Source organism: Fistularia commersonii, chromosome 16 (genome assembly GCF_037954325.1).
Source record: "Fistularia commersonii isolate RoL2024-O1a breed Wild chromosome 16, RoL_Fcom_v1.0, whole genome shotgun sequence".
In the NCBI taxonomy this organism is placed as follows: Eukaryota; Metazoa; Chordata; class Actinopteri; order Syngnathiformes; family Fistulariidae; genus Fistularia; species Fistularia commersonii.
The window spans coordinates 6,372,395-6,516,573 of NC_141299.1; the positions used below are offsets into that span (position 1 = coordinate 6,372,395).

At 40.0% G+C, this 144,179-nt stretch overlaps 7 protein-coding genes across 8 annotated transcripts; 3 read left to right on the forward strand and 4 right to left on the reverse strand.

Moving 5' to 3' along the window:
* Window positions 1-3,088: 3,088 nt before the first annotated feature.
* Window positions 3,089-12,293, reverse strand: fam20b (FAM20B glycosaminoglycan xylosylkinase). Its single transcript, XM_086161290.1, has 9 exons — window positions 12,136-12,293; window positions 10,709-11,028; window positions 10,332-10,579; window positions 9,301-9,387; window positions 9,088-9,197; window positions 8,446-8,617; window positions 6,697-6,888; window positions 4,443-4,502; window positions 3,089-4,367 (listed from the first exon to the last, which is right to left on the reverse strand). Exons 2-9 carry the CDS (start codon window positions 10,835-10,837, stop codon window positions 4,136-4,138), a joined length of 1,230 nt encoding a protein of 409 aa, XP_086017416.1. The 5' UTR covers window positions 10,838-11,028; window positions 12,136-12,293; the 3' UTR covers window positions 3,089-4,135.
* An 879-nt stretch (window positions 12,294-13,172) lies between these two features.
* On the reverse strand, window positions 13,173-83,803 carry ralgps2 (Ral GEF with PH domain and SH3 binding motif 2). Of its 2 annotated transcripts, XM_086161291.1 has the most exons (21): window positions 83,667-83,803; window positions 62,129-62,223; window positions 60,506-60,639; window positions 58,513-58,620; window positions 58,020-58,070; window positions 48,774-48,857; window positions 45,807-45,896; window positions 45,622-45,714; window positions 43,749-43,875; window positions 24,433-24,570; window positions 23,140-23,230; window positions 22,966-23,033; window positions 22,490-22,628; window positions 22,206-22,357; window positions 22,048-22,102; window positions 21,394-21,471; window positions 20,386-20,491; window positions 18,905-18,997; window positions 18,007-18,112; window positions 16,930-17,021; window positions 13,173-16,845 (listed from the first exon to the last, which is right to left on the reverse strand). In XM_086161291.1, exons 3-21 carry the CDS (start codon window positions 60,560-60,562, stop codon window positions 16,816-16,818), a joined length of 1,758 nt encoding a protein of 585 aa, XP_086017417.1. In that variant the 5' UTR covers window positions 60,563-60,639; window positions 62,129-62,223; window positions 83,667-83,803; the 3' UTR covers window positions 13,173-16,815. The 2 variants fall into 2 exon arrangements, with proteins under 2 accessions (XP_086017417.1, XP_086017420.1); XM_086161294.1 differs by lacking the exon at window positions 21,394-21,471.
* angptl1a (angiopoietin-like 1a) lies at window positions 26,828-42,196 on the forward strand. The gene is made up of 6 exons (XM_086161295.1): window positions 26,828-27,172; window positions 35,382-35,639; window positions 35,770-36,384; window positions 38,889-39,082; window positions 40,374-40,644; window positions 40,741-42,196. The coding sequence occupies exons 2-6, from the start codon at window positions 35,450-35,452 to the stop codon at window positions 40,926-40,928; spliced, it is 1,458 nt and encodes a 485-aa protein (XP_086017421.1). The 5' UTR covers window positions 26,828-27,172; window positions 35,382-35,449; the 3' UTR covers window positions 40,929-42,196.
* A 748-nt stretch (window positions 83,804-84,551) lies between the features above and the next one.
* On the reverse strand, window positions 84,552-87,964 carry coa7 (cytochrome c oxidase assembly factor 7). Its single transcript, XM_086161455.1, has 3 exons — window positions 87,517-87,964; window positions 87,284-87,424; window positions 84,552-85,969 (listed from the first exon to the last, which is right to left on the reverse strand). Exons 1-3 carry the CDS (start codon window positions 87,620-87,622, stop codon window positions 85,524-85,526), a joined length of 693 nt encoding a protein of 230 aa, XP_086017581.1. The 5' UTR covers window positions 87,623-87,964; the 3' UTR covers window positions 84,552-85,523.
* On the forward strand, window positions 87,952-98,429 carry zyg11 (zyg-11 family member, cell cycle regulator). Its single transcript, XM_086161453.1, has 18 exons — window positions 87,952-88,367; window positions 88,461-88,626; window positions 88,826-89,037; window positions 89,147-89,464; window positions 90,149-90,262; window positions 90,355-90,471; window positions 91,146-91,286; window positions 91,480-91,656; window positions 92,251-92,315; window positions 92,424-92,523; window positions 92,603-92,653; window positions 92,749-92,910; window positions 93,064-93,111; window positions 93,215-93,412; window positions 93,518-93,570; window positions 94,876-94,973; window positions 95,107-95,298; window positions 95,379-98,429. The coding sequence occupies exons 1-17, from the start codon at window positions 88,344-88,346 to the stop codon at window positions 95,295-95,297; spliced, it is 2,235 nt and encodes a 744-aa protein (XP_086017579.1). The 5' UTR covers window positions 87,952-88,343; the 3' UTR covers window position 95,298; window positions 95,379-98,429.
* A 56-nt stretch (window positions 98,430-98,485) lies between these two features.
* On the reverse strand, window positions 98,486-103,798 carry echdc2 (enoyl CoA hydratase domain containing 2). The gene is made up of 11 exons (XM_086161454.1): window positions 103,555-103,798; window positions 102,842-102,909; window positions 102,661-102,748; window positions 102,480-102,566; window positions 102,284-102,376; window positions 100,419-100,475; window positions 100,264-100,326; window positions 100,039-100,163; window positions 99,285-99,335; window positions 99,158-99,205; window positions 98,486-98,844 (listed from the first exon to the last, which is right to left on the reverse strand). Exons 1-11 carry the CDS (start codon window positions 103,727-103,729, stop codon window positions 98,767-98,769), a joined length of 933 nt encoding a protein of 310 aa, XP_086017580.1. The 5' UTR covers window positions 103,730-103,798; the 3' UTR covers window positions 98,486-98,766.
* Window positions 103,799-113,259: 9,461 nt separating this feature from the next.
* On the forward strand, window positions 113,260-125,754 carry lrrc52 (leucine rich repeat containing 52). Its single transcript, XM_086162331.1, has 2 exons — window positions 113,260-114,316; window positions 125,312-125,754. The coding sequence occupies exons 1-2, from the start codon at window positions 113,668-113,670 to the stop codon at window positions 125,656-125,658; spliced, it is 996 nt and encodes a 331-aa protein (XP_086018457.1). The 5' UTR covers window positions 113,260-113,667; the 3' UTR covers window positions 125,659-125,754.
* Window positions 125,755-144,179: the final 18,425 nt, after the last annotated feature.

Here is a 144,179-nt window from a genome sequence, read left to right on the forward strand (position 1 = left end):
CGCTCACTCACCTGAACACCCATGCAAGCATAAAGCGCGTGTAACAGGCACGCAGCCGCCAGCACGCTCTGCGTCACCATCATCACCATCAGCGTGCACGCGCGCAGCGTCCTCCTCCCCCGCCGATGCACGTGGCCCTGCTCAGCATCCATCCTCGTCCTATGCACCGCCGTTTTGAGCTGCGGGGGGTCGAGAGGGGGTCGTATTTATGTAAAACTGATATGAAAGGGAGGGACTGGAAGTTACGACCTTCCATGAATGAGTCACAAGCCGCTGTGAAAAAAGTAACGCCTGTGTCGAAAACTGAGAGTTGTCTGCGTCACAGGGCATTAAAGAAACATGAACAAACAAATAAAACAAATGAATAAAAACTGTCTCCAAGAAAAACCTCTGACAGTCAATAAATAAAATACTGTTAATATATATATTTGCTCCTCCCCCCCAAGCTGCAGTCTGTGCAACAAATATATTTGCTGTTTGGATTCTAGGATTCTAATCATCCCTATCTCTCTTTTCAAGTCAAAATTGCTAAATTTCAGTATTCCACATTTATTTTTCCTGTTGCCATAATAGTGTTTGATTTCACTTTTATTATAAGTTCATAATCCAAGTAGTGCCTTGAACGTTATTTATCTACCGGTACTTTACCTCGCAGTGATAGCAGAATCTGAGACAGCAGTGAAAGGACACACGCCGAGGCAAACAGTTGCCACATCGACTTTCATTCAAACCAGGAAGTGATTAATAGTAGGGTTGCTTGGCTGTTGCAGAAAATCCACCTTTACTGCTTTAGTTTTGAACTTGTGACTGCCTGGACTGAAACCAGAATACCGCGATTTGAAAATGTTACTGCAAAGCGTCAGTTACCCACATTTAAGGCCAGATTGCTTTGAAAAATGTTTGGACCCTCGAGGGTCGCTCTGACTTTGAAAGTACAGCACGGTAAGTGATAGCAATTGCTATGCTACGCTAAAATGAGATGCCAACCTGCTGTCTTGCAGAACCTTTCAAAGGAAAGAAGAACTTGAACATAGAACACGTGAACTTCATCTACAACTAAAGGTAAGAGCAATTGGTTAAAAAACAGTTATCAATTCAAAAATAGGATCGGACTTAGAGAAAACCCATCCAATGTTTACATTTAAACTAAATGTTGACCTTGTCATCATGTTTTGCTCTGAATTCAAATTTAGAAAAGTACCAGAGTAAATATTTTGAATTGGGCAACATTGATTTTTACGTTTTGCAAATACAGAATACATGGCAAATGTGATATACTCGGGGGTGCATTAACACTCATGTTCTTTTTCACCCAAACATATTCTTCCTGTGTGTTGAAGAGAGAGCAATGAAGCTTACACTTCAGGAGCCCTTCCCCTGGCTTTGGAAAAGAAACTGTTTTTGTTTTATCCCATTTAAATTACTGCAATGTTTCTCCCAGAATCAATACTGTCACTTATCTCTCAGGTCCTATTCTGTTGTTTACATTTTCATTTTTACAATGGGGTCTTTAAGATGGGAAAAGGAATCTCCATGAACCATGATGTTTACAGATGACATTGTGATCTGTAGTGAGAGCAGGGAACACGTTGTGGTCTCAATTTGATCTCTTCCAGTTCCCTTCTGAAACACAACAGCCCTCCTGCACTCATCCCACCTTAAAAAGCTATGATCTATCCTCCCCAAATGCATTATCAAGCTCAGGTCAGACCTTCACTGCCCAAATGATTAATGTTATGGTTCCCCGAGAACTGGCTTTGGTTCATAGACCCTGGAGTGATGCTGACATAACAGAAGCTCTGCCCCACCTCCCAAAAAAGATGTGGGGGAGTTCTTTGCATTGTAGAAAATGCAGGAGGAACGGACAATCCCTTTTGTCTTCCAAGTCCTGTTGCCATATCTGCCGCCAAAAAAGGATTTTTGAATTAATGGCCGACCCCAGCGGAAGGTGGAAAAGGGTACGGCCACGAACCAGCACTGATTAAAAAGGGGAGATCGATGGGGGAGTGGGGGAGTGGAGGGGGGAAGGCCAACCAGTCTGTCAGGGCACACACAATGCACACGCCACGCAACCTGTTACTTAAGGATCTTTGAACATAGTGGCCAACAGAGCAGATGTTCAGAGGTGCTTTGAGTCTGAACATCTCAAGTTCTCAGTTCTGTTACTTGTATATTGATCATGATATTGGCCTTTAATTCCCATGAGACATTTCAGCTGAGCCAAGGAGGTCTTAGATAGTATTTCAGTGTAACTTCAGACCCCATCCGATAAATAAAAAAAAAGTATATAATGAGCCATTTTGAAAACTTCACTCAAAATCCTGAGAACTGACAGCCTTTTAAACCATCAAACAATATCAAAACACACAATCAAATTATGTCCCCATGGTGACTAATGTGTTTAAAAAAAGTCTTCACAGCCCTAACATCAGCCAGTTCCCACTCTGAATGAATCCAGTCTAAGGTACAGGGGGAAAAAATTCCCACAGATATGAAAGAAGTTTAAAATTGTTTTGAATTGCATTGGAAGGACATGACAGTCTTGTCTGGGCATGTTCTTCGTGACCTTCTGAGGGTGGTTTTCTTCAGTTTCATTGTTTTGATACACGTTCCCAGTAAAACACTTGATGAGTCTAAACGAAAGAGGTGTCCTACATCATCGGTCCCTTGCACAAAAGAGCAGAGGCGGGATGTTATAAAACAGCAGGTAAAAGTGTGGCTCGGAGTGGAACAGCCACACGTTTCTGAGCGAGGTTTCCCCTTTGTGGTACTGCAGGTTAACAGGACCATTTTGACTTTACTGTAAATTAAAATGTCAAGTGGTAAGGATTCATTCCAGTGCCAGACTTCACTACTACTGAAATGCAAAATAAGCTTGGGCAATCCTTACATTTGATTCAAATTTGTCTTGAAGGAAAAGAAGTTCAACTAGAGGGATGATCATTATAATGAATAAAGCTTTAACTATAACAAGCATGTTACTAATATGACCCACTGATGTAAACAGTGCTTCCACCAAGCTAAAGTCTGAGTAGATCTTACAACTGCAACATATATTTATGCTGAATAAAAGAACACAGAGAAGGAATCACATTTAAATAGATCATAGTTTAATGCTAAAGATGAACCCACACCCGCACTCCAACTTTTCTTCAAGTTTGCAATCTCAGTAGCGCTCTTATTTTTACGGCACAGCATGGCACCTTCCTTAAACAAACACACGTGTAACCACATTCTGACACAGACGCCAACACGCACAGATGCGTGCGCGCACACGCTCTCTCTCTCTCTCACACACACACACACACACACACACACACACACACACACACACACGCGCACACACAGACACACAAAAAAACCTTCCATTAGGTTTATGTGTCATTATAATTCACAAATTCTTTCATCTTAAAGTCTGTTATTACATAGTTTAGTATGTACACACAGCTGGAAGAGGCAGGGGAGAAATTTCTTTTTCTGACACAAACCAAATAGTTTTTGGTTCCACATTGGATTCTTCGTCCTCGTACATAATTCAGCAGGAATAAAGTTAAATCTCAGACAGACATGCAGCTCAGTTTTTTATGACTGCAGATGTCAAATGGCAAGAAGTTCAATGGTGTAGTCTTTCTCTGAAATGCAGATGGTGCATCATATCTTTTTACCCTACTCTTTTGAGTGTCCGCATCCTTTTGAGATCGATCCTTACACCTTAGTCGACCCCAAACAGATAGATGATCAGGGACAGAGTATTTGGCACCAGGAGATTTTTCATGGTCAGTAGTAGGAGTTTTTATCCAAACGGCAGACACTGCCCTGTCATGCACGACGATCCTGAGAGTTTATGCAGATGAGGATAACACTGTTTGAACCCTTCGAGTCCAGCTAGAACCTAGAGCCATTTCAGTCTTGTCACAGTTGGGACTTGTGAGTGACAAACGAGCAAAAAAAAATAAAAATAAAATATATAAAATATATATCGTTGTCATTGCACCCTGTAGATCCATTAACTCTGCATTTCTTTTCCTGCGAGAAATGGCTAGAAAATGTTACTCCTTCCGTGCTGCTCTCACCTCCTGCATGGGAGGAAATGTGCAGGCCAGGAGTGTTTCCTATTTTCTCCTTGCCCTTGATTTCAGGGATGGGGGAGGTTCATTCGGTCCTCTATTAGTGTGTTATCGGGGCCCTGTGCCTCTATACACTGCTTGACAGTTGCTATGATGCCAGACAAACGCCTGTCCAGAGCGGCGAGGTGTGTCTCAGCAAGCACTGGTTGAATAGGGTCAAATGCTAAACCCTGACGCATAGCTGAACTTAGTGCGCCACCTCTGAGCAGGTTTAATCGGTTCCATGTAGACACACGAACCCTGGCAGAGAGGAAAAGAATGTCAAAACATTGTAGTTCTAAAACAAAAATTCTCATCATTTTTTGGGATACTCACATGCAACACTGATAGAGTGGGGCAAGGATGCTTCGCTCATCTACGGCTGCGTTTCCAAAACTGTACAGGGGAGGGGGGTGAAATAAAGATTACAATTGAAAAAATAAGTCATTGGTAAATTAAATACTGCGGCCAAGAGGTGATTAAAATGCATGAGGTCAAGGTCTGAAGGGGAACCCTGCCTGGGAGGACTGAAGTGCTTTAATGTTTGCCTCATACTAGTAATATGTTAAAATAAGCACTAAGATTGGTTATTTAAAAAAAAAAAAAAAAATCGCAATTAATAACATATTTCAACCTACGGATGCAGCTATTTTTTTTTTTTTACTATGGCAATGCATTCTGGGTTGATGAAGCTGATGACGAGTCACCCGGTCAGTCAACACTGCAGGCTAAAAGTCTACAGTGCAAAGGTGATGACAAGAAGTGGAGCGCCTTAAAACAGATGCTCTCTCTTTGTCAGCATAGTTGCCACACGCACACCAGCAACTTTCCACAACTTTTGCCGTTTTGTGTCCTTGTTCGTCTTCATTTTGACTTCAGTGTAATTCCTCTTGCTCTCATCTCTCTTGGGATCAAATTGGAAGGGTAGCACAAATAACAGGTTTTTGCGCTGTAGGGTAAAATGAATGGGACTGGGCCCAGTGATACTACGTGGCGACGCTACCCAGACAGCATTGTGACAATGGCGGCCTACAAGTGAAAAGTTTTTTTGACTATATGTTGAGAGATTTTAGTAGTGTTTTTATGTAGCTGGTAGAAATATTCATCAAACAGAACAATAACGCCTTGGTAACTAGGGATCCATTGAATACTTGGGTAGCCACTGTATGGCTAAACGGCAACAAAGGAGACTCACAATCTATCAGTGGATTCTGCCCAGTTTTCAGTTACAGCAACACAGCAGAAAAGTCCCATGGAAAGTGACAAAAAAATGCTAGCACACAGCCATTAAAGATGCTTTGACTGGCATGATGTGCAATATCCAATCTGGCACTGTGTTAAGAGTCTAAAAGGGAAATTTCCCTTTCTCTCATAACACTCTAGAAGAGTGTTATGATGCTTATTTGACAAATGCATCATAATTTGTTGAGTTTCTCTCTCCATCAGGTGAGAACAATAAACATCTGAACTTAACAAGATTGTGATCAACTATCTAAAGTGATCTCATTTCATCTGGAACTATGCAGCTGCTCAATGCCATGATGACCTTGGACTGAAAGCAACTGAGAAGAAAAAAAAATTGTAAGGTGGTTGTTTTAAGATTACACTGCTTTAACAGCATCATGTCTTGCATTTCCTTGCTCATGTATTCTGGTTTGAACATGTTTGGAGTTCCAGCATACTGTCCTACAGTTAAGTTACCCTGACCATAAACAACCTGCAGCTTGGCGGGCAGTCCAACCAGTGATAGGCAAACAGGTCTTGCTCAGATTAACAAGCAATCACTTGTTGAAAGAGAAACAACAAAAAACTATTAGACAAGGATTAATGTCTTCTTCCTTTTCAAAAGTACTTTCAGTAAAAGTACAATGCACTCAGAAAGTTTAAACTTAATATTTGCATGGGCAAGCACACACATATAGACACACACCAAACTAGATGAATAAAAACTATCCTCATTCTCCATATTAACAAAATGTAGAGGACTAACAACTTGAGATTTTGATGTATATATAGATATAAATATTTAAAAATCACATAATGTTTTTTTTTTTTTCCAGGGAATTCTTGTTTAAATGCATTCAACCCAAAGGCATTGAGATCCTGGCATGACAAAGTGTTTTGAGCTTCTTCATGATAAAGTTGTATGATGACTGACAGCAGCTCTGGCCCCCCGTGGGCGACTGTAGGGGGGAAAAAACCTTTTGTGGAAAGACCACAAAAAGATCCATCTTTCACATCAGTGTTGTTGAAGGGATAGTTGGGTTGCATCAAATGTGTCAAGTTTCTGCAATCTGAATCTAAAGAATGTTGCAAAGAAATTATTTTTTTGAATATACACCAAGATTTTAAAACTGTTATAAATCAAAATTCTTGTATCATTGAATTTACAGATTCAGTTATTTACTATACAGTTTGATAGGTTGGCAAGGAGTGGGAAAAATTTCTATATTTAGGAGGGGGGTCTGTTACGTTGATATTCAGAGGTTATTCAAATATGTGCTTTAGTTTAGGGCTGATACAAAAACCTGTGATGGATAATGTGAATATCCCTTCTTTTGTAAGCAATTTTTAATAAATTACTACTCACCTCTTTGCATTGTCCATTAGGATGAGCATACTGGCGCCACCATCATCCTGAAAACTCTCATAGTGATGCCGATCGGCATTCCCAATCAGATAATCAAATATGGCTGTATCGATTATGTCCAGGAGCCTCGGCCCAGCGTCATATGGAGGCATTTTCTTCACTGCCTCGCAGTAACTTTCATCATACTCCCATCTAGACAACAGATCCACACACAATTTCACCAACTTCAGTAAAAGGGGGGTACAGCAGTCTAGAACCATTCGATAATGAAATAAATATTTAAAAACCTTGTATGCACACATTCAGAATATATTGTTTAGTCAGTCATCACAGATTCAGCCTCACAGGACATGAATAAATAGTCATCTTTGCTTTTCTTCAAAAATATAAAGAATATTAGTCAGCACATTTAGAAATGCAAACGATTTTCCAACAGGTTTTCTGTGTATGAGTATGAGATCAGAAGTGTGCAAGTGCATAGGTCTGTTCGTTTATCGTTTTGAATACATCTTAATTACTTAATCTCCTAATAATCTCTGAAGTGATTTAAAATAACTACCATGAAATCCAAGCGACATGGTGGAGAGGCATCAAAAGGCATGATACCTTTATTTTATATCTGATGTGTTAATATTTCAACATGGGGGCACAGTGTTGTGTACAGAGGTGGTAAATTTACAAATCTCCTTGAGTTAGAGGATATTCTAGAGCCTCAAAAAACAAGTTCTTGAAAATTTCTGAAAAATATGAGGGTTTTGTTTTTCAAAGCCACCAACATCACCATGAAGGAGCTGGTAGACAGTGAGTGAACCAGTGAATTTTTTTTTCCTGATGGACGGGTGGGCTTACGACAAACAAGGAAAAAAAAACAAAAACATTTAGACAAAAACAACAGGGTTTCAATCTGTGTATGTGTAAATTTTCAAAGCCTGGGACATAAGATACACATACTGACATGTATGGTATGGACAAACTGTAGAGAACAGAAGAAAAGCACAGACACCCAGAATGGGTGGGGAAAACAATCAGAGTGAAAACAGAAACTTTGTATGAAACTTTGTGTGAAACTTTCTCATTTTTCTTTTTCATATTCACATATGGGAAACCCTGAGGGGGAAAAAAAAAAAAAACAGAGAGAAAGAAGTCCGTGCAAATGCCCAGGAGCAGTTGTTTGTCATCCAAAGGTACATATTTGCCCTTACTTCCTGTTTAACTTAGACATCCTGTTCTTAGACATCCAAAGCTGTTAATGTATTAATACTTCAAGCCACTTTTTCATGTAACACACTCCAACAAACCCGACACTTCTGGTTAATACAATCTAGTCATTTTAGTAACTTGCCTGTCTACCTGGGGACTGGGAGTGTGCACAAGACATTTAATCTTAATGATTGTTGATTTAACTGATTAATGATCGAAGTGTGAAGACTAGTAGTGACTGGGTTGATTTTATCCAAGCCAGTCCTTTGGTGAAATTCCACCAAGTTTCAGACACACATATATATGCAAATTAATATCGTATTAAAATGCTGTTATATGAAATGAATGAATGAAAAAATAAACTGCTTGTAGGGTTCTTTCAGGAGTAAACATGTTTTAACATGTCAAAAACTTTGACCCAATTTTCAAAAAAAATTGTAAAAGAGATGGACCAGACCTGTTTCAATGTCCTGCGGTTCGGTGTTATGAGGTTTGTTTTGATTAGCACTGTTTTCTCGGTCTTCTATTCGGTTAACGTGTTCAACCTACCTGGCTAGTTTTCCCTCTCTGTATGTGCGTCCCCAGGGGTGTCTGTGCTTCTGTAATGGCCAGACATCAGGAAGCCAGAGGGTTAATGATCCTTCCATCATTTCTCCTTCCGCACATGCTGGCTCGGTCTCTCGACAGTAGTAACACTTTCCATAGAAGCATGTATTATTACCTGGATAGATAAAATGGAGATTAATAAAAATATCTCCACTCTACATTCAAATAAGAAATGGCTAATGGGGAAGGTTGGAATCAAACAGTCACTTGGTTCCCAGTGGAAAAACCACAGACAAGCATTTTCATTTAATATTTCTGTTTCACCTAGGAAACAGGTGGACTTGTCTTAAAAGTATAATTTTATATCGCAACGTGTCAATGTTTTTGTTAGTTTAGGACAAGCTGGTGGAATAGAGTAACTTCAGGTAGGCATGTGTCACATTGAGAGGTTCCTCCGGAGGTTTTTAAAGTTTCAAAGGTACAAAGGACAGTAAATCATATACAAAAACATATTTAAAAGTGCAACTGAAATAAAACAGACTGAAAACTTATCAAAACAGAGCAAGTGGATGGAGAACTAATTCACAGGAGGCATACTTGTAATGAGATTTGCAAAAAAGGGATGAAAATGGATATGATGCTAACCCTGTGTGAGGAAGGTGCTGAGCAGCTGGTCTGTGGCCACGGGTTTAATCTCTGACCGCAGGTTTACGAATCTTCCCACGACTAAAGGTGCTCTTCTGAACCCTAGGATTCTGGGGAGAAAATGAAGCCACAACACATGTCACTACAATATTCACTGGCGAGTCAAATACGTTCCGAAAATATATCGCCGCAAACAGGCATGGGTTTACACACCTGTCCAGGTGAAAAGCTGCCACCTCAGCGTTATGTCTGTCATAACCTGCATATGGCTCCCCTTCAACTATGTAGTCTCGGTTATATCTGAGTGAAGGCACAAATGACAAAAATTAAAAACTCTGAATAACTCAAATTTTGATGTACAACCAAGAATCTTGACTCATTTCTTCTTCCTCAGTTCATCAATTATTTGGTATAAATCACAAAAATCAGATGTTAGTTCCCTTGGCCCTTGATGACGACAAAATAAATCCCAAAGAAAATCGAAAATATGCACATCTAGTGGGACGACAGAGAATTTTAAGTTTTGTTAAAGACACTGTTCAACAAATCTCACAGGATCTTTGTTATGGGGGTTTGTGACAACCTAAGCAAACTATATAAAGCAATCAATTTCTCCTCCTGTGAAGATGGTGTTAGAATTGAATAAATTTGAACTGAACACAAACATTTGAATTTGCACTGCTGTAAAATAAACAATTGTAACAAGTCTTGCTTAGCCAATATATTATCACAACTAATTATTATGATCTTAGTCCCACAACAGTGGCTTCTGGGAATAAAGATCCATCTCATCAAGCACATACTTTCTTAAATCTTGATATGAACAATATTTGGTTTTGAGGAAGTCACTTTGCTTCTTATTTTGTTTACTATCCTGAATAGATTTATATTTAAAATGATTTTTCATTCAACAAATACACCATCAAAGGGGGTGTAAGAACTCATCATTGAAGCAGATACATTTAGAAAATGTCCTGAAATTTGTTTGAAACCCCAAAATGTCCACAATTCAAAGAAATGCAACCTAATGTCATATAAAGGTACAAATATCTTGAAAAATTCATTTTGATCAATTCAATTTCATCCCTGAATATGACTCAAACTAATCACACTATTATCCAAAGTAAAGATCATTTATGGAGTACACATATTCAAGCATCCATCAACTAATGGAAAAAATGTGTGTGTGTGTACAACCCATCTTGCCATGCATGGGGGCTTGTGACACTTTAAAAATATCTGACCTCTTGGGTTTGAAGACCACTTTTTGTCTTCCGTCCAGCACCAGCAGAGCTTTGAGCTGTGTTCCTTTATAGCCAACATCTGCCTGCTCTATCCTGGCAGTGCTGAGGGCAGTGAGCACGGCAGCCAGTTCAGGGGTCTCTTCGGGGTACACCTCTCTCGGGCCCACCCACTGACTTGCAATTTCCCATGGTGACTGAAGGGTGTGAGTGAGGCGAGCTCCCCGAGACAGAGAAAGGCCGGCTTCCATCTGTTAGAGTGTGACAATAGTACTGATATTGTGCAGTTTCCTATCTGAAAATATTGCAAGCACTTTTCGGTATAACTTTATACTCGCTACATTTGTCTTGTTTAGAATCAGTGCAACTGGGATGCCAACCTTGCGAAATGCCCTGAGGTCACGTCTGCTTGATGCAGACCCTTCACCTCCATCTAGCAGGAAAATCTTGGCCAGGCCCAGCAGCAGGAGCACGGCACACAGCACCACCATGCGCTGTTTGAGTTTCATCTCCTCACCAACCAGTCCACCCAAAGTTGTGCTTGTCCCACGCTTCACCCTTGATGCATGACCACTGCAACTCCCAGTCACCTGCCTTGTCAGACAGGAATGTCGACTGATGTGCACTTTACTTCCTGTGTCCAGTAGTTAAAATGTGATTCGGCCACCTGAATAGAGAAGTGAAAGGGACAGCATTTTCACTAGCAAGAGTTGAGAACCCAGCGGAGGGAGAGAGAGAAAAGCAGATGGTTGAGAGAGGGTTGGAGAGGAATACGATGGAGGGAGGGAGGGAGTGAGAGACAGAGAGAGAGAGAGAAAGAGAGATGAAAAAAAAATCACCATCAATAATATGCAGAGTTAAAACAGATTGATTTGCTGCCCATCCTATCAGTCTGTGCCTCAGGGCAGGCGATGACCCAGTACCGCATTACAGTTGAAGGCTTTCCTGCATGGGTAACTACAGCACTCAACAGAGTCTGCACAATTCAAACGTGTGTGTCTGTTTACACTACCAAGTACTCATCCAGACATAGCTTGCATTGTCGAAAGGGACGCTTGCAAGCTTTTACAACATTCTAATCGGCTGTGAACTACGATGCATCACGAGCGGGACACTACGGAAGTGAGCAATCTGCTTTTTACTTCGGGATGGTGACAATGTGGAGCATGCACGGTCAAAGTGTGGTGCAGAGGGGTCTGGTTAGGTAGCGGACATAGCGAAGCTCTTTAAATCTTAACAAACAGCCTGCAAGCCTTTGAAAATCGAGGACGTTTTTTTTCCTGACTGCGAAGCTAAATTTTAGGCAAGCGTGAATGTCGCTCGTCGACTGCAACATGTAGAATTCCGAACCACAGAAAACGACTAAAAACTCTTCACTTTGCGTTAATAACGATGCATGTTAGGCTAACAAGCATAGATTCGACACAAGGAACTAGCTATCCGCCCGCAACACTCTGAGTTAAGTCTCAGCCGGTGTTGACACAGGTCTGGCCACGCAGGCAATCGCTACCTCAACACAATCGGTCTTTCATTATGTTGCTGCTTTTTTAAGCCAAAGGCAGGGGTTGTCCATTTCTCACGGAAACATGCAGTTGAAACGACACTTGTGGTTGATTTGATTAGAAATTCTTAGTTTTATCTTAATAAACCCACATCGTCGTTACCATACGGTAGTGTCTAACTACCGGGGCATAGCTAGCTGCTTAGCAACCCTCCTTGCACCTTGCTCGGGTAGGTTAGCTAGCTGACAGGTTAGCTAACGACGGTCCTATGTGATGTTTACTAGCCGACGACCGGGTACACTTACCTTGCTGCCATTTGCTCACAAAGTACTCATCAAGTGACCATAAAAGTGGTGCAATACTAACGCTGTGCATTGGCTCTAACCCAAAAAGTCAAAATGGTTTATCATGTTCTCAACCGCCGCGGTAGCTGACTATCCTCCGCCCTATTCCTTCTCTACTAGCTGTGTTCACTTCCGAAACAGTTCCTCCTCTGGTCGCTCCCTCCGGCAGCCGCCAGGTGGCAGCGTTTGATCGCGAGTAAACCCACTTATAGTACTTTTGGAGGATCGGTTTAAGAGCTCATGTTTTATTTAGTACAATATTGTGCGTGTAACCAGAAGTTATTCACACCTTATTTAAGATAACATCCTCCAAAAATTTATCTGCTTTATACCATGAATCATCAAGTAAGTAAGACATAGTCTCCCTTTTTTCTGCTGTCTATTTATTCTTGGATTTTTTTTTTGTCTTGCTATCGTCTGTCTTCTGCCTATTTATATTCATATTTATTTCGTTTTTTTGACATAACTTGAATTTCTCCAATGGGGATCAATTAAGTTTATCCTATCTTAACTTATACAATGTTTAAAGTCATAAAGTCTGCAGACAAAATGTACACTTGCTAGAAGTCAAAACACTGCCTTACTTTTTGACCCTTCTACCCACTCACATTTAAGCTGATTAGGGGCACCGAATAACCTTTTATTTTGACCCATTTTTGTAAAAATAATTAAGAAACAGCTGTCCCTTGTATAACTAAAAGCATACATATGGGAGAGGGGGGCAAAACTGGACTCAAATTAAAAATGCTGCAGAAATCTTGAAGAAATGAAATTAACTGTTCATTTGTGAGTCATTAAAAACAAAACACAAAAACACCTATGCTCTTCAAACAACCTTGACATTTCTTTTAATGTATCAACCTTTTTTTCTCAACTTGGTACAGTATTTGGATATGTAAAGAGGACGTGTTAATAATGAGACTAAACTGAATAAAATGCCCCCTATCCAAAACGCACACACATACACATTCTATATCAATAAGCATGAAACTGACAGATGGAGTAAAAAGGCCAGAGTTTATTGGTTCAGTCTTCACACCAGGTAGCGCATCACTCAGCAGTGAGGTCACAGCGCTTGTGGCTGGCATGCCATGGGCAGACACACGCACAAACACACGCGCATACACACATACATACAAACATACACGCAGGAACACAAACACAGATCCAGGTAAAGGGTAATGTTAAATGTCATCACCTTCGTTACCTTCAATAACTTTGAACTAAAGTTGAGTTTCTTGATAAACAGTGAGTAGTGCCATTCGAGCATACAGAAGGCAGGATTTTCATTGGTTTAACTTCCCAAAACGAGGGTAAACACAACAAGCATCTGGTTGAAACCTTCATCTCAACTATCAAAGCTTTTCCATTGCTGTACAAAATAAATGCAGATGGCAGATTCACTCGAAATACATCTTATGCAGGTAGACAGCATAATTGTTTACATAGGAATCGCTATGAGCTCTGAAAAAGTTTTATGAAGCACGGCATCAAGTTTCAGCTAAATGGCTATAAATGATCCCAAATGAGGAGTCTTACATTTGATTTTTTTTCTCCCTCCATTCTAATTAGAATTGTCAAAAAATAGTCTAAGGCCTTATGTTACTAGTGACTGGCCTGAATGAAATCAGTGGATTAAGACCACAATACAAACAAACGAAAAAAAAGAACAGGTTTTTCTCTTACTTGAACCACATTTTGTACAGAATATAAATCAAAAACAAAAGCATGGTAACTCAAAAGAAGTAGCAGACAGAATTTCAGTATTTCATGTGGGGAAAACAAATCAAATAAAAGCCCTTCAGAGAGGTTAGCTCTACATAAACACACATCTCAGCATCTTGTTTTTGTTTTCATTATTTTAACCAGACATTAGGTCAAGTTTATTGAGGGAAGAGATTTTGGTGGCGATGTTGACTGTCAAGAGACTCTGAAACATTTGTATTTAACTACACCAGCTTTATGTAGATTCCTTTTGGGAGGCACCACATTGTGACTGGCTGTTAGATGGACTTATTGACCAGTGAAGTCCGTCATCTCTTAAACCGGATCCCCCATTAACTCTACCTCATATATTTCATTAGTAGTCTTTTCCGACTCCCGTCAAACAATATTCTAATACCAGAAATGATAATCATCGAATAGAGTTTCAGCTTTCGGATTTGTGACATTATAACCTCTGCTGTTCATTCTTCAAGGGCCAAATTGAGGGCCCACATTGCCTTTCACCAATTCCTGTTGACACAGTCGTGAAAGCGTCCAATCTTCTTACACACTCTAGCATCCAATTACATCACAAGCTGGCTGTCAGTCACACAAATGATTATGAAGCTGATTCCATCGCTGCTTAGCAGGGACAGCAGCCTTGAGGGATTGCCCATCTTGCTTTGAATTACAATATTTAAAAAATAAGCACATGCACACAGAAACTTGGAGTAACTGCTGCATTGTGTCCATCTTTGGCTTCCTCACTCATTCTTTCATAGTTTTATATTTGCTCCATTAGAAAAGGTAATATACAAAGAGCTTTTCATGAGTGTCAAAATTGACTGTCTCCATTGCTAGATTGTTTGACCTATACTGGGTAACCCAGACATCCCAGGTCGTCTGACATTGCAGGACAACTGTGTTAGTGACACACATTACTGGGGACACACTACCCGCAGTTTGGATATGCTCACATCTCCTTCCTGTCACCCTTCATCAACTCAGAATAGTAACTTGAACTCTTAATTGTCCTTTGGTGAACAACTGAATGGATTATGTCGTTGGGCAAAAGATCATGTAAACATACAATGTAAACAAGTGTTCACAAAACAGGAGATCAGAATCTGATGAATTTTCAGACAATAACACCTCTCATCAGGTGAGTCTGATCATGTTAGTTTGTTTAAAAACAAAACAGTCCATATAAATCACAGTAATAGCCTGTTTGTGGCACACAAATATCTGGGATGCAGAGAGGGGACTTTAAACCAATGTCTTCCTGCTGATATATATCAGTATCTACATGTAATTCAGCTGCTGCCCACTCTCGAAAGTTTTGTTGTGATGACAACATCACTTGGCACTATTTATAACCAAGGTGCTTATTCCTTTCCAAATCAGACAATATCTTTAGTCACTAAAACTGAATGGGCTACTGGTAATCAAATGAAGGAAAAAACATAAAATCTGCAGGTAAAATACTCAAAATGACTGAAAGAATCAACCCCGCTCCACAAAAACAAAATGTAACATTCAAATGTAACATCAAAACTACATTAATGTGCAATCTTTGACCACTTGGTAATACTGTGAACTGCACCATACCTCCCAAATATTGAAAAATGAAACCTCAACACAAGAAGAAAAAAAAAAAAAATATCACACAAATACAATTTAAAAATTACTCTATGGCTCCAGGTAGCTTTGAGTGCCTGCTCCACACCAGCGGCTCTGACCTTGTTTAGCAACAAGAAGAGGAGATGCCTCTGTGTGTCACGAGTCTGTGTTGCTATCTCTTTACTGCCGAGTTTCACATTCTCAAGTTTGTAGTGTTTTGTGAGTGTCAGTCTGTCTGGCATCAGTTTTTGGAACAGCTGGCAGCCAATGTAGAGCAACCAACGGCGGTGAACCTCAAGAAAGCAAAGGAGAGGTTTGTATAAAGGGATACAAAGGACTCAGCCATCCATTCATCACATTATTTTAGCTTAGATTCTGGGATTATAGTACCGATGTGGAACACATAGAAGATTCCTGTGATCAAAGCAAATCCACATCCACCCAGTGTTGCTACAGGAATATACACACTTGCACCCAAAACATGTGACTAACAGGGACAAATGAGGACTATTCTGTAATAAAAAAACTAAGATACATTCAGGAGAGGGGATTGCTTCTGCTGGAATCAATTGCGAATCAGAGCCCTTATGTTTATGACAATGCAATCAAAGAGGCCTGTGTGCGAAAGGGAGTGTGCAAGGTTCAGGTAAATCTTCCTGTGATTCCAAGCCAAGTGAATAAAGAGACCATCAATGTCTATTGTGAAAGTCTAAACCCAATCGGTAATACAAAGAATGTGTTTCAAACCCTTTTAAGTCCAATGGGTTAGTCCAATGTGAGTGTACACACTGTGATTGAGTGACTTTGTGTCGATTAAAAGGCAGATATCTTGAATCTGAACGTGGTGATAACAGAAATAAAAAATAGTTGGCCCCTTGCAAGAGACGAGGATCCTTAATGTCTTTTCAAAGAGTCTGTGCCAGGGAGACATTAGGTGCCTCCACTGAAGTGCTGAGCACGGATAGGAAATAGGAGACTAGACAGTGGTGCATTTCCTTGTTCAGTAGTCAATACTTTCGAACCAGTCACTTCAACACACGTGCGCATGCACGCGCGCGCGCACACACACACGCACTGACACACGCACACAAACGCACACAGACAGAGACAGAAACAGACATCCACGTGCGTACACAAACACACAGTTCTCTAGTTAAGGCAGTGGTGGCAAGTGGGGCTGCAGTGAGGCCAGGGCTGTAATGGGAGAATCGGCGACAGGGCTCATGGCAGTGAAAGCTCCTGCTACTGCGTCATTCCTCCAATTCCTCTTCGCTCCTCATCTCTTGTTCAGTTTTACGCAGTTCTCCTCAGCATTGCTCATTCAAATGACATCAGATTAGCCGGCACCTATAAGCAGTGCAAGATCATTTATGTATGATTATCTTTTCACGGTGTGAATGTGTGTGTGTATGTGTTTGTGTGTTGCCTCACCTGTTGTCTATTGCTCTGACAGGCAGCACTTAGATGTTTGAACCAGAGCAATGCATTCATTCGGTTCCCTGCTTGATATTTGTAGGTGTTTCCTACAAGGGCAAACGTCAATAAAGACAAAGAGACTGAGATCTAAAGTCTCTTCGAAAACACCAGGCAATGTTGAACAATTAGCAGTAGATGCAAATTCAATTTGCAGATAAGTCAACGATGTACTGCCGTTCTAACTGAAATAAAAGACTACATTTTCAAGAGAAATCGACATCACTGACTTCATACATTTTGCATACAGTAGAAAACAACAGAGAAGGGGAAGACTGACAGGGGGTCAGATTATACTTTGAAACCGAAGTGAGAATGAAAGGTTGCAAAGCAGAGCAATGTGCAGAACTACTAACATAGCAGGTTGGATGCATCTGATGTGTAAACCTTTCTGATGTACTTTCATTTGTTGTTTATACATTTTCCCTTGCGTTCCAAGAAGGGTCCATGTTAAGATGCACTTCTGGAGTTTTTTTTTTTCTCCCAAACTATTTATGCAACCAGTTTTAAACAGATGGTTTCAGTAACTGATTAGTGACTGACTTGTTTTGGATACAGTGATTCAATGCTGTTTGCAAAGGTTTTAATGACATTACCCAGTCTTTTAGAAATCCATGGGGGATAAATTCCACAAGTGTCTCTTGACTAGTAAAGAGAATCTTCCACGAGCAAACAGGATAATGGGATCTCATCCTATGTTTTCATTTATGTTTATTTTCAAGGATATGCAGGAACCATGTCTGAACCTTGAAAATATAGTCATTACATTTTCTAAACCTAAGATGTTGTACGCCTGTAAAAATGAAGAAAGCCCTACATGACTACTAGGCCATCCACATTCTTGTACTGATTAGCTACTTGCTCAGATAGGTATGATGTGAATCGATGTGAACATGTGCAGGTGATGTCATCATTAAAACCACATTCCACTGACCCACATTAGCTTTTCACGCCATCAGTTAACAAAGGCATGACTACTTGTATTAGTCATACAATTGCTGCTTTTGTATTTGTGTGTTTGTGTTTGTGTCCCACCTTGCTCAGAGTCTGTCAACAAGAAGACATCAGGATGCTCCGGATCATCAGCCATCATGGCCATAAGACCCACCACACACACACACTTACTGGACGTCGACTTGAACTGAGCAAAGGACAGATGTAAGTAGCGTTAATGTTTGTCGGGATTGTTGCATCTGAATGTTATCCGAAGCACTGCGCTCCCCACCAGGTTCTCATTAGCCTTTGACTGACACACCAGCCTGCAGTGATGTCATTATTCTCATTATTCTGTGAGTGCTAACATCTGTCTGCCCCTCCATTCCCAAGACCCCCTATTCACAGCACATTAATAGCATCTTGTGTCCACTTAACGCTACTATTCCGGTTGTCATAGCGCCTCCTGCCCTCTCTCCATCCCAGCTCCTCCATCCCCGGTTCTCTCCTCTTAACCCCTGGGAAGTTTCCCTAAATGGCCAAACTGAGACAGCCAAAGCTCTCAAACACACAAAGATACTTGTATCCTGATAGCCTGCAAACACACCCTTGGTTTGTTTTTAATTAGCATCAAAACAACATTAAATATGTGCAGGGCTGTTTCTCTTTTTATTATAGTCATTTCCCCTATTTTGTGCATACCAACCACATGAAGAACCACAGTGTTTGGCCTAGAGTTTATTTTGTAGAAATAGTGTGATCAAGTAATGGCTATCAGATGTGAAAACCCATCATTATATTAAAGTGATTTCGCCTTGGGGGAATGTGTCAATTGTAACATTCATTTCTGAACACAAGAGCAATTCAGATGCCTCTGAGTTTACTTCTCTGCATCAGAGGTTTTATGGGATTATTCCCACCTGATAGTAAAACCTCCATGAGTGACACACAGAGTGGAGGGGGTTGGGGGATGTTTGTTGCGTGCGCTAGTGAGACTTACATGTTTTCTTTCAGTGGCCTTCAGAGACTTGGCAGGGTAATAGTAAAGCTGGGTTCCACAGAGAGCCACCCAGTATTTGGTCCAAGATGCCACCTGCAGTCAAAAAACCGTCAAAGACTGACTTTAACATAGCAGTCAAAAGCTTTCCGATAATTTTTAAACTAGATTTAGTATACATCTCCACTTCTTGTGTCAAACTTTCTGAGGAAAGGTTAGACATGCAATAATGAATGGTGGGAGACAGCCCGATTAGAAAAACTGAGGAGCCATCGTATTTTTAAAAGGGTCTAGAACAATCTTATTCTAATCAGTCCCAATTCTACTTGACCTGAGATTCTATTCAGTACCAAAGACATCAGCAGAACTTATTTGAAAATAAGAGAAATTTGATCTGAATGTGTATACCGTTAGATAATATGTGCAAAATATAATGCGGTTGTGGTTTAATGGGGGGAAAAAGTTGAGTTACTTACTCCTCCTCTCAACATACTTGGTAGAATACAAATACATGTGAATATCTTATTTAAATGTTTCTTTGCTAAACCCAGGATGTTTCCTACTTCACTTAGGATTTGGAGCATTCAAGATCGCACATATTTGCATGTTGATTACTGGACCAGGAGCAGCTTAAATGGCACTTCTATTGTCACAAGCTTTTTAGTCAAACCTCCTAATCTCATATTTTCACTAAACTCAAGGTAAACTATGATTTCAAAAGTGAATGTGAAGACATCATTCTGTTGTCATCCATTGAAGATGAGCAAAAAATAATAAAAAAAAAACAAAAAAAAACACAAATGTGCTTTTTTTCTGCAATACAAAACAGACCCACATGAGGGAGATCACTGTTTCCCCAAAACCTGTGATTTTGGGAGATTCTGTATTTAACTAATAAGTGAATAAAGATCAGATGGTCAACCCTTGGATGAGAGGCAAGAAAACCAACAAACTGAGCATGATAAACGTAGATTAGAGAATTTACTTGGATGGATTTAGTGGAACTGCAGTTACGTCATTCATGATTTAAAAAGAAATCCTGCAAAAATGGCAATTTTTTATTGTCAAGGCCTATTGTGAACATGGTTTTGATGTCATAAGTTTGAAAAATGCGCCTCGGAAAATGTTAATATCGATGCAAGAAATGTGAGCTCATGAGAGAGAAGACAAACTTGTAAAAAAGAGGCATGCTGTTTGTGAGCTTGCTACTTATTATCTCTGCAGGGGAAAACCTACATGACTAACTTGGGAAAATGTATTAGATGAAAAAAATGAGTAATTATAAATGAGTAACAATTTCAAAATGTGTTCCCAGCCAAACTGGAAAAGGATAATCTCAAGACAAAAAAAGCCTTTTGATAAGGTAGAGTAAGCACTGTAAGAGGGAAACAAAAGTACACTAATCATTAGGAATTAACAGAAAGATGGATGTGCACAAAATAGATATATTCACACATGTGGAAGTGCATTGAGGGATTGTTCACCGTTGGTTTCTTGCCCTCCTTGAGTACAGTCTTCCTTCTTAACACCCCTTGCACTGTGACTGCTCCAGGATACAAGTGGACTGCGAGCTCCTCTGACTCAGCCGAGCTACAAGGGAAAACGACAAAATATCACTGGCTCTATAAACTAACATGAGCACGTAAAATGCATGTCATGTATGTGGCCCACGTGCACGGCCATGCATGCAAGTGTGTGTGTGCACACACACACACACACAAACACACACACAATTAAATCAGATCTGAACTAGGAGTAAGTGCACGCAATCAACAATCCTTGACCTGCTACTTTCAACTCTGCTCGATGAGTAATGATTTTAAAACGGCAATCATTTTCATCTGTTCTTCACACAGTTCAATTTCAAAGTTGCAAAACGTTGCATGTCTGTCTAAAGAGAGGAGAGCAGAGGTGCACAGGCTGGTGTGAATATTGTTTCTGTGTGCATAGTCAGAACAAGAAGCTCAGTGAGGCCTAATAGACAGAAGGAAACACAAAAGAGACCCATCCCTCAGTGCATGATTTCCAGGGAAGCTTGATATTTCATCTAGAATTAGCTTGAATAATCCTGAAGAGTCAGTTCCTCTCTATTTTAGTTTTCAGGATGTATTAGTAGGTTCTGGTAACATATGGAGCTAAGCGTGACTGTAAAAACTAATTTTACCTCCAATTTGAAAATGATCTTTGAAAAAAAGAGGAGGTTTAGTCCGACTTCAAACTTAACTGTGTGTATGTTTATTCGTGAGAGATGCAAGAAGTCCAAGAAAGCAACAGGCAGATTATACATAGAATCATAACTTCACAATAGAACCCTTCACCTAATTTGTGATTTCACTGGAACACACACACCGTCCACAAAATTATCCCAGTATTACACACACTCTATGCACCAGCACACAGCAGCCCCTGGCAGGAACCAAGGGCCATGAGGTGAGAATAAGAGAGGGTTTTGGTTGAGTTCAGATTGTTTTTTCCGGTCGAGATGTGTATACCTGCTGGGCCTCAGGACTCCTCTGTAGGGGATGCGGGCCACACGGGTCACTGGGCCCAGAGAGTGATAGAACCGAGTCCTGTTCAGAATAGGATAAGATAGGACAGGATAGGGGGCACGGAACACTGTTAAGGCTGTGCTGGTGCTTTTTTTTGTTTGTTTTTTTTCCTTCCAACTGAATGGGTTAGGGCTAGATGGAGGAGACGAAAAACTAATAAGAGGGTTATTCAAGAGTTTGAAGAAATGAAGCTTTGGAGCAGAGGTTGAGATTTTTAGGGCCACTAGAGTTTAAACCGAGAGTCTTGATTTCACTGTTGATTGTTTCACCAGACATTTGTTGGCTGATTGGGACTACAGGTTAGGGGATTGAACTGTTAAGCGCTTAATACATTCCAGACTGCCGGAGAAGCAGAAGCGTCTTTGCTGAAGGCAGAGAGCAGTGGTGGAGGGATGAGGCATGATGACCTTTCTGGAAAGCTTGAAGCAAAGCTTGCGCTGCATGTCGTGTGTGCATTAATAGCACACCATTTGCATAGTTGTGTCTTGAGGAAAGAACTTCTAATATTAGACAACTGGAGGGAGGATGGGAGTCTTTTATGATTTTATATGGGAATGTAATGACAGAACACTGACGACATGAGGATATCAACATTACCTCTCAAATGCTGGCCAAGACACCTCTTCACTTAACTCTGAGCCCTCACTGCTCCCTAAGAACAGATTCAAAAATGTACCTTGTAGTTACATTTACATGTCAAACAAAATACAAACTTTGTTGTCCATGACGAGAGCTTCATTTCATCCGTCTCTTACCGAGTGAAATACCACTGGACAAAGTTGAACTCTCTGCTTGTGCCCTGGTAGGACTATGGCTCTCCATCACACTGTCATCCAACAGGTGGCGGGAACCAGCATTGGGGAACGTAGCACTTTTAAACTCTACTGTATTCATCTTATGAATAAAGCTAAGGAGATCAAAACCAAGTGGACACAGAAAGAAAAATATGGGACTATTGTTAGACGTGTCAATGTCTTTGCATTAGTCTTCATCCACATCTATAAAGGAATAAGTGATTGATTTCAATTCAAGAACTGACTTGTATCCAAGGCTGTGGCACTTCCTGTGTCCATAGGGCAGCAGGTTCCTGGGGGAGGGAGGTGTAGCAGGGCCTTTACTTCCTTCAGCTGTGACTGTGGATTTACGTCCACAGAGCGGAGAGGCAGACGCTTCCTGACCTGTGTAGAAGAGTGAGATGTGAAAAAAAACAATTAAATCCCAACAAAGTGTGTGACTAAACTAAATTTCTTCAAATAATTTAAAATGCATTTTAAGTAAATCTTTGCAGATTAAGTCAAATTTAACAACTTGCAAATTACACATGATATTTTCCCATGGTTCTACAATAATCTAATTCATTCAAATCAAATACATTTATTGATGAAGAAAAAATGTATGGATCAATATGACATTTTATGATACGAAATCATAGTAAGATACCGTTCCATATATTTCAAAGCAATAATTATTGTACTACATTCAGCCAACAAACAACAAATGTACTCTGAAACTCACCAGCAAGGTCCTCTTTGGAGGCATTGGCTCGTGGAGTGCTGGTGCCAGGCTCAATCTTCTGTGACAACCTATGTAAAAATGACATTTTCAAATTGGTATGAATTAACTTCTATATAATTCTGAGAACAGTTGCGAATATTGACCAGTTCATAAATTTTATTTTATTTGACTTACTTGTAGTTGTCATCCTCTACAAACTTCTGTAGCTCCTCTATATACCTGACTGAGTTGAGATACTTCTGTATGTGAGGCAGCACTGGGATATCTTAGGGAGGAAGAATGAAAAGGAGAAATATTTATAATAATTTCAACATTGGAATTAATGTGGATATAACTGCAAAACTATGGACCTCAGAAGAAAATGTATGGGTACAAAAATCCAGCCATTTCCATGAGTAATCTTCAAAAATGACAAAATACTGGTTATAGTGCCAGAGATGAAACTATCTTAAGTTTAACATTTTAACTTGCTGACAGATTACCAGAGCACACAGTGTGTGCGCTGATGAATTGCAGAGGTCTAATCATCCATGGCATCAGAAAATGAATTAGTTTGATGTTTTTCTCTAGTTTGCATTTTGTATTACTCCACAGGGTAAGCAGGGTAGTAAATTATGACGAGATGAGATACTGATCATATTCTACTGATGAATGACCTGATGAGTTACAAGGCAGGTCATCCTCAGGGACCGGCATAGGCAGCAAGATGTCTTCGCATTCTTTTTGTGATATTAAGTGAAATGAAGGCGCTTCCCTTTTCAGTCGGAGCGTCCGACTTGAAAATAGGTTGAACTGAAAGAATGGTCAACAAACTGTATGAAAAGCATACATGACCTATGTGATTCTCATGATAAAGGGCATCACTCTTTGCGGAGGAGCCAGTGGACCTCACTGTGGTGAAAATGCCTATACTCTCCATTATGTTTTATCACTTGACTGGAAATGGCAGTTCACTTGAAGGACTTTGAAAATTTGCAGGTTTGCAGCACAAAGATCACCCAAATGGTTATTTGGTGCTGTTTTGAATACATCTACGCAACCCATTGCTTTAGATAAATGCAAAGATGGATTTGGAGTCAAATATAGTTATGTCCTTACACATGTTCACAAAGTGTTCCATTTTTTTACCAGGCCTCCGTCCTATATTTTGCTTCAGTGACTACGTTGCTTTAAGCCCATATTATAGATTTATGTTCCTCTTATTTATTAAAGGTGATATATTTTGTCCTGATTGATATATGTGGTTCTAGACTTCTCCATGCCTGTTCATCAATGTTATGTGACCATTCTTGCAACTGGAAAATTAAAGTTTATTTAGCAAGTTGTTAATCGCCCTCATGTCAAGATCTTTGCAAGAGATCTTGTATACGGTGATCTTGTATACTGCATTTAAGATTCAGATTCCTGGTCTTTTCAACCAATATTAACTGTCCTGAAACGAAAAGGTGCTTATGTGTGTATACCCACCGTAAGTGCAGGATCTCTGCAAATCCGATATGATTCGGAGAATGTTATTCATTAGATTTGATCTCTGTTCGTTCTCTAGTATGCTGCCCGTGGAAGGATACGCTGAATCAATATACGTCAAGTCAGACAGAAACATTCCTAGAATGAAAAAAGAATAAAAGAACAGGTAAAAAAAAAGATCAAAATGGTGTACCATACCCAGAACACATAGCCCGCTTCCTTCATGCTGTCATCCTGCTAGGAGTCAAGGGTATTTAGAGCAACCTTAAATGGACACGGATGATCTAACTAAAGCATTATTTGAAAATCAGATATTCATGACCAAACTCAAAAGGTTCCTTTTTTGTGTGAAAAAGCCAGAACTTAGAAACCCAAAACAGGAGAAAAACACAAAAGATTAAGATTTCATTGAATGCATGACGCAACTATCTGTGTGAAGACTACTTGGTTATTACAGCCTATTTTCTTGAGGGTCTTCTTGGCCAAAATAGACCAACACAGAAGAAAAAAAAAAAAAAAGTAAAACACATCGCGTGTCCATTACTTGCATTTACTTTGCTCAATTTCAAGCAGATTTTTTAATTCTCTGGCCTCATCTGTTCTCTCTGGATCTACAGGAGTGGATATCCTCTGTCCAGCCTTTCCAGCCCAAGGCCATCCCTGCATTGCTCCATGGTTCTTTTTGACAGACTTGGAACAGAGCGAAGATCCTTTGTCTCTCTTTACATAAATGTTAACATTTAGAACCAAACCCAGGAGTAGCTTCCCATCATCTTAAAAAAGGGAGATTCACAGCACTGAGCTGATGTGTCTTTCCTTCTGTTTCCTTTGCTCAATATTTCTTTCACATGCTAGTGGCTTAGATTAAGTACAGATGTAGGAAGTTATCACACAAAAGACATGGCAACCACGACTTTCTCGGGGATATGTGGTATACTCAAATCTGTGTACATACACACATTCCTGAACAGCAAACAGACCAAACCTTGTCTTCAGGATTCCACAAACAGTGCTGCCATGTTAGACAGGATTTCACCAAAGTGGCCTTAAACAGTAAAACTTGAACACATTCATTGAAGAAATATACGATTGGCATAAGTTTTCTTCAGTCACCATGAGCAAGTATTATTTGATAATTGCAGACATTAGTTGTGGAGATGTCTTTTGGGAATCATTGAAAATGATTTATTAAACATTTTTCTCTTTAGTTAATGAATTAGGTGCTGTGAATACTTAGGAAACTATTTCCCTGGCTTATTTTGTGGTTTTACAGTGGTCTTTTGGTGAAGATTTAGGTTTAGACTTTTTTCTTTGAAGTGGGCTGATTTAAAAGTTGTGATTGGAAACTGTCAATCTGATCTGGCAACCTAAACCACAAACTCAACACTATCTGACAAGAATCTGAGCCTGAGAGAAAAGTTGATGGCAGGAGTAGCTGCCACCAGCCCTTGGGAGAGGGAGACACAGCTGTAAGGTAGAAAGTGAAAGATGGGGGAAAAAAAGAGGAAGAGAGGGATCCCGAAGGCTTAGCTGTTATTGCTGCTTTTCTTTCAGCATGTCAAGGATAACAACAGTTAGTCATACACAAATCCATGCTGACTAGAACACCCACAGACAGATGTGTGTCTTATAAGACTTGGGCTTAGCATACACGGAGATGCTTCATGGCTAAATGTACCATGTATGATGACCTATTCCCGAAGTATTAGAAGCTCCTCCACACTCCTCAGCTTTTTGCTAGTTGTCAAAAACGGAATCACATTTCAAAGCAAAAGTATCTGTCAATGACACACACACTTGGACATATTAAAACAAATGACAGTGCTGATAAGAGGTAAGCAGAGCCACATTGTTTCAATAAGAACACAGATCCCTGTTATCTGCATGCCTCTCTCCTATTCCCTCACATGCAACAGGAAGCTGCTCAAAACACCAGCAGCATGAAAATCAAATTCCCACTGCTGGAGAGGACAGCGAGGAGAAAAAAAAAAAGAAAAACTAAAAATCTGCTTTTGGAAGTTCTTCCAAGGGCATCCTGATGAAAATAATGAAGTAAGATGGAATCAAAGCACATTGCTGGGTACTATAGACTTAATAAACAGTGTTCTGAAAAACAAACGGGTTAAGATATGTCTTCCTTTTTTACCTCTGCATTCTAAATATCCCAACACGTTGAGGATTGGAAACATAATGACGCAGCTCTGTTACTCTTAATTTTTCACATTTTTCTGCCAATTCTCCCTCGTCAGTGTGACATCAGTAGTAGGCAGGGCTACTCCAAAGAAAACAGAGGAAAAGAGGGCAATCTCCTACTCCCACACCCTTATCCTCCTCCTCCTCCCCTCTCTTCCTTCTTCCCTCCCTCCCCCAGTCTCCCCCATCCTTTGTGGAAAAACTCAAGGCATCAGTCGTCAGAGTTCATTCTGATGAAGTGGCCAGCTTTTGAACTTTGTTCCAGCCACAGCTCAAGGACAGCTGAGTTCACAGAGAGAAGCAGATCTTTGGGAAGCGGGCCTTGATATGGAAAGGGAAGGGAAGAAATAAGAGACACTCTATTGTGATTTTTAGCTGCAGGACAGAAGGAGAGAGTGGTGGGGAGCATTTCAAAGTGGAGACAGAAGACTGGAGAAACAAGGACAGAGTGATGACTCCTGAGCACTGCAGCTCGGTGAAGACACAATACAACACACACGTGCAACTATAACTGAAGGACATAACCTGATTGCCGCTCACAAAAAAGGTAAAGTTCATTCTATTTGGTTGTGAGTGTGTTTGAAAGCAAGATTGTGTTTGTTAAGGTGTGTATCTAGGCACCAGTAACAGCTCTGGCTCAGAGGGTAGAGAGGTTAGAACGTTTCGTAACTTGAAGCTCCAGCTACAGACAGAAACATTTAGCCATGCTTCTTTGGCTTTCCTCTGGAGTCTACTGAGGATCTCTGACAAACTGTGTGTAGCATGCTGAGAACAGTATCATGTGTACACATTGAACACATGTGACTTAGATGAGATCTAGTGTGGTATGTGAGGTTGCATTATGAAGCAGGCTGCTTTGTCCTTTACGTAGAGTGATATGACTGAAACAATCGCTACAATTGGGAAAGTTCGAGGACAAAGTGAAAAAAGTTGGGAAAAATCTCATGTCTATATGATCTTCTAATTGTGAAAAACATTTTTCTTCTGATACTGAAACCCCACCTGCATAAAAACAGAGTACAATTGGTAAAAATATAGGAAGTAAAGAATTGCCACACCAGAGCTACAACACAATCTGATTGGATGAGGAGATGTGAGATCTGTAGCCAGCATTGTTTATTTTTTCTTTGCTTTCACTTTCCATTATATAACAAGACTTGAATCCTGCCCCTAAACAGGGGGAAGGAGATAATACAGTAACATCAGGGTTACCAAAAACTCTAAGAGATTTCTTTTGTCACATAGGCTCAGGAACATATTGAGGTCACGTACGTACGTGCGCGCACACACACACACACACACACACACACACACACACACACACACACACACACACACACACACACACACACACACACACACACACACACACACACACACACACACACACACACACACACACACACACACACACACACACACACACACACACACACACACAAAGTTTGTTAGCTCCTTTAAAAGCATTGGGCTTTCAGAGAACACAAGTCCCTTCACAGGAGAATATTGATTGTACAATGCAATTCAAGCTGAACCAAATCCTCCACCTTAATAGACCTGATGGACAAAGATGCTTCGGTCACAACCATGCCATGATAGTGAGTGCTTTGAACTGTAATAACAACAATGTGGTGTGCGCCTCTGTATCACAGGCTCACAATTATCTTCAAATGTTTTCACTTACATTCTGAACTCCTGGTGGGATCCATGGAAAATATTCGTCTCAGTTTAAAGCCACATCTGTGAACGACCACGAGACAGAGGACAGTACTGGACACATGCGCACACAAGCAGACACACACACACACACACACACACACACACACACACACCTTCCAAAAGCCTGCGCTTGAAGTAAAATGAGAGAATGGCAAAGGCCAAGAAAACATTTCTTGGGCTTGCTAGTTTTTGTTTTTTTCTCCATAAAGTAATAAATCACGATACCAATACTTCCAATACCTCAGTCTGGAAAAAAGAATGAAACTTGAAAAAGAGACAGAGAGAGGGAGGGAGCAGCTGTCTGAGTAATATCCAGAACATTCTGTGCTGCTGCAATTGGACCTCAAGTTCACTTGAAACTCTGGTGTTTTAGTAGAGACCAGGGACAAAGCTAGAAATGAGTCTTTTATACCAATCCATTACTAAACTAATTTCTTAACCATCATCCAGGACTGTAAATCACAATATAAAGCCTCTGATTCCTTTCCTGTTTAAAAGTTTTAAAACTCCCCCGATAAGCCAAAAATGAGCAGGCAGTGCGTAGAAAGCTGTCAGAGCAAGTTACGGGCCTCCCTTGTGTCAAAGACCATTGTAACCCAGCAGGGGATTGATAGCTCACTCAACCAGCACCTGAAAACTGCTGTTTTGGGCAGTGGGTATGTGGCCAATCAGTTTGTCTTGAGGCTGTGTGCAGGGCCTTTATAGAGACAGCAGAAGGAAAAAAAAAAAAAAAAAACCCAGCCGATCTTATCAGCAAAGTGAGCCTCATATAGAAGCAGGTACACAGATATAATCTCAGACACATTATACCTGAAAGATGAAGAGGAACGTCACAATGCCGTGTGTATAGGGGAGGGCAAATTCTTAGGAAATCTTTGTTTATTGTGACACAGTGGAGCTCATTTTGAGCCCTCTAATGAAAGCGCAGACACAGCTTAACAGAAAGGTCATCATAGGGAGGAAGAGGTCATCCAGAGGGTCAGAAGAAACACACAAGAGAAGGAGAGGCATCAACCGAAGTAGACCCATTGGTCAGTTGGTGTGCATGCTGTGTGTAAATGTATTTGTTCTTTCTTGTTGACTCAACTAATAGAAAACATGTGCAGTCTGAGGTATGGACTTAAGGTGAGCTCTGAGTCAGAGTAGAAAGAAAACCAAAAGAGAAAAAAAAAGCATGAGAGGCTGTGAATCGTTTCCTAAATCAGCCACACAGCATTTTAATTTTCCTTGCTCCTGGACCTCCACTCTCCCCTGATCCCCCTCCAGCTCTTCTCTAATGAAACTGCAAGAAATCCAAGCTGCTGCAGATGCAAATTCCAGGTGTCGCTTAACCATGTTCATTCAATCAAAGAGGAAGCCCACCTGAATGGGCAAAGATGCAGCTAGGCTGTTAAATTACTACGGTAAAAGTTGGTTCAATATGAAATCAATGTCAGAATTTTTATGAAAGAAATATTACCCATATGCATGACTGCACATTATAGTATGTTCAAAAGTATACTAAGATGAGGATGTTTGTGGTAAGACTTTGGTACATGAGGGAGGGGGTAATTGAAGACTTAAGAGCCATTGTCGTGATGACGTGTGACTAAGGAAAGAGTGGGCCTTATATGAACTCTGTCCCTGTAGGTTCCCCCAAACGAGAGATGTGAATGTTTGTGCATTTTAGTCTGAGTAGTGTGCGAAAAAAAAGGAGGAGGGGGATAATTTTTCCACAAAGACCAATTGATTGCAAGAGCAGATGAGTGGGGGCGAGCTTGAGAAGGGGTGGGACTGCACCCTAATCTCACATATAGACCTTTGACCCAAACATCAACCAACATGTTTAGAGTTTCACAACAGAAAAAGGAAAACAGATGGGGGCTGTTGGGCCTCATAGATTTCGGGGGCCCCCTCCTGAGTAATATGTATCATGAAAGGAGACACCTCAGTAGCTAGAAAGTTGAAGGTGACAGCCCCTTTAGGAGTCTTTAGTGGTACTGACTAATGTATTCAGAATCACACCGCTTGATGTAAAATATCATCATTTTCAAACACATATCTCATTTTTAGTAAAGCATTGTTAATAGGATCTTACATACACAACCAAAGCATGCCAATCGTTTTAAGAGTTCAAATGTTTTGTTGTGTTGTTTTCTTCATGCAGTCCTAATAAGTGTATTTATTATTGTTTCTTTGTTTTTCTTTACTTGTTTCAAAATGTCAACTGCCATGCATCATAGCAGGAGATGTCAATAAACTCACATCCTTGTTAGTGCCTCCCTCAGTTTTTCAGCCCCAAATTTCTTTTTAAGACAGGTTACTAAAACGTTTCTGCTCATGACTCTATAGGAAGGCTTGACAATTTAATTCTTTTGAGGGATAGAGTGAATGTGCGGTCATGTAACTCAGCCCTGGTGACGAAACAGTGGCTAGTGACTTGGTGTATAAATGAAAGGCTGGAAGGAGTTTGTGGTTTGGAGCGGGCCAAGCTCTACATGTTGAGCAGTACAGTTGTTTATTATTGTGGGGTCCTCCCTTGCACTACACATCCTCTCATCCACATCACTCATCCCTTTTTTTCTGTAGTAACTGATGACTATATTGGTGATTTTAAGGTATGGTGGTTCTGTAAGTTGGCAAAATTGATGAACAGATGGGATTCTGAGGAACACTGCAAAAAATAACAAACATCATTCCCCTGTTTGCTGAAATTAAACACACAAGACATCAAGTCTGGGAAAAATATATGATTCAAGCATCTCTATTGTCCCTTGCAGGGAGACTGGTTGCAAGCCAAGATATTCAAAAACATATCAATGTCTCGAACAGCAGGAGGGACACCGACCTTGACTTTATGTATACAGATTACAACGTACAACTGAATTGGCCCTTCATCATTAACCATATTCCATGTGTCTTTTTCCAGTGTGAGCACAATGTACCAGTAAAGACAAAAACTCTAAAGTTTGATTTTTCTGCCTTGACTGTTATATTGTTGGGTAAAATATATAGTAATATTTGCTTTACCCAAAATTATGAATGAAATGGATAGCTAGTGGAAGTACATTTTCATGACCTTGGAGCTGATCATTCCTGGGTTGATTCCTGTGCTTCCCCTAGCCTGCCTAAGTGTTCTTGAGCAAGCCACTCAACTGTGCCACCTGACTAGGTGGCGACCTTTTGCTCATTGTTCATCTATGATGGGTTTAATGCAGTGGTCAAATTCAACTGGAGTTGTGCTGCATGTATAACTGAATATGACGAATGAAGTTATTTCTATACAATGCCACGTTGTTTTTGGTGATCTTGTGTTCAGAACTTGATTGTGGGGTAAAACAAAAAATTTTAACTTTGGTATTGAGACAATCTAAGCTCAGTATTTCAACCATCTATTTCTTGTCATCTGTTGTTACTCTTGTATTACCCCATTTGTGAAATCTACCGATATAACTGCTAATGATAATAGGCCTAAAATTAGCACATTTCTCAAATTCATCCAGTCAGTCTTTCCAGGGGTCAATCTTTTTTAAACAGTTCATTGACAGGCTGTTTGCTTTGGCTTATGTATTTGTGTTTAAACAAGATCTTTGACAACGCATTCAACATATTCTCTGGCCAAAAGACTGACATATGGTTGCCTGTCACTATTTACGCCGTAAACTTAAGAGGCAAAATAATATTTTCCTGTCTTGTAAAAATGTAAGCAGTTGTCTTGCCTAATGTGTTATTTGGCCATTTCCTCCGTCACACAGGGTTGCAGGATTATTTGCCCCCATATTACAAACAATTATCATTTGTTTACAAAAAAGCTCATTCTCGAACAATCACAAGATCCCACTAAAGTTAGTTACACAGCTTTATCAAGGCAATAATTGAGTGTGTGCTAGTGTGTGCACGCATATGTCATAAAAAGGAGCCCTATGAACATAGGGCAGTCCAGTAAGCTGTCATCAGGCCATCATAGTCTTCAATTATTTGAGAGGAATTCAAACAAACCCAGGGCTTCAGAAAAACACATACGTCATTGTTAAGACAAAGAGATGCATTCAGTACAACCCAGCAGAGTTGTTCCTCTCAAACAGAAGAGTCTTAACCTCTAATGACACCATAAACAAAATGGTCCGAAGAGCACTTTGTAGACCACATAACTCTGCCAAGGTTCATTTGGAAAAAAAAATGACAGTTTCTATTACTGTTTAATTAATTGGCCACAACATTTACAATATTCTTTCTTGATTCCTTTTTCAACAAAGTTTAGTGAAATGATGCCCATAAACACTGATAAAAAATTTGGCCTTTGAACTGTTGTCAAAACCTCATAGTCGCCTCCATTAAAAATTTAAGTGCCAAACGAATAAAACAACACGATTAAGATATAAAGCAATATGGAATATTTTGAATCATTTCCTGAAAAGTGAAGGCTTTTGAAATTTCTTTGGGGTAGGTAATAATAAAATAAGCAACAGGATTAGGTAAGTAACAGTTGCAAGTTTGAAATCAGAAAATGACACTTTAACAACCTGAAACCTTAAATTATGATGTCATGTCTAATTGAAAATGATTTACAGTTGGGACAAAATTAGTGTTGTTTAAGGGCAAAGGAAGTAATTTACACGTGAGCACGGTCTGTCACTGTTTCTATAACAGCCATGGATATAAATTACCTTAAGCCACAGAAGAGAAAGACACAGAGAGTGACAGAGCGTGAGGACTGTTAATAACCAATAGGAGTGGGGGGAGGGAGACCCAGCAGTACACAAAGGAAGACTTTTGAAGCCTACACTGTTGCCAAAATAGTAGACGGAGTCAGACGCCTACTACACCTACTTTTTTCTGCAATGTTCCTCTGGCTTCACAGGGAATCTAAAAGCTATTTATCGCATTGGATAATCCAAAAAATAATCGATAAAATACTATAATCATTTGGGGGAAAATTGTTTCCCAATGTTTTCCAATTTGTCATTCCAAATGACATTTGCTTTCAGATCTCTCTGAAATGCCTTGCTTGAGTGATTTAGCTACCAAAAACCAAACAAAAGTGGGAGGGCTTCAGAAAAAAAGCAAAACATTCAAACAGAAGAGGGGTTTCGACATACAAGAAAGTAATTATATGGGAAAAACATCCTGAGAAAAGAGCACAAATCTGTCAAAAAGGCGAACAGTAGTATTAGATCAATGAGAAGTTCTGGCTCCTGTTTTGTCCATGCAGCCCAGTCAGGAAGGGAAAAGGGCCATGACCCAGTTAAAGCCATTCGTAGCACCTTGTAATTTTAATTCACCTTTGTCTGTACATTCTCTTTAAATCTTCCAGCCTGCCCTCTTCTCCCACCATTGTTTAGTGACTGTAGGGTCACACAGGCCAGCTCTACTCCACTTTTGGCTAATCCGATTGATTAAACTACCCTCGTTCTTCAACTGAGGGACTTCACATTGTAGTTTCAGCTAAATAAAACACTGAATCATTCAAAGGAACCGTGATCGTTCATGCTGACACACAAACCCTCAGAAATAAACACTTCCATGTTTAAGAATGGACTGTCTATGTTCAAACTGTTTTCTGTCTATCAGTGTACAAAACAGCTGAATTACTTTAACGATCGGGTATAAGGAATTTCATAGTTAAGTTACTTTGGTATACAAGAGGTGCCCAAGTCTCTGAAGATTCTTGATCATCCACGTCAAAGTCATCACTGATAAATCTGATCTTGACAGAAAGACTTGAATCAAGTCGAAGTTGCCAATTCTGTGCAGCTCTAAATGTAAATGTCTGTAAACTAACAGTGAAAACCTTGGCAGGGTACGTGTATTTAAGAACTGATAATGCTGATGCAACTGTGAAAGTCATTAGGGTTCTCCAGTATGATTCGCAAGGCTGCAATACCTGGTTATGCTGTCAGACACAAGCGTCTGGAAAAACACACAACCTTGAAAATGAATTTCTCTGAATAGACATGCACACATGGTATTCCATCATACCATTGGGTATTAACTTTAAAAAATACTGTGAGCATACACACGTGTAACAGATACACAGCATTCACTGTAATCCTGACCCTTCGTTCCAAGTGAAATATTAGACATAATTCCAGAAGAACCACAATGGCATCATATAAGAGATGCATGGTGCCCGAGTGTCAGGAGTTAGAACTTAATGAAGTGGCACTGAGTTAAGGCTCATATAAGAGTGATGAAGTGGATTAGAAAGACTAGACAGCTTTGGGCTTGCATGAGCCCGGGACAGCGTGTACATCTGTATCTGACTGTGTCTGTGCTTGTCATCCATTGATGAGAAACAGAATTAGACCCAACAGAGATGAGAACAAGGTGAACGTGTCAGAAGTAAGCACTGGAAATAGCTGGGAGGGAGGAAACCCCACACATATTGTGCTCTTGCCTTTGTTTGGGCAAGAAAAAATATAAAGAGAAAATTTCAAGAATCAAAGGATCCCTGTTGAAATGTATGGCGATATAGGCTGACCAGGTGCAGCATGCATTGACTGGTGAGCAACAGAGGAAGTCTATTTTAAAGGCAGTACATCTTTTTTGAGTATGTGAATAAAAATGTGTAATACTTAGATTGCACCAGCAGGAATTTTCAAAAAATGGGTATGGTTGAAAACTATATTAGGGCATATAGTATTCATGAAAAGATACATGTATAGGTAGCAAACAGTCCAGCATGAAATGAGATCCCCAACAGATAAACAGCATATCTGTCAGTAGGGAATTTAACACAGACAAAAAGCAGGCCTCTTCCTGTTGGCTGGACATCAAATATGTTCTTTCAGTCTTTCTACAGAAACAAAACTATGTGGACCCATAAACAAACAATGATACCGCTGCACACTGACCACCTTTTCTAGGCCAGCACACATTGTCTTAGGACATTTGAAAAGAGCTGACAAGCATTTCGTTAAAAGCTTTTGGTAGTAATTACCTCAGTCTTGAAAAAACACGCAATCAACACAGCAGCTGTTTGCATTCCATTTGTGAGCCTTCGTAAACAAAGAGGCTGTTTTAAAGGAGTGACTTCTAAAGGCCTTGTGTTCTTGCAGGGAGGCCTGGAGGGACCTGGAGGTACCACTAAAAGCTGTCCATCAATCTATCTGAGCTGCCAGCAGCAATGCAAGGGCTGATCTGGAGCTTGTGTGCCCTTCTCTGCCTCTCCCTCTGGGATGAGAGTCACTGCATGAGCTCCAGGGAAGCACAGAGGACCAAAGATGCATCATTCCACAGACATAAAAGAGCTACTCTGGATCCTGATGCCAAAAAGTGTTCCTATACCTTCTTAGTACCTGAGCAAAAAATAACAGGTTGGACAAAATTATCAGTCATGATATCCGTTTCATTATATGGTTGTCATAAGTAGTCCATGATTTCACCATCGCCTGCCTTGACAAATATAAACACCCTTGTGGTTGAATAACTGTTATCTGTTGCCAGGTCCAATCTGTGCCAGAACCAGTGGCCCCGAGCCAGACAAGGACAGAGTGACCCGTATGGACATTGCAGATATGCGTGAGGTGCTGAACAAACAGCGGCGTGAGATTGAGACTCTGCAGCTGGTGGTAGATGTAGACGGTAACTTGGTGAATGAGATGAAACTGTTGAGGAAAGAAAGTAGAAACATGAACTCTAGAGTGACGCAACTCTATATGCAGCTGTTGCATGAAATCATCCGAAAAAGAGACAACTCTCTCGAGCTGGCACAGCTTGAGAACCGTGTCCTCAATGTGACCTCTGAGATGATGCGCCTAGCTTCAAGGTACAAGGAACTGGAGGCTCGCTTTGCTATAATGGCCGGGGTGGTCAACAATCAGTCCATTCTCATCTCTGCACTGGAGGAACAGTGTCTGAGGACCCTGGGACGCAGTGAGCTCCCTGCAGTCCCCCCACTGGTTCAGGTGGTACCACAGAACATACCAGTAAACAGCCGGTTCACCAATGAAATACAGAGGGACCATAACAACCGTCCCTTTTCACGAGGATCACGTATGAACTCCCCCACTGCAAGCCCGTTTGTGCCTCCCCCACCACAGGGAACGCTCACCTCAGACGGTATGTATCACAGTCAACAGTGACTGAAAGCAATACTTTCTGATGTAAGTGCTTTCCAAGCCCAACAAAATACGCTTAATAATTTCACGACTGTTTACGGTTTTAAGTAGACTGCCATTAAAATGTAATTTCTCGCAACAATTGGTATAAGTGAGGCAGAATTGGTTCATTCTTGGATTTCAAGAGCCAGTGAAATCATGCATTCCAATAAATCCCAATTGGCTGCTCTATTGAGCATATGTACTTAATTAGTAGGATTTAGGTTACGGAAATATATTTTTGCTGTAAAACTCTGGTCCCTGGCCAGTCTTTGAGGGTGTTCAAATTAAAGAGATGAGAAGAGGGGTGTCCCTCAACAAAAGGCAGAGCTTCAAGGCTACTTGAAAAAAACTGATACAAATATTAGGGTTTGAATGTGTTCTGAAAAGGCTGTTGTATTATGGCTGGTGATAATACTAACCCAGGAGTTGTCGCAGACTCAGATTCGCAAGTTACATGTTCATACATAAAAGATAAAGAATAAAAAGGCCAAAAAATAAACATTAGATTACGATGTGGGGAGTAATTTAATGATTCGAAATTAAATTGGACACTAAAAACATATAATCTCTCAACACTTAGCATGGTCCATCACTAATAAGCAGCTAGTAAGTCCCTGTTTGCCACAATGGTAAGCCAGTTGCCTTTACCATTTAGTATATGTTATCCAAGGAGGAGAGGAACTGGAATTCGAATGTTGCTTTAAAAAAAACTATTGCAACTACATTTTGCTCCTTGCTGCATTGCTAGTAAATATTAACAATTTGTAAAGAAAAACTAATTGAATTGGAACAGGATGAGGCAATTCAATTCTCCTGCATTTCCTGCTGTATACTACTGTTGACAGCAAAGGCTATAAAATAAGTGAATAGCTGGTGATGAGCAAGAGGGTAATTTAAAATCTGTTGCACAGAAAATAATACTTTTCATTAAAGTGACATGGACTATTTGGATTGTTAGACAGAGAATATATCTACTTTGCTATATTTTTAATATAGTAATTACCTGAAGGAATTCTGCACTGTGAGCTCTTGCATGTACCAAAGTGAGCTACAGGTCCCTCAGTGTGAAAAGTTTACATTTAGACCAGCTAGAAAACGTGGCTGAATTCCAACGTCTTAATGGTACTCATGCTTGTCCAGTCCGCTTGTGATAGGATCAACTTTGACATGTTCATGCAAAGATTATTGAAAATGCAAGAACATGGAAGAAGTGGTAGAATGTGGGGAGGCGAACTGGCAAGATTTGCCCAAGTATAGCTAAACACTTTACAAACAGGTATGATTCTTCTCAAAAAGATTCATAACTGTGCATAGTACTGTTTTACTATTTGTCAAACACCTGTTGACCAATATCTTTAGTAGTGGAATTAGTAAATCAGAGGTTATTGAAATTGACGATTCAAATTCAGTTACCTTTCAGTTTAAAATGTCTTGTCCATATTTTTGCTAATAAATTCAGGCTGCTGAGGAGATACTTACAGAATATAATTTCTCTGTCTGTTGGTGAAATAAAGCTTACATCCATGACAGCCTAGGTTTGTTAATTATCAGGAGAAATGACTGAAATACAGGCCTGGATCATATTTTTCAATGGAGGTCAATAAATTTGTTTTGAAATCACTGGAGAGCATCATCACAGAGAGGTCTTTAGAAAGTATATGTGATCACAAGAAGGAGGTTTAAATATCAACGCCTGGGCTTTACGCCGTTCCTCCATGTACTCCCATACTCAATTGACAAAGTCATTTTCGAAAACTTATAAACCCTGAAGGCCCACACAGAATGCATATGTTCATTGTGGTTATGGTACTAACAAAAGAGAAAATAAAGAGTTAACAAGCTTCATCTTTCTGGGCAGCGAGTTTAAGGTTGTAGAAGAGGCATGTTTGCTAACTCTAGATTACAGGAAGCTTTGATGGCCAGAGCAAAATAAAATGTTTTACAAGGTAGCCACAATAATTTCTCCCACAAAATGAGATTTAAGCAGACAATATTTTCTTTCTTTCTCCTTCTTCATCTCTTGCACAATATTACCCGACCCCAGAATGTTGCTGATGATGATGACTTTAGCATGTATAAAGAAAGGCGACTGAGCTTTAAATGGAATTACCATTCAATATTCTGATGTTAGGACCCGTGAGAATTCAATAGTGAAACAAGTGAAAAACATGTCTTTAATCGGGGCACTTATTCTAATCCTTATAACATGTCAGAAACATTTCAAGTCTTGAGGTATAAAGTGTGTGTGGTGGGAGAGCTATGTTCTAACCTCATTTTGGCGCTTATGTTTTGTAAATACACTGTGTATAGTTAATTGTGATGTTATAGGAGCCATAAGTTATTGAAAAAACATCCGCTTCAAGGGGGAATTAACTGAATAAGTTAATTATTAATGTTTTTTTTTCCTCACAGTCAATACATTTTATCTCCCTAATTTGCCTAAAATTAATTTTTAACCCTCAGGACCCTTCAAGGACTGCTATCAAGTGAGGCAAGCAGGTCACACCACCAGTGGGATTTACCTGCTTAAGGCAGATGGCACTGACAGGCTCATCCAAGCCTGGTGTGAACATGGTCTTGACAATGGTGGATGGACAGTGTTGCAAAGGAGGAGAGATGGCTCAGTTAATTTCTTTCGGAACTGGGAAAACTACAAAGTAAGTACCATTCACATACAGTAATACAGAATTGAGGGTAAGAGCAGGTTCAGCCTGTAACTCAGTTCATATTCAATAGATTCAAATTCTGAAGCTCTTGTCTGCACCTGAATTCATAGTCAAGCAAAGAGGAGTATTTTATCCTTGATTTTACTATATCTATATTCATTAACCGTCCGCTGTCATTCACTTAATTCATAAAACTATTTGTAATTGTGACTGTCAGCATAGTTCAACATCTCCAGAATAGGAGTTCTGACTAGACGTTACATACAGGGCAACAACGCTTTTTGAAATGACAATGTCTTGTCTTCAAAAAAAAAAAAAAAAAAAAAACACATTTACTGAACAAAGTTGACTTGAGAACACTGCATGCTGGATGAAGATTGAACCCTGACTATTATGTTTCATGAGACAGCTGTCAAGCCTGAAGTTGATTGCAACCAGAAAACGGCAACAAAAAGTAAATCAATAAATAGTAAAATTAACTTGTAGCATGAGAAGGAACCTTAGTCACACCAGATTTACATGACCTACAGTTAGCAGTTCATTTAGAGGCCACAGAGTAAGCAGCTGTTCCAAACAGCTTAATGATGGATTGAAATCCCAGCCAGGGACTGCAGCCAGGAACCGACACACAGATACATGCAATCAGCGAGCACTGGCTGGCTGAGAAGGAAATGTAACTTTACTTTCAATCTCAAGCTTATTCTCTATATCTTTTTCTTCCTTTGCTCCAGCATTATGCAACTTCACAATTATCGAGCAAGTAAGAGTGACAGACACTGACCAAGGAAAAAAGATGTCACAAATCAGATAAAAGTTGACATGGATGCACAGTCTGTCAAACATGTGTGGTCTACTATTCTTTTTTTCTTCTGTGAAAGACAAAATTCCCCCAAAATACATTTTCAATTGAACACTGTTTAGTTTGGGGGCAAATGTATCTAACTTTCCATCCAACCATTTCTAAATAATCACTGCCTGTGCCATTGAAATCATATGTGAAAAACCACAGATGACAAATTTGACCATTTATCAATTCAACATTATTTTAGGCATCAGAACCTATTATGGTATCTTGCATAAAGATTAAACTCACCATGCTTTATGGTTTGTGTTTTTTGGCACCAAAGACCATGGAGTAAAAGAGCATATTTTTTTAGCTTCTGTATTCACTCTCAGGTCCATATTGCATTGTGCTGGTTTGCACTCTACTACAATTACCATTTAAATGTAGAACATGATTAAAATAAGTAACAAAACTACTATGGTGTGTGTCTCCCTACAGAAAGGCTTTGGAAACATTGACGGGGAGCACTGGCTTGGCCTTGACAATATCTACAACTTGGGGAAACAGGGAGACTATAAGCTGATGGTGGAGCTTGAGGACTGGACAGGAAAGAAGGTGTATGCTGAGTATAGCAGCTTTCACCTTGAGTCAGAAAGTGAAGGTTATCGTCTGAGGCTCGGCACCTACCAAGGAAATGCTGGTGATTCCTTCAGCAGCCACAATGGAAAACAATTCACCACCCTTGATCGTGATAAAGATGCCTTTTCTGGTAAGGGTTACAAGGTTTAATTCAAAGTAAACTTAGCTTCAGATAGAAGCTTTTCATTGATCTGATTTTCTCCCACTTTGTTCCTCTATCTGTCAGGTAATTGCGCCCACTTTCATAAGGGTGGCTGGTGGTACAATGCTTGTGGCCAGACCAACCTGAATGGCGTATGGTATAGCGGCGGAGTTTATCGCAGCAAATTTCAGGATGGAATCTTCTGGGCAGAATATGGAGGTGGTTTCTATTCCCTGAAGTCAGTACGCCTGATGATTCGACCGATTGACTGAAACTGCAGAGCGTGGTTCCCTTCAGAAGACCATTATAAGCGCGAGTCTCATTCCTTATTGGTATCAACACATAAAGAAAGATGAGGAAATCCTTCCATCATGGAGGAGGAAGAGATGATGGGAAAATTGTATGACAATACTGACTCCGCAGCGGATGGCTCCTCGGTTGAGATGAAGACTGTTGCCATTGCATTTTATGAGCAAATGCCTTGCTCTGCCTTTAAGACTGTCTAGCAAGCTCCCTGGGAAAATTCAATATTTCTCTCAAGCCTTCTTCTTTTTACTTTCGGCCGTTCCCCTCAGGGGTCAGCAAAGCAATTCACCAGCACCAATCCACCCCTTTCCTCTGCTCTCTCTTGAGTATTACTCTCAAGCGTCCTATTCTATTCACTATTGTTGGAAGTATGTATGTAATAAAGGGAAATGATAATTTAGTAAAGACATGAGATTTCTTCTGAGCAGCTAATGGTCACTTATTGAAAGTAACACCTCCCACATAAAGGACAAGTGGAAATTTGGGAATGTTTGATCTTAAGGTCATTTAAGTAGCAAGTGTTGTCGCTCACAGTACTTGATTGTTTTGTATTATATTTCTCTGGGGCTCTGTGGACTTCTGGGGTTTCCCTAAACCCCAGCAGAAATGAACTACTACAACAATGTGCTTGCCAGAAACACATAAGGCTGAGCTGGCTTTAGTATGTAAATATCCTTGTCATAGTTAATTTAAGAGGTGTGAATCTACTCAGGCCAAATGTTCGCAGTGTTTTCATTCTGCCATTCTTTTGTTATTTATCACTGTATTTATAGAAGTTATAGTCATGCCCATTTTATACTTAGCCTTGTAATTGTAAAGTTGTAATAGATTTTTCTAATTTTAAAGCCAAATTACCAGAATAGGGCTGCAACAGTACACTGGGCTCAGGGTATACTGTGGTCTAAACCTTTACAATTATAATAAAAGACACATTAAGACAATCGAGAAAATGCAAGCTAAGACAGAATATTCACTTTCATTTGTACCTCTCATTTATTTTAGAAAAGGGGTTCAAGTTTAAATTAGGTCTTTGATCTACAATACTTCAGAGAGAATACTGTGTCATGTTAATGAACACAATATTTTTAAGACATTTTAACCTCGAAAAACTCGTACTGTTGCAACCCTTGATCAGAGACGAGATCAACAGCCAGAGAGGATGCCTGGATGAATGGAGCGAAGGTGACATGCATTGCAACTTTTCATTGTTTTTGGAAAATTAAATTCCTTTGTCTATACAGATCTGTCATTTACTCTTAACTCCAAGAAAACAATGTTTAAGTTTTTGGTAAACAAAACAAAAAAGTACAGTAAAAATATTGTGATCACAAAAAGGAACTGCAAATAAACCCACTGTGATTCTCAGAGGAAAAACACATTGAAGTGTTTCTAAAATTGGATGTAATACATGAACATGTAATATTTCCTCCTTAGAATGAACCCAAAAGTTGTGAATAAGCTACATTTTACCCTCTACTACCAAATGTAGGTAAATGGATGAATACTGTCAAAACATTGAAGAGCTTCATTGTGGGCACTTCTGAAACTAAACAACAGTACTTTTGGCCCAAGGGATTAGGGCAGGGTGTGTCTTGTCACACTGGAGCCATACATTTCTGCAGGCTTGTTTGTCTTTACATGATTGGCTTTTGAACAGCAACAAGTTAATCTCAGCATTCAACAGACTTTTCCTGTGGTGACCACAGACCGAAAGGCTGTGCCTGCCAAGCCGCCAAGCCTAATGACAGGGAACACACACATACATGCACAGGAGGCTACCCCCCCCACCACGCACACACACACATATAGAAAGAGAATATTAAAAAAAAAAAAAAAAAAAAGACTTTCAGCCAACCCAGCACTAACATATGCATGAGTGTGTACATGCAGGCGTGCACATATTAACAATATGGCTGTGTGAAGAGTTAAAACTTCAAAATGTAACATTTTCATTACATAAATTTTGCTTAAACACTTAGCCTACCATTGCTCATAATATTTTACTCTGGCTCTCGGTAGCTATGATATGAGTCTAATGGCGGAAAAGAAATTAAGACCGCAAAGAACATCATCATCAAATCAAAACAAGAACAGAAAAACAGAAAACCATAGCAGCAAAATTGTTTTCCAACTCATAAGGGGATTCCTGTCTGATGTAATCCAGTAGAGCCATGGTATAAATATTCAAGGCCAGGACTAAGAAATTTTACAATTTCTCAATGATTTATGTGTTTGTTCTCACTGAAAAGAACCTTGGATGCTTTATGCAAGTGTGACAAAATGATGTTCCACACATCTGTTGTTTGAGAAACAGAGCAAGGAAGAAAAGAGAAAAACGGGCAATAAATGACTCAGTGACTAATCCATGAGATAACTACAAAAAAGGACATCTCATTACCACTTTTTTGTAAACTGCTAAAAGAGAGGTATTTATAGGTTCGTAGAACTTCATAGAAAATAGGATAAATTGAAATTAGCTTGCCATAACCACAACACCTTGTCTGAGTGGACTTTGAACAAGGTCTTACACTGAAATGTAATCTGTAACAAGGAACCTTGCCGTTTGCACCCTAAAGAGGAAAAGAATCCTCATCGTGTAAATACGTTTACTCCCTTACACAGTGGGGAATACCTGATGAAGACGCAAACCACCACAAGTTTTGCTCTTCAGGGATGCTCAAACTTGCTTTATGCAGAAGGTTAAATGAAGGACAAAGAAAACTTTGTGTGTGTGTGTGTGTGTGTGTATGTGTGTGTGTGTGTGTGTGTGTGTGTGTGTTTGTTACCTAGGTATGGTATACATGAGACCATACTCTGGCTGCTTATGTAGTCTCTCAGTCGTTTGTAGTTGTCTTCTTTGGACATAAGGAAGTCAAGGCGATCGAAAGTAGCCTTGTCCTTACGGCTTAGTAACTGCATGGATATAGAAAAAAAGAATTTCAATGAATCTGACATTGATGGCAGGAAACTGGACAAAATGAGAACAGTCCATGAAATTACAGGATTCAGCATACTTTTCTCAACTTTCTCAACAGTTGTTGCAAGACTGTTTTCTGTGATGTCATCTCTTTGAAGCTTTTTCTATAAATACTGTAATTGTTGACTTTGTAAACCACTTGCTATTCAAAACTTTGAAAAAAAAAATCAAATTCAGCAATTAATTTCATATATGCTTGTATAATCAGGTGATTTTAAAAAACAATCAAAAGAATTTTATGAGTAGGTGTTTAGACATCTCTACATAGTCTATTTATTTGACCTATCAGGGCCAGTGCACAGACAAATGCAACTTTTCAAAGACAAACGAATCGTTAGTATATTCAATGTGTTTCCAACTGTCGACTACAAGACCCAGAGATGTTAGATCAATAACAGTGAGAGTACTTCTCTGCCTATTATTAGCTTGTGGACAATGCAGGACGCAAGACCACACACACCTATTTCTAAATGAGATTTCAAGTTATTTGTCGCAATGGCAAAGAAGGATTAAAATCTGCTAAGTTTTGAGACTGAAGAGCATGATTCTTTTAAAGAGCTGATTGAAATATTCAATTCATTGAAATTATACATCCCAGAGTATCGTGATGATGTTATTACAGGATAATAACTTAAAAGTCTTCTTCTACATTAGGATTTACAAGATGTTAAACAGGCCCTTGATGCAATGTTTTCAAGCCATTATAGTATTATATTTTTATCAAATCGATCACCCTGTATAAAATTTCATTGAGAATAAGAAAATGCCTTTATTTTAACATCCAGCCTTTATTGTTACATACAATAATGGCACAACATCAGTGAAATTTGACCATTGCATTTAACCAATCATGGAGTGATGGAGGAAGCAGGAATCGAACCAGGAATGTACAAGTAGCTGTTCTAGCTGTCTAAGCCAGCAAGATACAATTTGGGGGAAGGAAAACAACATAAAAAAGTACTCGTGTAATGCTTTAAAATGATGAAGGGATATAAATAAAATGTATCCGTTTTATCTTCCTTTTTCATGAAAGTGTGAAGTATGACATACATTGTCAGAGAGGTATGTAAATTTCTGTTTAGGACACAATTTAAAGATTGGTTAAGAAAATCCCTGGGGCTTTTGGCACCCAAATAGAAGCTGTTTCCACCATTACATCATTGCATCTACAAGCTATTATGTAAGTTTTTGTATTTTCAATGGGAGCTTTGAAACTCATTTTCCACTACAGTTTCAAAAGATGAGGTAGGATATTTCACTTCCTATGAAAAGTGTTCACCTCAATGATGTGTTGAAAATGTTCCTACTTCCTAAAATCTGTTAAAGTCTGCTTGGATATGGTGGGGAAAATTCAATAAAGAACTAAGACATGTGCAGCATCCGGACTGAGACACCCCAACACTAGCTGTCATGCCGGATAGTCAAGAGATATGTAAAACTTTTATTTTTATTTAACAAAATGGAGTGAATTTTAGTTTATCCAAACAGTCAGGAGTCAAGGAGATGCGTTTATTTTTCTGCCCTCTGCCATCCCTCCTGTCCTGTCACTTGTATGTTAGTTTTTGTTAGCCTTTGTTTGTCTGTCCAGTGTTTTGGTACAGATCTTCGGTTCATCCTTAATTATTGACAGCTCTCTACTAATAAATCTGCACTGCCTTCAAAAGTATGATAAATAGACTCACCGCCCATGTTTTGGTAAGTCTGAAAATGGGAGCGCTTAGCAGGCCTGAAACCACAGCCATGACCGCATGGAGGTTGTTCATCTCACACAGTTTCTATAATGAGTCAAGGCAAATAATTTAAATATTCAATTCAAAATTTCCTAAAAGCTGAACAGAAGTATCATGTTGTGTAGGGCCATGCATACCTTAGCAGTGCGGATATAAAGACTCAGCACCTCGGCTCGGATCTTTAACGTTTGTGCATGGAGAATCTCTCGAACCACCCAGAAACTTGTCTAGATAGGACACAAAAAAGTTAAGGCAAACTGACCAAAAACAGAGCTTCATCAGCCATACTTTACAATGTAATGAAGCAGAAACTTTATATTGCATGTTACATTGCAATGGGAATTTCAGAAACGCTGACAGAGAGACAGGAAGTTTTGCTTTGTTAAATCCCAGGCTTTGTATCCAGGGCCAAAGGACTGCCAACAGGCGACACTGGGCTGAGACTACAATGTGACAGGTCTGCTTACAAGATCGTTCCATAAGAGTGAAGTAGCTCAGGTATTAACTTTTGATGAAAATCTGTAATTATTCAGCTGACAACATAACAGTTACACAACTTCAGTCCAAATATGTGATCCGAAAAGGGAGTATGTGTTCAGAGTACTTGGCCAGACAGAGACTAATGTTGGAAATCAGTGTTTTTGGGGAGGATGCCAATAAGACAAATTGTGATTACACATAGTCAAGTCATTGAATCAATCAGTATTTAGACTCTCTGGAGAGAGGGAATGGAAAGCAGAGAAAAGTGAGGGAAAGAGAGAAGGTAATGGGAGGGGAAGTTGGCCTCAATGCCGTAGGGCTGTGGGGGTTTTTTCAAAGGCCACAGCTGTCTGCACATTGTGTTCCTGATAACACTGTCTCAGCCCGGCTGACCATCTTCAATATTATTTCTGGTATATATATTGTTTTATGTCATTAAGTAGAATTATCTTCTAACTTCTTTGAACAGTTAACGGTGAATCAACGTACTGACACCAATAACACCATCACCCTTTCACAGCATGTGTTTGAATCTGCTTTTGTGCTTTACCTCATTTTTAATGATGAAAAATTTTACAGGTGGCATTTTGGTTTTTTCTTGCAGCAATTCATTGTATTTGGTGTTGCAGTGAAGGTAAGGACTTAAGGCGAAATACAGCCATCAAGTGTCTTATGCTCACCGTGAAATTCAAAGCACACAACATACTGCTTTCAATCCATGCAGATACTGTTGATCCTAAAACTGTTGTTTATCAGGTAACAAATGCAATGTCAGTGGCACATGGTGTTGGGCTTCTGTAAGCAACTGGTCCAAACTAAATGTGCTTTGGTTTAAATTCTGCAAGCCTCTAGAATGTTTCAGATAATCCTTCACAAGATAATCCTTTATTGTTACACAACAAGGAAATTAATTCTGAATACATTCTTCCTTTAAATTTAGCCCGTGCTTAATTTCTCCTGTCTATAGGTGATTAAAATGATAAAAGGGGGTTTATGCTCAGCTTCACTTCCACTATTAATTCGCTGCATTAGACTTAAGACGGTGACAAAATGTGAAGAAGCAGATCTCTGCTGATGTTTTTCTTTTTTTGCAATCTAATTTCAATGCAAAATAACTACTATGAATTGATTTCAGATTTGGCCATCGAGTAGGATTAACACTCTTTTTTTCAATGGTCTATAATTTAGTTATGAGATAAGTCCAGACATAGCACGGCTGACATGCAATAATTAAGAGTATATGTTATGATCTGGTGTTATTCTATTGTGACGGCAATGTTTCGCTTCAGTGAGAGCATGTGACTTTATTGGGGGCAGATTGAAGAGACGGGGCTGTGCAGACCTGTGCTGCTTTTCTTGACAGATCTCACATTGTATCCTGAAGCAAAGATCATGTCTTTAGATCTGTGTTTATGAGTGTATCAAGTCCTCCAGATGGAGGTACCACTGCTTTGATAATCATAAATAAATGGAAGCAGGCAGATCCAGACATAAGCTGAAACTGTGGCTCAGTCGATTTAATGGTCTGAGCGTGAGGAAGAGATGGAATGAAGCTAAATATCTGGCCTGAGTTGGGGACTGCAGCTGTACAGATGGTATTGGTCAGCAGAAAGGGAATATGTGTGTATTCAGAATCCTATCCTTGGCATGTTTATATGGCAGTGAAAGGTTTGTAGATGCCTTGCGTTCAGAATGACCCAGAATGCATTGGACTTTTTTGCCCTTTTTGGCACGTAAGAAAAAACACTTCAGATAATCAAAGGGGATTTCAAAATCCATCCCTATACAAATATATTCATGTTTATTGTATTGTTAATTTATTTTATGTATCTTTTTTTAACCTGGTGTCTAATTTGCTAATAATGTTTCCAAAGAACTTAATACATGATGCAATGAACACATTAATAGGATGTGGGCAAAACAAAATACCTAATATACTGGGTTTCCCAGTGTGCAAGAATTGTAAGAGGAGGGATATAGCTAGATAGTGTGCTGCAGTTTTCAATTCACAACCCATTGTTCTGAAAACTAATTTTCCTTGACTCTTCATGGCTAATGAGTAGTTAACATCTTGAATCATCATTTGAGATCTACACAAGTTTCCACACCGGCACATTCTTGATGGGCCGTGCCATATTCATACTGGACAGCAGTAATGTGTCTAAAAGAAGCCTGAGAGAAACACTGGAATGGGATTTAAAACAAAAAGGTATGGCTGCGCTCTTCATCATAATCACATACTTCCTGTTGATGATTCTGAACAGCACTTTTAAAGCATACAGGACAAACTGTTGGATTTGTTCCTGCATGTGTGACAACATGCAGAAGCACATTAATGACTTTATGAATAGTATAAAAAGGAGAATGCTGAGAAACAACATTTTGCAAAATGACCAGGATACCATTTGTAATGGTATCATTTGTGGCATGGAGGAGGCATAGAGATTAGCAGGAGTGATTATGACAGTCAAGGCTTCAAAATCAAAAATGTCAGAGCAAGGGTGATGATTTGATACTTGAAAGTTTGACATTGGTTTCTAAAACACAACAGGGGTGGACTGTCTTCTGTCCCTGCTGCAAGCATAACTTAGGTAGCAGAAGGAGAGACAACATATGAATCGCACCTGGTTGAACCTGCGTGTGAAGGCCACAACATTTGGAGCGGAGCTGTGCTTTTCCTTCTTGTTCCAACCACAACTTGACAGCTCCTGAAAACACATGATTAGGAAAATTGATAGTGAGCCAGATTACTTTTTGTATACAGATTTGTTTTACTGAAAGCCCACTTAAAGGTCACTTAGTGGGAGTTGCAGGGGAGGCAAGGAGAGTAGTACGATAGGTGAGTAAAGCAAATTAAACGAGTGATGGCTGCGAAGAGACACAGGTGCAACTACTCGGGAGCATACACTTCCTCCAAAGGTACCTTTCACTATCTCAGTCCATCCCAGAATTACAATACGTGACAGCTCATTGCGGTTAGCCCAAAAAAAAAACCCACACACACCTGCAGATTTGCATTAAACTTTAAAGAAATAGTCGCTAATTCGTCTGGTCCTTTTTCGCTCCCATCTCAGCCTCTCAGAGGCTATTGTATTGTCAGACCTTCATGATATTGACAATTGCGATGGAAATTCTTAGTATAAGAGAAGTCCCTGCAATGTCCCTGCAGGTCTGCCAGCTGCCAGAGCGGAGAAAGGCCTACTCAGGACTCATTCCTACATTTTTAGGGTTCGAGAGTGTAAGATTTAAAAAAATCTGTGGACAAAGCTTGCACATCATGAACTTCTCCAGAAATGAACAGCTTATTTTATACTGTTTACAGAGCAGCATTATTTGTTTTCAAGACATGTTTTGGTCCAGCTGATGAATGGTGCAGCGCAATACTGACTTTTGTCAATCCAGTGCTGTTTTGGGTTTCTGTCAACTGTGTTATAGATAATGAAAGCTTAACTGTGTTCATCTGAAAGTTATCACTTAAACAAAATGGAACAATTAAAATCAGTCAATGTTTGATGCACTTCTTTCAGTTACGTACTGTTAAGTGGAGGCAGGAAAATTTTGCATATGCTACTAATACAATAGCTGGACAGTAAATCAGCAAAAAATTAGCAATAAAAACACAATAATTAATTCAAAACTGCCTCTCTTTAGATATATTTATATACAATGTGTTAATCAGCATCCACAATAACAAAGGTATTCAATTTTCAATAGACAAAAGTTTGCACAGCTAGAATTCTTCCAATTAAAAAGTTGTATACTTTGATTGGTAAATTACAATTTATTTCCAAAAACAGCCATCATCAATCTACAGAGGAATGCCAGAAAAATTAATAATTTTGTCTTCTCACAGATTAAAAGCAGTTATGTGGTTGCAGCACTCATAGTAGTTACAGTAAACATTTTATTTTATTGAAAGGAATAGTGGTGATTTGGGAACGTGAACACAGAAACATCCACCAACACATAAAGCAGCATTTCTTTTGGACCAGAATGGGCCAGTTTTGGCCAAGGCAGCAGTCCACAGTAGATGGAAAAAGAGACCACACAGAGCTCAGACCCCTCGTTTGTTCCTACACTCTGGGGGACACTGACGTAACAGTTTGATAAACTGTTGCACAAGCTCTCCTCCCGATCCCTGGCAGCCGTGTCAACTTAGGCTAAAATATGAAAAGTTAAATCAGACTGCAGCCACCCCCACACAATACCCCCCTGTGAGACTGACTGACTGGAGGCAGTGACCTCTGCTAACAACTCTGCCCTAGATCGCATCAGGACGGCTCATTCAAGAAGCAACATATCAAATACAGCTGTTGAAAGCAGACTTTCATACATCAGTAAGGGGAAGCCCCTGGGTCTGTGTTGCTCAGGTTTGGATGAGGTACAATCAGAGGGCAAAATGAGGACAGGCAGGATGTGGCTGAGTCCAACGGTAGAAGCCTGTCTCACAAAAGACAACTAATTGTATATTTAACATCCACTTTCTTTAAATAAGCTTTTCGCTTCTTGCCATCGCACCATTCATTCTCTTCTCATCTTTCTGTATTACTGGTGAGTATTTCTAAACAAAAACATTCCTACATTACTTGAGGAAAAAGAGGGGCTTTAACCATCACCTGACCACCCAGGTAGGCAGCACACTGGAGACGAGTTATGTGTTTCAATATTTTACACTGATCTTTTCAACCCTGGGCATCCTTGCGGTGTTATTATACCAAAGCAATTGCCTCATTTGTATTGAAGCAAGAGGGACCTCATTATTATTTCCATTATTTTTACATTTCTTTTTTTGGCCCCACTTCAAACTAAAGCATTTCAAACTGCAGTTTTTTTTTTAATTTACATCTGACTGTAACCGAGTTTTTGGAGAGGTTTTATTGAGGCTGGCAGGACCAAACTCCACATTTCCCAACAATTGTAAAGCTGAGTTTTCTACAGAAGCTGTTGAGAATATTCAAATCTATTCAGAAATATGAACAGATCTCTTTCTCTTTGCAATACTCAAAGAAATGTACATCTAAATTGCACAGCAGAGTCTAAAAGTGATTGTAATTCGTCCTTGATTTTTTACCAGCTTAAACACAGAATCTCAGGTAAACAATATTTTGTATCCTTACTTTAGCAAACAGGACTTTTAAGCATTGACAAAACATATTGTTTATTTACATTGTATTTCAATGCTGTACTTGTTTATTCAAGTTCACAGTGAGGAGTAATTCACAAACAGGGGGACAGGCTGGATGTGATTATCAGCAGCAGCTCAGCCACAGCTTGTGGTGACCCACTGTGTGATTCCCTTTGTTGTTGTCTACATTGTAAATGGAAACCTTTGCAGCTGGGGTCCCAAAGCAGAGATCACAGGCCAAGTCAGAAAGGGGGCTGATAAACAGGGAAGAACAGATGAGTAGTATGAGAAAGGGACCCTGGATATAAATGGACTGATGCGAAATGGAAAGAAACCCTGAATCTAGAGGCTAGTGTTTGTTTTTGATGATCTGGTTGATCTGTTCCAGCTTCGGCTCTTTTTCAGCCTCGTTTCAATGAGACAGTGGAACCCTGAACTGACAGCCAGGCTTTACCACTATTAGGAGTGCCACCAAGCCACACATTCACCTGATATGTTCTAATGTCAAACTGCAGAGGAGCATAAAAGAGATTTATAACAAGGTGGAAAAAAAAAATCAGACATAAAACACATTATTGTCTCAGACAGACTGTTCTACAGTACCTAATCTGGCAAGGATCAGTAGTGTGTCCAGGCCAAGCAGCAGCAGCATCCATTTCCACAGACACCATGGACGGTATTACTTTTCCATGAGCTCTTTCCGAACATGTGATTCTTATACCAATGTTCCTTCATGGCTAGTAAAAACACTCTGGGTCTGCTCAATCTTAAAAGTCTAAAGTCATCTTTGCCAAAGATGAGTCGATCAAATTGATGATTGCTATGTGTAGGAAAATGCGTTTTGAAGAAAAAAAAGCTACAAAACTGCGTATTATTTAACCCAAGACAAGTTAAGCTGATCGGGCTTGTTTAAAACAAAAAAAAAAAAAAAAAATTTATATCCAAGCAAAAAATCGGTATTAAAATTATCCAAGTTCAAAAATAAATCAGTTGATATATTTAACAGGTCCCTGTTTTGCAGATTTTTTTGTACTTTCATATCTATACTATAAAAAGTAAAAGTGTACCTTCACAGTTTAGAGGTGTCGCTATCATCTCAGACCAACTGAGAAGAGGATACAATTGATCTAATTTCTTTAATCACTAATTGAAGCTTACGTCCATTTAGGTGTTGATGGCTGAAATACAAATCAGCAAACCCACAAAATACAAACTGGGTTATGGATTTAAATGAGGTTCTCTTAGAGAAGATTGGATTCATACTCGAGGATGTTCAAATGGATGCGAGAAATTTGAGGTTATCCATAAGAAACGGTAACCTAGCTGTTTGACAGTTTACCTCTAATATCCCTGCAGCGGTTCTTCCAAGACTTCAGAAAGCTTTAGAGATCTCATCTGGGATTTCTAAATAGGGACATTTTTTAAATCTATATAATGTAAAACTAGCAAAGTGGAATTCTAGAGTGAAAAATATAGAGCTTTAAATTTTATGTGATGTATACTCTCCCTCCCACTGCTTGTTCATACATTCATCATATTTAGCTTTCATCCAGCGCACAAGGTTGTGGGAGTTCTGGAGTCAATTCCACAATTTATTCCACAAAAACAAAACCCCCCTTTTTTTGTATGAAACTTATGTTTTTGAAGTCTGCAACCAGAATACTGCATTAGCAGATTAGATCCCTATAGGACAGAATGGAAAATGAGAACTTTTCCTAAACTTTCAGTTACATGTGACTATGCATGGGAGGAAACTCTATTTGACTATTTTTTTTCCCCTGGTGATCGAGGCTGGAAAACATTAAGCCTGTCGAAGAGACGGCACTGAGAGGGTCTTCTCTGACCAGTCATTTTTTTGTCTAGATGCCTAACATGAGATCTTCAATCTTTTCAGAGGCTTTCTACGGCTGTTGTCCAGACACACGAGGGAGTTACTATTCAGTGATACATAAAATGGAATTTGATAGCTGATTCTTGAGAAGTGAGGTAAAAGTTGCCAGCTAAAGCCACAAAATTTATTTGGCTGTTGTCATGGCTATGTTTTGGAAACAAAGGTAAACTCTCCCAGACGTAGATCACAAATATCACTTAATATTTATTTTATGCTCACTGATGATTATTTATTTTATGTATAAAACCAGCTGTGGATCAACAGACTGTCACAGTATGGGGCAAAAACAGGAAAATGCAGCAATGAGTTTGACAGGTTACCATAAGTTAAAAATAATTGCTGTATACACTGTACACAATGTTGTATTATTCCATTTCGTTTATCAGCTGGCCAAGTCATACCCTCAAATGGAGCTATAAAATCCAGTTTCATATTGAGGATAACTATACGTCAACAAATGTCAAATCACTGCCTCTTGAAATCAAACAAGAGAAAAAGTCCCATGCCACATTTTCCCAATAACCTCTATTTGACTGCTCATGTCGTTTTAATAGCCTCTTATTGAGTAACGTCAAAGGCAAGGAACATATTAGGGGTTTTATATCACGTAATTCTTTTCTCCAGTTCTTATCATTCTTTTGTATAAAAAGGGACTTGGGGCTCTGATCAGTACATCCCGTGCCACAAACAGCACAAGATTTCATGGTAGTTTTTAGCCAGACTAAAATATGTTTCTGAGCAGTACATTTTTGTGTGCAAGAACATATTACTTGCAGATAATTATCACTGTTTGTGTGTGTGTGTGTGTGTGTGTGTGTGTGTGTGTGTGTGTGTGTGTGTGTGTGTGTGTGTGTGTGTGTGTGTGTGTGTGTGTGTGTGTGTGTGTGTGTGTGTGTGTGTGTGTGTGTGTGAGCCAGTGAAAACTATGTTCTCTAGTATTTGAAGGCCACTCATTTACTTATATGCTGCCAACTTACCAGCTTCTTATGCTAATAGGGAGAAAACATGAAAAAGTCAGTAAGCTGTGGAGCACAGAAGTTTGCCTGTGGAAAACTTCCCTTCCCATGTTTTTGACTTGATCAAATTAAAATTAAAAGAACAATTAATTAAAATATAATATATTAATAATGATAACAGCTGCTGGGCCTAAAGTGAAATGATGTTGCTGTCTGCATTCAGCTAGTGAACAGTCACTGCCTACAAATGTTAGAGTGTAAAAGGGGGAAGGAGAAAAACAAAACAAAAATCAGCTATCCAAAATGGCACTTGATGATTCACAACAGTGCAAGTGTGACACAAATTAAATAGAAGTTATCCTGCATAATCCAAGTTTCATGAAAACCTGCAAAAAGATCCTTTTTCAGATTGAATTTTTAAATAAGATTTAAAGGGATAACTGAGCTTTAATTATATAATATTTCTGTTTGCAAAAAAGACATTGAAAGAAATGATGGACTTTATCTGCTATCATTCTGATTACAATAAGTCTTTTGGAAGAAGTGTAAAATATTGGCTGTTGGAGCAAAGTTAGGTAATTAATTACAGGTAAGGTAGGTTCATTTCATAGAGATTACCTCAAAAGAAACACTTTGATGACATTTCAAAGTGCTCCTTAAAGCATGCTCCCTAAATTCCAGCAGTATGTCACATGTACAACAAGAGCTCGGAATATACTGGATCAGATATACGGAAACATCAGGAAAAGTTACAGTCTCCATGCTCCCCAACTCAGCCAATCAGATCGCCTCTCTCTGTCCCTCAGCCCCAGCATACAGACATCAGATCAAAACAACCAAGCCTACTGTGAGATTCACAAATATTTGGCTGGAGAATGTTGTCATGCAATTCTAAGACTCTTTCGAAAGGATTCAAGGAGATTTATTTGAGCATCCTGCTCAAATAAAGTGCAAATCCAATGTCATGCTATACATATAGCGCAGCATAGATAGCATCACTGTAGACAGGAGAACCAGATGCTATCGGAAGAACCAATCTTGGATGACCGGAGATGTCAAACAGCAGCTGATAGAACACAATTCAGCTTTTAGGCTCGGAAACAGGGAGCTCTATGGTGCTGCCAGACCCAAATTAACCCTCTCAGGCTCAAATTAAGTTGTGGTGTAATTAGCTAAGTAGCATTTAGCTGTCGCAAATCTGCAACATCTGCCTGGAGAGGGTTAAGGAGTGCCATCAGAGGCAAAATCCGCCTTGGGGAGGAAAAATTGAAGGACACTTCAATGAAAGAGACCCCCAGCGCATCTGGCAAGGCATCCAACACCTCAATAACTACAAGGCCAACCACGACCCGGCCCCAAGCAGGCACTTTACTGGCTAAGGAGCCATCCACTTTTTTCACGTATTTGCCAGCACTGAGGTATCAGACCAAGCACCTGCACCACCATCTACCCCTGACAAACCAGCATTTTCTTTGTATGTTGAGGACGCCAGGAGAGTCATCCACAGAGTCAACTCCAGGAAAGTTTCGGGTCCAGGCAACATCCCTGGGAGAGTGCTCCGAGACTGCACAGATCAGCTGGCGGAGCTATTCACTAACACTTTCATCATATGGCAACATGCACTGTACCAAAATGTCCCCAAACCACCAAGTCATACCCATCCCCAGGAGAACACACACTTGTCTGTGACTACAGACCAGCAGCATGTACATCAACTCTGATGAGGCTTCTTCAGAGCTGAGGAAGCTGAGGAAGCCTCTTGGATGAAAAGTGAAACATCTTCAAGTGGAGAAATTCAAGTCTACGACAAGATTTCAAAAAGAATTTTCCATGACCTGGATGACTGAGAACCTCCACAGACATCTTGTTCAAGTATAAAAAAAACACCACAGTATTTCCCACACATATGTTGACACTTGTTTAATCTGTGTAAATGTTTTATATAATAGTTATATTTCTATATGAGATGAGATGTACTTTAATGATCCTATGTTTAGGATAATTGTTTGTGTCATACCCTGGGAGTAGTAGGAACAATTTTGTAGTAGTTCAGTTTGATTCTGAAAGACCAGTCTTGCCATAGTTAAATGGCCAATTCATCAAATAATTTAGACTGATAGAATAGAGAAGGTTTACATTTTCCTCTGTTGACATGATTTATAAGAACTGCAGTTTTAATTGTCCATTTATCAGAGATCCAATGAGAAATCCAACGTGCATTCTCCCCTTTGTATTAGGGCTGTAAAGTTGAATTCAATGGGTACTTATAATGGTATATACGTTAGCATTTATATCATTGCATAATCAGTAATTTAACATTTTCTTATTCAGACATTGACAAGTAAAAGATGTGTGTGTGAATGTGGATGGGAATGTATTGGCACACACACATCTGCTTTTCCTATCCTGTGTCTACAAGGAGCACAAGGAGACAGATCAGTGGAAAGTAGAGTTGAGTTTGAGTCTGTTACTGTAGTGCAGCTTAATGCAGAAAGCATCTAGGGGGGAGAAAAAGTGAAATAACAAAAGCCAACTTCCTGGGGCTACTCAGGTGATGCCAAGACACTGCTGGGTCACTGCAGACTGTACTGAACTCCAGCTCTCCCTGCTGCCTTCATCTTTCAGGCCTCTCCGTTCAGATCAGTGTGCACATGAAGCTGCTCTTCAAATTGCCCCTTTTTGCTCTCTTTCCACCTCAGCTTTCCTCACTGTCACTTTTAGTTCTGGGACAACATGTGGAACCACTGGCCTCCTCAGTCTTTCCTCCTAACTGTTACTTTTAAGTAATAAATGTTAAGACACATTTTCAAGGTTTATAAACATTACTCAGCTGATCAGCTAAGCCAGCCTCAACATGGGAGTGTGCCTGCATTTAAAAATCCCCCAGTAGCCTCTATGTGAACCTTGCTCTGTGGAGTTAAGATGATTGGGCTTGAGTCCAGACAACATCAATGAGTTCCCTCTCAGTAAAGAAAAAAAATGCTTTCCAATGAGTCTCATCTAATTTTTCTCCTATACTGTATATATCATACACAAGACATGCATTTTAATTACAAGTATGTGCCTTTGCAGTGAAGCGGATATAAATCTCTAACACTTGGGCAGCCAGATTGTCAAGGTTCTGTTTCATGTCCCTGATCTGCCCATTTCTTCCCCTTACAAACCTTTCAAAAAAGGCATAAAAATGCCTAAAACATGACTAAAAACAAAATATTAACTCTACACATGGTTCATGGAATGCCATTGGCAAAAAAATATACTGTTAACAGAATTGCAGACAGGCAGGTGGTGCGGCCCACTTTAAAAAGTAAGCAAGGAATTGGACTGAACCACAGAAGACTGGCCCGTGGTCTGCAATGCTGCTTTTATAAGGCCACACCAGCCAACCTTAAACACAGGGTTATCATGACTAGGGTAAGTAAAGGCCATGTCGATGTGAAAGACGAGTAGTTTAAAAAGAGACGTGCAATTTTTACTGAAATTGAGTTCTAATGCCAGGGGAATTATGATCCAAGATTATCAATCACATAATGCTCAAACATGGAAATTGATGATTCCCCACAAGTAAACACAATTTTATTTTCTAAAAATCCTATTCATTTTCTTTCAAATTTTCGGGAAATCAAATTTCAAACAAAAGTATGAGGAGGCGTAGTTAGCCTTGTTAGATAAATAATCTCTTCCAGCATCGTGGGTCACGTCATGCACATGGCATTGTTAAATTAAGCTGTTGCACCTGTTTCTCTTTTGCGGAGGTACAAAATTTCAGATTAAGTGGGATATAAACAACTGGATTTTATTTGTAACCTGGAGCGCCGCAATTTTCTGATTTGTTACTTGTTTTTGTTGGAAAAAAATTGAGTCAACGAGACAGGTTTTTGCACAGAAGGCCACGTACCTCAGGCTGGATGGATTTGAATACAGGAGCATCCATAAGTGTGATCTGGCCCTAGAGGAGAAAAATACAACATATTTAGCCATTGCCTCTACACTTGTGTAACTTACCCTCTATTTTGGTGATAAGTGGTACTCTTTAAATGCAACCTGAATGTCTTAATATATATTCAACACGTGTTCCATGAGTATTTAGCAATATATCGGATAGAGGGGACCCTCTTGTGGCTGAAAAGAGGATGCTCAGGGAAAATCATGCAAAACTTATTCCTTGCAGGTCTGTGAACATTCAGTTGAAATATGTGTCTCTTTGTTTATGTTTGGTAAGAACTGACAACAGGAAAATCTACCAGACATAACTAGTTATTAACAATAAATCTAACCCTACTGCCTGCCCATCCTCTCAACTGTTCCAGGCAAAACTATCCAATTTTTGCTTACAGTTTATTTAGTTTTAATAAGCTCATACAGAGAGAGAAAAAACAATCCTGACTTACAGCATATTCTTCAGGCGTGACCTTCAGTACATCAAACACAACAGCATCGAAGCTCTTCTTCAGCTCAGAAGAACCCTTGTCACTAAGCGATTCTGAGCTGCTGCTCCTCTGGTGGAATAAAAACAGTGAGTTGTGTTGTGGGATGACAATGTCACCGGAACAAACATTAAGTACTAAGGAGAGATTTGAGGTTAGCGAGGCAAGAAGGGCACAAAAGATTTACAGTAAACCCTCGCTATAACGCAGTTCACCTTTTGCAGATTCACTGTTTTGCAAATCTTTTTAGTGCAGTTTTTTAATGCCTTTTTTTACAGTTAAGTATGTTATCTTCTGCATCCTAATTGGCAAAAGGATGGTTGACCAGTGTCAACAATCTCAGCAACTTGTCTCTGTACAGCTTGCTGAATTTACGTTTGCAAATTTTCTCCATGACAAAACCCACAATGCCGACAAAAGGTTCTGCACCAGCAAAGGCACCTGAGGACGCACTCAAAAGAAAGAGGAAGATGTTACCTATCGCAGAAAAAGTTAAACTTCTGGACATGCTGAATGAAGGTAGAAGCTATGCGGCTTTGTTACATAAAGGAGGAGGAAAATAACATAAGGACGACAGCAGCAATAAGTTTTAACAAGGATGCAAAAGGGTTGGGACTGTCCGCAGCAAGACCATTGTAAAGATGGAGTCTGCTTTAGCTTTGTGGATTAATGATTGCAGGAAAAAGAACATTATGCTGGATACCAACGTTATCTGCACTAAAGCTAAAAAACTTTGCTGACAGCGTCGACATTCATGACAGCGAAGAGGAGGCTCTCAGGCCATCGACGAGTGGTGTTCACGCAATATCAAGCCCATTTACTGCAAGCAAGGGCTGACAACTAAAGCTGACTACTTTCGGATTTCGTCTATTGCGGGTAATTTTTAGAATGTGACCCCCGCGATAAACGAGGGTTTACTGTAAACAGTTTCGAGTGGAAGGGTCGATTACGTTCAAATAGTGGATGTCTGTGCTCTCGGGATGCACAGTACAGCGGTCAATCATCATGTAATTGTGATTGAGAGGTTGTTTGTTTCAGTCATGGGATCTATCAATTCTTTACATTCAGTAAATTACAATTCACATTAAATTCAGGGCTAGATAATAAAATACACAGTACAACATCAAAAGCAAGGATGACGACACTTTCTCACCTTGTGAGTTACTTTTCAAGTGACCATGTGAAAATGATCTTCCTACCCTAAACATGCTGAACATGTATTTGTTCATATATCTACAGAATATAATTGACAGAATATATGTTTGTGCATCTTGCATTTCTGCATGAACTCTTACAGCGCAATACAACAGAGCACAATGCTGGGAGAGTGAAATTTCTGTCTTAGCTTCTATGAACAGTCCAAAAGTAGATTGACTGACGCAAATGAAGCAGATGCACTTTGAATGTGATATTGTGGGGAAAAAAATGTCATCCTCCAATTGCGCATGGAAGTGGTAAGTTTTAAGTGTCTTTCTTGATTCAGTTTCTGCGCACATCTTTTACCTTTTCTTGAAAGGCTAACTTGCTGGTAAGCTCTGGAACCTGCAGCTTTTTGAATATACATGCATATTTGTGGTAATTAAGGTACAATTTCATTATTTTAGCAGAAAAAAGTGACTGCTGACTTTGACCAAACTAACACCTTCATAGTCCAAGTACAAAATCTAATTCCCTTCTAAGTATACTATATATAATCTCCCTAAAATAACAGCATGTGTATCTTTTCTGTGGTTAAAGGAGTAAGAACTCCTTGACATCTATTCTAGAGGCAGAGTTGTTCTGAATAATGCTTTCTGCCTTCTTGCAACATGCATGTATTTAGGTCTGTAAATTACAGATCTACACAGTCCTATATTAATTACACTTTTTCACGCCATCTTATTTTACTATGTCAGATAAATGTGACAGCATGGAGTTAAAACAGAGTGCTCGTATGTATGAGTGGGATAGGTCTCACCTCAGAGACTGTTGCGGCACTGTTTGTGACACTTGACTGGCCATTAGGAAAGTCCATCGTTCCCACACCATCTACGTCTAGTGCAGAAGATTCACCTTCATCATCATCATCTGTAGCAATGCCTGTCCGGCCCTCTGATAGACCACACACACAGAAAAATAAAAATATTAATAACAGTTAATTAGCAAATTAATTAATGACTCTTGATTCCATGTTTAACTAATAACACAAGATACTGATGATCTGCCTTCTTTCTAGAAGAGATGTGACTGTCCTATTTCATATCAAATGGATACATTGATAACAAATATCCCTTGTATGACTTTTGTATACAAAAAGCAATCACAGAAATGTGAACATTGATCATACAACAGTAAAAGTAAACTTTTCCTGACCGGATGTTGTGAATTAACAAGTCACGCTGTATTTTTCATAAGAAATGCATTCAGAATGCATTGAATTTAAACACATCTAATATTGGTTTCACACTTGAAATGTAATATTGCAAATGTAATATTACAACAACACACATTTGATTGTAGTTAAACAAAAAATATAACTTAAAAACCTTAGTTGAACTTGGCCATTAGATTGCAATCAAAGACATGATTATTTCACTTGATTTGAATCATAATGCCGGTTTACATTTCAAACATCCTAGTTTACTGAACTTTATAAAAAAGATCACAGTGTTGCTTCAATGCAATTAAACAGAGGTATTAAAATAATCAGCTTAGTGTACTTGATATTACAATAGCTATGATTTTATAATGTATGATCGTTTCATTTTGTGGTGCAGAAATTACTTCAGAATGTCTTGAGGGGCCAAAAAGAATGCATAATATTTGTCTGAATGGCCTTTGTGTTTCCAGTTTTTTGTTTAATAAATGTTAATATCTTATACAATCCCTATTTCTGTCAACAAATTAATTCACCATGAATTCACCTCAGTACTCATTGGACATAAGCACTGATAGGTGCTGATGATAGATAAGGAGCTGCTTGAAGGTCAGCAAAGCAGAGGCATGTCTTGTTCAATTGATAGTGCATGCCTGTGTGAGGGTGTGTTTTTTTGTGCTTCCTGAAGTCTCACGTTTAAATGCCCATTGCTCTAAGAGCCATTAACTGCTTCCAAAGTTGATCTTAGCAGAGCCAAAAACATTCGGTGCATTTCATGTTTGGGGAAAAAAAACACACTGCCACATTGAAAGCAATAGCTAGACTTTTTAAAGTGGTCTGTTGTTAATGAAGCCATACATCCTATAACTACCATCTTGCTCCCCTTTATTATCTGTCCTAGGACCGTCATTCACAATATTTGTGTTTATTTCCAGTTTCTAAAACCTGGCTTTCAGAGCAGAATTTTTGGAGTTAAAAATGTATGCATTAAGTATCTGGTGGTTCTTACTCTGGTTAGACGCAACACTTATGTACAGCAAACTGTTACATTAACTCCAATCATGTGCATGAAGCCACTGACAAAAGGATTTTATTGTCAATGGCTTACAAAATAATGCATTGGCTGTAGACATTAAAAAAAAGATTCAGATACTAAGAAAAACTGTGCTTCAACCACAATTTAGCAAAACGGGTGTTTTCTTCACAATGAGGAGCCATACTTACCAAATGTGTGTCAAATGTGCATGGTGGCTGAGATGTTGTTAGCTTCTTCGGCTTTCTATCAGGTTCCGTCTGTGTCCAAGGATAGCTGTTGCTATCTGTGTGGATGTCCGTGAAGAAAGGATCAACGGATGAGGAGAAAGAAAGAAAGATGATCCTGAGGTTAAACACTGCTCATGCATTTTGATTGGCATACAGTCACTAACACAAAAATATACAAATAAAAATAGAGTATTAGTAAATGTGTAATACTGTTGATTATATGTCACACTCAATTGTTAGTACAGAATAGAATAGAATAGTCCCTTTCAAAGAGACACAGACTTTAAAAAAATCACAATCATCATTAGCTTGCAACGGTATAAAAAACAACTAATAAATTAAATGCAATAAAAAGGAAAATGAATTACTTAAAAATAATACATTGTGTTTTACTGGATTTTTGTTTTAGATTCCGTCATTCACAGTTGAAGAGTACCTATGATAAAATCTATAGACCTCTACATCCTTTGCAAGTGGGAAAAGCGGAAAAATCAGCAGTGTATCAAATACTTGTTCTCCCCACTGTAGCAGAAATTCATTAATCCAGAATTCAGTCATATAGTTTTAATTAACCTCCTAACCCAAATAAAAATATTGTATATTTCAGTCTTTTCTCCATTGTAATTCAATTTCCAAAGATTAAAAATAGACCTTAATTTGTCACATTCAGTTATACATACAGCGCAACATCAGCAAATGGATGAACTATGAGCCAGCCACTGGGCAGCACCAAGGGAGCTGTAAATGCAATATATGTACATACAGGGGTATCTCTGGGTTCAGTGTTTTGCTCTACAACACTTCAACAGGCTAGGAGGAGCCAGGAATCAAACCAGGAGCATTCGATTCCAAGTTTATGCCATCTTAAGCACACACTGCATCGGTTTGGGCCAAACACATTTACAAGCAAGGTGAGTTGGCTGGTCGCAGCATATTAAAATATACCACTGCACAATTGACTTTCGTTCTAATGCAATAGGATAGTGCATATGAGACAAAAAAATAGACTTCAAAAAGTAAAAAACTAAATACTATTTTTGTTACACATACTGACATGAATAAGTGTGTAGGATTTGAATGTCCACAGCCAACTTCTATCAAATATAAATCCTGCTGGCTGACATGATATGGCCCAAAATGACCTAAATTGGCCAGTAGGTGTCCCTATATCCTAAGGGACAAAACTGTTTGACTGTGGGAACCCAGATAAGAAAGCTGCAGGCTGGCAGACAGACATTGGCCCTTAGCCACCAGGTAACAGCTAAGATCTTCTCATCCCTTCCAGACTGTTATCATGGCAGATAGGGGTACAAAGCTCAAAAGCAGAACAAACAGTGGATTAAGATTTCCACTAACCAAAGTCAACTTTAAACCTTTGCTGACACCTCAACATTCTTTCAAAGATCACATCAGACCAGGACAACACAATCACAGGTCTTTACTTACAAGTCCTCTAACAGACCTAAAAAATAACAGCTGTTGAAACAAGAGACGGCTGGGATATAGAGATACCTCAGCCTAAAATATGCACACAGCAAACACCTTAATTTACTCTTTTTTTATATTTGTGAAAAGAGCTCTCGTGTCCAATGTGCAAATTAAATGTATCTGAGAAAAATCTGTGTTTGACAACAAATTTATTTTTCAAAAACAAAAAGCTTAAATGAAAATGTCTAAATGAAATGGTGTATTTTGTGAAGTTTCTTGTCAAAATCTTCTTGTCTTGAATTTCTTCGCTTGAGTGGAGTCAAGTGAAGAAATTAGAGTCCAGTTGCCAAGACAAGAAGATTTCAAAAAGAATTCATCATGACCTGGATGACTGAGAACCCCCACAGTTTTGTGAAGTTTCTTTTGCCAAAGAAAATTAGAACTATTCAAAAATATAAGATAAAAAACCCCAAATCTTGAAAAAAAAAACATCAATAAGTAGCACAATCACAGATTTTATTCCAGGCAGAGGATGACTTCAAGCTGTACAGAATTTCAAAATGAGAGAAGGAAAAACACAGCTTCACACAGAAATATCAGATAATCCTTGGTAATGAAAAAAAGTACCTAAACATTAAAAAAGCTTCAATCTGCATTATGATTCTAACAGATAACTCATTAATTTCAAAGCAAGCTGTGGCGTGAACTGAATGACTCGAATTCAAAAATGCATGTCCAGCTTTGAGGAGAAACAATGGAGTCCAAGCCTAGTAGGGAAGTAAATACAATGTGGATACTTAATTTTCTTTTGTAGGTGAATCAAAAAGAGTAAAATGTGGGATACACTTAAACAGAGACCTTCCCATAACCTGAGGAATATAAACATCCCTCTACGACAGAAGCCTGTTCCTGCTTGCTAAGTGGTGCTTTGTGTTCTGTCTGAGCTGCTTGTCAGCCATGATTCCAACCAACGTGGAGTAGTTTGCCTGCAACAGACAAGCTCTGAGCAACGCCACCTCTAGCTATGAAAATTCAAAACCATATGAAAGAACACAGCTTCATTGGTATCATCAGGGGGGTCCTTAACAAAGCCAGAGTTTTAGCTTTTGGCAAAATCACTTGGGTTTGGTGAAAAACATGCACTCCATTCAAGCTCCAAGTGCCACAAAGGAGTACAGTATGTTTAGAAACCTTGGAAATGTGTAAAGGGCAAAATTTAACATCAAAAGTAAAATGACTTAGGAATAGTCTGACAGGAATTGAGGAGAAGAAGCAGACAACAATAAAGGAAGAGTGATGGAAAGTGGCACAACTCATGTTGCAACATGTAGAAGGGGATGTGTTGTCAGGCTATGTGTGACTCATTACACTGCATAGCAGGTGCTGTTAGATCAGGCCTTGCAGAGTTGGCCATCTCTCCCTCCCTCTATTCCAGCTCCCAGACTGCTATTTGACATTCACATGCCGGAGCTTCAACAAGCCGGCTATCAGGCCTTGTTACTGAGAGGCATCATGTGCACGCGTTTGTGTGTTGTCATTCACATAAAAATGCATTAGTACATGTGACAACACATGCCACATCCTGCACCGAGCCTTTACGTTACTGTTCACTGCGGTTCTGAAAACAGGCTGCCGCCAACTCCAATTCCATGTCCTCTGGTTTCCTGCTCCTCGCTTCCGCCACCTTTTCGCTTTTCTTCAGGATAGTTTTCAGGCAAAGATCTGCCTCCAAACTGGAAGCTTGTGAGAATTAATTAATAATCAGGAAACTAATGAGCATTAAGTCAAAAAGCACAGATGACATAAGTGTCCATGGTTCATTACTTCTAACAACTGGGGCTCTATTACACTGTTCTAAGGATACAATTGGTTCTGTTCTGATTTTTTTGTTAGAATATAAACTTCTATTAAGACCAGGTAACTATAAAAATTGTGATATTACCCAATGATTTGCCACAAAAGCCCTCCCTATTATCCTTCCTGTCCAGGATCCCACAATCTGAGATGTCGAACTGTATAACAGTTGGGCCACATGACATTCCTGGTCAATTGAGCAGGTCATCCAGTTGGAATTGAAAACAAATTGAAAGTCTGCATCAAGTGAAAATTGCAAAGTAACAAAGGCAGTTTACAGAATGCACAAGTGGAAATAGAGACCTATGTGTTAATATTACAGATATCACACCTGGCTCAACACTCCTACATTCTGTATTTAATTTAACATCTGAGCATCAGTTTCATCAGCACTGGGCTGATGATCACATTACATGGCCTGTGTTGTTCTTTTCTCTTCATTCATTTCTGAGGGCAGTAATGAATTGGAAGTTGACGGATACTGTATAGTTTTAGGGCTGTTATTGTTGAGGAATCAAGCAGAGAGTTTTAGGCTTTATGCACTAACTAAATATATTTAAAAAAAAAAAAGAAAAGTGACTGATAATCGCATAAAGTGGTGAATTAATTGTGTAGGAAGAAAAGGAATAAGAATTTCTGATTTTCAAAACATAAATCATTACCATATAGCAGAATTTAATAACATTTTCTTTTTCAGGTGGAGGAGATTTTCAAATTCTCAGTACAAAAAAATACATATATTGATCATCAATTATTGACTCAATAGCATGAATGATTATGTCTTTTCTGTACTAGGTGATTGATTCAAAGATTGTCTCAAGATCAGGATGATGCCACACACACACACACACACACACACACACACACACACACACACGCACACACACACACAACAATGGGGGGGGGGGTGAATGGGTATGTGGGACCAAGCTTTGTGTCAGTTTATAGAAATGTACATTTTGTGTTGTGAAGTGGAAGTCACACTCTTTCATGCATGAAAAAGGACCAGGCATTTGTGTGACGGTCAGCATAATACAGCATCATGTGAGTCAGTTGTGTAACAGTTGTTACACCCTGCTGGTCTTCCTATAGTCCCACAGGCTTGTCTCTACACCTATAAGCTCAGCTAGCCTCACCTCTCAAGCTGTTCCCACTGTGTGTGAGCCATGTCCTTTTCTCAACTCATCCAACACACTGGCCAATTCCCTTCATAGTCAGTATAAACAGTAATACACATATTTTATTCATCTGTGACTTGATCATACATGGTTCCTCTCAGTCAGTGTCTGAACATTCTGTTCGACTTGACACTGGACAGCATGCCACAAATGCACCAAAGTCAGGAGGCCAAAGTGGGTCAGTGGGTCGAGCTGAACAGGGAGGGATGTGGTAGTCCATTAAGCTGTGCCTCTTCTTGCACACTTTAGTGTACAAGAGCAAGGACACACACACACACACACACACACACACACGTCTAATTATACAGCACACTCTCACTTGAAGTATTCTCACTTCTGAGCTGTCAAAGTCAAAATTGTGTTTCTGTATTTTGAATATTGTCACAAGTGTCAATGTCGTTTGTCAATTGCATTACAGAAGATAAAGAACTTTATCACAATGTTCAAATTTTCTGAGACAGTCCTGTATATATCAGATTGCTAAAGAGAAGGAAATTAGGAAAATAGTTTGTGTAGTACAAAGAAGTTATTTGAAACTACCTTAGAATACTGTACGAACACTGACAAATGTATCTGCCTACATGGCACCAGACTGTTGCAAATTAACACAGTTTTTGGAGTTTGAGTGGTTTGGACAACAAGCTAAATATCTTGATTAGCCGAAGATAAGCCATAGTCATGAGAATGTTAAATCTGGGTGAGGGGTCATCTGCAGTTATGGGAAGTTTTAGGATGCATTTGCGACATGGACTCTTGCAGTTCACTACAAAAAAAAAGCAACACAAGCCTTTTAAATTGCTCATTTAAATCATAGTCGTGACAGAAAAGCAGAAGTTGACAGAATCTGGACTGAAATGTGGCCAGATAGCATGTGCCCAGACAAGAAGTTTGCATGACAACATGACAAATAAACGTGGAGAGGAAGTGACCATTACATATATCGAAGTAGCTTGAAACAGACAAACAGAAAACAAGAAAATAAATTTTGTATGAGCTACTCAACTATTTTTGTAAAACAAAGCAATGCAAACGAGTCTTCAAAACAGATACCCTTTTTCCACCATTACATTTTTTCCTGTAACCCTTCATCTTCATTTAAAATATACGGTTTGTGTGTGAATGTGTTTTCAGAAATATGATAGTTTAGAGAACAGATTCATTAGGAACCTCTCTGGGACATGATCTTGAAATTCATCCCTCCTTTTGCTGTTAAGAGTCATGTCATTTGTAATTGGTAACCATTTAAAAAAAACAAAAATTGCTTAATTTTGTTGCATTAAGGTACTGAGAACACAAATTTACCTCACAAAGTGATGCACTAAGCTCTTGTCAGTTCACATAAGAAGAACCCTATTGATCTGGAACTGGTAGTTGCCAGGCTGATCACACACAGGCTAATTAATAGAGAGCACATCCAGAGAAACACAGCATATGGGTGCTCATAACAGCGGGTCAATATATATGATTTCACTCAACAAGTAGGCAAAACAGAAGGTGCACAATAAACGTGCATGCAGATGTGGATCGCTATTGAGAGAACATGTTATCACTACTATTCGGGATTGTGCAAAGGCAAGGACCTCATTCATGCAGTGTTACATATACATAGGCAACAATATGATTTGAGTACAAACGACAATTTTGTACAAGGAAAAAAATGAAAAATGTAAGTCAAACGTCACTAAAAATGATAGAAAAGTGGATGTCATAACTGTGTCATCTGTTACTGCAGAACATGATGGCAGCCGAATAACCAACAAAGTTGTAATATGAATCAATACGTCAATCAAGAGGTTTAACTCACCAGAAAGAGCTCTGTGAATATAAATCATAGGACAGCAGGAAAAAAATATATAAGCTGCAGGTTCTAAATTTCAATTTGCTTGAGTAGGATGTCTCTTAATTTTCATACTCATACCGAGAACATGTTTATAACTGGGGTCTCAACGTTTACCACTCAAAGAGCCATTTAGACCCATTTCCCCGGAATAAAGAAAACCCCAGGAGCCACACAACCCTTTTGAAATGTAAAATGAATTAGCACGGCATCTAATGTTTTTTGTTTTTTTGCCTTTATGCTATGTATAAACAAAATATGTGTTGCATTTCTTAAATCAATGAACAACTGCAGAGAACGTGTAATTATATTTCTGCATGCAACAAAACATTTCAAACTTCAAAAAAAAGACGTTGGGTTGAAGGCTGCTTTTAAGCAAAATACTCAATGTCTATTTGAGTTCTTCTTGTATTTATGAAAAAAAAAAAAAAAAATTAAAATATACACCGGCAGCAAACCAAAAATGGCGTCCTCTCTCTGTGTGTTGTCATTCTTTTACTGGCACGTGCAGTAGACAAAAATATTTTTACACATTTTATTTAGATGTTCTTCAAATTAAAGTTATGTTTTAAAAATGAATGAACTAAAATAAAATAAATTTTAATTAAACACTTATTGGTTATTTTCAAAAGCCACAGGGAGCTGCATCAAAGCGATCACAGAGCTGCATGCAGCTTTGGAGCCGCAGGTTGCCGACTCCTGGTCTTGTCAGACCAGGCATCTGCAAGACATCTGACAACAAGACATCTGCAACAAACAGAATAGCTGCCGTAGTGTAGTATCAAACACAATATACAAATGTCTAAAACATTTTGTTTTTCTGATTTATAAACATACATCTATTCATACAGCAAATCTACACTGACCAATTTTTGACTGGATAATTTTTTTGGAACATGTTATCTATGTTCCTGTTCCAGTTCAATATGTTTAACCTAATTAACCTGTAATTTGGTGATAGTACTAAGTGGCAGTCATTAGTGATATTTCATAGAGGGATAGCAAAAGCTACGCTGACATTTTTTTTATTAGATTAAATCACACACTTCTAGCTGGCATTACACTAAGGTGGGTCTAGGTTAGGCCTGAGGTATTAATCAAATACTGTATGTATCAAAGCCAGCATCTACGTCCCCCAGTGAACTTAATATCGTTGTTGATTATTGATTATTAATTTATATTTGAGTGTGTTCATCCTGTCCAACTAACTCCAGGTTTCTTTGTCAAAGTGAATCAGCGACTGGATATAAACAAAAAATATCAAGTACAACAGTCAAAAGTCAACGACTAAAGAAGCAAGTTAATTTTCTCCCGCAAGGATGACACAGAGCAATGTGCCAACTTTCAAACATTGACGTAAAAGTGACTTTGTTCAGTCAGAATCATTTTGATAAGAATAAAATTATATCGGCGCTGGTTTAAGAGAAATTTGCCGAGCACTAGTTTGAATAAATGTTCTCACTTACATTGTCCTTTTTATTACCTTGCAGTGATTCCAAAGTGTTTTACTCTGGTCCACATTCACCCATTCACACACTGCCATGCAAGGTGCTAGCCAGGCCATCGGGTTAAGTGTCTTACCAAAGGACATCTCGACATGCAGACTGCTAACCTTCTGATTGGAGGGACACCCGCTCTTCTACGGCTACCCATCACCCGTTTTTTTTTTTTTATTTAATTTATTCTGAAGATCTTGCATACAGTACCCCTTCTCTCTCATTTAACTTCTTCCCACAACAGAGCTCATTTTGGTCATCTGTGAGTACTATTAGGACAAATAGCTGATTGTAAGGTGTTTTACATAAGTTTGATATTAAAGTCAGCCAAAATGGGCGCTACTTGCCAGTGCCAATATCTACAGAATGTTTTATTTTTTGGGAAAAAAAAAAATCAGAAGAAAAATCTGTATTAAAAAAATGACTGAATAGTAAAATATAAACATTTACTATGAGGATGAGAATACATTTCCATAGGATTCTTATAAAAGGTACCAACAATGTCATTTAGAAGTCACTGTGTGATTTCAGTGTTTATTTTTGATAATAAACCAAAACAAAAATCTGAAAAATATACAATAATCAGTTTGAAGGCTGACATTTCTACAGTGATTTAAACTTTGCTGAAAAGCGAAAAAATGTGTTGAAGGTCTGTTGAGTTTTGCTAGGCTGACAATGTAGAAAATTTTTTGCATTGAATAGGCAAAGGGTCATGAATACATATCAACCTTGTGAACTTTACAAAATAAAACTCAAACATGTTTGTGAAATTCCGATAGTTCTAAATCAGTATCAAAGCAGCAGCGAGCACTGTGGGGTGTGATTATGCTTTTTTTAGATGCTCTTACCGCCTCCTCTTTCTCCCCCTCTCTCTCCATTCTTTCAGCACTCTGGTCTGATAATTAGAGCTCAGGCTTTACTGAGACTGAGGATGTTCAAGCCTGTCCCTGCTTCTGTCTTTTCTCTTGGTACATACTCCAATGACAAAGGCACACTCGCTAAAAAACTCTCCGAGCCCTAGATAACACCAATTCAGTCAGAACTTTCTGGAAAGGCCAGTCAGGACTAATACAGAAACAACGTTAAAATGATAAATCAATAAAAACAGCACCATGGACAGACTGTGAAAAACATTTATACCATGTCTCGAATGAGAAATTAAGATACTCTGGAGCTCTCATTCGAAAAAGTATTTCATGTGCTTCGGGGAAAGAGCTTTGAGGTAAAAATCAAACTGAAAATGAAAAGCATTCAACACACTAGGCCCTCCCAAAAGAAAAATAATGCAGCAGATCAGTTAAAGAACATCACTGCAGACACTGACTTAGATTGTAACAGGGCTCATTGGATATTTGCTCAAAGCAGACAATGTTCAATACCTTAATCCAAAGAATTCAGGCAAATGATGAAAGGAAAAAAAAATGTTCAGACTTTCATGGTAAATAAACTTCAATATGTAATTAACTTTTTTTTCCTGCGTATACATTTCTTGGGATATTGGAATGCTGGAGGTTAAGGCCTCCTTATAGGCAATTTTTAACTATATTTAACATGACTACAAACTATTTGGTAGTGATCCCGTCCAATAAGTGAGGTTTAAAGGTGGTACACTGGTTAAAGGTACACTGGTACTGTGGTTAGCATTGTCCCAATATGAAACCTTGCAGTTAGTAAACTGAAACCTCCAACTTGTTAACAGAGCTTAATGCCTCTAAATAAGACCGGTCTGGGTCCAGTTCCCACCTAGCGCCAGGTGGGACTGGGTCCTTTGTGCAGGATACGTGGTTCAGTTGACGAATAAATAAAGTTACATCACAAGGTAATCCATGCCACATCTTTAGATTTAATTAAAGCATGCATTCCCTTCCATTTTCCAGTTCCCTATGTGCTCACATTTAATTCTCCTAACTGCTTTTAATGAACCTATGAAGCTTCATGACGAACATTTGCAAAAGTCAGTAGACAACTAAACACAGGTTTTAACAATCATTTGCATTAAATTATGTTATATTAAGACAGGTATATCACAGGACATTTAAAAGAAAGAAGTTGCTGTCCGCACTGTTTGGAAATGGTGAATCCAGAAATTCATGAGAACACAGACCTGTGCTTTTTCATTTCACTTTTAAAGGACAGGGAACACTGAACAACACATTTTATGCCTTGCTGGATAAAAATTAGCTTTTGCAAGCAATAATGAAACGGTCAACGACCTCCGTGCAAGTAAAACTGATGAACTGCAGAAGCAAAGATGGGTGGAATCTGGCAGGATCCCCACAGCTTTGCTACTAGGACACTCTTGTGATTAAGTGAAAAAGGGTTACCAATATTTCTCTAGAGTGCTTTGTGTCTGTACATTTTGGCACTGCCTTAAAGTTAGCCACTTTGATTTTGCAAACCAGTGCTTGATTAATCAATATATCTTTGACACCAAAAGCCAAAAGAGCGGCCTGTTGGTCGAGAGAATACTGCTGGACTTGGCAGTGGAGGCATTTGGCATGTGTGGGGACGGCGTTCGACTACAGCCTATAAGTGCACACACTAAAGCCTGATTTGTGCTCCACGGTGTAAAGCCAGGCGAACCTATGCTCAACTATCATTGAAAACTATGTACCCTGACCATGTTGACGATTATGGGGGGTAGAAAGAGGAGGGAGAGGAAGAGGGGTAAGTGTGGAACTGGCAGGAGCACTGAGGCCTGTGGTCATTGCCTGCATGGACTATTAACAAGGGAAGGGCAGACTAACAATACAGGGTAAGAGGGCAGTCTGTCAAAGCACTAACGTTTAGAGGAAACTGATATGATCTCTATGTCTTCCTCTATGAGTGTCTGGGGATTGGCACAAGTTAAAGCCTGCAGCTGTAAAATATCAACATCAAGACCAAGCAAACCCCTGTCCAGTTCAAAGTAACACTGTGTCCATTTAATGTGAAAATAAATAAATATATAAAACATTAAAATAACACTAATGCAATATCTGGACACTGCTGGCTGGTTCATGAGGGAAGATTTTCCACAATCATAAGTCTCCTTAACAACCAGGTTGAATACAGTGGGCACTGAAATTATAGTTATATATTTGACTGCTGATATAAACCATGACTGTTGTTAAGCTGTATAGATCACTTGGCATATATATATATATATATATATATATATATATATATATATACATGGACGTAGTGAGAGAGGATATGAAGGTAGTTTGTGTGAGAGAGGATACAGAGAATAGGGTTAGATGGAGAAAGTTGACTCACTGTGGCAACCCCTGATGGGAAAAAGCCAGAAGAAGAAGATATATATGTGTGTGTGTGTGTGTGTGTGTGTGTGTGTGTGTGTGTGTGTGTGTGTGTGTATAGCCTGACAAATCCATGAAATAAACTGGAAACCTGACATATCTAGATTTTAACCAGAAGAAATAGTATACATTGTGTCTGTAGGTCAACCTACTGACTGTAGGTCAGACACCAAACTATGACATTCAGTAATCTTGAGTTCAATATTGTTAACAAATGTAAGTGTATTGTTGTTGGGTCATGCCTTTGGTTCTAGGCGGTCTACACAGATCCATGATGCATCTAGGAGGAACATATTCTGTTGTGAGCTGTATGTCTTGAAGAGGCACCTGCAATCACTTGCCAGGCTAGATCTTCCAGGCGAACCAACTTTCTTTATCATGCAGTGATATGCTATAGATTGTCGAGCAAATCAAAAGGGATTTCACTCATAGAAGTCAACAACAACTGATTCACCTGTTGAATGGTCTGGAAAAGTTATTGGCAAGGACAAAAAAGTTGCAAATGGTTGAGCTAAGTTTAGCTATAATTTTTCTAAAAGCATTGGGCAACAGAGCTTCAAGCATTCATTTGTACTATTTCTTAATCATCTTAATCATCCCTTTTCTCCATCTTTACCTTTGTGGGAAATAAATCCTGAATTTCCCATATAGGGATAAATAAAATATTATGTTATCTTCAAAAAAAACATTGCTCTATGTTGTACCTATCTTGCATTCCCAATGGCTCTGCCAAGGTGAACCTTTAAGAAAAGCTCTTGGCAAAACACAAAACAATAGACGATACGTTTTTGAGATAAAAACCTAATTCAAGTTATTGTAAGCTCAGTGTGGTGTATTGCACTGCGTATAGTCTGTGGTCTTAAAGTAAAATCATCACATAATCCAACCCAAACATACAACACTGATATCTAAAGGGCATGTCATGTCCTTGTTGCGATGATATCATCAGTCTCCCAGCTACAATTTTGTCCTCAGTTATGTTGGTCTATTCGGTTGAGGAACTTGACCCACAGGAGGACCGTTCAATATAAAACAGAATTGCGATACATGTGAGTCTCACTGCTGTTAAATCCCGTGTGTTGATATGTGGCCAGGTTTTTGAAGGTAGTAAAGAGAAATAACTGAGAAGTAGGTTGCAACTTTAGTTATACTAAACTTCTTACTATCCGGTTACTAGTTCAGTTACGATTTTAAATCACTGAACCTGATAAATGTGCAAGACTGAAGTCACTGACCTCCCATGTCTCCCCACGCCTTCTCACACATACAGTAAAATGCGCTTCATGCATGACTTCTCCAAAGATTGCATCGCCCTGTCTCCAGGGTCTGATAAAATAGCCAGTTTCAACTTAATATACAAACAGAGGCTATCCTGAGAGGAAAAAAAAAAACACAAAAACCACAACATTGCAGAATATAGCAGAGGAACATTGTGACTGTCAATTTCAAACAAAATAGTTAAACACTGATTAAATGTGATCATACGCACTAAAATGCAACATGCATGTTATTTGTAGTTACTACTTCAGGTTTAGGTTGAGAGTCACAAGGTGACAAAACATGACAATCCCACATACTTGAGTCATGAAAAAAACATAAGGTATTTGGAAAATGTAGTGAAAGTATCTCTTAGAAAATGAAAAACCATATCAAGGTCAGATTTGACAGACAGAGGGAGAAACACTGGAGGAGACAAAAACAAGACAGGAAAAAAGGGCAAAGTAAACAAAAGAGGCAGATTTTTTCCTAATGTGGCCATGTCTCTCTTACTGGTGAGGACTCACTATTCCCATCTGATACTGGCTATGATAGATTTACTCTTTCATCTTTCTCTCACAAGGCAGAACAATGTTACATTGTGCACTTCTTCCAACTAGGATGTGTGTGCATTTTTTCAAGGGGGAGGAGGGAGGGCATCCCACATGAATTGAAGAGGAGCAACAGCTGAGACTTGGGAAACAGCTGTATCTCTTCAACTTGCTCCCATCCCCCTCTCCCTCATCCCTGAATGAGCCCCTCACACCCTTTCTGATCCTCCTCTTCCACAAGTCTGCCTGGCCATGGGCTACATTTACTGTGCACACAGACAAATTATAGTATGTGCACTAGTCACACAGACCATATTGATACAAGACGCTGTTCTACTTGCAAAAGACAAGTACAAGCAAGAGGCATGTGCTACCACACAATTGCTTATTAACTAAAAATAGGAAAGACATTATTTCCTAAAGTAATGCCTCCCTCCCTCTTGCCAAATCTTTCAAGCTCTTCCCGCTTAAACAGACCCTTCCAATGTATTGCAAAAAGGAAACAAGAGAAAAGTAACTTCAGGTTAACTCAGCCTCAACCATTTCAGGCTGTTGTATGAGTATTGCTGTGCACTTTTCACAGTGTTGGCTTCTAGACTTATTGTGGCAAAGTCTGTGGTACAGACTTTTTTAGATACAGTGTGCTCTGTTATAAAAATAAGTACAACTTTCCCGACAATAGCACCACACACACACAGCTTTTCTCCAGAACCCCAGAATGACAGCCAAAGAGTGATTGGACAATAGTATCTGTATCTGTTCAGTTCATTACAGTTACGTCTATGTTTACATGCACAAAGAATTCTGGGTTATTTGGGACCATGTAGGATCCACATGTGCCTTCTTGAAATCTCCTGTGGCATATTTTGAAGGAAGTCAGAACAACCATCCAAAGGAAGAACCAGCATCCTCCAAACAAGGCCAGATGAAAATCTTCTATGATCTTGATAGGCATTAACTGTAATTGACTGACTCATCAAAAATTTGAGGACCCCAACCTCGCTTTTCAGCATCATTCTTGGTTCATGTCCACGTGACAACAAGGGTGTTGTAGATTTACTTACAATAAATACGGATTGAGGATCGGCCAAAATAAATATTTTTAATTGTGAGTTTTCCCTGGTAGCCAAGTTGCAGGTGGCAAATTCAAGCTCTCAAATACTGCAAGTAAATTAGGGTGAGAGTGAGTATGTGTGTTTGAGAGAGAGACAGAGACACATCCAGAGAAACTGACAGGGATTATAAATACTGTAAAAGTGAAAGAAAACCCATATTCAAGAGGGAAAACGCTGCATGATTTTCTGATGTGTTATGAAAGAGTTAAGGCATTCAGTAGCACTTAAATCCTGATAATAGAGCCATTTTTCTTGCTGGTCTAATCTGGCAACAGCCCATTCCTGTCCTTTTGTTACACTATTATTACTGATGACAACTAGAGTAAAATAATCGGTTTGCTACAGAGAGCAAATTTTCACATTATTGCTTCTCATCAAGAAGTGGCCTCTGGATGTATTTTATTTTCTTAGTCAGGGGAAACATTTTCAACTAGCATTATTTCTACAATAATAATGCCATTATAGCTTGACCCTGTGTATTCATTCTACATTGGGTCAAGATTTATATGTGCTGAACAACAGGCAACCTGATATCTGACAGTTTTCTTTGACTGCACTGCTTGTGATTTGTTTTGTTGTTTTGTTTGTTCCAAAAACTGATTTTGGAAAATCAGTCAGATGGAAATGTCAAAAATCCAAGGGACTGTATAGTTGGGGATACTCTGGAATGTGGCAAAACTTAAGCGGGTGAGTGTGCAGGGTAACTGCATTCAGAGAGGGGTGTTACAGAAATTCTATAGCTAAGTTATGTTATTTTTATCAGTATCATGCAAAATGCAGTCTACACCAATAAGCTAGATTGTCCCAATCAAAATGTAGGTGTTCAGGGACATTAGGTCAGGGTTCAAAGGGTCAGTTCAGCGACATGGCTGTGAGGAAAGGCGCTAGCCTTCCTTTTATGGCATGCAAAATGTCAACTATGAAGGTCCCATTCCATCTGACACCTTGAGGCTAGTCCTTTGCCTGCTAGGTCATGAGGCACTTTGCCCTGCATATCTGGAATTTTAGCCCTTGGATGTTTTCTTTTTTTTTTTAATTTGCAATCCAAATGTGTAATAGAAAATCTGAGGTGAGCCACCAATAGTCATGATTTGTTGACAAGATACAGAGTGAGGAGCAGCCAAAGAAAAGCCTGATTACCTAAAGCCATTATCCCACCACTGTCCAAACTGTACATATACAGACAAATGCCGCACCCTTCCCTTTCCTCTGAGTATTGTTCTAAACGCCAGTCTGTATCAGGTGCTGGAGACAAGGCTTATGTTTTCAACTCACAGCCATCTAACTGTTTAGAGCCCTTGTGTCCTGGCTTGGGAGCCAAACTAAGGACTGACATTTGGCTGTGTCATGGAAAATTGTGAACTTGTTACTGAACCCCTACAAAGACAATAGATTAGATTTAGTTAAACATTATTCTCTCTATTCTTGTTCTCGTTTACTCTTCAGTCCTTTTTTCTTAAACATTTGCGCTGCCACCCATTTCTTACTCAGCTCAGCAGTCTCAGGTGTGCAGTGGGCTTAAACCTTCGGTACTTAAACCTTCAGTGCTTATCATTCATCCATATTTTAAACATCCTGCAGCTTACTCAATGAAAAATTATTATTTTGGTTTAAAGCAACTGTCCTTGATGTACCAATGTGAAGAATCCATTTTGGTTTGTATTGTACTTTAGAAAATTGCTTTCAGTTATTTTTGTGGAATTTCCTACATGTTGAGTTTTGATAGCAGACCAGGACTTTTTGTTCTGACCCTACATATACTGTTGTCATTTTTGTTGCATGCCATACTTATTCTTGAGAACAACAAGCCTTTTTTTCATCTCAACTCAATTAGCTGTCATGGTATAGTATATTACTTTGTGCTATCAAAAGTTACTAACTTTGCAGAGATATTATTTCTAGCTTTTTTTTAAAAGAGCTCATCACTCTAATCTTGTAAAATTCATAAAGCACCAGAAAAAGGCATTAGTATAATAAAAAGTAGGCCTTTAAAAAGAGAGCTTTATAACATTTTTCTGGACAAAAAAAAAAGATTAATTAAGATTAATTATAACTATAACTGATTTAAGTATCTGGTGCCAGTTGTCCCACCTGACATTTGACTTCCAACTAAAAAGTGACAAGGAACAACAAGGTTCATTATTAAACATGCTGCCAGATAATAAGTATTGATTATTGACTGGGACAACTGAAGTCAATATTTGCTGATATTCTAAAGCTTCCATCAAAACATATTACATATATTTTGCAATTTAACTAGCCAAAAATGGGGAAAAAAAAGTATAGCACTTGCAATGGTTGAACTCAGGCAAAAGAGATTCTAACTGTTCCAGGCATCCTGCCAACACTCAGCTTATTGTGGCATGTGTCTTATAGGATGGATGAGTGTGTGTGTGTGTGTGTGTGTGTGTGTGTGTGTGTGTGTGTGTGTGTGTGAGTGATTGCATGCACGTGTGTATGTGTATACAAAACAACCTGCATCTTCTAAACAGGAGCTATGATTTCAAGATAGCAGGAACTGCATGTCTAATACACTTAAAAGAAGAGACAATTTCACATGACTTCTAAAATATTGGATGTTGAAAAAATCTCACATTGCTCAGGCTCATGGCACTAATTTGTAGTGCCGAACCGCAAATTTAGTGCACGTAAGGGCTCAGTCAAGATTTATCCATGACCTCCTCCTAACATGTAAACAAACAGTCATGCAGTCAGGTGCTAGCCAAGCTAGCCATCTACATCACCCACTTCATGCAATCACCATCAACGTCAGAAACACCTCTTATATGCGAGACTTTATCCAACAGCCAATCTTACACAGCATTACCACTCTTGCTCCCTAAGAACTTCTCAAGGTCAGATGCCGTGTATTCATTTATTCATTCATTGTCTAAACTACTGATCCCGCGCTGATGGTCACAGTGTGACTGGAGTCAATCCCTGCTATCACGGGGCAGGAGGTGAGGTACATGCTGGAACAGCCACTAATGGATAACAAATCCACATATAGAAAGATACAACCAAACACTTGCTTGTTCACACATCTGGGCAATTTGGAGTCTTCCATTGACCTACTGCCTGTTTTGGACAGTGGGAGGCAGAAAACAGGTATGTTACCCCAAGTGACTTTCAGGCTTAACATGAAAAACGGGACAAGAATACGACAAACTGAACTGAAGAAGCCACTCGGATAAGAGATGAAATAGTCTTCAAGCGAAGGAATCAAGTCCAGTTTCGACAATAAGATTTTGACAAGGATTAACCGTGACCTGGATGACTGAGAACCTCCACAGACGTGACAAACTGACTAAACTTATAGTGAAGCAGCCAAGGTTGGAAAAGCATCAGAGAAGACCGTGTCAACACGTGACTTTGCAGTTCAGTCTGTGCTGTATGGATGTGCCTGACACACACACTGAGTTACCCTGGCAACTGAGCAACAGAAATGGTTGGAGGTCAGAGAAAGAAAAAGCTTGATGGAGACAAAAATGCTTTCTCAATATGTATAGCATCCAAGACAAGCCTGCAAGATGACTGCGAATTTAGTTGGGAACAAAGGGAATCTGTATCAATATGCTGTAGTAAATTCAATAGATGCTGCATCAAGGAACATTTTACCTTGTCTCAGATTAACATTATGTCAGCCCAAAGGTTGAACAAGACACAAAAGCCCCACAGTGCAACATAGCTTTCTTCTGTTTACACCCAGCTGTGATTCAGAGAAGAGTCTCATTTCACACACACAGATGTAATCTCTTACTAATCACATTTGCAGGCCTGGGGCTGAGCAGTTACACGAAGGGCTGAACAGATGGACTGACATACACTTAGACTCCAGGATTAGCCAAGTCCAAGAGATGATGATGGCATGTCAAGTTTTTCTTATTTCAACTTATGTGGCATTAAATGGAAACGATGTTAACCCCTCCATGAAAAAAAAAAAAATCATTACTGTCACCGCTCATTTATTATAACATAATATTGTTAGTAAATTATTTTGAAAAAAATTGGGTTACACAAATTTATGCATTCAAGAAGTAGAAGGAATAGGTGATCTATAGGTCTGTAATACACCGCAACAAAATATATCATGATGCAAAATATCATAGTAGCTGCACTTATTTTAGGGGTGTTGGTGACCTGCTTCCTTTATCATTTTTTAGTTTCTTTTTGGCTGCTTGGTGGGCTTTCCACCAGCATACAAGATCCATATCTCATTTTTCTGCACTTACTATTGTTAGCACTCAACCAAACTCCCACATACAAATAAAAGATAGACAACAATCCCTAAAAAGGAAATCAATTACCATTTTGTTTGCAACCAAAACAAAATCAAATAACTAACACCATTTGAAATGCCCTGAGACTAGAGCAGAATAATACACAAGCAACTGCTTTCTGAATCATTTCTAGGGATGGTTGAACTCTTGGCCCCATTTGAATCAGAAGAATGAGCAATAGACACTAGTGGCTCAGTTGGTAAAGCAGGGGCGCCTCAAATCGGAATGCATGCAGTTCGATAGACGGCTCCGCCTGTCTTCATGCTGAAGTGTCCTTGGGCAAGACACTGAACCATCAGATACTGCCCATAGTCTGGTTAGTGCGTTGCAAGGCAGCTCTGAACGCCATTGGTATGTGAGTACCTGTATGAATGGGCAAATGTGAAGTCCAGTATAAACCACTTTGAAAGTGCAAGATGATAGCAGTGCTACAATCACACTGTCTGTACCATCTGTGACTACTAAAAATGCACTTGCATAATTAAAATATGGAATCATTTCATTTTCAGTGTTCAGTGTCCAATGATAGGGAAGTTCTACTATCTAAATAGATAACTGCCCATTTAGATAACAGATATATTAGAAGATATCACATTCATTTAACAATACAAATGTGATCTGAAACAGCTCTGACACCATAAGAAACACTGTGCAATTCTTTGCTGAATAGATTGTGGATTTCTGATCATTAATCAATGCAAGATTTAACTTCATCCCACCTTTTAGTCAACATTTTATTTTTTTCACTGGAACTAAATACAGAAATTCCAGGTAAAATTGAGATGTGTCAAAACAACAGTTTTACTCAAGATGTGAATAATTTGAAAATCATCATCATCATGAAACATCCTAAGACTTGGGACAATTAAGAGTTCCAACCACAAACATTATCATATCTCAAGCTAATTATTGTGTGTGTGAGGGTGGGGCAAGGGTAATACCTGGTTATCGTTTATATTTTAGGTTACAAATACAGATATCCAAAAAGAGTAATTTACTCTGATGACCAGTGTCCCCATCCATATGCAGTTCTCAAAACACATAAACTTCCGCATATATTCCAGGCGCATCAGTTCCCTCGCCAAGCAAGAGATATGCAACCTGACATTTTTGTTTATAAAGTCGGGATTAAACCATAACCAGAAAACACTTGATAATTGGAGGCTGCACAGGCACAAATGTGGATGGTTGGTTGGTCGGTCTCGGCTTCAGACAAAAGTGCATGGATCTCCTGCTTGGATAGACAACTGAATCAACTATAAGTTATTGGATTAAGTTCTTATCTCTAGTACTCAAGCTACTTTGTAAACCGTTTGAGCAATACCCTAAGCAGGCCACTGTCCTTGAAGCACTAGTGAACTGACAATGCTCAGTCTTTTCAGTTTAGCCTCGATCAAATGAAGCAACAACCGCACATATTAAAGTTGGACAGATAGACAGCTGAGGACTAGTGTCATGTGGGAGACACAGAACAAAACAAAAGTATTATCTCCCCCCACATTCACACAAATCTTTCACAACTGTAACAACTACCATTGTAAAAAGACATCTAATGAATAAATACATTATTCATCTATTTAGAAGTTACAGCAGAGGCAAGATAAAATTGTTTAAGGCTTTTCCACATTAAATGACACCAGAGTACTGTGAATATTCAGCAGTCATGAGCCTGAACCACTGACCTCTGGGTCACATGTTCAGGGTTGAACGCAGCTCAGCACAACCATACCAAACATCAATGCATAACATTCCTGCATCACACAAGACTGACAACAACTGTGTGTAATTGTGGACTCGTGCAGAGGGCTTTGTTTGTGAAAACGGCAGCAGACAGTCTGTAAATGCAATCTAAAAATAATGCTACTTGTCAGGGAAAAGAACTGGCACATTTAAATGCCGGAGGAGATCCCTGAGGCCTAACGTTAAAAAATTATAATGCAACCCATCAGAATGAAACAGATACAACAAGTACTTCACAGCTAGATCATAGCTATTTGAGGCACAAAAGTACAGAACTGACTTCCACTGTTATCAGACCCCTATTCACGTTGATTGTATGTTGTGATAAGGTCAGATAAGGTCAATTTTCTCTTTTGTCAGATAGATAAGTATCAATAGATAAATGAGCCTGTGTGTTTAATAATCTGAGATAAACCGAGGGTCTGTTGCAACAAATAAGCACAATATTAAAGACAGCCACTGGTTGTGACATCGATTATGACAATGATGGAAAGAGACATACTTTAACCACAAGAGCAGTGGTCGCTTAGAATGCATAGCCGATCCCTGTTGGTTATATTTAAGAATTCGGACCATGTGAACTTGTGAGGAGCCTTGTGCTCGGGCTCTTAAAGTTTCGCTTTTTATTCTTCTTTTTTTTAGTTACGTTATGCAGGGCCGAAAAAAGCCGATCACCCCTTTACCAGAATCCCGCCATCCTTCCCTGCTGCTCACTAGATTACGGCTGAGATAAGGCAGGTTTTGGTAAAACAAGGTATTGTTCGTGGGGGGAACCCACGCCACACCCAAAGCACTCCCCGGAGGGTAAACCGTGCAGGGGGTTCACGCACTGCCGTTGTGCTAGCCGGGGAAACGGATCCCGTGGAAGGTATGGCTGCAAAGTAAACCGCGCTTAGCTAACAACAGGACAAACTGGTCCCCGCTATGCCTCCGATCTCCATACGGAAAGGCACGACGCGGGCGGTTCAAGTGCAAAGTACGGTAGGAAAGGCAGGACTCGAACATAATCACGCACGGTTCCCTCCGGGAGGAACCCAAGATTAGCATGCTGCAGCGACTGCTAGCCTGATCCGATAGCTTGATAATGGAGGACAGACGCTTGAGTCTGTCAACACAGTTCGCTGGTGCTCCCTGGTGTGTGGCGGGGAGCGTGGGTGGAGGGGGCGTCGAGTCATAACTCAAATAATGCGGGAGTCACCGCTTTCCAAAAGCAAACATCTCCATCCTGCCCGACGGTCCGGTCGCACACCCCACCCCCGTCCCCGTCCCCTTCCCCCTCCTCCGGATGGATGCCGATTTACTCCGGATAAAGGCGCGCGGTGCGCTTTAAAACAACACGCCCGTGGCCGTACGCGTGTGGCTTAACGTTGCGTTAGCTAACCCGACCGACGGTTGCGGGATGAATTGCGTGAACCAAAATGTTTCCACAAACTTTACACCGCGCTTTTTGCTCGTATGACTCACCGAAGTGCGCCGCTTTCGTCGCCCTCCTGGTGATATTCCAGCGGGTTCATGAGAACGCGACGGACAAGAGGGGACGCAATTTCGGGCTAACGTTCAGCCAACGCTCGGGGACGCGTTGATGCGCTCCGCAACAGCTGTGATCTGTTTTGAATGAAGACCGAGGAGATGCATGCCCGACGGGCGGGGCTTGCAGCCTGCTGGTGGACCAAATCCGCCCATCATCCATTACACAGACACTGCGTAAAAGAAAGGAGACGTAGCCACCCAGCGGTGGCTCTCGGAACTTCCAACTGCCGTGGAGAGAAAGACACCTCGCTGCTCAGACGGGTAATAAACCGCAATCTGCGGTTTATTAGACCGTCGTTTCATATTTAGAATTAAAGCTACAGGACACGAATGCGCTATTATGGGAAAATCGTCACCTCCAGTCCTGTGAAGTGGTCAAATGATCTCTGTAAACGCTGCTCATCTTTGTAAAGGCTTATAAATGAAACTATTCATGTTACACCTGTCTCTTTTTGAAGTAACTTCTTATCGTTCAAAAGGAAACAAATGGCTAATTGTTTCGCACAATATATGCGCACCTGGTTGGGTGGTAGGTTGGTAAATAATCACATGTAAGTGAATCAATCCCAATGATTTTAGTTAACCCTAGTTCACCAACCACAGTTGATTTACTGTTCCTTGATGCCATTTCCAGCGCAAATACCTCTCTGGGACCTGCTGAAGGAGAGCCTCGAGGTTTTTCCAATTTTTGGGGGGTCATGATGTCCTTGAAATTTCTGGAAAGAGGCGCAACGAACAGATGGTGCAGAACTGAAGAAATACTTTGTCACATGACTGGACATGAGTGCAGTCTTTTATTCTGCCTCCTTCAACTGGTTAAGAAAATAAACAAACAAATCACGAAATCAATAAATAAATAAAATCTTACTGTGCCTTAACGAGCACATTCCAATTGTAATGAATAAAAGGACAGGATCACTCATCCTGCCAACAAGTCGCATAAATCGCTGCCTGCCCCCATTACTTTTTGTGTTACAGTGATTCAAATAAGGTGTTAACTGACTTGATTTTGGCTTTTCTGTTGAGTACTTGAAGAAGAAAAGTCAGTAAAATATGTGTCCACCATAGACAATTTGATGACAATCAGGTAATGAGAGAGCAAGAAAAAAACACATGTTTCCTCAACAGTTGTCTCATATCTGTTCAGTATTTTAGCCCAGCTTGAGTCCAAGTAATTTCAATTAAATACTGTTCTGAAAAACAGTATTTGAGGAATCCATACTTTGGATTCCAATAATCAACCAGAATTGTGTAGTGTTTTAAAAGTTTTAATGAAATATCTGATTATCAAAACCAGTGCTGCACACTTTAATGAAAATATAGTGTACGTAGCAATTTTCTAATTGCATTAAGGTGCAAACTACTCCTAAGATGGGCTGTGTCCACTAAACTTCAGGTAAAAATGGTTGTAACTGCAGTGGCTATTTTCACATTACATTGCTCTAACAGATACATATCAAATTGCAGTATCAGTCAAAATTTTTTTTTTTTTTCTTGTGCGACCCAAATACTGTTCTAGAAATGAGACATAGATTTCAGTGTTCAGTGACATAGATTTGCAAATAGTCTGTGTAAATGTCTTGAAAAATAATTTGGAGATCCACATTAACATGTTCTTTTTAATTGCTTTTTACATTTTCTTGTCTATAATTTGGTGGAAATAGTGTCATACAGAGGAGAACAAATACATAATTTAATAAAAGAACATCAAGAGTATTTGAATCCTCAACACAAGCCTGAACACATGTGGACAGAAGCCAGTGCAGTGTTAAGCACTCAAGTGTTATATTCTCACTCCCCAAATTTGAGCTGTCTTTCCTTCTGCAAGCCATGCAGCTCTCTGGCTCTGTTCTTCAACTCCTCCGCTTTCTTCTCATCCTTCTCCGTGCCATCTCCCAGTCTGTACATACGACTTGCGTTGGCGCATCCCCACACGTGTCCCAGCTCACAAGCCCTGTTGGCGTACTTCAGAGCTAAAGACATATTTGGCGCCACCCCTTTAGAATTGCCCTCAATGAACAAAGCGCTGAGGTTAAAACAGGAGGGAGCAAAGCCGCCAGCGCAGGCTTTCTCATAATACTGCCGAGCCACAGCGAGGTCAGGCCCTCCTTCCGCAGCTCGTCCGTCGTGGGCCAACAGCCCCACATTATGACATGCATCTACAGACTTCTTTCCTCCGGCATTGCAGGAACGAAGGAAGCAGGAGTAGGCTGTTTTCAGACACTCAGCCACTCCACCTAGTGGGAAGATTTAGTGATATCTGAATATGGGGTAATAATCACAGTTTATCAGTGATTTAGACTAATTGGTTATTAAAAGGTACAGCAAACGTGGTCATAAAGTCATGTTTATTTGCTCTTATGGATATTCTTCATCTGCTTTTTTGGTTCATTTTAAAATGTTGGCTATAATGATGTGCTTGAATAGATATTTTAAATATTGAGCAACTACTGTCAAAAAAAAACAAAAAACAGTCACGGAGCTATTTGTGTCTGTATGTGCTTTCAGTAAATGTGGTCCACCGGCTCAAATAAACCACAGACCCTATTGTAATGAGATGATAGTAAATAAAAAAATGCAAAAAGGTGTTAGTACTTCATTCCACTGATGTCTCAGACACTCATATTTCATCAACAAACTTAATTAAGAGCAGTTCCATGTTGACACTCTTGAGAGAAGAAAAAGTTCCTCTTGGAACTACCAAAAATAATGCCTGAACGTTATCTTGAGTTATCTGGCAATCACTTCTAGGAATAAAATTCAAAGTTGCATATCCCAAATTCACTTTTCAGTCATTTTGAGTGCTAAAAAACAAGGGTCATCGTTTGTGAGATAAGACAGAGGCCTCTATCACCCAGTATCTCAAGCATTTGACATGTCGGAAGGCAAACATCTAGAGGCTTAAGTGCCAGTGCCGCAAAAAGTAGAAAAAGGTTTGTGTGGTCATATCTGACTACTATCACCTCATTAAGCTTTAAGTAATTGATTTACAATGGGCTTAAAGATAAAGAGAAAAATCCTCATAAAACAGAAAGGATAAATTCAAAAAGAAAAGTAATTATTAGAAAAAGTAATGTGCTTGCCTATTTCATGTTAATGATTCGAACAATAAGTCTTCAATAGGAGGGCCTGTTGATTAAAGTCTGATTCAAAGTGAATACAAGACACGGTACTTGAAAACCCTCTCCGAAAGACTTAAAATTGTACCTTTCCAAACAATCCATTTCAGTTACAGAAATTCTAAAATCAAAAATGTCATTATTAATTCTATACGCATCTGTTTATTTCTGACTGAATATTTTTTTCTAATTTATTTTGCTTCATTAGATGTCAAAATGGGCAATTTAAGGTAATTTTATGCAGAACTTCAAGCAATTTTACAGCAAATTTCAAGTCATTTATTGTTTGGTCTAAATTTCTACAGATGTTTTTAGTTTGTTTATCGCACTCAAGTTCAATTTTGTCCATTTAAGTCATTTTTCACCATGATCAAAAGATAAATTGCATTATTTTGTTCCATTATTGTACACACTGAGGAAAAAGTGTAATACCTTTGCCTGTGACATGGTAAGCTCCGAGTTTATAGCAGCTTTCTCCGTGGCTATTCTTCTCACAGTTGTGTTTTAGCACCTGTGCTGCAGATTCGTAGTTCTTCTTCACTCCCTCCAAATAGTCCGCTAACCTCTGGCACCCTGAAACACACACCAAACAGGAGAGAAATACAGCGTGAAAACACAAGGCAGCTGTCAATGCCACGGAGCTGTGACCCGCACGGGGCTTTTACCTTCGGGATCGTTCTCTTTGTAACACTGGAAACTGTACTCCACCCCCAAATTGTCCAAAAACTGCTTCACTTCTTTCTCATCTTCGAAGTTGATGAGTCCTGCCATCTTTCCAGTTTGCCTTCAACTCGACGTTAGCTCCCTTCACAGCATTCAGTGACCTTGTTGTGGAGATAATGGGAAATAAACACCGCTTTTTGGACAAGGTTGCCTTAAAAGTAACATTACAGTCTTCTACCTCGGACTTGTTATCTAAGCATGCTATAATTACAGCTGAACTCGTCTTCCTATACTAATAAAAAAGGAGGACGAGCAAGCGTGGGTTTCGGGGTAAACTCTTCCTGGTTGCGAAGGTGTCCTGCGGGGCTTCCGTTGATCAGCCTCCCCGCTAATGTACTTCCAGTGCTGTGACCTTTGTTTACTGTCTGTCTCCTACGTCAAGTCAAAAATAGATCCAAGCTCGTCGGGAAAACTGCGCTCGATACCAGCGACCCTTCTACGGAGCTTCGGTTGAAATCGTGTTCGGTCGATTTATCTTAAACATGAATCCCACTTCTGCAACCAGAAGCCTATTTTTCCGCTCTGAGACCGATTTTCCTCAATTGAGGCGACAACAAGTGAGCTAGCTAGCTGCTTCTCCGCTAACGATCTCGCCTATGCTTCCTACTTCTGGTCCCGGTCCAGCGCCTGGCAGGTTGTGCGAAACGCAAGACGGTCGCACGTATGAAACGGATCCGCCTGATTTCTAACTATAAGAATCATTTTCCTCGTCTTGCATGAGGCTCCCAAGTCTTCGTTGGTTTCATTAATTTTGAAGTAGTTGGTTGCCATGGCCTGTAGTTTCCTAAACACGGTAAGGGTTCTCTTTAGTTGCTAATTTGTGTGTCTCGACTGAACACACTGTATTTACCGGCGTGAACATTGAACACCGTGCTTTGCATTTCAGGACGAGGCGTCTCCAGCGGCTCTAACAGATCTTTGCCTGACCTATGTAAGCCAGAACCTGGAGTGCTTCTGTGCAAAGCGCCCTGATGGATCTCTGTGCTTCAGAGAAGCTATTCTTTTCCCTCAAGAGCTAGCAGACCAGCTCCTGGCCAAGATGGCCACTGAAGGTAAACTAACCCCAATAGGCAATCTGTGTTTATCTCACTACTGTTCTTGTATTTGATTGAAATATCCTATTGATACCATTACCCAAAACTTTTGACGTCACATGATGCCAAAACCCACCTTCTGTGAACAAGCAGAAGTGTCAGGCTGGTTTTGTCGAGGTCCGCCAATACAGAAGTTAACATCTTTGTTGTACCACAGGTCTGCTGAACGACAGTACGGTGGGCGTGTTTCGGAATTGCGAATACCTGCGGCTTAGGCGAGCTTGCATCAGAACTGCCCGGATATCTGCAGAGGCTTTTCAGAGAGCCCTCTGTCCCCACAGGCTATTAGAGTTGGATGCTGCTAGGGTCAATGCAGATCTAACCATTCCTGATATTCTACAAGGACTTGCCACTAATAAGTATTGTCAGGTAAGATCAAGTTCAAATACAGGTTGTGATGATATCAAACTTTCTTAAAACGCACCATTTCTGAAAATGATGTGGTTACATTTGATTGTTTTTTTTCCCACCTTTGCAGGAATCCCTTCAGCGCCTTGTCTTAACAGGGCTCACCATGTCTTCTCTGGAAGAACCTATACGATATCGATTCAGCTCTCTTCAGTGCCTGCGCTCCCTCTCTTTAGCTAATGTAGACTTCTATGACTGCGGGCTGGTTGATGTCTGTTCCTTACCTCGACTGGAGAGCCTGGATCTTTCCAACACTTCTGTCACCAACCTAAGCCCACTGCTGGGCTTGAAGGAGAGGTTGCGTTCACTAACACTGCACCAGCTGAAAAGGCTGGAGATGAGCACTGCCCAGTTGCTTGGAGTCATAGGCCAGTTGGATGGACTGCAGGTGAGGAAAATAGAAAATCATATAGTATGGATTCAAATTTGAGGAATATTCCCCCGCCATCATTATTCACTCACCCCCTTGTTGAAAGAAGGTGCGGTTAAGTGTCTTATTAAAATGGAGTCCAAGATTCCTCAAGTAAGTTCAAACCTATACTCAGCAGACAGTAACTACAAACCAGGCTTAATCAATAGATATTTTCTCCTTCTGCAAGGAGCTGCATTTTTGTCGAAAACGGACATTAATGTCTCCGCTAGGCCACTTGTTGGATCTTCAAGTAAGGATTACACCAGACATTTATTCTATTTTGTTCTTTGGCGCGTAGGTCACATTTTACTTTGGTGTTTCAGAGGAGGCTCCAACACTACTTCTGCATCAGTGGTTATGAGTCAGGGGCGTTTTTGTAGCAGAGGCGTAGGGCGACAAAGTGTGAATTTTCATTTTTGGACAGGCTGTGTCTTTAAAGATAATTAACATTTCAAATTGAATAAAGTGATGATTTTCGAAAAACATATCTTCCAATGTTAATGATGTACATTTCACTGAAGACAAAGGATATTTTTCTGTTTGACTTTCCCTTTTCATGTTGTGCGTCTTACTTACATTACATCCCTTTGACCTCATCAGCCGCATGTTTGTTTGTGTGTCTCACTAATGGGGTGTGTGTATGTGAAACTCCCCTTGCAGCACTTGGACATCAGCGATGACAAGCAATTTACCTCTGACGTGGCTCGTCAGCTCCTTGGACAACCAGAGATCCTGCCTGCCCTTGTTTCCCTAGATGTGTCAGGGAGGAAACAGGTGTGTTTTCATGTGTCTGAAATTACACTTCAAATGCAAAAAATGTTTATTGTCCGTGCTCGCATTTTATCTTATCTCTGTTAACGTGGCAGGTGACCGATGCTGCTGTTAAAGCTTTCGTTGAGGATCGACCTGGGATGACATTTGTTGGACTTTTGGCTACGGATGCTGGTTTTTCTGACTTCCTCTCTGGAGAGGGACATCTTAAGGTAGACAATGGCGTCATGCACCTACAATATGAGTGTCAAAGGAGTTTAGGTGTGCTAATCTTGAATCGGTGGCAGTGGGGAGGGTGAAGGACAAACTGGCAGCTATCCTTCCCACCCCCTGCACGACGAGCTGTGGCTGATAGGCGTCTCATTCAGCCAACGGCTCAACCGACCCTGGTGCAGAACCGAACACTTCAGACGCTCCTTTGTGCCCACGGCCATCAGACTGTTTGACAGCAGTCTGAGCAGCACACAGTCCTGACTGGCCGGAGGTGCATCTGTGGTGCCACGACCTCACTACCTCACTCATTCACACGGGTCATGCCCTAAATCCGTTGTCTATTTTTATCCTGGTCGGTGTTGCTCCATTTGTATCCTGTTTGTTTTTGTAATTGTTATTGTCACTCTGTTTCTGTTCTTATCCTTGTTGTTCTTGTTTTGGTGGTCAATTTTCTAGCAGTTCTTTTTTTTTTTCCATTGTGTCGTCTGTTTTCTACCCTCGTTGTTGTTCATTTTGCTGTCTATTTTCGTGTATTTCTTTAGTTAACTTTTATTGTCTCTTATTCATACTCATATTTATTGATATTGTCGTTGTTGCGCCGCTGTGACATAAGAATTTCCTCTATGGGGATCAATAAAGCATATCTTATCTTATTTCTAATTTGTTTGATTAGGTGACCGGAGAAGCCAATGAGACCCAAATCTGTGAGGCGCTGCGTCGCTACAGTGAAAGAGAAGGATTTGTGAGAGAAGCTCTGTTCCATCTTTTCAGCCTTACCCATGTCATGGAGAAACCACGGCCTGACATTCTCAAGGTGCACCCAAACACACACGTCTTTTTTTTCAATGTTAGATTTACAATGGTGTTGTGGAATTCAATTTTTTGAGCGTTCAGAATATTTTGATTGGGTGTTTTGTCAAGCACAACTGAGATTTTAAACTTGCAGTTGCCACACTGCAAAATGCAGTCAATTGCAATCAATTTCTTTCCCCATTGTGTCTTTGCAGTTGGTGGTTTTAGGTATGAGGAATCATCCTGCTATTCTGAACGTCCAGCTGGCAGCCAGCGCCTGTGTGTTTAATCTCACAAAGCAGGACCTTGCTGCTGGAATGCCAGTCCGACTCCTGAGTATCGTCACCCAGCTTCTCCTGGAAGCCATGAGGACGTTCCCCAACCATCAGCAGGTAGCTTGATGTTAGTGCTGCTGTCTTGGTAATGCATGCCACAACAATTATGACAAAGATGAGCTGATTGTCAGTCACGGTGTCTTGTTGAAAATCTTTTGACTTCACATAAAGTGAGTCCCTGTGTACGGTGTAAAGCAACACCTTTCTCTTCTTTTGAGTGCAGGTAGCTTTTTCTCCATAAATGGGCAAAACTGCTAAAAAGGCATTGGTGTAAATCTACTTTATGACTGTGTTGTACCGGTATCAACAAATAAAACTGTGCCTTCTATTGTTCTTTTACCATGCACGGTTTCATGAAAGATGTTTTCAGTGCCAGGCAATATAGGATTACAATGATCTTTTGAAATTAATTCTCTGTTAGAAAATCAAAATCAGTCCATGAGCATTATTTGAAACAAACCCACTCCTCTGTTTTTTTTTCCCATAGTATGTGCAATACCCATCATTATATATGACTTCCATATCAGCAGTGGAGTGGTTTTTCTTTGAATTAATTTTTTTAAGCCAAAAGAGGAAGGGGATTACAAAATAATGTTCCCTGATCATGTGAGTTCTTTAGGCACTAATGTCCATTTTTGGATCCTCCCTCAGCTACAGAAGAACTGCCTGTTGTCCCTGTGCAGTGATCGTATATTGCAAGAGGTTCCATTTAATAGGTAAAAAAAGAAACCAGAAGATTAAATGACTGCCACATCAAAAGAGAAATAATCTGAATGATTTGTGTGTTAAAAAGGAATATATTGATCTGATACTTTTTTTTCAAGGTTTGAAGCTGCAAAACTAGTGATGCAGTGGCTCTGCAACCATGAAGACCAGAACATGCAGAGGATGGCAGTTGCTATCATTTCAATACTCGCTGCTAAGGTATATATTATGTTTTTTCAGTTGCACTAATATCACAGGAGGAGGAAGTGACTCTTAATGTGGGTTCTTTCTTTAACAGTTATCCACGGAGCAAACGGCTCAGCTGGGAGCAGAGCTTTTCATAGTGAAAGTACGCACTGTATTACCGCTGGACTCTCTCCATCTTCTATAATTTCACCAAAAAAGGCAATTTTTTTATGGTAATATGCCCTTTTCTCCCGGCAGCAACTGCTCCACATTGTGCGTCAGAAGGCTACTCAGGGCATGGTGGATGCCACCCTCAAATTTACACTGAGTGCACTCTGGAATCTTACTGATGAATCACCAACAACCTGCCGGCATTTTATCGAGAACCAGGGACTGGACCTGTTTATTAAAGTTCTGGAGGTACACTGAATTATTCAAATTAATTTAGATTCACTCACACGTTAATTAGTTGACCCTGCTCACCCATAGCTGTCCATACTCAGTCCAACTTGTTGAAGTATGTATTGCTCTATACACACCGATTATTTTCCATGCAATTCCCACTCTCCATAGTCCTTCCCCAGTGAGTCATCAATTCAACAAAAGGTTTTAGGTCTGCTGGTGAGTTTACTGTCCGTTATTACTTCTGTCAAGAATGTAGGATTTTGACTCGATTAACAATACAAAGATCTAATTGTCACTGTCTGCTCTTCTTGTTATGTAGAACAACATAGCAGAAGTGGGAGAGCTGCATGGAGAGCTGATGGTTCAGGGGTTCCTGGACCACATCAGCAGTCTGCTGCACAGCCCAGAGGTGGAAGTCAGTTACTTTGCTGCAGGCATCCTTGCTCATCTGACATCACGGGGAGAAGAGGCATGGACGCTGAGCCCCAATCTTCGATCCTCACTGCTGGAGCAGCTGGTGTGAATAAGAATGAAGATCAAAAATACAAACTTTGTCTATTTCATTGGAAAAAAAAACAACCTAGCTTGAGTATCAGACACCTGTTTTTGTTTCTTTTTCCAGCATGCTGTCATTATGAAGTGGCCCCCACCAGAGTGTGAAATGGTGGCCTACAGGTAAGATACTGGTTCTCTTGAAAATATATAAAAAATCGAATAAATAACTTTTATATTACATCTTCAGTCTGATATTTAGACTCACGGACTCAGAGAGAAACACACTCAGAATGGCTTAAGTGGAAAATGGGGATATATATTTCATAGACTAAATTGGCCCTTGAGTTTTTATTTTCATATTCACTGTTTTAAATCTTATCTGGTTGTTTTAACAATTAGTTTGTCTTTTTTCTGAAATCCAAACTTGCTTTATAATATCTGCTCTCATAGAGTTAGAATTATGAAATGGATATCGTCACTCTCTGACCATATCAAGGGGTTTTACTTGTTCCTCATCTCCCGGATGTGGGGGTGGAGGGGGACACATTTCCCTCCAAAACTGAATATAGTCTATGAGAATGAAATGTTGCCTTGAAAATATACAGTGCATTACAGTAATATTTAAAGGCTGTGGATGTGTGTATTTTGTTCTCTGTTATTTCTCAGTTACTCGCAGTATTTTGCATTTATTGGCAAAAACCTTTGCATTCAACCAAGTTTCTGAACAGCATTATCTTTGGTGACGAGCTGAGTTGATGCTGGTCTTTCAGCAGCATCTTTTCTGGAGGTCGGAGTTACACCTACAGCAAATATGCTTTGCAAAGGGCTTCTACTACTATCCTCCTCTGATGTGTTCACATCACATCTGCTATCAGTCGTCATTAGTAATTGAGTGGAAGAGTTCATTACCGGCAATTCAATTAAGGCTTTGCTGATGCTTTACCAAAAAGCAGCACAAACATGTTCTTCCAACCCTCCCCTCGGTGTTGTAATCCAATGTCTTGATCTCCCCTTGATTACAAAATAAGATGGTCTTCTCTTTCTGGTGTAAACTTTTCAGGGATCAGTTGTTCAGTGACTAGCACCCCTTCCTTTTCAACACATTGAAGGCAATGATTAAAATAGAAAGGAGTGGGGGTAGGGAGTACTACTTTTTCCGCTTAGAGAAAAGTCCTAGGACCATGCATCTTACATAGTGAGAGAGGTGCAGGGTAAAGGAAATAAATGAAAAGGAAAGTCATGTTGTCAATGACAAAATTATGAACGTTAAGATGTTGTCATTCCCTGACAGTTTGCAATAGAGAAGTTTTTATCACTGAATGAAAATGGGCAATACACAGTGTTGCATTTTTTATTTTTTTTTGTGAGACGTTGAATAATTCTGTTAACTTTACAGTGTTCCAAGAACACAAAGTTGAAGGATCAAAACCTGAGTAAGACCATGCAACTGAAGCAATGACATGCAAAATATCTTTAATTTTGTAGGTCATTTAACCCCTTCTTTCCTCTACTGGAGTGCTTTCACACCCCGGGGGTCCAGCTCTGGGCTGCATGGGCTATGCAACACGTCTGCAGCAAGAACGGTGAGAAAAAGGATTCAAACACAGCAACAAAAATTACTGTAAATTGCCCGGTTTTCACAATTTTAGAGGATTCTCTGGTTTCTTTCTTAGTCTTCTTTAACCACTCACCGCTTTGACCTGTGTGTGTCTTCAGCTTCTCGCTACTGCAGCATGCTGTTGGAAGAAGGTGGCCTCCAGCAGCTTGAGCACGTTCACACGCACCCGCAGACACACCGAGATGTTAAACTTCTGGCAGAGAGCATCCTGGAGAGCCTGCAGCGCCACCGAGCCCGCACTGGCCAGCCAGCATACACTCAAGCAAGCCGTCGCCCTCCACCACAATAAGGTAAAAACACACACACATTTGTTTACCAACTCTGAGTTGCCTTGAAAAGGGCTGTGACATTCCTATATTTTCTCTTACAGAATATGATGTATCTTGACCGAGGGGCAGGCGTCGACATGTCCCACCATCATGGGAATAATGTGTGCTCCTGTGTATGTATCTCATGTACGCTCACAGGTTCTGTTTTTTTTTTTTTTTGTTTTGTTTTTTTAATTTTTGTTTTTTTAAAAAACCCACAGAACGACACATCTAAATCAGGAAAGACAAGGTGTGGCAGACGGTTTACAACTGAAAACAAAGATTTATAAACTATCTTTGACATGTAATACATTGAACACAATTCAACAGCACATTAATTGATATTCTACCTCATGAACTTGATTGGTTTTATTTATTTATTTTTTCCAAAATAAAGACTTTAATTGTCTGCAACACATTTCCAAAGAAAATGGGGCAGTGCAGCATTGAGGATATTGACAGTTTCCCATTTGCCTGTATTTTTATATTCCTAGTGTTCTACCTTGCACTTGTCCTTCTCAGACTCCAGATCAGGCACAGCATAAGGTTCCCTTCAGGCAGTCTGCTAAAAAAAGGAATTCCAAGCCCATGTGGTTATATTGGCTAAAAATGAATAATTCTTCTTTGTGAAGTTGCACCTGTTGCCACAGATCAAGGATATTTAGTCTGCTGATTTATGCTCTTGGATACCAAAATCCACTTAAAGTTCTTGAATGTTGATTATATTCTGCACTGCAAAAAGTTGAGCGATTGAAACTTCTCCCTACTTTCTGTAAGAGCTGTTTTATTAAAACGTGTTTGTAGACAATTAATTGAACAACCAGCTATCAAAGTATCTCTGTGGTGCTGTAAGACGGCGGCTTATTTTGGACCTTACCTTTCTATGATAAAACGTAGTCACTTGTTCAAAAGCCAAAATAGCTTCATTTTTCACCTCATCACCATCCCTAAAGAGTCCCAATTTGTTTTAGAACATGTGGCAGGCCAGAATAGCGGGAACGATGTTTCTTCACAAATGTTGACGAGAATCTAAATTTTGTATTGTCCTATTGTACACAATGAAGTACATGTCAAAGTAGATTTAAAAATCTCTTATTTTTATTTTTTTATGTATTTTGTTTTTTGAACAATATGGCGGTGCAGCTGTTTTGCACTGTTACCACACAGCACTTGTCTGTGCTGAGTATGTACCTTCCCCCCCAGCCCTACCTCCAATCTCATGTGGGTTCCCTCTGGATACTCCAGCTTTCTCCCACACACCAAAAAACATGCACATTAGGTGAATTGGTTGATATCAACAAAGAGAAATTGTGAATGTTAGAGTGAGGGATTGTCTAGTTGTTTCATCCCTGTTATCGATTGCCCAACAGGGGTGAATCCCGGCACTCACGCAGTCTCAGCTTGGAGTGGAATAGAAGATGAATTCAAGTTTTTCTTAATTGAATAGTTGGGCGGGTTTGGGGAGTTTGGGTTTTACAGCAAATTAAGAGTATGCTTTTTTTCCTACTTTACATACTAACCTTTATTTATTTTCACAACAAAAACTTTAGCCTGATGTTTTGATGATTACAACAAAACTGTCGGCAGAGCACGAATATCAATATAAGATTTGTTTATCGATTTCTTTTTCCCGTCAAAAATGCGCACAAATCTCGAGTTAGAGACCGAAACCCCAAAAAGGTCAGAAGCACCCTCGAATCCCTGAGCGTTACTGAGGCTTCTGGTCACCCAAAGTGGGCTGAATAGCTCATTAACCTACGCATGACACTGCTGTGAACTCAAGCATGCTGGAGTTTGTCTGAATGCTCGTGCTGTTCATTTTAGAAATGCCTGCTTGCCTGTTTCTAGCAGAGCTCTGTCCATTGAACCCCGGCCCTGACCTGCAGTAATATCATTGCTCTCCTCTTCATTTAGTCTTTTATCCGCTTATGCCTTTTTGATTTGATGTGGCAGGATACTTGCTAAGGGTGTGTTCAGCGGGTTCCAACACCATAGATGGAATATTCTACTCAGAAGTTTGGGCGCTACAATAACTCCAGCGCTCTCGGTTTCCCAAATGTTTCGAAGTAATTTATTTGTCTTGTTGGCGGCAAAAACCAGAAGTGCTGTCAATCAGATGGAGCAGGGGGCAAATGTAATTTCCCAAGGTTACTTGGAACCATATTCAATTATGTCATGTAAGTGTACACGGATGGCAATAATGTGGTCAGTAGAGTCTCAATGGCTGAATTTGTATTGAGTCACAGCTTTTCTCTTTGAGAAATTAGTGTAAATATATGGATATATTCGCTGTGCTTCCCATGTGAGTGTCTTAAAGACAGACCGCACTTCAGTGTGAGCATGTGTGTATGTACATCTGTATAAGTCGATGCATCTTAAACTGTATGTAAATTTTACAAAACTGAATATGAGAGACATAATATTGGATTGCGAAAGACCGGTTGCACGGAAAATAAATGTTTATATTCCGTTGTTTTTGTTATTTTGATGAACTATGATTAGAGACAAACACAAGGTGAATGGATTGTGCACCTAGTAGAGAGTGGAAGGTGCTATCAGAAATATCCAAGGGTATTTCTGTGTATTGTGAAATCACTGGCGATGTAACTCGTACCCACCAGTTTGCATTTTATCTAGATTCATCCAAACTGTAAACATATACCACATATACCGTATCATGTGAAAACAGCTGACCCTGATAGTCGCGAAAGTCAATGCGGCTGTTTATCATCACTTAAAAACCTGACACAAAGTGTCTGCAGGTCACTGTTTTAGCAGGTGTACTAGTGGCAAAAGTTGTATCGATCATGTTTAAGAAAACAAAAATACAAAGAGTGATATTGTTAAAAAAAACTTGTCAGCAAATTCCTTCACATGCGTCACCTCATCCAGTCAGTGAGTAATGGCCTTATCATTACCTGCGGCTCCTGCAACGCTGGACTGATTCACTGATCATCTGAATGCTGCACAGAATTAAGGCCTCGTGTGATGCGATTGTTGATAACAATGGAAGATGCGTAGAGACAGTTACTGTACATCTGCAATGACTGTGCCATGTTGCTGCTGAGAGTCATGTTTTCATGTTTGGAAATAAAGAATGTACATTCCCATGAGCCTGAGATGAAATTGTGTTTTTTTTTTTAATTTATTTTTATATAATTCAGTTGCTTCCAGAAGTGAGATTCATAGCCAGTTTAGAAAAATGTAGAAAACACTCTTAATCTTATCATCTTTGATTTTTCTTTTCGCATGTCTGTAATATTACGAATTAGTTACAAATCAGATATAAATGCCATCAGTGCATGAGATGTTGACGCATTATGCAAAAGTATTGCGACCGATTATTTTCCCCTGTGGGGTTTGAAATAAATTGATGGCCTTGGGTAAAAAAGTCATTTTTAGATAAATATTTGAGTAACAAACCCCAAATCATTGTCATATTTTCAAAATCTATTCTCCAGTGTAACGAGGCGTTCTCTTTTCTATGAAGGCAGCCATACCCTCCTGTCTGTCTCGCGTAGGGATGAGCTGAAATGAAAGAAGTCACATCAGCGTCACAGTGGGATATCTCACCACAAACTGTCTGAGGACATTAATCTCAACTTTGAATCTGTTTTTTAAACAGTGTTTTACTGACGATAAGATGCAGGAAAGTCTTTGTCTCTCCCTTACACTAAATGTATAATTCACTTCAGTTATTCATGGCACAAAAACAAAAATTAGGCAGATGACATCCACAGCACACGGCTGACTTTTTCTTTGAACTTCAAAAGTATCTGACTTTTTTGGACAATTAATTGAAGGAAAGAATTGAATCACAAGTTGCAGCTGGAGCTCTCACCCGAGCATAACACATCCTCTCCATCGCCATTGCTGAAGTGATATCAACCTAAAAGAGGTGAATCTCAGTCAGAGCACGTCACAGGCCAAAAAAGAATTAAAAATATTGTCCAAGAGAATCAACGTACCTCAACACCAGAGTTTATTGCCTCTTTTGCCATCCGGACAGCAACAGGAGCCTGAGCAACAGAAAGTAAAAGGAGCTTTATGCCAATCAGCTTCATAAAGTATGGAAGGTTCATGTGTGTATAGACATAATGTAAAAAGTGAATTATTTTGTCTTTATTTAAATGCAATTCTCCTCCGAGAGGAGTGATGACGACAATATATTTTTAAATTCAATTTAATCAAGGATAAAATCAAAAAGCAGTTTGAGTATGTAAAAGAAATGACCTTTTTTTCAAATTGGTAAAACACATTTGTTTTCACAAATCCTTATAAATATATTCCTTTATCATTTCTTAACTGCTTCATTTTGATTTTTCTTCAACCATGTGGGCCATCGATAAGAGAAAACTTGTCTTCACTCAACACAAACTCCATTTAATCACTTTAATTCCCAAACAAGCACGCATTGGTGTGTGTGTGTGTTTGCATTATGCCCGCGCTATTTCTAGTCCATTTCCCCACTTGACTGCCACTCTGGCACTGCCAACGGCAGTCATCTGAACTGGAGTGAAACAAACAGGGTGCGACAGGCCCTGGGAGAGGGGGGGGCGAGGAGGACTAGATCGAGGGGATTGAGGGAAGACAACAGCAGAATTGGAGAAGAGGATGATGAAAAGTGTTGTTGAGAGAGGAGGAGACCAGTGAGGGAGCAGGTACTCTGCCTGGAGGAAGATGACTGCGTCAACATGTGAGTTGTGTGTGTTTGCGTGAAACCTGGGGCAGGATCTCTCTGGCCAGGCTGAGCGCTTCCCTGTAGGCAGCGTCTCCCGCCTGGTTCTGTTCCACGGCTCTGTTTACGAGACCGATCTCCAAAGCTGTTTGCCCTCTCACGCACTTACCTGAAACCGAAATAGAGCCCGATGCGCACAACTTGAGCCACCAAAGGTAAAGATTGCGTGTCAGCGGTGCATTTTGGCAACATGATTCCAATAACAGTACCTGTGAAGATAAGTTCTTTGGCCCGGGAAATGCCCACCACACGTGGCAGGCGCTGACTGCCCCCTGCGGGACAAACCACTTCAAGGTCAGGTTCTTGCAGCAGACGGTGTTGCGAGTTCATTTGGGCTTACGTGTGTGACCTCTAGCTGCCTTACCCGCTCCTGGGAGCAGCCCGCGTGACGTCTCAACCAAACCCATCTGTGCAGAATATGCTGAAACACACACACACGCAAAGAGGTCGAAAGACAGAAGGGAGGATAACTGAAGGTCTGTGCCGCTGAGGGCCATTAAACTGAGTAGGGCGTGAACATTTGACTGATACCTCTGTCAAGCAGGAGACACAAACACCTGCTTACCTAGATCATAAGTCCTCGACCAATCAAAAGGCAAGCACCGCCCTTTTAGGCAATCACATGTCGATTTGTCATCTAAACAGCTGGGCAGATGTGTCTGAACCCTGGCAATCATTCGTCCCTGAGCTCATTAAGGGATCGTAATGGAACGATGAATATTTCCCATCTCCAGATGTCAGCTATGTAGCAGATAAAAATCACCGGTCTTGTTTATAGCCGTGGTCTTATGTTGTTGTCCCAGCAAACAGAATCCTACACTAAGGTTACAGCCTGAGAGTTCTGTCTCCTCAAAATAGTCTAGTTTTCATTCACATAAATTTTTGTTCAAGTGTATAAAGAACAGTTACAAATCTTAATTGGATTTAATTAAAGATTGAATTTCCTTTTTTGGGAAAATATAACTTATCATTGTTCCACCTGGGGTTGCATTTACTAATGGATACAACATTGTGCTATCACTTTGACTTTTAAGATATAAAGTATTTCATGGTTATTCCATGCTTTAGGACATCAGTGTGAAATTTCTCTCCGAGTTGTGGCCTTGGATGTCTTTTCGGTTACAGTGATTTTATCCCGTGACCACCAAATGCTCATCTGTTTGTATTTGAGTCCAAGAGAATATTTGTGCCTTTTTCAGGAGTATAATTCAAAAGTATATGTGATCATCGCAAAATCAATCATATTGTGTTTATATTGTATTACATTTTTACTTTTGATGTAGATGTCTATTAGATCCATCGTGGATTTACTCCACAATTATTTCAGCCAGGTCTCTGTGCCATTTGTATACAGTGATTTAGCAGAGATTCTGTTTTTGTGGATGACTGCTGCAGCTGACATCAAGTGAGACCTGGACCTTGAAAAAAAATTGAAAAACCTGAAGTATTTTCTCTGCTTCATCTGTCATCATGTTTACAGATGACAGGTGCATACATCTGAAGTACGAGGAACTGACTTTACAACCAATCCAGCGCTCATTACAATTCCCCTTCCTTTAAAACAAACTCAGTTTAAAGCAAATAAATGTAGTTTTTGTTGAGGCCAGTATAACACATTGCACCAATAGAAGAATAGCTTTGCAGCTTATGTCTGGCAGGAAAGTACAAATTCATCCACACAAAGCAGCACCTATGTATATTCAGGTATTTTTGGAGTTAAAACCTTGTACCGGGGAGTTTCCAAGAAAATTCCATTATCAATTGTTTGCCCGCGGTGACTGCATATAAGTCTCAGCAAACTGAAATTCAATTTCAGGAACTGAATCCAAATTAACGAGTACTGAGGGAAAAAATTAAATGATTCATATTGACTTGTTTTGGACTGACAAATTAATCAGTTCTGACTGAAATCTTCACGGTAAGTCTTTTATGAATTATCTTCTGCCTGTGACACAAAAAGTAATATTTTATTAATTACACTCTTTGTTTATTTTGTATTTATGTACACTGTCATAATTGAGCGTGTGCATGTGTGTTTGTGTGTGGGGGGGGGGTGGGCATTGAATGCAAGCAGTAGCAGTTACCCTGTTACTACTGTTTAATTACTATTCACCTCATTGTTCAAGGTCAATCCACTATTTAAAATGATAAAATCAATGGGATGGAAAAACAATTATTCTACTCAACACAGACAGTGAAAGGTTGAGGAATGATAATCAGGTTATTCACCAGCAGTGCGAAGGTCACAGGCCAAGGCCAGCTCCAGTCCACCTCCCACAGCAACGCCGTCTATCGCCGCAATGGTTGGCATTGGCAACGATGCTGGGAGTGGAAGATACATGTCAAATTTATCTTTCATCTTGGTATCCAAGAGAGAATTGTGAAGTTAACAGCTCTGTCTTGAGAAGTTTAATTTCTTTCTCACCGATTTGAGTCATGAGGGTTCGCAGGCCGTTAACAAACATCTCAGTCTCAGAGTTGTTCATCAAGGCTCTCTCTTTCAAGTCAGCACCTGTGTGTTACCAAAGTGCACAAGCTCTCAGAGCAAATTTGGACATGGTGTCATTACATATCCGTGCAACTGACAGGTTTCACAGAGCTCTCACCTGCACAGAAAACCTTGGGCACTAAACTCCTGAAGACAACCACTCGCACTGCTGAGTCACTGGACACAGTGGACACCAGCTCCCTCATCTGCTCACAAGGAATACTGGCTCAGTTTGTGTGTGTGTGTGTGTGTGTGTGTGTGTGTGTGTGTGTGTGTTTTAATGTGCATGTTGGGATCACCTGTGATATAAATACATGGCCAATTGCGTTTCTTGCCTTACAGCGACACATCACAACCTCCACAATACCTGGGAGTAAACAAAGATACGAGGAGAATGAAAGAATGAAAAGCATCAGCTGAGATCAATTCTCAAAACTTATATCAGATTTGTTTATCAGGTCTTTAAGTTTGGTGGATGATCATCTAACTTGGTGCTTTTGACATTTAAAAACATAAATGGGTGGAATGCTGAATCCAAAAATATAAATGTTTACAGCAGGGGCCTACAGTATGGAGGAAAATGAGACACAGACAATTTTTCTGACATCAAATAAGATTAATTCACACGTAGAAATAATCAAAAGTAGCTATACATTGTAATTTGCCTCAAAAAAAAAAAAAAATAGCGAGAGTTTTGCTAAAAAGTCTTCAAGAAATGGCCTAACATTGGAATGAAATGTGGAAAACCTCTTCAAGCAATTGCATCAAATATGAGAAACCTTCACAAAAAACCATGTAGTAATTGTCAACAAAAAGTTACAGTTCCTCTGGAAACTACCAAGAAGCCATACTGAAGTAAAGAAAATATATCTTAGAAAGATGTTGAAGAGAAAACTTACATGAAGTTAATTAGAATAATATTAAATAGAGTGGATAGAGGGGTTCATGTGTCTTTTTGGTGTCGTCTTAGTTCTATGTGAGCAACATTTAACGCCTGCCAGTGTGTCCCTACCATCGTCTTCCCCGCCCAACCGCCTCATGTCCACCTCGGAGACACCAGCAATCCCCAACAGTCGCGCTCCGTCCAGCGGATCCACAATCAGAGTTCTGCTGCTTGGATACGGCAGACACAGCCACCTCCTGGGAGAACATCCCTGCCTCCCCAAGATGTGAAGGAGGGTTGTCATGGCGGCTACTGTATTTTTATTTGATTCTTTAAAAAAGTCTCCTGGCACTGATCTGAGCTGTAGCCTTCCTGTGTCTGAAGAAATTCTTGGGTGTACTTCACTTTTTGACAGGATCACTAAATAATTTTCACTTCCTGATTTTGTTTTTTTTTTCTGGGAGGCAGACTTTCTTTTTACCACCAGTTACTCACGAGTTCATGAAGAATCCCCTTGCTGTGAAAGTGGACATAACATTTCCTCTTTTTTTTTTCTTCTTTTTCCTCTACTCCACATCCACGCACACACACTTATGTACACATAAACACGCACACAGACACACGTGCACACACACACACACACAGAAACACAATCATATTTTGACTTTAATTGGCATAATACACTTCATACTTTTTCATCAACCCAAAGTATCCCAGGTGCCTGACTTCAACATGAACCCATAATACTTTTCGAAGTCCAATATCTTTAACACGTCAAGCTAATCTAAACTTTCTACTTAAAATTCAACGGCTGTCAAGAGTTCAAAAATGTCTCTTATGTGTTATTCGTTGAGTGTCTAATATTTGACCTGACAAAGCGGGAGTTGAGGTCAGGTTTTCCGTCAGGCTGCCCATGTCTAGTCTGACCATACATTATTGAGCAGGTCTTTACTTGTTACACAACACGAGCAGACAGTGGTCTCATGGTGGAACAACCCGTGTGTGCGTTTCAAAGTATTTTCAGCTCGTCTATAAATTCTATAATTTTAATCAGTCCCTTTTCTTGTATTAGATTTTCATATTAAAAACATCACTGTGTCTGGCAGCACAGCAGTGATTTTTATTGTCCATTGTATTTTAACAGCTGTCTTTATTTGTTTACTCTGGCCAGGAATCATGGTTGCAAGAACTCTCTGCAATGAATGAAATGATTTTGTAATTGACATGTTAATAGGTGATTGTGTGTACACATGTGTAATTGTGTGCATATAATTAAAAAGAGAATCGAGCAAATTGGATTTAAAAGAAAAGAAATAGTTGCAAGGTGAACTGAAATGAGAAACAGATGTGACGTTCAAATGATGGGCTTAAAAAACAGGGACAGACGTTCGATTCCAGTATCTGTTGCAATGACATGAAATGATACCTGTTGATCCCGAACACTCTCACATGTAGGTCATTAGGTTTGTGTACATTTGCTGTCTGGTAGGTGTGCGTTTCCCTTCTCATGTGTACCTACTCTGAGATGGAAAAATGATGGTGCTGGTCGCTATTTAATTGCAATGAGTGCAAGGAAGTGTGACTGACACTGCCTGTCTGTTCAAGGACAAATAGGACAAGACTGGATAAGATGGGATAGGATAGAAGCTAGTCAGATACAAACAAAATGGAACACAACCTCATAATAATCAGCACATTTATATGTTTCAATATGAGTTATTTTCTATTGTACATACAGATTATAAATTTTATTTTTATTAATCATTTTTTATGATTCATGATTTTAAGCATGTCTAGACAATAATAACAAAAAAAAAAAATAATGGTTTTGTATAGTTTATATCCAGTATTTTTATAAGTTGTAATTCATTCATTTGTTTTGATCAGATAACAGTTCTCACTGTCAGCTAATAATTGGAAATGATATGGTTCAATAGATGCTTCTAAGAAAAGACTGTATTGCTGAATTGAGATAAAACACTTCCAGATTATTTTTTTAACATCAAACCCTAAACACAGGAATTGTTTTTATCAATATTCATCATTGTTCACTAGAACCAAATCAATGGCTAAGTCCTGTCATTAATAAAATTGTATAAAATTTGTCTGTTCCATGTAACAACTTATATGCTTATAATAGCAGCTTTAATCACTTCTGCATAAAACAGGTAGATAATGAAAAAAATATTGCTTCTGACAATTTATTAAAACAAACGAACTGCTGCAATGACAAGATGCCTAAACCTTTCACTGAGCGATTTTACCGGAAGGAGTATTTTCTTTCATTCTTATGATGCAATCGTAAGTGTTTTTATCCTGAAAAACTGATTAATTAAAGCTCCTGCTTTCTTGAGCAAAGGTTGAACTTGCCCTTAAACTCTACAAAAATTCCCTCCCATTCCCTGGCATAGAAAAAAAAACACAGTATAAATTGATATCAAACTAGTAATAGAAGCGGTACCGTCTCAGTGATCCCTGATATCCACTGACAACATTGAGTCCGTGTCGACAAAGCTGCATTTCCCCTCCCATCCTGTAGGGGTCAGCCTTGTATCAGAAGGTTGATTTAAGGCTCTGTCTGCTCTGCTGTGGTTCTCCAGGTTCCTCTTCAGTCCCGTCAGAAGATTTTTTAGTTGCGCCGGCCTTTACTTTCTCCACCGTCAGTCACTGAGAGATGCATACTTACTTCTGCTTCCTCTTATCTACTTTCTCTCTTCATTTGTTTTTCCTTTCATCAGAAAGGATAGTTGATATGAGCAGGAGTCAGACAGACCAGGCAGTGTCATCCAAGCTTGGGGGAGAATTTTGGTAAGAGAGGCCTGTTGACAGGGCATGAGTCAGAGGGAGTGAGTGGTTTCCTGTTACTGTATCTGTCTGTCAAGAACCAGACGACAGTGATCCGCTCCGGGCATGTGCAGCGTGTTTGACCTTTTTTGTGTGACGAAATATTTCACCAGAATACTTTAAGATGGTTACACAAATAACAAAAAGACTTTCCAAATGCATGGGCATGTGCAGACCGTGTGAAGGATACCTGGAGGCTAGTGATGGGGGGGCTGATGGTATAAATAAAGCTTAAATCAAGCCGAGGAAACAACCGTAGAAGAATAGGAAAGCGACCAATCTGACGGCCATCTGCTTTTCATTTGAAAATCTGTGCCCAGTTTTTATAAAAAGCAACTACATTTATTTCCTTGCAAAATCAGCAATCTGATATTTTTTCTTCCTTTAAAACAGTATTGGCCTCACATGACAGGAGGAAAGTCAGCACTTTTGGAGAATATTGATTATTTATCAGTCCACAGGCAATGCAAGTTTTCAGAGTGTGTTCTTGAGCGTGTGTCCAAGAGATGGAAGATCAAGGGACTGCGGGAACATCAGGTGCACAAATGTGCAAAATGACATAATCTGACTAAATACTACGTCTGGGTTTGGTTTCTTAAAGATATTCTGAATTGTTGTGAAGCTGTTGCCAGATTTTTTTTAAAAATGAGAGACTACTGCTTTATGAAATGATCTCATTTTAAGCTTGGGTGGAGCGTCAACCGTTTCAGGTCACAAGGCTCGAGTCTGAGTGAATTCACAAGTCACTGGTGTTGAAGCAGAAAGTCGCATATTTCTTTTTTTCTGTCAGGTCACGTCTGAAGTCACTATTTTGACGCCTTCACTCAAGTGCAAAGTACGTGTCTGAGGTCAACACTACTGATTTGAGTGCCACATAGAGGACATAACAGTTTAAAGATATAAAAGAGATTAAACCCCTCAGTAAACCCCTACACAATAATACCATAATGCAGTAAATTACTATTATTTAAGTCATTGAAAATTTCTCCAAAATTCCTTTTTCCTTCTTTAGAAATACCAGGGTCTGTCTAAATTTGCAAACAACTGTCTCGTCACAAGCTAAACAATAAAACTTTAATAAAGGCTAGTCTAAGATGCACAAAAAATCGAATTTCAACATATATAAAGCGAGTGCTGTGTGTGTGTGGCACCCGAAAGCACACGTGTACACACAAATCTATTGACCAGCATATTGCTAGTGTCTCTAACTGATAGATGATCTTACCCTCAGTTCAATTAAAGTGATGGAGGCGGTTATGTGTCAAGAAAAAAAAAAGCTGCAGATGTACAGCCTAAAAGATGGATGAGGAGTTATGACCACAGCCTCAAAGATGGCAGGGGTGGGGGGGGAGATAATTACATGGAAGGAGAATAGGAACAAAACTCAGCCACTGTTTAATGTGGTTTTAAGAAAAAAAAAGAAAACAAATTGTGCATGGATACCCTTACACCCGATTAATGCAGCATGGGTAACAAGACATTAGGAGCTCCCCCACGCTCAGTTTACCATTAAAATTCAACGGATATATAAGAATGGCAATTGAGACCATCGATTCATTTTCAAAAACACTGAAACACAAGAAATGCGGTCCATCCGTCAAAGTAATGATATTTAAAAAGCAAAAGATTGCCTGAATTTTATAAACAAATTTTGCTTAAAATGGTTTCTTGGGTATTTTTCCTTTTAAGTTTACTTATTTCTAGCTACTTTAATGCTGTATATTTTGCTATTTTGAAATTATTTGATTAAAAAATGTCCCCGTTTTTTGAACAAGTTCTTTTTTTTTTAACTCCGACATCTATAACTCTTATAGATTTGGATTTTTTTTCTGCATTTAAGGTAATTTTTGTGTTTCTCTGGGTCATTTACTTATTAGGTAAACACCCTGCTTAGGATCTAAAGTTTGCTGAAAAATTGTATACTGAAAATATGAAGGGAAAAGTGTAAATGTGTGCTGTGGCACTCTTGGCTGAAGATCAGATCTGCTGTAAAGCTGCTGACCACTAACACAGCGCACACTCTCATTATAGAATAGATTTTTCTTTAAAACAGAACTTCACATGTATATGTGCAAAGTTGTGAATCAAAGATACGGGGCTACAACCACATAGAAATGCATGATACTCTGCCGCACACATATGACCATACGATCGGAGCCCTCAATATTGCGCATCTACATTCGCTAGTAACGTCACACGCACATTGGTACACACAAATAGCTTTGGAAACTGACACTGTTTGGGGCAGTGAGGGAGGAAAGTTACATTAGTGATTCTGATTGCCTGACTTTACAGAGGCAGTTATCCGCGAACACGATCCAGCAGGGCCATTAAGACAGCAAACCCATGACAAAGGTGGTAGACGGGCTGTCACAAACTGAGACTAATCAGACGGGCTCATCTTCCTTCAGTCTGGTTTGTCCCTTCAATCATGATACGTCAGACAAGAGATGGATGCTGACGCAAGATTTTGACAGTTCTGCAGTGGACAACTGAGCGGCAGAATATCAGAGATATCGTTTTTGCCTGTTGATGTGTTACCGCTTTATTTTGTTCAGGTGTATTTCAGACATGACGGCACAATTTTCTCGAGGGTTGTAAATAATAACGGTTTTGCTATTGGCTATTTGGTGAAACAGCACCTTGGACCAGAATAAAACCCCTATGAATGACTCGTGATCATACATAAATCTATATAATCGTCTCTTCCCTTCAGCAACTCCCTTCAGCGGGTCGGCACAGTGAATCAACCTCCTCCGGCTAACCCTCTTCTCTGAATCCTCTTCTCTCACACGAACTAACTTCATGTCCCCTTTTCACTCTTTCACATGCCTAAATCCTCTCACTGGACTTCCTCTTAGCTTTCTGTCAGGCATTTCCGACCTCAGCATGTTCAACCAAAGTATTCATGATACCTCCTCTGTATATGACCAAACCATACAATCTGGCTTCTCTGCGTTTATCTCCCTCTGATGGACTCATTCCTGATCTTATCCACCCGTCACTCCCAATGAGAACCTTAACATCTTGAGCTCTGCTACCACCAGTTCTGCTTCCTGTCTTTTCCTCAATCCCACCATCTCTAAACTAGACAGCATCACTGGTCTTACCACCACGATCTTACACACCTTTCCTGTCATTCTGGCTGCTACTCTTTTATTGCACAGTAACCCTGACACATTTCCTCAGCTGTTCCAACCTGCCTTTTCTTCACCTCTTTTCCACACTCTCCATGGCTCAAGTAAAATTAAAATCCTCCACCGTTTTTATCTCCTCACTCTTCCACCCGGGTCCCTCTCATTCACATACATGTATTCTGTCTTGCTGCAGCTAACGTGCACTCCTCTCCTTTCCTTTCCAGAGCATACGTCCACCTCTCTAGATTTTCCTCCACCTGCTCCCTGCACTCACAGCAGATCGCAATGTCTTCTGCAAACATCAGGGTCCATGGAGATTCTTGTCTAACCTTAACTGCAGGTTAAAATGGTAAAAATCATCACCACTGCAGTCAAGAAGGGGCTCAGAGCTGATCCCCTCTTGTAGTCCTATCTCCGCCTTGAACTTCTCCTACACAACTACAGCACACATCAGAACAGCTTGCATACATGTCCCACACCAGTCTAACATACTTCTTTGCCACTCAAGATTCCCACATTAAGTACCATAGTTCCTCTCTCAACACCCTGTTGTAATGCTTTGTCAAGATCTACAGGGGCACGGTGGAGCTTCCACTGATCTTCTCTGTACTTCTCTAACCAGCATTCTTAAAGTAAACACCGTATCTCTAGTGCTCTCTAGGCATGAAGCCAGACTGCTGCTCACAAATGCGGACTTCTGCTCTTGGTTTAGCTTCAACTACTATTTCCCATAACTAAACTGTATGACTCATCAACCTTATTCCTCCATAGTTACCACAATTCTGCACACCTTCCTTGTTCTTAAAAATGGGCACCATCATACTTCTCCTGCATTCCTCAGGCATCTTTTCACTCTCTGAGATCCTGTTGAATAATGTAACCAGGAGCTCTACTGCCGCGACTCCTAGACACATCCATACCTTCACAGTATATTATTAGGACCAACTGCCTTTCCACTCTTCATCCTCTCCAATGCCCTCCTCACTTCACCTTTACTGATCTCTGCTACTTCTTCCACAATTGTCACTTCCTCTACCCTTTGCTCTCTTTCATTTTCCTCTTTCATCAACTCTTCAAAGTGCTCTTCCCATCTTCCAATCACTCGTCTGGCATTTGCTTATACATTTCCCTCTCTACCCTTAATCACTCTCAGCCCCAGGCTCTTGCTTTTCCTCTTCTCACTCTGCTTCCGAACACACCCTCTTCCTCTCCTTCTTCGACCTACATTAGCCCAATTTCCTCTGTCACCCTGTAGGTTATTGGCACCAATGGCAGTCATTGTTAACCTGGACCTCAACCATTCTGGTGTGAGTCGTAGCTTTCGGCACAAGTTCTACGCCGGATGCGCTTCCTGGTGCAACCCTCTGAATTTATCCAGGCTTGGGACTGGCTCAATAAGACATGGGATTGTGGCTCCCCGAGACGGCATTACATAAAAATTTAAACTGCGCTCTCGTCAAATTTTAGCTGGACCCTAAATAGTGAATCCTATTCATTTTATTTTACCGCCCGGGGGTAGTTTGGGTGATTTGAAGGCGAGGAAATGACCACTGGCAGGTGCCATTACAATGGCCTTACAGCTCCTTTTCTTCTCTAACAGTCACTAGCTCAGTATCTCAAGTTAACCTTGCACATGTTTTAACATCTGTTACCTTGAGTTCTTTTGACGTGGTAAATGGTCTCAATTTACATAGCACTTTCACACTTGATGCATTCACCACTGACACACACAAGGGTGGCAGAGCTGACATGCTAACAAGCAATTTGGGATTCAGTGTCTTGCCCAAGGACACCTCGCCATGGAGACGGGGTATCAAACCGCCAATCTTCCCACGGGAAGGATCCCCGCTCTGCCAACCGCGCAACAGCTGTCCCATGAAGACAAGATGTCTTTAGTTGTTGTACTAAAGAATGATGGTAACTGTAACTGCAGTGTAATGAACCTTGGGTATATTAAGCACATAAAGGTATGTGACAGTTCTATACAAGTAGTCAAATATGAAATCAACATTTAATTTTATTCTTAATGTGATGCCTTTTTATGGTCAGAGTTGATGCCTTTGTTCACTTATTGAGAGAACTGGACAGTGGAAATGTTTTTTATAGCTAATCGGGTTTATCATAGTATCAGCGACTGCAGCCTTTTTCGGACATGCGAGGCTAGACCCGTAACTAAAAAGATTAACTGCCATTGAAGCATTAAAAGGTTGAAAAAGGTCAAATACAAACAATTACACAATTACCATCAGAGTACCAGCCATCCATCTTCTGCCGCTTATCCTGCACTCGGGGTCGCGGGGGATGCGGGAGCCTATCCTTGCTGTCATCGGGCGAGAGGCGGGGTACACCGTGGAGTGATCGCCAGTCAATCACAGGCCAGACAACGTTCACTATTCCGTCCGAATTTTCCTATTTTTTTCCCAATTAACCTGCTGCGTGTTTTTGAACTGTGGGAGGAAACCGGAGAACCAGGAAGTCACAATTACCATCTCCAATTACAGTTTTTTAACAGCATTTGGATTCCTTCATTTTTGGGGCCGTATCTTCAAACCTATGATACCGTCCATGCATGTTTCACCTACTTGAAACACATTGTGACTGGTGGTTGTATTCAACATAGCAGTATTCCATAAATATGTAATATATTGCTCCCTCACAATCTCAAACAAACCCCACAGATTCATCGAGATCAGCAGAATCAAGTCTGCATATTAGGCAGTGATTGTCTTTCTGAGAGACCCATGACCTCTGTGTGACCCTCAATGCGTACAGGCTTTCACAAACAACTATATTGTACACAAACTCGTTCCAAAAGAGCAATTCATGATCATGCTGATGCTTAGAATGATGTCTTTCACAGAAAGGATTTAGATTTATGCTCTATATACCTTTAACTTATACTTTTCCCAATCAGTGTAACTGCATGCTGGCAGTAAAATTTGGTTGGGCAGGCGAATGTGCAATATTTCTTCAGCCCATCCCTCATTTTCAGCCAAACATCAACTGCTTTTGTTTCATTGGATGACAGTAATGAGACACTGGCAGCAGAAACGAGCTTTCAGCCTCATTCCAAGTCCAGTGTTCTGCGAGAAGATGTTGACAGTTGAATGTGTGACTTTACAAGCCAGAATTAAAATGAGTTTGAAAAAAAAAAAACACACAAAAAAAAAAAAAAAAAGGGAAAAACAATCCAATCTGAATGCCTTAGGCCTTAAACAAACCACCGGGAGACAGAATGAGAAATAAACCACAGGACCGCAAGAGATAAGGTCTTGTAAATCTGTGCAAGACTAGACTGTGTTTGTGTGTGTGAGAGAGAGAGAGAAAGAGAGAGGATGGACGTGAGAGGAAGCCAGGGATGGGAAGAGAGGGAGAGGGAGACTAAGAGAGAGGCCAAAAGAGAGAGAGTGAGATAGAAAGACAGTCAGAGAGAGAGAGAGGGAGTAAGAGAGTGGGGGGGAAGCAGAGGAAGATGTAGAGACAGAGAGAGTAATCACTCATGTTTTTAAGTTTCCTTCCTGGGAATGTTTGGATGTCTGACTGAGGAAGGAAACACCTTGTGACGCCACACACAGCAAAACAAGTGTGTGTGTGTGTGTGTGTGTGTGTGTGTGTGTGTGTGTGTGTGTGTGTGTGTGTGTGTGTGGACCCGCAGGATAAGCGCGCATGAGGAGGCAGAGAGGGAGGGCGCAAAGAGCCGGAGAGCATCGTCTGCGCGCAGCAGAGCGGCGGCCAGTCGTGTGTGAGCCGGACGGGTGGACTCGCTGCCGGACGCGCTTTCATGAGGGAACCGGGCACGACGGTGCCGCAAACTAATATTGAGAAAAACGAGAAAAGACTCAACGCATCCAAGAGTCGTCGGGGTGTGTGGGAAGTGAACGCACCATGCACTCGGCCGGCGACAACTAACTGAGCAAGATGAACCAACCGCGGGCGGAGCGCCAACGTGCACCGGCCGGTCGTGTTTGTCCCCGCCGGAGAAAAGTCCGGTGAGCCGCTCCGACCTGCAGCGTCTCCCGGTCACCTTCCGGTGCGTGTCGTTGGGATGTGCGTGGCGCGCCGGACAGCGCGCAGTGACTGACTGAAACTGAGACGCAGAGAGAGACTGGATGTAAACAGCCGCCGGCTTGTAGGCCAGCGACGCCGCCGCCTCCTCCTCCTCCTCCTCCCTGCTCCCCAGCCTCATGCAGGATGCCCGGAGAGCTCCGGGGAGTCCTGGTCCTGCTCAGCCCGAGTTCATGACGCCCTGGGCGGCCTCGTCATGCGTCTCCTCTCCGAGCCCAGCGCCCAGTCCCTCCGGCTCCTCTTCCTTCTGATCTTCGTGATGGGGGTGGCCCCCTCCCCGGCTCTCACGGCCGGTTGCCCGGACAGGTGTGTGTGCGACGACCAGCTGGTGGTCCAGTGCGCGGGCCAGGAGCTCACCCTGTTCCCCAGCGACCTGCCGCTGGCCACGAGGCAGCTCATCATCTCCAACAACCGCATCCGGGACCTGCCGGCGCTGCAGCTCAACTACCTGTCCGATCTGGTCTATCTGGACTGCAGCAACAACTCGCTCGCCGACATCTCCGAATCCACCTTCGGAAACTTGCGGAAACTCGCCTATCTGGACTTGTCGTTCAACACCCTGCTGCAGATCGAGGACCGGACTTTCGGGCCGCTGGCGTCGCTCGTCATGCTGCGTCTGACCGACAACCCCGGTCTGGGGGAGATCCACCCGGACGCCTTCGCCGACAACGTGGCCCTGCAGGTGCTGGATGTGAGTCGGAACAACCTGACGGCCCTGAACATCAGCAGTCTGATCGCCCTACCTGCCCTGCGCTCCCTGGGGCTGAGCGGCAACCCCTGGAGGTGCGACTGTGACACGGAGGACCTCTGCCTCTGGGTGCAAATAGAGGGCTTCAAGTTCCAAGGTGAGATCAGCTGAGGCCAAAACCACGAACACACACGCAACCACACGGACACAACTGTTTCACGCGATAGACCGATTGGTTGGTCTGAGCCCAAGTTCAGACCCATGTTTTTCCAGACTTTCGAGAAGGGGGCGCCGCGGCGGGACCTCTCGCAGCAGAGGGTTCCACTCTGGAACCAGTTCACTGGTAAACAAACAATGCGTCGCTCAGGTGAGATCGTGAGCCAAAGACACCCCAAGGTCTTGTCATTTGTTATTGTCACATCAAGTCATTTAGATAATTCGATGGAGGGCACTTGTTTGGTTTAATCCCAGATAGTGCGCCACTTATCACGCTGTTACTTTTCTTTTCATTTTGCAGATGCGTATGCGCACAGTCACCGAAGACACTTCACGGGTTTCTCCTGTCTCTCTCTCTCTCTCTCTCTCTCTCTCTCTCTCTCGCAAAAACAGTCACACACACACACACACACACACACACACACACACACACACACACACAGGACAGCGTAATCCAGTTTGTTTTTCTATTTCTCCCATCTGATTTCCCAGCCTCTCAAACTGCCCGTCAGTTCTAAACAAGCTCTCAGGTTTTCCCTGCAAATCAGAAGACTTGTTTTTTTTTTCTTACTCAGACAGTAACAGTCACATCCAGCATCCATTTTTTATGCTGCTTGGAATGGAATTAGAAATCACAGCGAACGGGTCTTGTGACCTTCTTAGCTATGAGGAGCTCAGATGGCCCTTAAATGAAATGTTAATAGAGTTAGTATAAGAGGGGGATTGGATTCGGTTGTAGCAGTGATGTCCGTCCTGCTTATAATAGCTGCCTTAACAGTTGGTGTACATCCCATCGATCTTACAGCACCGTCTGGGTCCTAGAGGCGGAGATAATGCTGAGAGGATATGCAGTGTCCTTTTGTGTCGATTTTTTGTCAGCTTGACACACACACACACACACACACACACACACACACACACACACACACACACACACACACACACACACACACAGCTATATTTCTGGGTATTCTCTCGCTGCCCGATGTGTTGGCCCCTCAGTCCACATGCTTAATGATGGGGCTTTAAAATCCTCAACCCTTTGTATCCACTGAGGACAGTGTGTTAGAGTGACTCACTCTCCCCTTATAGGGTGTGAGTCAATGTAGGACTCTATGTTTGGGGAGACACCAGGGCCGAAGCACCTGTGGAAACAATGCCATCAGGCATACGGCAACTTTAGAGGAAGGCTATCCCCAGACAACCACTCTTGGAACTTGATTTCCACATTCCCTTTCACATCACCCCGGAGTAAATCGAGGACTGAGTGTAAGACACACATTGTTGCATGCGCCTCACGTAGTATCTCGTCTTTGTAAAACACATTTCCGCGATGACTTAAAAATGGAAACGTTGATTCATTTTTGAGAAGTGAAGCCATTACAACCTTCAGACGCCACTCCTTTTAATCGCGGCTTATAAAACAACATCCGGCCACGCTATTCCGGTTGAAACCACACTTCTGTAATATGACTCATAATCTGTACAAATAAGCAAGTACCTGAGTCAGAAACAAACCCTCCACATACCGTACCTCTTATCACCCATCAAAAATGTGACTGGTAGTCTTGAACACCTGCCTTCAGATTGAAGTAGCAATTAATTTAAGTTCACTTCCGGTGAACGGCATGTGGGATTCAAGGCCATGAATCAGTTGCTCTTCCGATCATCAGCAGTGAAAACACGACACGAAGTCTGGTTAAAAGAGAAAAAAAGTGTCCAATGTCAAAACAAGGTCAGTGGTCCCACATTACTATGTGTTATAATTTTCTTTCTGACTGTTTGCATGGCGTTGAGATGGAGACATTTTGTAAAAAAAAAAAAAAAATTAACTGAAAACAACAACACGACTAAAACAGCCAGTGGAGCATGCAGAGTGATTACGTGGTCACAAATGTCCTCCAATCTGACTGCAGGGCAGTGAGTCTAATATACAAGATTCCAGCTGTTCTTAGCTGTGGGGTTGAATATGAATCAGGTGCATGCAAATCCAGGGCTTTTGTGTGTTATAAGTGTGTAACAGCTGCACAAGCTCACAGAATCCCTGGATAGTCCAGGTACAGGGATGACCGGGAAGAGAATTTTTGCATTTGTGCGTGTCATATTCTCTTTCAGGTTGAAAATTATATGTTGGTGGTTGCGCCTGTTTGCCTGGGTTGGTCTTTTTTGTTTGGCATGTAAGTGCTGCCCCGTGAAATGGAAAAGCTGGCAGGTGCACTGAGGTTGTGTTTTTGTGAAGTTATATCTGTGCAAAAGCAAACATGCCACAGAACCTCACAGCAATATTGAACTGGATGGTCAATTTTTCAAAAGTTTTGCTTTGGAGAAAATAAAAATAATAGAAAAAAAAATAAACAATTATTCCCACACAGAAATAATTTTGTGTAAAAATCAAAATACAGTTTGGAATGAAAGAAATACATTTTTATCATTTCATGTAACTAAAATTCCTGGTTATCAAAAAGTCACAGAATGAATGACATCACACACATTCACAGATTCATCTGGTAAGTAATCCAAATGTTTCTAGGCATGGAACGAGGATAAATTGTATGATGTAACCAGGATGACACTTTGGTAATTCAACCAAGGAGCCAATCGTTTCCTTCCCTACACCGAGTAATTCTATTGATCAAAAAGTCTGAAGGCCATGGAAAAAAAAAATGAATAACTTTGCGATCTTTATGTAAGGGGATCATTTCATACTAGTGAAACACCCTTCAATTTTAGATTAATGTGATTCTACCAAAATGAAAACAACAATAATAAAAATAGGGATAAAATAAAAATAAGGACAGAATTTCAATGAAATGCAACACAAAACCTGTTAGAATCAAAATGTGAACAGTTGAATTACAACTAGTGTTAGAAACCTATTTGGTTAACTTCATGAGCTTTATGTCAACTAACTTTCAGCTACCCATAGGTATAAAAAGTCACAAAATAGATTATTGACCTGAGTCTTTTCAGTAAGATTTTTATGAACATCTGTTGCTTTCTTTTGTTTCATCGCTACCATTTGTTAGAACTGTGTGATACTATTGCTTTTCTTTAATTATATTTCTTTGAATCCACTTGTAAATAATTTCTAGCAGAGAGTTTGCTGTTTGGCATCGAGCCCAAATGCACAAGGGTTGATGATTTCAGAATAATGTCTTTCAGCCCTCATATCTATTACAATGATCAAGAGTTTCTATTTCCCTGAGAAACCCATTCTCCATCAACACTTTGCACTTATACAGAACATTTACTCTCATAATGGAATTTCAGCATGATGAGCAACCTGTTGTACACTCCAATAGCTTGATTTTGATGAGTGTGTGTCGTGAGTGTGTAGTTCAGGGTTCTAGTGCAGAGGGGGTTTCTTGATAATCTTTGATGGCCTGGCCAGTCTGTCGATTCAGGGAAAGCAGCCGAGGCACAGCAAGGGCCAAATATAGGGCAAAAGTTAATTACTACCAAAAACACTTATACTGTGTTTACCGTGTACTTTATATATACACATATACACGCACACATACCTACATATATATATATATATATATATAATATATATATTTAATATTTCAGTTGATTTGTAATGAATCCAGAATGTATGACATTTTTGTTTTTGTAATTGCATTACAGAAGATAAAGAACTTTATCACAATATTCTAATTTTCTGAGACAGTCCTGTATACACACACACACACATATATATATGTATATATATACACACACACACACACACACATATATACATGCATACATATATATATTTATTTACTCATGCATACATACATATATACATATATACTTACACACATATATATACATGCATACATATATATATGTATATATATATATACATACACATATTTAAATATGCATGTATGTATGAATGTGTGTGTGATCCAGGTTTCACACCACCCGCCATTAAAAACTAAAGGATAATATTCATATATAAGCATATACAAATATATTGTATATGATATATGTGTACATCAGGAAGGAGACTATGTGAATTGTCTACAGGAAGAACTGAGAATAATTATGAACAGGCCTCACATAAAAGATACATGGACAGAAAAAAGTGAGTAAAAGGAAAGAAATACTTGGACCCTGAGAATTATCATTCATCTGTGTGCCACATCTGTCACTCAAATTCATTAAAGTGTTCATGATGACAGGGAGGCATTGACAGGTAGATGATACATTATTAATCTGTTGGATCTCAGGTCCATCTGGCGATGAGGAACACAAATTCGACTGGCCTATTCAAGGAGTTGAGCCAGTTTATATTTTCATCTGCCGCTGGCAGCATGAGCTGGATACCACAATTGATTGTTTTTGTGTTTGTCATTGCAAAATGATCACCGGTAGCGAGAGAGGGGAGGTTCCCAGGTGTGTGAGTTTGCCTCCGAGCTGATGTGTTTGCGCCTTCTTAGCCAAGAGAACAGAGACAAGAGAGGGGAAAGTGTGAAGATGACAGAGCAAAACTGAGAAAATTGGAGGACATCAAATGAGAAGGAAATAGAGCGAAAAAGGCTGACGGGAGGATAAATGCTAAGAATGGAAATGAAAAGTGGAGGGTTCTAAAGACAGAAGGACTGATAAGCACAAATGAGAGAAGAAAGAGGAGAAAGTGCTGTTGCTACCTGACCTTCATTCACTCTTCACTTAAGTATCATATGTAGAAAGATGGATGGAAAGGTGGTGGAATACTTTCCAAGACCCTGTTTGTGAAGATGAGTTGTGCTGACATGACTTATTGGGAAAAGTCCAGCTATTCTTAAGCACCAACGCACGTGTGATGCTTTTAAGTGGTTAAACAAGACTTGATCTCAAACTGGAATCGGAGCTTTAAAGTCATCATCTGTGCACAATTTTAGTCTTTAACCAGAGAAAAAAATATCTTAGCTCTCAACAGAGTGAAAGCTTTTATGATCGTTTCTGCCGTCTCAATACCTTGTTTTCTTTAAGTAAACGAAATACCTGAAGTGAGCCACAGTGGCTTGCTTCCGTATAGATTTAGCAGAAAATGAGCTGTTTACCTTTCTATTAAAGAAAAGGGAAATTTCCATACCTCTCCCTAAAAATTGAGATTCAAACATAACCCTGACAATCCACAATTAGGACAGACAGACTCCAGCATGCTAATTTGGGCTTGATAAATAGTCCGCAATATTCCGCTCGGGCCTGGAGAGGGAGCAATGCAGAGAGGACAGTCTTCTACTTTTCAACCCACTGTCCTGTGGTGCCGTCAGCAGGGGCCCACAATTGAAAGGAAATCGGAGACGGTCGGGTCTGCTTTGACTGGAAAGTGTCTTTTTGACTGGACATTTGCAACAAGGTCAGCGGAGAACGGTCGCAGCAGCATCCTCCTATGTATCTGACCCAGGGACTTTACCGCTAAGCCAGTAAAGTTAAGGTAATACAAGCATTAACATCAGTGGATATTTATCACATGAAAGATGTGTTTTGACATGTTAGTCCCCAACGGAAGTTGGCAACTCAACAAAGCTGACGCAACATGATGCCAACCATGTCATTATAACCCTATTAAATTACTGTTAACATGTTTTTCAGCATCCCGTATATGATTTTGTTTTTGACAACATCGTATTTAGACTTGAGGAAAAGTGATAAGCCATTATTGTGTTTTAAACAATTCCTGGAGCAGTCTTAAAGGCACCAGGATATTGCAGCATCTTAATGTCAAAGGGCTGCCCCACCTCCTTGAGGTAGGTTCTGGAAGTAAATACAGCAGCAACACAAAAACATGGTGGCAGCTGGAGGGTGTCTCATGACGAAAACACAATTTTTTCATCTAAGAGCACTATAACCCATTGTGGTCTTATTCCCCCTCCAAAACAAGAAAGCTGTCAGTTTGTATTTTAATTATTATAGACTTCTGCTCACACCACATGTAGTGAACCAGGAAACACTTGATCTGAATATGGAAAAAACAGCATCATCGTAGTAACACATATTTTCTCTTTAAAGAAGATGACTTTCTGTGATCAGGGTGAACAGAGTACATGTTTGCATGTATAACCTCCACCTCCCCCTCTATATGATATCGCAGCCATACTGATTACCATATGCATTGGCATAATTAATCTGCTTAAAAATAGCTCTGCTACCAGTTTACAGGATGGCTCCCTGCCCTGCATGTTAATACCTCACAGCTCTGATCATCTGTATGTGAGTGAACAAACTGTGTATGCATGTGCACAATAATGTACTACACCTGATTGAACCCAAGTAATCCCAGAACCCTAAATGAAACGGCTCTGTTCATTGTTCCCTGGTCTGTCTGTGTATGCTTTTGTGTGTTTTATGTGATAAACAGCACCTTGAGAGCTGACGAATATCTCTCTTAGTTTGTCAGCTAAGCTCAAATATTATGCAGCTCACGATTTTGCACAAACAAAAACACATACATCTGTGCCGACTTATGAATCCTTTTAGAGCCTAAATCAAGACTGGAGGAAACTAACAAAGGTAAATGTGGATGAAACAAAGGAGATGTCTGAAAAATATCCAAATTAATTATTTTTATATGCTTAAATTTAAGAATTTAAGTTGACTATTCTACCAAAACCCCCAGCCAAATCGACACTATATCGCCGAAAGTGTTCGCTCACCTGCCTTGACTCGCACATGAACTTAAGTGACATCCCATTCCTAATCCATAGGGTTCAATATGACATTGACAATGATCCACCCTTTGCAGCTATAACACTTTCGACTCTTCTGGGTGGGCTGTCCACACGGTTCAGTGTTTAGGTCACACACTGATGTTGGACGAAAAAGGCTTGGCTCTCAGTCTCCGCTCTGATTCATCCCAAAGGTTTTCTATCGGGTTGAGGTCGGGACTCTTTGCACTGGTGCACAGTCATGTTGGAAAAGGAAAGGGCCAGCTCTAAAGTGTTCCCACAAAGTTTGGAGCATGGAATTGTCCAAAATGTTCAGAGTTCCTGCCACTGGAACTAAGGGGCCAAGCCAAGCTCCTGAAAAACTACCCTGCATCAGAATCTATATTACAACATACTTTAGGTAAAAGCAGACAAACACTTTCAGATATGGAAAATTGCTTTCCTAGACATCAAGTGCAAATTTAATTTTCAAAGTTGTTGAAAGTTTGTTCAATCTACAATTAACAAAGAATGATACATGTTTGTCCACCGCAGGAAACGTTATACTGTTCTAAAAGTTGTACAAGCACTCGGTGTCTTTACTCTAATCTGGCCTGGTTACTATATGGGTGGGTATCGGGGAATAAATGTGCACGGAAGTGTCTGGCCGCTCCAAAGAAAGCAATCCTGTCTGAACGTGTTTTTACTAAGTGAGGGGTATGTATTGGTCAGCCAAATTCGGCCTGCTGGTTTACTTTTTTAAGGCAAACATGAAGTCTTCGAATAACTACCAGCACAAATTCAGGTGAACGTGTTTTCTCCCACCATTGTTCAAATGCAAGTTGGCAAAATTTTACTGACTAGCTGTTTAGGAGTTGTGCTTTCCCACCGGCTCTGCCCCAGGGAACTCAAGAAATAATATGAACGTTGAAATCCAGTCTCCAAGCCCTCTTTGAATATGTATGGTATATGTCCAGCGCAATATTCGAATCGTAGTCGATTCACATACTGTGCAAATCTTCTGCATCTGTGAGTAAATGTGACTGCTATTGTTGTATATAGAATGAGAAAGTTTAGGAAAAAATGTGGTTTCTTCAAGGCTGCTGTCAGTGTCATGGCACTGTGTAGATTTGAACTAAGAGAAATAAGATGACAAACGCATCCGTCTTGTCACACATACCCACGAAAACACGCAAGCAGGCTGTGTTGATATCTAAAGAATGACAGCGAGAGTGCTGTTCTTGGCCTTAAAGGATATTAACGAGTGTTTTAAATCTCTGCAGGCCCACTGACAAACGGGAAGGCAAGTTAAAATCAATTTCAATTCAGTTTTATCTCATGTTGACAAGCCCTGGGTTAGACACTACCAAACTCTTAATTAGAAAGTTTGTGCTTGAGGAACAGGTTATCAAAATGACAGCATTTGGATCCACTGTCATCTATAGCTTCATTTACATGCAAAACAACGCAATGAAAGAGGCAATTTCCTCAGTGTGAAGGGGTTATCAATTGCACCATTGGACTTTCAAAACAGTGTTGAACTAACTGCTGAGGCAAGTACTGTATATATAGTACCTGTGGAAAACAGGGACATACATTTGAAATGTCAAGGGCAATCTGTCAGAATGTTGTATGAGTAGTTTCCCCAGCTTGAGTGATATATGGAAAACCACGGAGATGCAAAGAAACAGATGTTAGAGAGAGTTTGAACCTTGAGTGAATCATCCTCAAATACTTTCCTCCTATGTGCGATTGAACGGGGCTACTGTTTAGATCCTATTTCTGGCAAATGTTCGTTTTCATATGCTCAGGAAAAAGAATTTTTTGTTTAGTAATCCAGAGGCCAATTCCTCTTCAGTTCTAACGTTCTTTGTGATTCATTTTGGCCCTCAAAATACTGAAGCTGTTCAGTTTACATTTAAATATAAAACTTCCAGGACAAGCTTGATCTTTCTCCATAATCCATCTTTTGTTTGGGTGGAGACCAGAATAACAAAAAAGTAGCAATATTTCTGTGTTTGGAACGTATTTTGGAAGGCTGTAGACAGCAACCTCACTGCGCAGACAAATATCCAAGGAAAAAGACTTTGTCACACCTGGCTTAAGGCAAGATTGGCAGGATGAGACTGAGTGGATCAGCTTTTACAGATGGTGTTAGTGAGTGACCGTCAGCCAGATGTAATGGCATTCAAAAAGTGAGAGAGGAAAAGAGCATGAGTGGGGAGAGGAAGCTGGTCATGAATGTAGAGAGACAAAGAAACCTGAGCAGGTAAATTATCAAGGACAATCATTTATGATGCAAGTTTGGGAAGCCCCTATAGTGAAGGACTGTTAAAGTCGGTAGAATTTTGTAGCGGAGCGCTAAATCTAAATTTAATGTTTGCACATATGTCATGTATATGACAATGTAATTTTATTTCACATTTTAGTAGTGAAAATGCCATCATCATTTAGAGGTATATACTTCTGTAGAGCAGAAATTCCTATTATTTTATTTATTATTAATTTCCTGAGCCATCAATTGTACCCTGAGACCCTTCTTACTTCTTACTTATACAGCCTTTTTTAAGATGTTTACTTGTCTCTGTATCACAAACGTCCTCCACGGAAAGTTGATGTACTGTACTGGGCATATATATGTACTGTGTATATATATGCTATATATACACCTGTGCGTGCATATATAACAGCAGTATGCGATGGACTTTCAAGAAGTGTAAATGCAAGAGTTGTAAATTATTCAAATGGAGCCGATGCCGTTTCTATAGTAAAGAATAGCACTGGCTGTGTGTGAGAGAATGGTATATCACATTGACTGAATATGTAAACATTACATGGGAATGTCTGGGTGTCTATAAACAGCATGACGCTAGAAATAATCAGCTCAGTAGGCAAATCAGTGTAAGCCAGGGTTAACTTGGGTTTAAATTGGACTTGAGCAGAATAGGCACATGCCAAAATGGCCTCAGAGTTCAATATTTCTGGCCAGGACACAAAAAAAATACATTTTCCCAATTTTTTCATATACTGAAGCTGTGTCTGCCTAGCAGGTAGCCCAAGCAGAATAAGTTATACTCATTTATTCTCGTAACAATTTCCCCATTGTTAATTTCCATGATCAGACCTTTGGCTTCATCATGAGACGAGTACTGTTTAATTAACATAGTTAACAGCGGTAATCCATCAATGGACGGGACAATACTCCGCCCTGTCTCATTTTGTTTCACCTCCGAGGTTTGACTCTGTCTTTCACTGCGTACGGATGCAAACATTTCGCTGTTCCTCCATGCGTTCCTTCATTTAGTTGACCTTCTTCCTCCTTTGCCTGTTTGCCTGTTTTTGTTCACTCGAGAACTACCAAAATCTACTTGTCTGTCTGGTGGCTACACTGCTCATAAGAGATCATAATTAAGCATGCAGAGAGTGTGACAGTGAAGGAGCATGGGAATTAGTGGCTCTGCTAAGAAGAAATGAAGTCAGATGGAGTGATAAAAAAGTGCTTTTGCTGCTATTGTTTCTGATCACACTATTAGATACTTTCATGGAACAGAACTTCTCCTTTTCATTACAACAGCCTGCGGTCATACTAATTTAAAAACATTGTTTATATGCTAATGTTACTGCAAAGTCACCATGGCAGAATTAAAAAAAGCATGTTAAGCATTGTTGACACTAAATCCAAACTGGCTCAGTTTGGATTTTCATCCTTGACATCTGACCTTGTAGTGAATGTTGGCATGTGTCAGCAAAAGTACAAATAAAGCAAATCTCTATTGTGATCGATTTATATATGCCTCATTTTGATCCGCAGATCGAATCTGTCCTCTGCTGTACAGTGATGTGTCAGTTTCTAATGATGTCGGGGGGACTGGTATGTCAGGGTCTTATAGAAGTATTGCTCTCTTTACATGTTTGTGGCCACACGTGTGTGTGTGTGTGTGTGTGTGTCTGTGTGCACGCATAAGTGTGCATCAAATAATATTTGCATGACCTGCTCTAGATTGCTAAGGTAAAATCTGGCGTCCCCCAGGATTTCTTGTCACAAAGGTTATCTGTGTATTAGAAATGTTGATTGTTTGGGTGTGTGTATGGGTGAATACTTGTGTGTATGCATATTTATGTAGTCACTTGTTTCCAGACTTGTTTTTGCCCCATCTAACATTTTGCCATGAATAATTATGTTTAATCTCCTTTGTATTTGTTCAGCTAACGCCGCGCCCAATACAGTTGTACCATTTTCTGCCATTGGTTGCCTTTATCTCATATCCTTTTCTCATCGATTCACATCTTCTCTCTCCTTATGTCTCCTCTCCCAGATGAGGGCCAGACAGTTTGCCACAATCCCCCAGAGCTGGCGGGCCAGCGGTTGGCGGAGGTTGGTATGCAGTTGCGGGCAGACTGCCACCAAGGCCTGGGCTACTGGGACTACCTCTTCTTCATCGCCATCGGCTTTGTCATCTTCTCAGCTGGCACAGTGTCAGCCTGGGTGATGGGCGTGCTCATGGTGCTATATGAGCGTTACAGCAAACGTAAGAGCGAGGAACTGGACAGCGACGACGAGGACGAGAGGGGAGGATTTGGCTCAGGAGGAGGAGGCTGTGGGGGAGGAGGATGTGGGAACCAGGGAAATGGGGATCTTAACAAACCTAGCATGCAGGTGTGATGGACTGATGCGAACCATCAGAATGGAGCGATAGCAGGATGAAACAACTGGAGACAAAAACGAACAAAAAAAAAACAGGAAAGAAAAAGAGGACTCAGACCAAAGGCTCTACGACGAACCAAGATCTGACTTTTTCTCTTTGTTACAGATTTAGATATCACAATATGCTCCTAAACATATTGGACAGAATGTGTGTGCGTGAAAATGGAAGTGTGTAAGAATGTGTATGTGTCTGCAAGAGAGAAAGAGAGAGAAAGAAAGCAATAAGGATGACAATGCCTTCACTTCAGGAGTACAGAATGACCTCTGAGATTACTGAGAGCAATAACCCTGCACGCACACACGCACACACACACACACACACACACACACACACACACACACACACACACACACACACACACACACACACACACACACACACACACACACACACACACACACACACACGCTACATAAGAAGAAACTGGGTGTGTGATGCCTTACCTCTGCTATAGTATAAAAGGAAAACTATTAACTTTAAGTTCCCGAATGCCTTAAGGCACCTCACTTGAACAACTGTCACTGTTGTCTCCTGTTGGCAGAACCTGACCAGGACATGCAGAATACAGTTCGGGATATGGTGAACTAACCAGAATGTAAACTTTACTTAAGTCTACAGGTCAGTGAAACTGAACTCATATAACCTTACAGAGTGGGGACTTGCTTCTTTTGCAGCTGGTAAGAACAACATGTCACTTTTGGAGTTTTTAAGGCACTGTGTTGAATTTTGATTAATTAGGTCACCTTTTATTCTGGTCAAGTGATCCATATTTTCAAAGCCATAATCAATCCCTTTTGTTTACAGTTGTAAGTTTATCATAGATAGCTATACATTTAATGACACTAGATTGCAGTTTTTACCCCACATTTGGCTGTTGGGACATCGCTAACAACCCCCTTTATATCAGAGGCAAATAAGCACTTTTTCCCATAAGGTTTAGTCACAACGAACTGTTCCAAAACACACAACCAAGACATTAGCTGATGCATTGCTGGACCCAGATTGATACCCGACCTGGAACACGACCTGTTGTTGAGACAAAATCATGTAGAATGAAAATGTTGCAACCAACAATGAGAGCAGGGACAAACGACAACCACTGAAAACACAGGACAGAGGGTGATGCAAAATTCCGGACAGCAGAAGCCTGACTGGTGGTGGGGGTGGGGAATCTGAAAGGTTTGAACTGTTTTTGTATCTGCTTTCAAGACAAAGTAACGCAGATGCATGTGGAGAACACGGGTAAAGATGTGTACTGGAAAGAGTGTATATATCTCCAAACAGGTCTGAGAAAAACATCAACAACACATGTCCCTTCTCAAGGGGGTCAGATTATATTCTTTGGAAATTGGATGGACCTGTTTGGGTTGAGCCTGGTAAAAAAGTCAGTGTAGTGTGTTAGCCCCATTTGCTACTCGACCAAATCCAGTTTACTGGTATAACAACTTCAAGATTTCAAACACTTAAAGAAATGCGAGGTGCAAGTTGTGCAGCAATCTGATTACTATAAAAGTGCTGTAGTGATGGCTTACTGTTATAGACAGTAAATTAACGGGAGATGTAGAGGAAATGATATGCAGCGGATGGAATCAAACTTAATCTTTGGTATATGCTGTTCCAGATGAGCTACAAGGACACCAGAAATTTGTTATTCTTCAGACATTTATCCCACTGACTGACAATCAGTGAAGGGCATCTGTTTGAAAACTTCTGACCCAAGAATTAACATCTTTACTACCATTGACAAGATTTTCCTGTAATCTGCATATGTACTATTACATTGTGGGGTTACGTGTGGATGGTAGTGTTAAAAGTCATCTGTTAATTATGGTTCACCTTAAAGAAAAAAAGATGTGCTTATATGCAGTAGATTGAAAGAAGCCACTGATCTGACAACTTACATGGTAGAGGCTGCCCCTCCTGCTTACATTTGCAGAGTCAACCCTTGCAGGCAAGTGAAGAGAGGAACATGGGTGCTGCAGAAAATAGGCAACACCCATGTCCCAGATCACATTTACAATGTTGGGGCCGCTGGTCAGCATGCTTCTAAAAATGATGAAACTGTGAAGTAGATATTTTGCCTCGGTATCGACTTTTGTCATGTTGAGGCAGCAATAGAATAGTCAGTGTATTCTGAAATATCACATGACAAGCTAGCACATATGTAAACTATGCAGCATTTTAAAAAGAAATGCTTTCGTGAAAACATTTACAAAATGAAGCAAAGCTAAATGCCCCTATGACACAAACACATTGTATTTTTGGCAAGAAACACTGAATGTTAGGTAATATTTGCTGATGCTCAAACTCCACAAGTCATCCCTCTGTACGGACAGGCACAAATGTCTACCTAGCGGCACGATGTATCGCGACTGTATCATTTCTCATTTGTACTGTACTCGTGTTTGTCTTCCTGTTTCTGCGTTCTGTTTAACTTTTCGGTACAACGAGCCACACAGGAGTGGTTTATCACTTGAGTCTACACAGCCTCCAACCTGCTTGAATAAGTGGGGCAGGCTCTAGGAGGTTGCACATGAAGACAGAGTTGAGGTGATTGAGTCACTCGTACAGATAACAATGACTCTACACTATGTGACTGGAACCCTCGCTTGGCTGACCTCATGATACAGTTGTGCTCATACGGGCCGCAGTCTACAACGCAGCTGCCAGTATGGAAATGGGCCCTGGAGTAGTCTTAGAGTGGGTGTTCATATATGCGTGAATGTGGGTGTTGTTAAGGGGGGTAGAAGGATTTCTATGAGCAGCAGGGACAAGTGATTCATGGGCCCACACTCCTCAAACTCTCCCGCCTCTATTCTGTTACTACTCCACCCCGTCCATCACAGGATGGATGGTGGTGCAGAAAGATAAACAATAAATTGTGGATGGAGAAGGGATGGACTGGGTTACCATCAGAATCATGAATTCATCCTGAGTGATGTACTTAGCAGCTTTATTGAAAGATTGACCGATGGTGGGACTGTAACTCATTTTCTGAGGAGAGCGGTTCCATATCCCTTGATGAATTGACATGGAGAAACGGTTACATGTTACTATGTGTGTACGCGCGTCGTATAATTATTTCCAGTGCAGTGTATATTTGAGACAATATATTGTCGTGTAAATGCAAAAGAGTGACAGCGCAGGGATTTTTCTTAATAGGCAAGTCATTTGTAATCAAACTCTGTCACATGGTGGTCTGGTGAAATGTGTTTTCATTGAACCGCATTTCTTCAACTACTACTCATTATCTCTTTCTTTCACACACACACACACACACACACACACACACACACACACACACACACACACACACAGATAGATGACAACATGCCCAATAAATCTCAAGGGCACAGCTTAAGTCAAAGCTGCAGCCCTCAGAACGTTATCACCCCTGTTTTGGTCTCACTTATCATGCAACACGTTTACACTCTATAGACACACATGTTTGGGTCTGTAATTTATCTGTCAAAGTGTTAGGCTGGCATTATCAGATCATCAAATCACAGGGAAGGTCGTGGGTTGCAGAATCTGCCAATAACTGGTTTCAATCCTATTAATACAGATATCTTAAAGCCTGGATTTGCGCTTATTGAGGTAACTTTAACAATCATTATTTTTTTTTTGTCCATGTTTTAAAATAAAACCACAGGACATTTATGTTACTTGTCATTGGCTGCATTTCAAATAATGATCCATTTTGCCAGTTCAGGACGAATTAATGACACCCGCTGTCTTAGAGGGCAACATCAATTGCGTTCAGTTGATTTTTCTCGGTTGAAGAACCCGGTCACTGTTTAACCTTGCGTCCCTGCCATCGTTTGCAACACTACCTTTCTTCCACATCTGGAGCTGAAGTTAATGCTGAATAGAGAATTATACCTAAACTGGAACTACAAAAACATTCAAATTGGAATGAGCTGCTATTAAGGGGCGATATTTCTCTATACACTTCAAACATGTCATTCACGTGAAGAATATGCAGTCACTGTGCTAAAATAAGAGCTGTGTGCACTGCTTGTGTTTGTTTGTGTGCGTCTATGTATTCTGTGTGTGTGTGTGTGTGTGTGTGTGTGTGTGTGTGTGTGTGTGTGTGTGTGTGTGTGTGTGTGTGTGGCTGTGACATTCGAGACTCACACTAATTCTTTTGTGTGTGTGTGCTGTCGAATATAAGGGGAAAAGAGTATTCAGATGGGAACAAGGGCAAAGTGGGACATCTATTTATTAGTCAAGTATTAACGATGAATAAAATAGAAAATTTTGCCAAATTTGTTATATCAATAAAAATCAAGACTTCGTTTCTCAATTGCCTAAAGAGAATATTGTGTGTTGGTAGTGGTGTCTTATTTAGCACTAAATAAACAGAGGAGTTATCAAAATACACAAATACCTTGATATCAGTAAGAATTTATATCAAGACCTAAGGGAAGATCTCAAAACAACATGAAGAAATCAACATTAAATGTGAAAGTAATCTTTTTTTAACTAAAAATAACAGAGAAAAATGACCTCATCAACAAAATCACTTGTAAACAACCAGGAGTATAATAGCTTTAATTTCATTTATCAATTGATTCATTCATTCATCATCTATCGCTTAGTCTGCACTCAAGATTGTGGGGATGCAAGAGCCTATCCTAGCTGTAATTGGGCGGAGCAGGGGTACCTTTCAGTTAACCAAAATGTTGTGGGGAAATAATTCGGCTATAAATAGAGGAGGATTTGCCTCCTTGGTTGAAAAAGTATTTCATATTACTTCCTTTACAGCAGGTGTCTTGTTGTGCATACATGTTGTCACCCATTCACTAGAGATCAGAAATGCTGTGTGGCCTCAATGTTTGAGCTGCAGATCAACAACGGCAAAACGTGTGCGTCTGTGTGCATGCATGCGTGTGTGCGTGCGTGCGTGCGTCTGATTCATAGTCTTTTCCAATATGAGTCTAATGTCACTATAAACTGTAATACTGCAATTTTTTTTTTAGTTTCTTTCACATTTTGCTTTAAATTTGTACAGCAATCATCATAGAAAATAAAGAACCAAAGGATGAAAAACTTTATTATTAAAAATGAATTTGTGGTTTGGATTCTTCTGCAGTAACATAACAGGAATTCTTGTGAAAATAATTACATAATTTAATATAACAAACCGTACCACACTTGTTTACAATTAATGCATATACTAGTGTTAGAAATAAATATCTGGAATCCTTTTAGTTTTTAGACATTTTCTGCATTTAAAATGGTTATTCCTCAGCCTTTTAATTGTGTATAACATATAAAGTAATATGTTTTGACTATGGAAAACTGTAACCAAGCTTGCAACCTGTCTCTGCCCCAGATTGCTTGACTAAGTTAATATTAACCATATGGCAGAGAGGAGGTCACAGGGTCATGCTTATGTCTCTGTAACACAGAGAACAGGCATCGGGTATCAAATTCCATAATTTAGCACCAATCTCTTACATACATTTTCAAACTGTTTACTACTGATATGGTTTGTCACTCGTAAAATTACAGTTATCAGTTATTATATTTTTCTAAATCAGAAAATTCGAATAAAATATTTCTTCAGCAATTAATCTTAAAATAAGTGAAAGCAATGCCTTGTGTCTATAGTATCTGCAACCAGAGGAAAAAGTAAAACAGTTTTAGTTCTATAGGATATAGGCAGGTAGCAATTTTAAACACTTTGCTGCACAATTGAATTACAGTTGCTGTTACCACAGTTACCACAGTTTAAGGACTACAACTTGAAATGTGGGTTCTGTCTGTTATATCAGCAGAGGAGAAACTGTGATTGCAGCATTCTGAAAACTGAATCTTATAAACCCCAGGGATCTCCAAGCCCAGCCACATCAAGGCCTATAAAATCGATTTCCTGTACAACCGACATGGGCTGTTTGTTATAGGTGGTAGCATATTACTCAAAGATTCAACTCAACATCACAAAACTGCGCACAGACACACACTGTGTCATGGAGTCAAGGATTCAGAGCAGAAAGCAATGGCGCAACTATTATTGTAATTATAACACACATGAATGTTCTCTTTCCAAACCTCTTGAATTAGATCTCTGTCCCCTCTTTATTAACCGTCACAGGGCAATCCCATGTACTTGACTCAAATTCCTTCACCTTTTCCAATTTCACCAACTCTCCATCCCATTCTGCATTGGTTGGATGTGCTTCCAACTGCTCTTCTTAAACTCCTGTCACAAAGCAATCTCTAATCCTTCATACTGCCCTTCGTAAAACCGGGCTGCTCTTCGTGCTGCGATTGGATCTCACAGCCTGTGAGAGCCCACTTTTGAGAAAGACAGAAAGGCAGCAGAGAGACAGATGAAAGCAGAGTGACAAGCTTGCAGAAAGACAGTGTGGAAACAAGAACACAAAGAACCAGAGGCACAACAGACATATGAACAAAATGTTTTGTGGGCATAGTACTTCTACTTGCTAGTGTGTGTATGTGTGTTCAATTCGATCCTGTTATTTCTCTAAGGGTGACGCTAGAGTCTGAGCATGAAGCACAGAGACCATCTAATGCAATAAGTCAATAATACATCCCATCATTGCACACACCCGCTCACATAAACATGCACTTGCACGCAGCAGAAAACCGCCTTCTCCGGGTAAAAGATGACTATTTTCTTTTGTTAACAACATTCTCTACGTCCTGTGTGTAGATCTCATTAATCCGAGGAGAAAAAAAATGGCACGTTTGAATTTTCCAAATGCCGGTAATCCAAATGTTAGATCACATTTAGCATAAACGTAACTTGAACAGGCAAACATACTTTAACATAAGCGACAATGTAGATGGTGTTGCATGAGGAGAGGGTTTTTTTCGGGGCAGCAGTATTCCTTTAGCTTTCTTCATCCTTAACTAGGATAAAGAGCCAACAACACCAAATTTTCATTTTTCTTTCCAATCTTGGATTGAGTTTTTTATGCTTTCACGTTGCACATTCACAGCTGTGAGTGAAGCTCCTTTAAAAAGAATCAAAGTAAAGATTTCATCATTTGTTTCATCTTCTTAGTTTTTTTTTCTTTTATTTTATTAATCCCTTGCAGGAAATTGCTCTCTGCATTTAACCCATCATGGATGAACCATGAGCAGTTGGCAGCCATCTAGCAGTGTTGGGGAGCAGTTGGGTTGTGTTTTGCTTCAGAACACTTCGACACACAAGCAGGAGCAGGGAATCAAACCAGGAATGTTCAGTTCCAGGGATGATCGCTCTCGCCCCCAGTCTTTATTTAATTATGCATGTCCGCAGCGCAATGCAAAAGTAAGCAAGTACCACTTTAGCTTTGCAGCCATGGTGAGCTACTAAGAATTAGCCTGATTCACTATGATGGTCTGAATTTAGGGAGGAATATAACAATGTTTAAAAAGTGCTTTTGGCATAAAGTCATCTGTGGAATACAGTTCAGTTGTACTTTAAAAATAAAATAATGAGTTTGAACAGATGTAAACAGTATCAAGGTCATTATGCTATAATTATTTTTGAAGTGATGACAATACTAATTGCAATGCATTAAAAAAAGTATTTGTAAAGGAACATTTATCATTTGTTTTTGAGAGCTAATGAGCCAGATCATGTTGTGATTTTTTTTTATTTTTTTTTTTTATGTTAGGACTAAGATTTATGGCAAAGGAAATTTCGGTACAGAAAGGGGATTAGAAATGATGGGCAGTTTGATTATAACCAAAATGTGACCAAGGCAGGAAAAAAAGGCACCGAGGTCAGAGGTCACAGGCTACCCAGAGACAGTTGTTTAATAATCATATACACAAGACATGTTTTCAGTAGATTAAAATAACACAAGCAGCACAGTGAACAGCAACACACCTGAGGGGACATGCGCATACATACAAACTCTCTCTCTCTCTTGCTCGCTCGCTCTCACACACACGCGCACACACACTGAACTTGCTTCCGTATGAATGATGATTCTGGCTATTAAAAATTGTAGTAACTTATATTAAGTATCATCTGTGAAATATTAAAATGATAGATGAACATTTAACGGTTCCGGCGTTATTCTTTCTTGCATTTGTATGTGTTTCTGTGCTGTGTGTGTCGGTGCTTTGAAGGGACACACTCACTTTGTCAGCACAACATACAGCTGGACAGACGGAGGGCAGAAAGGAAATTGATTTAACCTCAAACATCATGACCTGCCACTTGAGATAAGGTGGGGGGGATTGACAGATAAGAGTAACACATATTGCAGTTGCACATGTAACACCCTCCACTAAATTCTGTCAAACAAAATATTCATATCCACTCACCCCTTTAAATCGATTATTATATCGCACCCTTTTCAATTTTTCTACTCCCCCTGTTTGCTTATTCATTTCCATTCAGACACTCATTTGTCTAGTGCTCTGCTTTTCTTTACCTACCTCCTATCTCATACTTTTTGGCAGGAACAGAGGTTTTATCATCCAGCCTCACCTCTGTCAGGGTGGGTGAGATACCGCAGTGTCGCAGATCCTGGCAGTTACCATCACTAGAAAAGGGACAAAAAACAGCAGAGGGTGATAAAGAGACCGTCAGGGAGGAGAGTTTATCCATGTGCTGCACACAGTTGAGGTGAGAAAGCTCTGCACAGCTAACTTTGTCCAAGCTGTGTGTTCATGTTTATACTCAGACGGCAAAGCATTCTGTGCTTCAGCGTTGCTGGTTTGGCGGTGTGTCACCGTAGCAGACGGCTTTCTAAGAGTGGACAGTAAACCAAACATGGCATGGTGATGCCAGAATGCCAAGCCATGACTTGACTGCCAGCTCCGAGGAGCCTGAATTGATCCTGACAGCTCAGTGTGTCACCAGGTCACACTGACACACTTGGGCAGGAAAACATCCTGGAACAGGGAGGAGTAAATATAGCAAGAATGTAATTTGATGGAGCGTTTCCAGTTGTTTGGACAAATCCTGTGTACACTCACGGTGGAGCACTCAAATGAACTAATTCAGTCTCTCCTACCAGCATAAGGCTTCTTCAGACAGATAATTCTGTGACCGTCCACTTCATTTTTTCAGAAATTTCTTTCGCGAGGCACATGCAGTCCAATTACCTTTTAGTGATGCCAAAAAAAAATAAATCAAATATACCTTTGATTGTTGAATGTGACCTAAAGACGATGAGCTTCGAATTTTTGAACACATTGCTTTGTTTGGTAGTGGGAACAGTTAATTTTTTTTTTAAACAGCCTTTCATCAGTACTTTTCAAATGCCACGTCTGCATCCTCTTATTTATAACTGTATATTGATTTCAGCCTCAGGCAGCTGGATAAGGCTGCGCTTTAGGTCAATATTAACATGAAATCAGACTGAAAATAATGCCACAAAATATTCAGCTGGTATTGTTCAAAACACACCAGGGGTTACAGCCTTTTGGGGTGTAAACATTATGCAAGCCAGTGGACTATGCTTTCAATTGAGTGAACCTTTGTCCTCACTGATTGTATATTTCTAAATAATGTTCTTTCTCCACAGTATTCTTAGGCCACTTTATCCCAAAGACAAACACGAGCACCAATCAGTTTCTGAAAATAATGGCTATAAAGAAAAATACAATACGTATCATTTTTTTAAAATTTAGGTAGCAGGTTACATATTCCTGCCAAATTATTTTGCCTGGTATAGAAAATGTCCATTGAAAAAATAGTTAGGAGTATTCTTGTTCATCAGAGCACATATCCAGAGCAAAAGCAGCTGCTTTAAGCTGTATTTGTAAAAACTGTATTTAATATTGCATCACAGCAATTCACTCTTCCTCATCCCAGCATCCAGCAGATGCTTTAATTAACTGCTTTAATTGTTGATTTTTTTTTATTTCACCTGGGTGACTATCTGTCTATATGTATATGTACACTATATAGCCAAAAGTATTCTCACCTGCTTTGACTCGCAAATGAATTTGAGAGACATCTCATTCCCAATCCATAAGGTGCAATATGACGTTGGTCCACCCTTTGCGGTTATGACAGCTTCAACTCTTCTGGGAGGGCTCTCCATAAGGTCCAGGGTGTGTTTATGGGAATTTTTGATCATTCATCCAGAAGCACATGTGTGAGGTCACACGCCAATTTTATGACAAGAACCGATTCTCAGTCTCTCCTCTAATTCATCCCAAAGGTGTTCTACCAGTTGAGATCAGGACTCTGTGCAGGCCAGTCAATATCATCCACACCAGACTTTGTCATCCACATCCTTATGGACCTTGCTTTGTGCACGGGTGCACAGTCATGTTGGAAAAGGAAGGGGCCAGCTCTAAACTGTTCCCATAAAGTTGGGAGCATGGAATTGTCCAAAATGTCTTGGTATGCTGAAGCTTTCGGAGTTCCTTTCACTGGAACTAAGGGTCCAAGCCCAGCTCCTGAAAAGCAACCTCACTCCATAATCCCCCCCTCCACCAAACTTCACACTTGGCACAATGTAGTGAGACAAGTACTGATCTCCTGGCAACCGCCAAACCCAGACTCGTCCACCAGATTGCCAGATAGAGAAGCACGATTCGTCAAACACTTCTCCACTGCCTTAAGAGTCCAGTGGCGGCGTGCTTTACATCACTGCATCAGACGCTTTGCATTGCACTTGGTGATGTGTGGCTTGGATGCTGCTGCTCAGCCATGGAAACCCATTCTATGAAGCTCTCTGTGCACTTTCCTTGAGCTAATCTGAAGGCCACATGACGTTCGAAGGTTCTTATAACGCGGCTGGTAGTTGACTGTGGAATATTTAGGAGCGAGGAAATATCACAACTGGATTTGTTGCACAGGTGGGATCCCATCACAGGTCCACACTGGAATTCACCGAGCTCCTGAGAGCAACCTATTCTTTCGCAAATGTTTGTTGAAACAGTCTCTATGTCTAGGTGATTGATTTTATACACCTGTGGTTACGGAAGTGATTGGAACACCTGATTCTGATTACTTGGATGGGTGAGTGAATACTTTTGGCCCTATAGTGAATATGCTCTCCAAAGAGTAATATCACCTCATGTCAAAAATATGAGCAACAAGAGTCTGACCTTTCACACTGCTGAAATGTTTTATTAATTCTCAAAAGAACAGCACAAAATTTCAAAGCTAGATACAAGTTAGGGATTAGTTACAAGGTACCAAGTACAAGTTGTTGAAAATTTTCTCCTGGAACAACATGTTAAGACAAGATTCCAGCACAGTTAGTTAGGTAGGTAGGTAGGTAGGTAGGTAGGTAGAGTAATTCTGAAGCAATTGTTTGTTTGTTTTTTAATTCAATTGTTTTTATTATTCAAGATAACCATTATAGTGTGGGAGACTGCATTTCCTCACAGTGATCTTCATGAACAAATGAAGTAAACATGACCGTAAAAGACACAGTACTGTTTGTGCCCCAAGCTTGACTAAAAATGATGGACATAAGTTCCCACCAGAGGTTTGACTTTCTGACCTCGCTGTTCTGACCTGCTGACCGGCCGTCTGATGGCAAACCTCCCTACGGGGCTGAACCTTTGAACTCAAAGAGAAACGAGTGGACGGGGCCATCAGGGGTGACATGAAGATACAATTTCTAACAAGGTTTCCACACCTGCTTTGAGACAAAAAAGGGGTAAACTGTGAGAAAGAGGAGCAGAAGAAAGATGATTTGAAGGGGAATCATGTCTACCTCGGACAAATCTGTGTCACATTAGATGCCAGCTTCCCGTCAAGAATCAGGCTCGGCTCGGATCTGTCACATATCATTTTCCAGATTTGGTTCTGATCAAACTATGATGTTTAAAAAACAACCTGAACCAAAGGTGTTCTGTGTGCTTCATGCTTGCTATCTTTGCTTTACACCGGGTAGATCGTCAAAGGCAGAGCTGCTCTGTGCTGAGCTGCTGGAGAAGGTGAACCAGTGGCAGATTAAACCTCAGAATAGCGGTTCTTGCTTCCTGTAATAGATCTCATCTTCCTCAGAGACTAACAGCTCATTACCATGCAACTGCCCCCAAGGAGCCCCCCTCCATCACCTTACCCCTCTCAACATGACCTCACCCATGAGATGGAGGCCCCTCTCGGTGACACATTTCAACTTGAATCCCACCACCACTCATTCCTATATTTTCTTATAAAATGAATTAAATTTCATTGCACCCCTTCTTGTCTTCTCCCCCATATTTTACCCTCCTGTCCCATATCATATATTTGCCGTCCTTATGTCGGGCTAAGATATGTGACCCATCTTTTCTCACTCTAATGCCCTGCAACCACCGCACACATACACACCCTCCCCTCTGATGCTTCTGTTCCCCTCTGTCCTCTCACAGGGTGGCTCTTGTCGAAACCTTTCTTAATTTGGACTTTTTTTGATGAGAATTCCCCACCTTAATCTCTTCTGTTTCCTTACTTAACCTTCCCATGGGCTTCCGAGCTCAGCTCACTGACACACACTCAAAAATGACAGGATGGAATGTGATCACACACACACACACTCACACACTTAATTCCTTGTAGCCTTAATGAGGTCTCATTGTGTCTTTTACTCCCCACCCCCCTCCACTCCACTGCCCTGTCTTTTTCTTAGTCAAGTATCTTCCTACTGTGTTTCTGTGATGTCAAATTAATTTACTTGTCTGAGCTAAGGTCTGAACTCTGGAATTTAGATCAGTATAATAAAATGAACCCCTAGTCTTGCACAGACACATTCAAAGGCAAAGTCTGCAAAACTATCACTAAAAAAGGTTCCTCTTTGAATACAAAGTATTGAATTATTCTCTGTGCGTTGTATTGCTGTTTCAAGATTGGAAAGTAAAAACAAAATGAAAGTAGGTGTCAAGGGGTGTTTGTTGTGAAAGAGAGATCTAAAGGATGAGAAAAGCAAAGGCCTTAATATGAAGGGAAAATATTCTTGATTAGGACTTGTACGTCTTCATCTTGCAAAGAGTCACTTGTTTACTGTCAAGGAAATGAAAAGCCTTTAACACAAATAATAAGTTAATTCCCAAATGGACTTCCACACAAACAGCTGGCTGAAGATTTAGCTGGCTGAAGATAAAGGACCAGGTTATCGTGGCCTCTTTGTCCTGTGACAGGTGATTTTCTAGGCTGATTCCACACTGTAGGCAGGGAATAAAGAAGAAAGCTTCTCAGGTGAAACACACGCATCAAGGCATCTCCAGAATGTATAAAACATACCGTCACGCTATCACGATGGAAATGTGCAGGTGTGTGTGTGTGCACGTGCCAAAATGCAAAAAAGGAAAATGCAAAGTGTTTTTACTCAGTCAGAGACTACAGGATATCACTGTGCCTTTTTGATTAACATCTATAAAATGACCACTACTTGGTCAAAGAAGTAAATTGCATATAAGGGTATGATTTAAAAATCTACCCATTGGCCCCATATCCATGAAAAAAGTTATGTATGTAATTTGGTTGTGTAAAGTAAAAGCGATGAAAAAAGGAACATCATGAAAATAAAACTGGAAAAAAATTTGGATTACATCATCCATTTACTGTGTCTGTCTGACCGGGGAATTAACTAAGTAATCTGAGGCAAAGCTTTTCTTAAACGCAGTACTTTAAACAAATCTCACTGCAACCTTTAAATGGAAAATGCTGTCAGATCAGGTGAGGAGTTTTTTTTTTCTATGATAGAGGTTATCGTGTAACTTAGCATGCCAGTACATTATTACAGTAGTTTAAGTAGTTTATAGGCAGATATGAACGTACTGAAACTGTGATGTATCTCCACTTTGGCAAGTTTATTAATAGACGATGTGAAGGTTTGTCACATTTGCAAGGACTTGGCCACTATATTGGGAAGTACACTATATTTTAAGCTATGAGCTGGAGGCTATCTTGGTTTAAAAAAAGGGTTTTCATTGTCTGGTCTTTTTCCTTGATTGATAGTTCGTCCTTCAATGGTATTTTTTAATGTAATACTCATTCATCATGGCGATCTATGTCAGAGTCACAAAGTCAAACAGCAGCCTCCAGTGCATAGCTGAGACACACAAATGACATCACATTCTCATGTATTTAACACAATCTGACGTAATCGTCATATCCTCTAACTGCAACTGCCAGCCAGAAGATATTTTGAAATAGGCATAATAGTTGCAGCCAGTAGAATCAGCAGTAGCACCAGTGTCTTTGGACGTATCAGACTGAGGACACAAAATGGTATTCATAAGTGACTGTAAGTAAAGAACAAAACTTTTGGTAGATTTAATGTCGAAGAGCTGCCTCAGTGGCTTCACTTTAAGTTTTTAGTGTAATGGAAGTGTTTGGCTAGGAGCAAGGTAACAGTTTTCAGCCTTCTTCTTTGTTTTATTTATTTATTTTTTGGATTGCAGTAATACAAGACCATCAATTTTACATCTTCTTTATTTAACAAATTCATAAAACTGTCCACTAGATATAACCACAGATTGGCTGCAGCATCCAACAACAAAAATATTGGAACAATGCCTGTTGTTCTATTACTGTGCGCACTGTGAATTGTGTATTTTTATTCATTAGGTTATTGCACTGTATGGGTTGTGATTTATGGTAATGTGATTTTAACCAGTATTGTGAGCCAAAACAATTTCTCACATGTGAACTATGAAAGATTTTTATTATTTTTATGTTCCTATCTCAGCCCACGTGTCATACTCTGGAACAGAATGAACAAATTTTGAGGCTAAAGAGAAGGCATTGGTCCGGAAGCCTGACATCCTGAATAAGAGACAACTCTTGTCAAAATTCTCTGACATACCCGTAATGACCTTGGGGAACCTAATTAACAGCCCTTGTAATAAGAAAATCACAATCCAGACATGAATCAATAATTCATACAGCCCTCTCACCGCTAGACCATTCTAGTACCGCAATCTAGTAAACTTTATGGACAACTGCAGGTTCACTTCAACACCAGCCAAAAAGCTACCACAGAAATGGCTGAAAAGGGCGTTAGATGGAAACCATATCTGGATATGAAAAGGAGAGGAGAGGAGAGGAGAATGAGACACGAGGAGTAGGGCTAGATATCAAACAGAATCCTAGCTGATGCTAAAAACTGTGATTTTGGAGATCAATACAAAACAGATCAGGATGAAAGATGACAGAAAGAAGTGATGTAATTCTGTTTCCTCTCCTCTGTGCAGGCGTCCCTCTTTTCACCAAGATACTTTGCAATTGATCCACGTTTGTGTGTGTATATGTGTGTGTGGGTGTGCATATGAGAGAGAGAGAGAGAGAGAGAGAGAGAGAGAGAGAGAGAGAGTGACTGAATCCATTCGATCCAGTGTCTATGTGTATAAATTGATAGCTCTTTTTATCCTGCTGTTCGCAGGTTTTGCACTGAAATGTTTTTGAAGGCTTCAAGAAGACATCTGTCAGAGAGAGGTGTTCATTCACAACACACAAGTAGAATTCTGGTTTCAATCCCTGTGATTAGTGTGATTTTTTCGAAAGGATCCTCAGTTAAAATCTCTCAATATATCTTAATTTGTATAAATGAGTCAAAAAACTTTTCACTCATATGCTACCATTGTTGTTTATGTTGCAATGCTGTCTGGGTCGTGACGTCCCAAGGTTGACCCATTCATTTTACCGTGCGGTGCAAAAACATGTCATCTGTGCAGCCCTTCCCCTTTGAACCTGAGAGAGATATGAGCGAGAAGGATAACACTGAACACAGAAGTCAAAGTGAGCTTCAAAAGGAAGATGAACAAACACACAAAGAGCCAAAAGTCGTCAAAAGTCGCTGGCTTGTGCAGCGAACTGCACAGCCGTGCTTACAGAGAGAGAGCATCTGATGCAAAAAGCTCCACGTTTTGTCATCGGTTGTCCACCGTAGACAGCCGACGACTCCTGTGTTGACCGACCGGGTGACTCGTAGTCTGCTTTCTCCATGGTTGTGCCGGTGCCTAGTCTTTTGTCATCAGATCTTACTTCCGCGGTAGCGGGTTTTTGTCTACCCCGCAGTAGAAATATCCAGCGTCTCTTGCCTGTGGCGTTTCTTTGAGTGGGCTTCTCTCATTTACCAAGGACTTTTATATGCTTGTGAAAGAAAACTGAAGCCACGTTTGGCTTTGGTGTATGTTTAAAAACTAGCAACCCCCTTACGCTCTTTCGGCAACTTAACGAGGCTAAATGCGTCAAATACATCCGGAGAGAAGGGGCCTGCATCTACACAAAAACAAGCTGAATTCTTTTCTTTCCTACCAAATGATAACACAGAAATAACGCGTGGCTTTGGGCTAAGGAGTTCATGGATTTGGCATAGTGTGTATTTTTGCAGGGGAGGGAATCTGCTCGCCAGGGTGAAGAGTCTTGTCACCCCTTTCAACAAACATATTTTCATCCCTTACACCTTATCAAACAAAACCACAGATCAGTTTATAGAACTCAAGTGAATTTTATCCGTTTTCAAATATTAATGGAAGCTTCATTAATATTAAAATGTGAAAATAGTTTGTATCACAGTCATTGTTATGCTATGCACAAATGCTAAGTTCACCAAAATAATTGGCCAACCCCTCAGACCTCTCACCTGCTTTGACGACACTAAAATATTAAAAACAGGCAAAAAAGGTTCTCGCAGATCAGTCCGACATCCTACACCCGGCTTTCGAGTGGCTCTCCTCTGGTCGCACACGCCGCTGCCCCGCTTGCAAAACCCAGAGGAGAAGAGCAACCTTCGTCCCCAGAGCTGTCCAACTCCTCAGTGCCCTGCAACCCTGCAAAACCCTCATCGCCAAGCCAGCTCCGCACCCCCGCCTCCCTGAGTGTAATCAATGCAGCTCATGTTATATTTATTATATAAATGCAGAGCCATTCAGTACTGAGAATTTGCCCAACATTGCACAATTTTGTAAAGTAATATATATATATATATATATATATGTATGTATGTATGTATATATATATATGTATACACTGCTCAAAAAAATAAAGGGAACACTTAAAAAACACATCCTAGATCTAAATGAATGAAATATTCTTATGAAATACTTTGGCCTTTACACAGTTGAATGTGCTGACAACAAAATCACACAAAAATGATCAATGGAAATCAATTGTGCCAACCCATGGAGGTCTGGATTAGGAATCACACTCAAAATCAAAGTGTAAAAACAAACTCCAGGCTGATCCAACTTTGATGTAATGTTCTTAAAACAAGTCAAAATGAATCTGTGTTGCTTCCTGAGTGGACACTATGATTTCACAGAAGTGTGATTGACTTGGAGTTACATTGTGTTGTTCAAGTGTTCCCTTTATTTTTTTGAGCAGTATATATATATATATATATATATATATATATATGTATATATATATACATATATATAAAAATAACTTTTTTTGCTCTTTTTTTTAATTCTTTATTTTTTACTTTACTCTTGATGTTCACATGTTTCCCCTCAATTGCCCCTCGGGGACAAATACATTTTTTTCTGATTCTGATTCTAGGTTTGACATGACAGACAACTTCCATTCAATGACAATGTTACATTAAGTCAGGGAGTACCCCTTCTGTCATGGTTTCAGACCTCAGATTGGTTGTTATTTGTGAATATGTGCCAGCCGTCAGATTGTTTTCTTTGTAAGTTATTCTTTTAAATTTCATGTTTGGTTTTCTAGTAAGATACTATCAAATACAGAGTGCTGTTAGCTCCAATCTAACTAGCACCAGTATTCCAGTGTCTAACTGATATGTAAACACCTACATAACCAGATTAATTATAAAAAAAAACTATAATCTCTTTACAGTAATCTGTGAGATTGTGCTCTGTTCTATTCCCTTCTTTTATATGTATTTCTTTTATTTTTTCATGTCAAAATTTGCTATGTCAGCATCAGCAGTAGCTTGATATCATTTGTAGGCTGCTGCATGAAACTACTTGCACGCTGAGATGCAACTACTGTGGCCAATTTTCACACAATTTATTGACATCTCAGCCTCTACTATGAACTTGCTGTTTGATTCAAGCCTTGTGGTGAACGATGGGCTGTTTCACTGTTATCTGCTGTAAACGTGACCAGAGGACTCAACCAAAACAAGGTTGCAGGGGAAATAATTAACAGGAAGATGCGAGACAGAAATTAGAATCCACCTGTTGCTTTGTTCAGCTAAAATATAATGACTAACAACACTATTCAAATCTGTGTTTGCCTTGCAGTCCATGCCTCTTAAAAGTTGAAACGTTATAACTATCATATCAAAGATGTGTGTAATTTAAATGCTCACAGTGATGACTGGCCTGCCAGCAAAATGTAGGAGTAGGGCAGAGTTGTTTCTTTGTGTCATGTCAGATTCAAGTACTCTCAGAAGTGCTCTCCAGCTGCGTTCGGTACCGGCACTCTATTTATAAAAAGTGTATTGAGGCGTAGGAGGAGAGCATTACGTTGTGTCAATATTTCAACTGGCTTAAACCACTGCAATGTGGTGCTCAAGTAATTGAGCAGAAAGAGATTTCTGTGTGTACTGTATACATAAGGTAGCGGCTAGATGGAAACACA

Bases quoted from the DNA above. Each gene is read 5' to 3' on its own strand.
- zyg11 (XM_086161453.1), top strand. From the start codon at position 88,344: ATGGCCTGTAGTTTCCTAAACACG. The intron at 89,038-89,146 runs GTAAGATCAAGT...CCACCTTTGCAG, and splicing joins CCACTAATAAGTATTGTCAG to GAATCCCTTCAGCGCCTTGT. The intron at 92,911-93,063 runs GTACACTGAATT...CACTCTCCATAG, and splicing joins TGTTTATTAAAGTTCTGGAG to TCCTTCCCCAGTGAGTCATC.
- echdc2 (XM_086161454.1), bottom strand. From the start codon at position 103,729: ATGACAACCCTCCTTCACATCTTGGGGAGGCAGGGATGTTCTCCCAGG. The intron at 102,749-102,841 runs GTGATCCCAACA...CCTTGTGAGCAG, and splicing joins GCCATGTATTTATATCACAG to ATGAGGGAGCTGGTGTCCAC. The intron at 98,845-99,157 runs GTGAGAGCTCCA...CTTTCATTTCAG, and splicing joins AGAGGATGTGTTATGCTCGG to CTCATCCCTACGCGAGACAG.
- coa7 (XM_086161455.1), bottom strand. From the start codon at position 87,622: ATGGCAGGACTCATCAACTTCGAAGATGAGAAAGAAGTGAAGCAGTTT. The intron at 87,425-87,516 runs GTAAAAGCCCCG...TGTGTGTTTCAG, and splicing joins CAAAGAGAACGATCCCGAAG to GGTGCCAGAGGTTAGCGGAC. The intron at 85,970-87,283 runs GTATTACACTTT...TCTTCCCACTAG, and splicing joins TTACCATGTCACAGGCAAAG to GTGGAGTGGCTGAGTGTCTG.
- fam20b (XM_086161290.1), bottom strand. From the start codon at position 10,837: ATGAAACTCAAACAGCGCATGGTGGTGCTGTGTGCCGTGCTCCTGCTG. The intron at 9,198-9,300 runs GTGTGTAAACCC...TTTTCTCCCCAG, and splicing joins GCAGCTTTTCACCTGGACAG to AATCCTAGGGTTCAGAAGAG. The intron at 4,368-4,442 runs GTGAGTATCCCA...CCTCTCTGCCAG, and splicing joins CCACTCTATCAGTGTTGCAT to GGTTCGTGTGTCTACATGGA.
- lrrc52 (XM_086162331.1), top strand. From the start codon at position 113,668: ATGCGTCTCCTCTCCGAGCCCAGCGCCCAGTCCCTCCGGCTCCTCTTC. The intron at 114,317-125,311 runs GTGAGATCAGCT...CTCCTCTCCCAG, and splicing joins AGAGGGCTTCAAGTTCCAAG to ATGAGGGCCAGACAGTTTGC.
- angptl1a (XM_086161295.1), top strand. From the start codon at position 35,450: ATGCAAGGGCTGATCTGGAGCTTGTGTGCCCTTCTCTGCCTCTCCCTC. The intron at 39,083-40,373 runs GTAAGTACCATT...GTCTCCCTACAG, and splicing joins GGAACTGGGAAAACTACAAA to AAAGGCTTTGGAAACATTGA. The intron at 40,645-40,740 runs GTAAGGGTTACA...TCTATCTGTCAG, and splicing joins TGATAAAGATGCCTTTTCTG to GTAATTGCGCCCACTTTCAT.
- ralgps2 (XM_086161291.1), bottom strand. From the start codon at position 60,562: ATGGACTTTCCTAATGGCCAGTCAAGTGTCACAAACAGTGCCGCAACA. The intron at 45,715-45,806 runs GTATGCATGGCC...GACTCATTATAG, and splicing joins TTTATATCCGCACTGCTAAG to AAACTGTGTGAGATGAACAA. The intron at 18,998-20,385 runs GTGAACAATCCC...TTTTGACTGCAG, and splicing joins AGGAGGGCAAGAAACCAACG to GTGGCATCTTGGACCAAATA.